The sequence below is a fragment of the Canis lupus genome, chromosome 17, assembly GCF_048164855.1.
Source record: "Canis lupus baileyi chromosome 17, mCanLup2.hap1, whole genome shotgun sequence".
NCBI lineage: Eukaryota > Metazoa > Chordata > Mammalia > Carnivora > Canidae > Canis > Canis lupus.
Genome location: NC_132854.1, coordinates 49,219,311 through 49,347,043, shown reverse-complemented (window position 1 = coordinate 49,347,043; position 127,733 = coordinate 49,219,311). Strand labels below are relative to the sequence as shown.

Sequence of the window (127,733 nt, the reverse complement as noted above, 5' to 3'; positions counted from 1 at the left end):
AAAAAAATGTCCTATTCTTACCATTTTTTTCTCTACCCATGACATTTTGAACAACATTCAACTCTTATCCATTCCTCTGCTCATGAGATGAATTTTATTTCAAGAATATGAATACTTCTGAAACCTAACTTTCTGGATGCTACACTAGCTCTATAGTTAAAAAGGTTGATTTTTTAAATCTCTTTAATACCTTCCTCGGGGGCAGAAATATCATGCCATGATGATAATACATCCAATCACAACTACTTTACATAACAGAGCATGATGTATAGGCAATTTCACCCTGCAATTAAAGAATGAAGCCAGAAGTGTGGTTGTTGGATGAGAGAATCCCCATAGGAGTGTTGTAGCACATTACAAGCATCTTTCCCTCATTGAATGCTTAGAGCCCCCTTATACCTTATTTTTAAGGCAATAATCATAACTTCTTTACTTAGAAAAATAAAGAACACTCATCTTGCTAATAGCCCTGAAAAGAAATAATTCATTTTTGTATATGTTGTTGTGTACTAGTTGTAAGGATTTTTGAGCATATTTGATTCTGATTTCCTTAGTGTTGGCTTCCATTTCCAAAATAGTTTTTACTGAATAAAGAATCATTTCAGCTACTTTTGAAAGTTCAAAGTAATGTGCCATACTTTACATTTATTTTGGACACTACCAAGCATCTTTAAAAAATTAAAGTTAGGTTTCAGAGACTATACTTTCTCTTTGCTTTGTAATATTCATAACAAATGTAACCTTTAAATTAATTTGCTTCTTATTCAACACAATTTTTAATATATAATTTTAGACCAGGTTGATCATGCTGACTACCTAGTAATACTCAAATAATAAATACTTGCTGTTATTTAAACATCAATCATAGCTGTCATATACTAACATCTTTTTAATGTTTAAAGGATTAGTAATTAAAGTTGGGATGTTTTATTAAGTGTACATAGACTGGTTTTCAAAATTGTGTGACCTTTGATATCATTCCATATAAATAAAATTTCAGATCAAACCAACATTCCAATAATGTAAGGCTTACAGAGCACCTATTCAGAATTAGAACTGGTGTTCAATACTTCACATGCTAATTAGTATTCAGAAAGGTTAACCTGAAGATTCATAAAACCATGCCTTTTCCACGCTGATTCTGATTAAGTGCACTGTCTTTAATTAGGTACACAGTATCATACTAACAGGTTGCTTCCTATCACTGAAACTACAAGGGAAACCTAGAGATGGAGTCAAAGATTATTTCTTAATATTAAATATTGAACAATTGAATAGAGGACCAGACACAGGAGATTGGAGTCAGTGATTATTTCTTAATATTAGATATTGAACAATAAGAAGAGAGGACCACATAGATATAGAATCATGGAAAATTCCATTACAATAAAAATTTCAATTGTACTATATTTGATTATTAATATGGTTATAATGCAAATTACTTATTTAAAATGTAGCATGTTTTGAGAACTACATTTGTATTTAACCTCATAATGAATGCTTACATTACATTACAGACTGCAGCTTTTCTGCCTGTGTTTCCTATCACGTAAAATAGATTTACAGGTCATGTATTACTTAATTCAGATTATTAATTTATCTAAGTATTATTATATGCTTTACATAACAATTTAATTTGCACTTTTAAAAAGATTTATTTATTTATTCATGAGAGACAGAGAGAGAGAGAGGCAGAGACAGAGGTAGAGAGAGAAGCAGGGTCCCTGTGGGATCTGGGATCATGCCCTGATCCAAAGGCAGACGCTCAACTGCTGAGCCACCCAGGCATCCTTTAATTTGCAATTTTTACTTACGATTCTCTAAATTGCAATTTACAATCATGTTTGTTATCTATGTATTAAAAACTGTAAGGAAAGAATGGAATTTGATGATTTTTTTCATTATTTTTTTTTAATAATCTCATGGTACCAAAATTTTATACTGGTTTTATTTTAGAGACTACCAAAGAATTATTGTTGTTCTTATTAGTGAGGTTTTATTTTCCTTTTTAAATTACATTGTTATTATGCTCTTGCCTCCAGATCCCTTTCCGGTGAACAGGAAAAATTCATAACAACTATTTAATATTCAGAAAGAATAAAGACTAAATATTTTGTGGAATATGAATGGGAGCTTTCTTTTTATGTTTTTTGTTCATCTTTTTGTATATCCGTTTGCTTTTTCTAATGGTTATTTAGATCTAATGGATATTTATTTTCATAACTAATATGAGCACATTTTTTTCTAAATTTCTTCTGCAAAAACTTAAATCACTGTTGTTGTTTTTTAAGATGAAAGATATTACCAAGAAATCAAAGGTGAATTTGAAAATGTTTAATCAAAAGTATTAGTGTTTGCTCTGGCTAAGAAAAACATTTTCTAAGAGGCAGGTTTTGCTTCAGCATGATTTTTCTGTGGAATTACCAGAGTATTAGAGAACCTGTTAGCACATCATAATTTTAAAAATGCTATTAAAGTCTAATACTCTAAATTTATCTCCCACTTGAAAACAAAATTGTTATATACAGAATGTAATGCAAAGTATGAAATCCAAATTAAAATTTTGTTAGCAAGATATTAGCATTCTGATTTTTTACCACTGATAGCAGAGGCATTACCAAATGGGTTTACTGAAAGTTTCAATGAACCAGAGAGGCTTAAGGGTGATGGACACAAAGGGAACTCATGAAGTCCCTCCATTCATTTATGGTACCCAACCCACTGTACCACCGAGGAGTGCTTTGTGGTAATTATTCTACACCTGCTACTACCCACCCATGGGCTTTTATAAACCGTGTTATTGACCTAGTTTATTGAAAGATAACAAAGCTTGTTCTGCAAAGTGGTCTTGTGGGCAGATAAATGGAACTATATAATTTCATTTTTTCTCATCATTTTCAAAATATTTTGTTACTTTTGTTATTGACACCAGAGACCTCTCATCAGTTTACATGGCATAACTTTCTCTTTTTGTTTGTGTATATTGGAGTGGGGAAGGTAGAAATGGGAGTGGCTTTTTTCTGACTCAAAACTATTCTTTAATGCAACCATAGCCTCTTTTCTATAGTATATATGATCAAGAAACCACTTTATTGTGTAATCAATATCTAGACTGTGCCAGGAAACCTTCTTCATTCCTTATCCCACATTCAATAAAGGTAAACATGTCTTCTATCCTTCCCAGATGCAAAGGTCTTTTTTAACAATAAGTGTACATGAGGGCATTTGTCATTCTTAGAAAAAGGACCCCTGTGAGTGACAAATACTAATGTGCTTAGGAGAGGAGGTCCCATAAAACCACAACTGTTTCTCCATCTGTAGAACACCTGTCCTCTGTGCCAAAAAGGAGAATTACAGAGATGCAATATAATTTTGCAGTGAAAGAAATCCAAAGCTATTAAACTAGAGGTCTGTGTCCAAATTATTTAGACAATGAAAACTTCTCTTCTGTTTCTAGAATATCACATTTTATTCATCTTACTGCTAGAATTTCCTGTGTTTAATTCCAAATAAATTGCTTAATAGGTGATCAAATTGGTAGTACAACATGTTAAGGTAACAAAATTTGATTTTCAGAATGCTTCTATGCCTACATTCTGATCTTTTAAGACAAATTAATGTTTTCACTTCTTGAATGCTTGGAACTCATGGAATACAGGGAAGAAAATAATGGAATATTTTCAGACCTATACTTCTATAAAGATAAATTTTTATAAGTTGAAAATTGTTTTACTATTTAAATAACGCATTTATGCAATCCATTAATTTTTTAACTTAAATATTGAGTTAAAATATAGAGAATTACTATATTTAATACAACCTCATCAGAAAGGGAGACAGAACGTAAAGACTGCTAACTCTGGGAAACGAACTAGGGGTGGTAGAAGGGGAGGAGGGCGGGGGGTGGGAGTGAATGGGTGATGGGCACTGGGTGTTATTCTGTATGTTAGTAAATTGAACACCAATAAAAAATAAATTAAAAAAAAATACAACCTCAAATATCTAAAATGAAGGTGGATTCAAGCAAGAAACGATGTTAGATGAAACAAGGAAAGGCAGACTGGTTTTGAAGCAATTTTATAATAGTTAAGTCCAAACTCTTCATTTTAGAATTAATGATACTAAATTTCAAAAAGATTAAATAACTTGTCTTAAGTAATGCAGCTGGATCTAAACCACCAATATCAGGACCAGAATTTGGAAATATTTTCAGTATCATTTCTAATCAAAAGAAGACTATACACTGTAAGCCCCCAGGAAAAATGAAAAGTGGAGAATTATATCTAAAAATAACAACTGTTGTCAAATCGATATAACTGATCTGTGGTCCAGACGTGTCTGCATTTTTTTTCTTGCTTTAGAGTTTAGAGATGGCATTCAGCATCAGGAAGTGACCCAGATGAGGAAAGAGTGTTCGGCAGACTTTCTACGCCTTACAAGCACATCATTGGTGAAGTATTTAATTCACAAAATGAAATATGACCAGAAGTCACATCACCCTATTTTCACCACAATCTTCTTCCAAACTAAATCATTTCAGATTCTTTTCTCTCTTTTGGGAAATATTTCTATGGAAGATATTCTATAATATATGTTAGTAGAAAAGAAGGACCTCTATTACCAAAAGGTGACTCAGAAAAGATTGAATATAGCAAAAATTCATCACAAATTAGCAGGTGGTGAGTATAGAAATCACTCTGAAGAGAAACACACAAAAACACTGAGAACAGAAGAAGCAGGGGGCAATCAGAGTTATATATCTTCCCTGCACTTGTAAATTTCCTCTTTTCTTCCATGCTCTGTGTCCTTCTCTATGTCAAAATAGAACTGTTTACTGTGTATACTCACCTCCCCATCTTTTTTTTTTTCTCTTAATCTCCAGATCTGTTAAGTGTCTGCTTTTGTGTTGTCAAAAGAAGGATTACAAGGTAAAATTGGAGGAAAAGAGTAATAAACCTTCTGTCACTCCTCATCCTTGATCTTTAGTTTCAGCTATCTTCATACCTTAGACACCAAAAAAAAAATGAACCAAAGCATGGAAAATTGAACTTAGAATATAATCATCCATGGAGATTTTCTAGGAAAGGGAGATACTCCATTATATTCTGTATTTCTCTCTCTAACCCCTTCTTCTGTGCACCACAGATGTAAAATGTGAGCAATACTTGCTTTAGCTCTCTCGTTTCATGATACTCAATATGTCCTGTCTAATTAATTTAAAAAAATAAAATAAGGTGGAGGGAAACAAAATTTGTGTATAAGTATGGCAAAAAGTTTTGGAGAAAGGGTAGTGCTTTACAAGTAGGATTAGGGATCCTTATTCAGTTCTGCTGTGGTTGAAAGTTGTAACCAGAAGAACAGAGATACTCCAAAATATATCATAATCTATTTATTCATTCTGATTTGATGGTTATTTACATTATTTGCACTTTTTTCTCAAAAAGCAATGCTGAGATAAGTATATTACATAGTTTTTTCGTGTGCGTATATGATAAAATTTCACTAGGATGTTATTCTTAAAGAGGAGTTTCTGGTTTATTTCGTATGAACATCTATGACTTTTCTACAAAATGTCAAATTGCCTCTAAAAGTGTTGTATCGATTTATACACCTATGGCAGTGTAAGGGAATTCTTTCTCAAAAATTTACCACTACTTAATGTCTGACATTTGCGTATCTGAGGATAGAAAATCTGAGGAGTTTTAATTTAAACTTTTGCAGGTACTAACGAGACTTACCCTTTCTTACATCTTTATTCTACTATGGCTTACATATCTATTCTCTTTGAATTTTTTTTTTTTTTTACAATTTACTTTTCTCATTTTGAATATATATATTTTGGCCTTAATTGCATAACAAAACTATTTTCTTACCTTTGGCTTGCCTTTTTATCTTGTCAGTAGTGCCTTTTGACATATGTAATATTTTTTAATTAAATATAAGTGTCATCAGGCACACTTTTTAAAACCTGAAATAATGACCAAAAAACTTAGAAAATGGTCATTTTGGTAGAAAATTTGAAAATGTATCTTAAAATTATAGAAGTGAATACTGCAATGACTAAAATGTAGAACTCAAAAATTGAGTGTAGAAGCAGGCTGCTCAAGGACAGATGGATTGAATGCGAATTGGAATATAGGTAAAAAGAATATACTCATTCAGTCCTAAGAAATAGAGGGGGGAAGAAAAGAAAGAAAACAAAGGGAAAAAGAGAGACAATGAGAAATAATTAAAAGCATACATATATTTTTGTAGTTTCAGAGAGAAAAAACAAAATGAAGTAGAGAGAATATTAGAAGAAATAATGGCTTGGGGCACTTGAGTGGCTCAGTGGTTGAGCATCTGCCTTTGGCTCAGGTCATGATCCCAGGGTCCTAGGATAGAGTCCCACATCAGGCTCCCCACAGGGAGTGTGCTTCTTCCTCTGCCTATGTCTCTGCTTCTCTCTAAAAATGGCTTAGAATTTTCAAGATTTTTCAAAAATTTATCAAGACTTATAAACTGTATAAATACAAAGAAAACCACTACTAGACATATCTAAGAAAAAAACTAAAAAAAGAAAACCTTAACAACAAACAAAGCAAAATATGTATTATCTTCAATGGTCTCATCATAAATAAAGCCAGAAAATGATGGATGATAGGTTTAAAGTGTTTTCAATTCATGTTTAGAAATCTGTACCTTAAACCCAATAATATATGTCAGGGGTAAAATTAATGCATTTTTAGGAAACAAAAGATTTTTAAAAAGTACAACAAAAACCCTGGAATCTTTGTCTATGGCAAAGAAAAGAAAGTTATAGGAAATAATTTTAAATGTTCTCTCTATAGACAGAAATTAATCCCAGATGGAAGCATGAATATGCAAGAAAAAATGATGAACAAGATATAGCATAAATATCTGGATTAAATGAAAACTATAAACTAATAATGTGTACAGGAAATCTATAATGTATCTCAAATTAAAATATATAGCAACAGTAACATGGATTGGTAGATGATAAAACATTTTTGTTATTTGTAAGGAAGTGGTAAAATTACCAATTTATATTGGCTCTGATTAATCAAAATCATGTTATAATTTCTAGGATAACTAATAGGAAAAAGGTATATGTAACAAAGAGTGCAATTGAAGAAGATAATAAAATAATTTTTATTCAATTCATAAAACTTAGAATATATAGAAATAGAAAAGGAGGGATAAATACCAAAGGGTAACATGACAGGTTTAAGGATAAATATGTAAATGATAACAGTAATTGTATATGGACTAAATATTCCAATTAAAATAAAAATATCATGCTGGATAAGAAATAATCAAATATATATTGCTTGCTAAAGATGTGGTTAAATTATAAAAAGAAAGCCTGAAATATAAAAAAATAAAAGGTGGCAGGCAAACAAATACAAAAATATTGCATAGATGTACTAATGAAAAGGTATACTATATTATACTAATATAATTATTTTACTTACTTGGATCAGTTCATCTAGTCATCATTTGCCTATTTGTAAGTTTTATAAAAAAACTATTTTACAAATTAGAGTAATAATACCTTTATTATTAATTACGTTACATTTTTAACAAATATATTTACATATTATTTTTAAAAGACTTTTTAAACGTTTTTTCTTAAATACTTTCTAATAGTGAACAACATTAGTATTATGTACAACTTTGCCTTCATCATGATATTGTTTAATATTCCAAAGAAAAATATTTATTTTTACAGTTGATAGTTGGATGTGTTGATATATGTAATATAGTGTATTTGCCATTTTTTTCTAATTGATGTTTTCCTGGATTTATTATTTCTGAAAAGTCTATAATATTTATTAGACTAAATGTAGAGAAAATACTTTGTCTCTGCATTTTAAAAAGTCTTCATTTACTCAATACCTAAAAACAATTGTTTCCATAAAATTCTAGGAAAAATTTTTCATCATTTCAAAACTAATATTCAACTTCTAATTTTTACTGTTTCTGGGATTAGCTGTCAGTCAAATTTGGTCCTTCTGTTTTCACTAGTATTCTTGATTATTTTTTTCTTTTTCTTTTTAAAGTTTTATACTTTATTACAAAAAATTTCACAAGTTCAGGTATTTGAAAGGACTCATGAGAATGCATAAGAATATACAAATCCAAGGTCTTTAGGTTTGACGTTAAGACACAGCAAGAGAGAGTTCAGATAGTCATCACAGGTCTTAGAAACATCCAGATGCAAGCTTAATGTGGTTCTTATTCACACATGGACACCCTTCTCCAGTTTGAATCACCAAAATCTGTGCAATGAATCTTGACTTCAGGAAAGCTCAGGGCAGAGGTTCCCAATGGAGTCTTTTATGCCTCTCTGGTCAAGCCAGGCTGTCTAACCGATTATGCTGGGTGAAAATCATCAGTAAACAAACTGGCCCTGGAGGTTGCCAAGGGAGTTTCAGACTTTAAACAGCATGTCATAAACCCCACTGCTCTTATCTTGGCCAAGAGTCTAAGTCAGAAATCCTGAGATCCCGAGAGATAAAGATAGAGCATTCCCAGTCCAGCTGTAAAATGACTCTATCCCACACAACTAGCATATTCTGGATATGAATTTATTTTTATTTATCCAGCTCAGTTCTCAGAATATACTTACCTGAGGACTTGCATCTTTATTCTTAAATTTTGGACTTCATATAAATAATTTTTAATGGGCATTATACGAATATATGACAAAAAGTCAGTGCATATACTATATATATTTAGGTAAATAAAAACACATGGTTAGGTGGGCAAATATATCAACCTTTGGTTGGTTTTGTGCTCTGTACTGTCTTCATCTTGAAGATTTAATTACTTGTCGTTAGACATTTTTATTATCTCAAAATCTCTTATTCTTTATTATGTACTTTTTATTCTTTCAGCTCTCAGTGTTCTGACTTGAATATTTTCCAACTTACTAATGCTCTTTCTCTTCTGTTCCATATGTGGTTAAATTAATCTACTGTGTCTTTAATTTTAATTTTTGAATTTATACTTCTATAATTTCCATTTGATGTTTATTTCAATTCTCTGGTTAAATTCTGTACCTTCTTATCTATTTCCTTGAATATATCAATCGCAATTACTTTAGAACCCATGTCTGAAAATGCAAATAACCCCATCATTTCTCTGTGGTTGTCTGTATGTGTATCTCTTTTTATATTTTCTTGGTCCTCTTTCTTTGTACACTTGACAATATTTTATTGGATTCTCTACACTATGTAAGAAATACTGCAGAGCCTTTGGGTGATGCTGTCTTCTCAGAGAGAATATTCACTCTTTGCCTTCTCAGAGCCACAAGACAGCTGAACATTGTTTTGCTTCACCAAAATTTTCTCCTTAACTTCTTAGACTCTTGCCCTGGGCAGTGTTAAGAATTCAGAAAATGCTTAAAAGGAACAAATACCAAGTGGACATCTGCTTCCAGGGAGATCTAGTAATAGGGGTCAAATTTAGGCTCCCCATTCAAACAGCAGCAAAGTAAACATACACATGAAAAATTGTTTTCACTGGACAACAGACAGTACAGAACAATAATCTCTGAAAGAGGGGCACTAAATGAAGTGAGCCCCATGACTGCCCCAGCTTCCTATTGGCAGGGTTATCAAGCTACATACTAGGGGCGGAGCGTATGTGGGACTTTGACAGGACTCAGGAGCTACAGAAAGACTGCTGAACTACCTGAACGGAGAAGGATTCATCATTTCAGGGAACTTAAAGGCGCTAGAATGATCAAGGCAGAGTGCCAGGAGGTTTTTCTCCCTGAACAAGGACAGTTACAGATCTGTACTGAGGGTCCTCTGCTTTTCCCAGCTCAGTGCTGATTAGCACATGTGAAGAAACCACTGAGGCTAGGGAGAGAACTCCATGAAAGGAGCAGAAGGAACACTCTCCAGAGGGCTGCAATGGTTTGTTTCTTCACCATACAGAGTGATTTTATTAAAGTACATAAGCTTAGAGAAGGACCAGTGTGCATTTGAGTACAAAAGATAAAGCGTACCTGTCTTTCTGGTGGCTAATAGGGAGTTAGGAGGAAGTGAGAAAACTTGTTTAAGCAAAGCCTTAGAGATAAAAAAAAAAAAAAAGTATTTTTAGGAAGATGTAAAGGAGAGTTGGAGGATGTTTAGGTAAGCAAGTAGAGGGCAGGGATCTGGGATGTTTTCAGAGAATTTTATTAAATATGGCTGCATTGTAGCATCAGAATAAGAGCAAGGCAAAAGAGAAATCTTGAGAGGTGGTCAAGTTCCAGATCTTGGAAGACTGGATAAGTGTTAAAGGGTAATTTTATAACCTAGAGCTTAAATAGTGGGGCCAAGGGGGTGTGTGGGTACTGAAGTCCTTTACAGAAAATAGCCTGATAAGGTATATTGCAGAAAGGTCACTTGCAATCCTGTGGATAATAATGCAATTCGATAGAAATCTTTAGACATCAGTTAGAAAGCTTGTGTAATATTCCTTCAAAAGACAGTGGATGCTAGAACTAAGACAGTGAGACTGGATAAGAGATAAGTTACGGTGGTGATATCAATGGAACTGGGTCACTGTGAAATAAGATGAAGGAGGTTTCTAGTTGACTGACATGGACATAGTTCATACATATCATCATAGTGTTACTAGTAAATGAGAAACAGATTAGGGGTAGGGAATTAAGGTCTTACTTTTGGATAGGTTGAGTTTGAGTTATGGGACATCCAGGTAAAAATGTCAGGTGGACAGCTGGATTTAAACATCCGGAATCATGACCAAAGTCTGTATCAGTGATAGTCTTCCTCCAAATATGTAACCATATTTGATTAATAAAACTATTCCAAATATTGAAACACGATTTCAAATGTTGGTAAACTTATTTCAGACAAATATATAGCAATCACATATGTAAAATTAAAATGTATAATATGGGATGCCTGGGTGGCTTAGCAGTTAAGCTCCTGCCTTTGGCCCAGGGGTAAGGATCGAGTCCTGCATCAGGCTTCCTGCATTCTTTCTATCTCTGCCTGTGTCTCTGCCTCTCTCTCTGTGTGTCTCATGAATAAATAAACAATTTTTTTTAAAAAAGTATAACATGTCAAAATTCTCTGGCAAATAGTATTATTAACATGGATAGGGTATAAAGTAACTGATGGGACACATTTTTAAAATTTTTTGTGTGGTATATTCCTGCATGCCTCACCAGTATACAAGTCCATGAATTATGAATAAAAGCAATATTCAACAACCTATACTTGATATAGTAGTTACAAAAATAGAAAAAAGTTTTTGAATTATAGCAATTGACATTTACAATTGGTTTCATGTAATCTACTAATTAAAAAAGTAATTATGCCCCCTCAAAATAATAAGAACTACATAGGAAAGTGTAAGTAGTTCATCTGCCTCCTGAAATAGACAAAGTGTTAAGGAACTGTCTTCTGCATCATTAATTGGGCAAGTAAATAACAACCCTGCCTAGATTATAGCAACTGATGATATGCAAGAGATCAGGGGCTAAAATAATTCCTGTAAATCAGCAGCAGTGTGATAGGAAATAAAGACAGATAACACATTATCACGAAGATAGTTTGATGTGACACCACCTTTTATTATCAGATATAGATGGCATTCTTCATTAGATGACAGAGAGCAATTATTGCTGTCTATAAACGAGTTTGAAAGGAAATAAAATAACTTTCAGATATCCTCACACCAAAAATTTTGAATAATTAATGAAAATACATGAAATAAAATCCTTTCCTTTACCCGTCTCCACTTTCCCATTCTTTTCATCAATAACATTCATTTATCCTTTAGCTCAAAAATCACTTCCTCAGAGAAAGCTTCTCTGACCTCTTAATCAAAATAAGCCCTAGTCATAACTATTTTTACCAGGATGTTTCTTACACAGTGAAAATAATTCCACTCTTTGTTTCCTACATCAATGGAAAATAATGAGTGGGAAAGGAAAACACTGCACTGGAAGAGTGGAAGAGGGTGGAGTTATCTAAATTCATATTTAATTTGCATTTTCCCTAATAAAATAACTTTAACCAAATAAGGTGACTTGAAGATAAATAACAAAATAAATACTAATAACTTTTTAATTTTATTTTTATAATTTAATAAAATACTACATATAAAATAAGATTGACATAATAAATTTATATATTATATAAATAAATCATATATACTTATATAATAATTTCAGACTTGAATAATTGATAGCTGAGGATGGAGAACCCCAATGCAATGACATTTTCCCTCTTGTGGTAACTGACAGCATTAATATACTTTGACCAATATTAGTAAGCAGTTATCACATTAGCTAATGTTTATTGAGTATTTGCTATTTGGCAGAGACTGTCTTTAATATTATACATAGATTATTTTATTTAAACCTGAAAACAGCCTTATGAGGTTGATACTCTACTAGCCCCATTTTCGAGATGAAAAAACAAAGAATGTAGCTACTAGCCCGCATAACTCGTAAGTGGCAGAGCCAGGATTTGAAAACCGTCATTTTAAAGAACCAACTCCTGGTTCTGTTGATCTGTTCCACAGTTCTTCTGGTCTCGATTTCATTGAGTTCTGCTAGAATCTTTTTTAACTCTCTTCTTCTCCTGGGTGTAGGATCTAGCTGCTGTTTTTTCTCTAGCTCCTTTATGTAACCTGTAAGGTTAGCTTTTGTATTTGAGTTCTTTCCAGTTTTTGAATGGATGCTTGTATTGTGATGTATTTCCCCCTTAGGACTGCTTTTGCTGCATCCCAAAGATTTTGAACGGTTGTATCTTCATTCTCATTAGTTTCCATGAATCTTTTTAATTCTTCCTTAATTTCCTGGTTGACCCTTTCATCTTTTAGCAGGATGGTCCTTAACCTCCACGTGTTTGAGGTCCTTCCAAACTTCTTGTTGTGATTTAGTTCTAATTTCAAGGCATTATGGTCTGAGAATATGCAGGGGACGATCCCAATCTTTTGGTACCGGTTCAGACCTGATTTGTGACCCAGTATGTGGTCTATTCTGGAGAAAGTTCCATGTGCACTTGAGAAGAATGTGTATTCAGTTGAGTTTGGATGTAAAGTTCTGTAGATATCTGTGAAATCCATCTGGTCCAGTGTATCATTTAAAGCTCTTGTTTCTTTGGAGATGTTGTGCTTAGAAGACCTATCGAGTATAGAAAGAGCTAGATTGAAGTCACCAAGTATAAGTGTATTATTATCTAAGTATTTCTTCACTTTGGTTATTAATTGATTGATATATTTGGCAGCTCCCACATTCGGGGCATATATATTGAGGATTGGTAAGTCCTCTTGTTGGATAGATCCTTTAAGTATGATATAGTGTCCCTCTTCATCTCTCTCTACAGTCTTCGGGGTAAATTTTAGTTTATCTGATATAAGGATGGCTACCCCTGCTTTCTTTTGAGGACCATTTGAATGGTAAATGGTTCTCTAACCTTTTATTTTCAGGCTGTAGGTGTCCTGTCTAAAATGAGTCATTTTAGCTCTAGAACATACATTCTTAAATACTGAACTGTCTCAACGCATGCCCTTCTGAGTGAGAGGCTGCACTGCATTATACAAGGACACATTGTAGGATCTGCACAAACCTCACTTCAGAAATTATGACTACTTGCCTATTTGTTACATAGTTCTCTGCATAGTTTGAGTAGAAATGTAAAAACGTGTCTTTCAACATACAAAGAGCGGAAAGAAATGTTTTTATTGGATTTCAATTTCGGTCAATCTTTTTTGGGTTATAAAATTGGGGGAACATGCCTTGTCTATTTGTGCTTAGCTATAACCTGAGCTCTCCTGCTGCCACAACCAAGTCAACTATTGTAAGACTGAGATTGTTGAGATAGTTGAAGGAATCCACCTATCTGCAGAGAGCATAGAGCAGCTGATATATTAAATAGCAGATCATAAAGCAGAAAGACAGAAATAGTGTGATCTTTCTATCTCAATGAACTGAAATCTCCAGTTTGATGTAATGAAAGAGAAGAAGGACGGAAGAGAGGGAGGGAAGAAGGAAGCAAATGACTTGCAGAAAAAAAGGGAAAGAGGCATTCTTAGTTTTTGGAAAGGATGTAACTATTTATCCTTAGGAACAAATAAAGTGTCTAAAGTTTCTGGTATTACTAGAAGGTAATGTTCATTGTCAAAAAGAGGGAACTACATGTATTTACAGAGATGAAAACAGAAATGTTCCCTTAATCCTAAGAATCGGTATTTTCAATGTCAAAATTTCAAAATATGTCCTTATAGTTTTTTGTAGGTGTATAAATGCCTGAATTTATTTGGGTAATGTGAACAATTTGTAAGATTAGTTATCCTGTTACTGCGTAAGATATTTTTTCTAATTACGAGTATATCCATATGCATTATTGAAAACAGGCACAATGAATACAATTATAATGAAATGTATATTTAAATATATTAACTGTAATTCTATTTCTCATAGTTAAGCAACATTAGTGTTTCCTATTAATGTTTTGGCTAGTTTGAGTTATATATTCATTTTTGCATTTTTATTATTTTATGATATATGTCAAACTATTATATTAAGTTTCATTGAAATCATAATTATGAATTGTAGAAGTTTTCTGTCACTGCAAAGCAAATTACCGCAAAATAGCAGTTTAAAATAGCACCCATTTATTAGCACATGGTTTTATAGATTAGAAGTTAGGGCAGATTCAACTGCACTTGCTGTCATTGAGGGTTTCACAAAACTGCCATCATTGTTTGCCAGGTGAGGCTCCAGTCTGGGGCATTAGAGAAGAATCCACTTATCAAGTCTTTAAAGTGTTGGATAGGATTCACTCCTTACAAATGTAGGACTAGAGCACCTGTTTTCTTCTGACTGTTAGTTTGGATTTGCTTTCAGCTTCTAGAGAGCTTTATTTTTGTCTTCCCTCTTGCCTAGCTCCATATTCAAAGCCAGGACCAGCACAAGAGATCTTTCTTTTACATTGTATCTGATTTCCTCTGGGCAACCAGCTAAAAAAAACTCTGCTTGCTTTACAGGACTCCTGTGATTGCATCAAGCCTACATAATCTCCCATTTAATTAACTAGAGGTCAGCTGATTTATGACCTTAATAATAGGTGCAACATTCCTTTTGTTGCATAACCTAACACAATCATGGGTGCAATATCTCATCTTATTCACAGTCCTGGGGCTTATGGCAGGAAATGTTGGGGCTGGGGGCAGGGAAGCCGTTTCACAATTCTGCCTACCACAATACTGTCTGGGTACTTGACCACTATGCTACTAGTACATCATCATTTATTTAAGCATTACCTTATTATTGAACGTTTATTTAACTATCCCAAATTTCAATATCATTAATAAGTGTAATTAAGAACTGTAAACATCTTAGGATTCGACTACTGTTATTACCTTAGTATAAATTGTAGAAAGAAAATTACTTGATTCAAAAGGTACAAGCATAAAAAGATCATGATATACGTTCCTAAATCACTCCCTTTTATCCTACAGTGAAAAAAAATACTTTTTAGTTTTTGTTGTTTCTGGTATACTCCAAGTTCTACTCATTATATTTTGGACCATTCATTTATGTAAAAAACAGAAAAAAAATATCGTTCACTCTAATTAATAGTGAAAGTAAATGTATAGGAAGTAGTGTACCCATTCATAAGAGAAAGAAGGTTGGAACCCAACTGATATGGATAGGAACCCAGTTCCTCCACAGCTTAGTTCTGTGAGTCTGTTAACTTCAGTACACTTCAGTTTTCTCAGTTTCCTCAACTGTTAAAAGTAGGTGATATTAACCAGCTCATGAGGTTATTGAGATAAATAAATGTATGCAAAGAGAGTAAAATATAAATGTATGACAAATGAGTAAATATGAGTGAGCTGCATCTAGCTATATTTGATTAAATGGCCACTTATTTTCTTATGAACTATTTAATCTTCTTTTTCATATCTTTTATATTGAGTGAAAAGTGGAGCCCTGGGTGTTGTATGTAAGTGATGAATCACTACATTCTACACCTAAACCTAATGTTACACTGTATGTTAACTAATTATAATTTAAATAAAAACTTGAGAAAAAAAAGTGATGTTTAGGACTAAAAATAAAATGAGTTGATTTTTAATACATTTTGAGTTCTCAGATATTTTAATAAATATTAACTCATAAATAGAAATTCATTATTATGTAGTTGCATACTTTTTACAATGCCAAATATTTTATTGTAAACTAAAATATATTTATTTATTCATTACTTTTCCAAAAACATTTATAAAGAATAATAAAATTGTGCACAGAAATATTATATATTTTAATTAGTTGATTCACTTGGGCTTTTTGGTTTTATAATATCATTTTACATAAAGATATATTTGTGCCTCTCCAGTTGTTATCTACATGTTTCTTGTCTGTTTTCTCCCTATAGAATTCCCATTAATAATTGATTAAATTGCCTCAGTGTATTTTCTATTTCTCTGTCTCTAGTCTTCATTTTTAATTCTTTACTTTTTTTCTCTGAATAATATGAGGGTGTTTTAAGCTAATTTTATTCCATTAATATACTTTTCTGCAGCATCTACTCTGCTATTTACTGTTCTCATTGTTTTAAAAATATTTTGCTTTTTTTCATGACTTCTTTTTTGGATTTAAATTCTATTCGTGATTACCTTATTCTATGTTATAAATTTAACATCAGTTTAAATCTTACTGGAAAGACACTTTAACCCTTTTGGAATCTATGATCTATTTTTTAAGAAAATCTATTTTATAGGATGACATTTTTGCAGTAATTAAAGCAGTGTATTCCTTTGAACTACAGTTTCCATTAATGTCCAGTATTTTCTCTGAATACATCCTTAAAGATTGATGCCTAGACTAGCTCAGGATTCAGAGACTCTTTTGAGTCCTTACCTGAATCTTTTGATCCTGGAAAAAATTCGAAAGGAAATTTTTTATTCCCAGTGAATTTCTATGAGTGCCTTAGAGATCTAGCAGCCCAGGGAGGAGAGGCCAAAGGCAGTCCCAACACCGGGTATCACCTCAGAGAAGTGAAAATAGTGTGCTGAGATGGAATCGAGGAATTTCCTAACAAATAATTCCAGTCGTGGTTTTCTAAGAAATATTCAGCCAACTCTTAACTTAGAGGAAACCCTCTCTCTCTCTCTGTGTGACTATCATAAATAAATAAATAAATAAATAAATAAATAAATAAATAAATAAATAATAAATAAATAGGGATCCCTGGGTGGCGCAGCGGTTTGGCGCCTGCCTTTGGCCCAGGGCGCGATCCTGGAAACCCGGGATCGAATCCCACGTCGGGCTCCTGGTGCATGGAGCCTGCTTCTCCCTCTGCCTGTGTCTCTGCCTCTCTCTCTCTCTCTCTCTGTGTGACTATCATAAATAAATAAATAAATAAATAAATAAATAAATAAATAAATAAATAATTAACTTAGAGGAAACCTCCCAGGATAGGCTCTCCACATAATTCAGAGTGGCCAGATGAAATACAGAACTTCCAGGTAAACTTGAATTCAGATAAACTGCAAACATTTTTAGTGTAAGTATATCCCACATATATTTAATACATATACTAAAAGCATTATTGGCTGTTTATCTGAAATTCCAATTAATTGGACATCCTGTATTTTTATTTGCTGAGTCTGGAGACACTAAACACATGAAGGGCAGATAACATTTAGTTCCATGTTAGCTAACCCGTTTCATATACCACATTCATTCTTGTCATCTGTGCCAAGATAAGAAGTCTTACTGAAATTCTGTCCAAAGTCACTGCCTTCTCATTCTTGACTTGCTGCTGCTTTTCAGATACAGAGATTTGTCAATGGGCTCTTACTGTGACACTGGGTTATACACACTTTTTCCGTAAGAAAGTAATCAGTTTCTGATTTTTGAACATTATTCTTGCCTACGTTGTAGGGGTAATTCCTCATTTTGCCAATCATTGGTAATTTCAGTGGTGGTCTGTTGGTGAATCAAGGAAAAATCTATCTCAAATCCTTTCAGTAACATTTTACAAACATACCTTTACAGTTCCTCAAACTCTATCACTAATTCACCCAGACAACCTGCCATCTTCCCGTGGCCAGTAAACCAGGTTGATTAATATTTCCAAATGATTTTAACTGATGGATAATATTGAAATGTGCGGTTCAGAAAATTCTCTGAATAGGAGGGTATCGATGCTTTTTTTACATGTATCTCTTTATATTACATATTTTACCATGTGCTGGGAATACTGTTAAAAAGCAGAAGGTACACACTGAAAATGTATTTTTCTCCCATAGCAAAAGTGCTCCATTACAGGAATACTCAGTTGAGCAAAAATCTAAAACAGCAAATATCAGCTAGCATGCACCATCTCACTGTGGCATCCACAGTCAGGAGGCAGAGAGCAATTTACAAGCAGCAGGTAACCATGCACAGCAGCACCATAGCATTACAACCAAGCTACCAAATGAAATCAGGGGGAGCTTTTTCCCATGAAATTGGGGGCAAGAGGCTATGCTTTGCTTGGTGTGGCTGTTTCATTTCTGTGTGTATTTACTCATTTGCTTTACATTTGTTGTGTGTTGCAGCCAGAAGTTTGCTCACATAAATGAGTGGTGGGACTTGACACTCTCTCAGGTTGCTGCTACTTCTAAATTTCTCCCTCGGGAAATTTCTTAGGCCAGTCTGGGTATCTGAACTTAGTTAACAATGTCCTAGAAATGGAAAATAAAAAGTTACAACCGTGGTTAAACCGAGAAAAAAAACAACAACCTTTCTTTGTGTAAGTCATTCAGGATGTATAGACATAAAGAACTAAGGAAATAGGTCATTGTTTTGGAGAAGAGTCCTTTCATGTCACTCATTCTCAAATATATGGCAACAGATAAAATCTTTCTGAGCTACTTCTAATTCTAAAGCCAACTCTTAACATTTCTTTTCTATCATCTGAAAGTCAATTTTTATATATTTTGCAGTGCTATCTTTTTTTACGGGATCCTAAAATCTTTGTTTTGCTGGCAGATAATTTACTTATGTCATTTTCATTGTCACGTGTTAAAGATAGAATAGTTGGATGTTCCCATGTTTTTGAATGAGATAGAATAAAATATGAGATGGGAAGTCATAGGTAACACAGAACTGTGGTTAAAAACCTATGTCCTCATCACCCCAATTCAGACTCTGGCATCATACACATATTATCTACCCACATATAAACAAAAATGTCATAATCTTATGTTACTTAATTGAAAAATAGGAATATATAGTACGTTAATTGCCTCCATCTGTAAGTCATAAAAATATATACACTAGACTATGGTAACTGATCTATGTACTTTCCTTTTTAAAATTTTATTTTTATAGTCCCTCTTGCTTTCATCCCACCTTTCTCCTATGTGTTAATATTGGAGATTAAGTCATACAATTCCTAATCTACATTAATATATCTTTGCTTTGAAAATAACAATTTTGCCTCCCAAAAAATACATTCTCCACCTGTTACTATAGACTTTATATGAGAAAATTTGAAAAATGTGTTTTTAAAGTTGTTTTTATTGTATTTTAATTTAAGTATAGTTAACATACAGTGTTATATTAGTTTCAGGTGTACAATATAATGATTCAACAATCCATGCATCACCCAGTGCTCATCACAAAAAGTACACTCCTTAATCCCCATCACCTATTTCACCTATTTGCCCACCTAACTCACCTCTGCTAACCATAAAGTTTGCTCTTTATCATTAGGAGTCTATTTCTTGGTTTCTCTCTCTCTCTCTCTCTTTCCTATGTTTGTTTCTTTTGTTTCTTAACTTCCACATATAAATGAAATCATATGGTATTTGTCCTTCTCTGATTAACTTATTCTTGTTTTACTTAGCATAATAGTCTCTAACTCCATTCATGTCATTGCAAATGGCAAGATTTCATTCCTTTTTATGGCTGAGTAATATTCCATTACATACACACATGCAAACATGGTATATGTGTATCATTTCTTCTTTACCAATTCATCTGTCAGTGGACACATGGATTGCTTCCATCTCTTAGCTATTGCAGTAATGCTACAGTAAACATATGGATGCATATATCTTTTTGAATCAGTGTTTTCATATTCTTTAGGTAAATTCCCAGTAGTAGAATTACTGTTTCATATGGTAAATTCATTGTTAATTTTTTGAGGAACCTCCATACTGTTTTTCAGAGTGGCTGGACCAGTTTGCATTCCCATCAACAGTTCATGAGGGTTCCTTTTTCTCTACATCCTCACCAATGTTTATTGCTTCCTATGTTTTTGATCTTAGCATTCTGACAGGTGTGAGGTGGTATCTCATTGCAGTTTTGATTTACATTTCCCTGATGATTACTAATGTTGAGCATGTTTTCATGTGTCTGTTGGCCATCTGGATGTCTTCTTTGGTAAAATGTCTGTTCATGTCTTCTGCCCATTTTTAATTTTTTTTGTGTGTGGGGGTGTTGGTGTTGAGTTGTATTAGTTCTTTATATATTTTGGATACTAACTATGAGATTTGTTATTTGCAAATATCTTCTTCCATTCTGTAGGTTGCCTTTTAGTTTTGCTGATTGTTTCCTTTGCTGTGCAGGAGCTTTTTATTTTGATGTAGGCCCAATACTTTATTTTTGTTTTTATTTCCCTTGCCTCAGGAGACTTATCTAGAAAAATGTTGCTACAGCTGATGTCAGAGAAGAGAAATTACCGCCTGTGTTCTCATATGACATGCAGTATTAAAGTGTGGGATTTTATAGTTTTCCAGTGATTTGTTTAGTCACCATGATGCACTATCACATGCCTTAAAGAAGAGATAATTTCTTTTGTTTCAAAATCACAACCTTCCTTCCTCCAAGGTTCGAAAAAAATAGTTCTGATATCTTAAAATTCTTGGAATGTCATAAGACAAATGTACTACAGATTTTCATCCTTTCTAAGGACCATCTCAGAATAATTCACCTTCCCTCTTGCATGATAATTACTAAGATTGCTAAGCATCACAATCATGTTCACTCGGATGAGAGAATGAGTGGTAATTGGGATCTCAGACTATGGGGAGATTCTATGCCTTGAATGTGATTTGTAGCTGATAAAGTGAATAAGGAAAAGGTGACAAGCTGGACTTTAAACACGAGCTTATTCAGAACAGATTTATAAAGTCAAACCTTATAAATTCCTAACACAATGGGAAGCTTAATAATACAAATACTTGGCCTGCCTCTTATCTTAAATACATTATTTTTGAGATAAAGTAAATTATTTTAGTTCATGATTATTTGAGGAAGAGATAAAGTTTTAGTGGTCTAAAAGAAATTCTAGAATTAGGAATTTCAAAGAATAGAGCTGTGACTTTATAATTTTTCTTGGGGTTCACAGGCTTGCCCCAGTTACCAACAACCATGTCAGCACTTACAGGATGACCCTCTCTTTCTTATTTCCCCTTCTTCTACATATGCACTGTAACCTAGAAGTTTAATGATGCTCATCTGCCCAGTGGATGGTAAGGTAGATAAATTTAGCCTCCTTGCTTTGTGCCTGTCTGAGTAGTTTCTCTTCCATTTAACAAAGGACCATTTTTGTCTTATTGAGTCAATATTTGACGAGTCCTTCCAAAGGATTGACAAGGTGGAGAACACTGTCACCCACTGCAATCCCTTCCCCTTTGCTCACGTAAGCCTTTAGCTGTGATTTTATTAGGCATTAAACCATTCTATTCAGTTATTGAAACTTCAACTTTTACTTCATATCCAGAAATTGTGATAAAAACTTCCCACGTTGCCTCCTCAGTTAAGATCTTCAACCAGATTGAACTTGTTCACATCAGCGTTTATAGCACTGAACTCATTGCCCTGCTACTTCAGCAGAGTCATTCACTCATCCTTGGCTTTGTGTTTATTTTTTCTTCTCAAAAGTCATTCAACTTTTCTCTTCTTAAACTATATTAAAAAATTCTTCTCATGATCAGTCCACATAGATCAAGCAAACTCTGACTTTTCCTGGTGCTTTTAGTTCATCTCTTCTCTATGTACCAGCTGCATCCTGTGAAGGTTACCCTGCTGCATGACATTTGTTCTGTTCACTTCTCTGACTCCCCACTAGACAGTTGATGTCTGGAGAAAGAGTCTGTCTTTGCCTTATTCATCTTTGTATCCATTGTGCCCTGTGCTTAGCCTATAAGAAGTGCTCCGTAAAAGAGAGAAAGAAAGAAAGAAAGAAAGAAAGAAAGAAAGAAAGAAAGAAAGAAAGAAAGAAAGAAAGAAAGAAGAAAGAAAGAAAGAAAGAAAGAAAGAAAGAAAGAAAGAAAGAAAGAAAGAAAGAAAGAAAAGAAAGAAAGAAAGAAAAAACGAAAGTTCTTATTCACCCTCTCTCTTTTCTCATAGTTTATATATATGGAACATGGAAGACTTGGAAATAAGCGAAAAAGCCAAGACATTGAGTTAATGTTCTACTTGTGATAAACCAACGTTTAGTGACTTCCAGTTGAGTAACCTTTCTGTCATACTATTCTATTATACATATCACTGACTTCTCATCAAGCAGTGTGCTGGCTTTAAATTTATAATATTTTACTAAATATTCACACATAATGAACAAGATATTAATACCTTATTATCAGATGCAGCCACTGAAGCTTGAAGAGGTGGAGTAACTTACATGAAATAGCCCCTAGTTAGTAGAAAACCTGTGATTTCTTTTTTTTTTTTTTTTAAGATTTTATTTATTTATTCATGATAGTCACAGAGAGAGAGAGAGAGAGAGGCAGAGACACAGGCAGAGGGAGAAGCAGGCTCCATGCACTGGGAGCCCAACGTGGGATTCGATCCCGAGTCTCCAGGATCGCGCCCTGGGCCAAAGGCAGGCGCCAAACCGCTGCGCCACCCAGGGATCCCCGAAAACCTGTGATTTCAAACACAACCTTTCTGATCCTAAATCTTAGTCGCAGTTTTCCTTTTTTTTTTTTTTTTTGAAAGATTTTACTTATTTATTCATGAGAGACATGGAGACAGAGAGAGGCAGAGGAAGAAGCAGGTTCACCATGGGGAACCTGATGTGGGACTCGATCCCAGGACCCCAGGATCATGACCTGGTTGAGCGTCTGCTCAACCACTGAGCCACTCAGGTGCCCCAGTCACTGCTTTATACTGCCACCCCAAAAGAAAATCTATCACTTTTAATGATCATTTGTTATTTTGTTTGTCATACTTTCTGCTTTTTATTCACAAATAATGCTGGAAGGGTGGCACAGGTAACTAAAAACTTGTGTATGTATTACAGTAAGGTTTATCTCACTGACCACACGATAGGTATTACTTCCTATGTGTATCATGATTTTTACATGCAAAACTTATTGAAAATGGAAGTATACTTTTCTTTCTTTAAAATAGTCTGTCAACTATGAAAAATCAGTTTGGTATCAATTTTATGGTAAGCTTGCTCAAGTGAGAAAGCTCATGCTTAGGCATTTCAGTGCATAAGTTACTATTTGTGCTGTCATTTTCAATGATATCAATAATTTTTATTGCTAGTGAAGTAGCACACAAGTAGCTTTTGGATAATAATAGTATTTTTAGGCAATATTCCAATATACATCTTTTCAAACTGAGCATTACTAGTACATTGTAACACATCACAATGTCTTCACTGCTTTGGTTCTATGAACTACTGTGCATACTTCTTTCATTTATTTACCCTTCCCTTGCTGCTACTGTTGCTCATAAGGAAAAGTTTCCAACTCAGTTGCTTTTCTCTTTAAAAGCTTCTTTGTTATGGATTATAGTAAATGATTTAGCTAGTTGGCTGTATGCTTGGTGGAGCATCCTCAGGCTTATTTTCACAGCTAAGCAAGATTTTGCTAGATGGTCTTGGAATTCAAAGACTGCTCTTGGCAACTCCAGGAAGAATAGTGCTGATTATTTAGAAAATTGTAGCTTTATAAATGGCCACTCTCCAGTGGCAGGAAATTAATGGCAGATGAGTGGTAAATAGGTCCATTTCATTTTATTCACAACCTGCATGTATTCTAAGGAAATGGTTATAGCCTGGAAGAAGAAAACAAGGGAAAGTTTTTAAGATGAAGGAAAGTTTAATTGGAAGATTAAAAAACAAAAGTATCATGTACAAGTGTCTTAAATTATTTTAAGTAATCTAATTGTATTGTTTTCTTAGAGAAATAAAATTGGAGGTAGGCTACTGAGCAGGCCTCCATGGGCAGGAAGCAAAAGCAAGAACTACGCCTGCTTTGTGTTAGCCACTGGAGCTTGGGTTTTATTTATTACTTTAGCATAATAAAGTTTTAAAAAGTTATCAGATGCTGATAATAATAATAAAATTGGGATTTCTTTTTTGAGCAACATTCTAATGGCTGAGATGGGACATTTTCTTTTTTCTTTTTTTGAAATGGGACATTTTCAAGCATTAAGTTAGTCTATGGGACTGAGACTTAACCAGAACAAAAAAATTGGGGGTAAGGCCATATCTTGTTTTCATTTGCATTTTATTTTGTTTCATCTAAAAGGCCTTGAAGAATAAATTTCTTCCGAATTTGTTTTAGTTTTATATCATTTCTAGATTTATATCTAAACATTTCTGATTGAGGTTGTTTTATCTAATCAGCATATAGTTCTACATAAAAACAGACCAAAATCTATGTCTTACCCATCTAAGATACGGACAGCCAATAGTTGAGATGGATTGCCGAAAGTCTCCATAAGGGTGTGTAATTGATTTGTTGCAGAATTTACACCGATATAGAGACCTTGAAGAGAAGTGTAAAACCACATTGATCTAGATCTATAACTTTGAATACTGGCCAGCATGAAAACCATGTCCATTGTATTCTATGAGTAAGTCTTTATTACAAAGGTTGAGTGAATTGTAATGAATCGGGACAATGAAATTAGTTAGAAGGTCTGTGTAAAGTTATTACCTTAAGCCTTTGGGGTCTGAATCAATAGTCCTTTGCTCAATCATAACTGAAGTCAATGAAATGAATTCCCCCAGAAAGCTACAGAATTGAGCATAAGACATTAACATTGGAACCATTTTAGCCGCTAGCTAACAAGGTAATGTTTTAGAAAGAGAAAGATGATTTATCACAACTGCATGAAAATTTCTGAATCAGTTAGGTGACATTATACAGCCTCTGCTCCCTTGCTGGTGCATTGATTAAGTAAGATAACTTAAAGCTGTGGGTTGTCGTGTTGGAGGCACAGTCCAATATTATCTTAATTATCCCTCATTACGAATGTTGCTAAGCTAAGGCTAGAATGTGCCAGAGTTGTGAGGATGGCATTAAATAATCCATCACCTCTATAATCAGGCAAAGGATAAGTTTCAACACAGTAGGTAAGACAAGAGCTTTGTTTTTCATTTTAAATTGAATAAAAACAAAATGCTTTCTGAGTATATACAGCTCACAGGAACAGTCCTTTTATACATTCATTTCTTCAGTTATGAATGTCATTTTCTAAGGCATAGTTTATATAATTTTTTCCTTGTGTACCTTTATTGCAAAAGAACTGAGTTTACTTTAAGATCTGTAAATATACTGTTGTTTTAGAAAATAGAGCCTTGATTCCATTTAATTCACTATTCACATAAATTTTACTACAAACATCTGCACTACAAAAATTAATTTACTATAACATCAATTTTATTTAATTCATCAGTGAATGGCTATTCAGACAAGAGAGATAATGGGTTAGCTAGTGAAGTTTCTCTCTCCCCAACAAATGTGTCATTCAGAACACACACTGTTTTGTCAGTATTAAACCAATGCTTATACAATTAATTATTTTTCTTTTTTGAAGGACTAGCTTTCAAAAATAATTTTTTTTTCTAAATTGCTTGCTATAGAACAAAAAGCACTATACAGATATCTAGTTTTTAAGTCTTTCTTTAGTAAAACAAACACTTTGGATCAGATGTTCTTTCTTTTGTATATTATTTTCTGAAATCTTTGAGCCTTGTAGTAAAATTGTATAGAATTTCCTACGGTGGTCTACTCCAAAACAAACTCACGGTCATTTCAAATGAAACCTCACTCCTTTGAAAATCATTTTAATCATCATAGGATTTTTTTCCTGACATATTTGGAAATTGTAAAATATTTTGAAAACTATTTCTATGTTTATTTTCCTATTGCCTCTTAGTAGGTTTTCTTCCACAGATTTAAGAAAAACTATCAGGCATTAATCCTTTTCCCCTCTTTATATACTCATATTTCTTTCCTCTCACAAAAGATTAGGTAAGTCTTCTTTATCCAAATGTCCTGTGCTTACTTTACTATCAGTCTTTGCTCTCCCATATTCTTCAAGAGTCTACAGCACTGTCAATCTTTCGAGTATGCATAGACACCTTTCTTTTGGAATGAATAAAATGAGAACAATAAGATAAAACACTTAATCAGCTTTAAGGTTATTTAATGTATTGTTTACATTTTTTATGCCCAAACTCTTTAATTAGTGTCCTATAACTTGCTTCTCACTATTGATTCAGTATTTTGTGTTTTAGGTTCTATTGAAATTGTATTATGCGGATCACCATGGGTTTCCTAATTCTCAAGTATATTTTCCTCAGTTCTCATATTAAAGATATTGGCAACTCATTACTCTTAGTCACCTTTCTTCAAAAAACAGTTTCTCTCTTTTGGCTTCTGTGTCATAACTCTGCAGTCCATATCATGGCTTTATTTCTGGCCTCTTGTATAACTATCTTATGAAAATGTTTGCTTTTCCTCTTATTGTTAAGGTTTTAATGAGCAATTTAATTTATTCATCCAACACATGATTATTGAATGTCTGCCAAATACATAGATACACCATGAATGAATGTTGAATTTGTCAAATGCTTCTTCTGCATTTATTGAGATGATCATGCGCTTTTTCTTTAGGCTGTTGATAACAATAAATTGTATTGGTTGCTTTTTAAGTGTTGAACCAGTATATAATACTGGGATACATCTGACTGGTCATGATTAAGTTTAATTTCTGTGTATTACTGAATATATATTTTGCTAATATTTGGCCAATTATATTGTGTTCATACTCATGAGGAATATTAATCCGTAGTTTACCTCTCTTGTAATGTCTTGACTCCTTTGTATATTCAAATATTACTGGATTCATACAATGAATTGGGAAGTGTTCTTTTTTCTTTTTTCAGAAAGAGGTGGTATTGTTTTGTTTTTTTCTATCTTAAATATTTGATAGAATTTTCCCAGGAAACCACTTGTGTCTGATGTATTATTTGTTGAAAAGTTAGAATTACAATTTTGCTTTCTTTAATGAGGCTGTCATTTTTCCTCAACTTTATTGAAGCATAATTGATTAAAGCTGTATGTATTTAAGATGTATGATATGACTCTTTTTAAGATTTTATTTATTTATTCATGAGAGGCAGAGACATAGGCAGAGGGAGAAGCAGGCTTCTTGCGGGGATCCTGATGTGAAACTCGATTCCAGGACCCAGGATCACGACCTGAGCCAAAAGCAGATGCTCAACCACTGAGCTACCCAGGTGCCTGATATGATCACACACACGCACACACACACACACACACACACACACACGCACATTGTGAAACATTTACCATAATCAAGCTAATTAAAATATCCATTAACTCACATAATTGTCTTTAAAATGAGAACAACTAAGATCTACTATCTTAGCAAATTTCAGGTGTACAATACAGTATTTTAACTATGGTAGCCATGCTGTGAATCAAATCTCTCAAACCTCTTTATGGTGCATACCTGAAACTTTGTACCCTTTGATCAGTATCCAGTTTATTTCACTGGGCATAATGGCCTCCAATTCTATCCATTTTGTTACAATATATAATGGAATATTATTCAGCCTTAAAACAATCTTGATATATATCAAGATTATATATATGTCACATTTTCTTTATCCATTTCTATGTTGACAGATAAAGGTTGTTTCTATATCTTGGTTATTGATCATATAAGGATATTTTTGGTTTTGAATATAATATACATTTATAACATACACACATGCTGGCACACACACACATTTACCCTGAACTTCAGAAAAATAGTCTCAGGACTATTATTAAGTAGAAAAATACTAATGCTTATCAAGTGGCTATAGCAGTGTCTAATAAGAACTAGATAGATATATGGTATTTTTATTAATAGCAGAAGTATCCATACATCTGTATTTTAAGGTATGATAAAGAATTAAGGGCATATCGAAGTAGTGGCAGTTAACACACATTTAGATAAAATAGGAAATAGTGAATGAATAAGCAGGAATTCAATGCAACTGGTAAGCTTTTTTACTGTCCCTCCTCAGTCTTTATTCCATTTTCTTCTTGGTACAATCACTGATATCTGATATTTTTCTACTTTTATTGGTTATTCTTACCATACTGGTGTTTCTATTTTTTTTTTTGTTTACCCTGTTATTTATGCTTGGAATTTTTTAGACATTTTAGTAATAAGTTTATTGCAAAACATTATTCAACTATTTTTGTAGATGTTTTTAATTATTTAAAATATGATTTGGTCTTGAACAACAATAACAAACCCGTCTATTGACCATTTAGAGTAGTAAGTTAAGCAAAAACTCTTCGGCATTTAAAGCAGTACCTGACAGTTTCTCAAATTATTAACTACATATTTTCCATGTCACAACCTAAGGAGGAGGTTTTGTCATTTGTCACTTAGCACAGTCATTCTAGTTGTAGGCTGTTTCTGACATGACGATGACTTGAAGTGACAAAGCTATCTGATACTCTGATGTCAATCAGCATCATTATAGGATCTGTCTAGATCTGAAATTTATACAGCACTAGTTCAAGGAAGTACTTTTTTTTCATAATGTGATGGAAACTAGTCTAGCATGGCTGGAAGGGATCTTGCTAAGCAAAATGATTGCCACTCTGCAGGTTTCAATCAGTTTTCCCTTGCTATACTAAATATCAGTTCCCTTTGTGGTGGTCATATTCTGACTTGTAAAACAACCACACACCTCTGAGTATTGTGATTCTTTCATTTATGTTTTAGTTCACAAATATTAACTTTAGGAAAATTAAAAATTGTGAAAAACGTAAAAGAAAAATAAAATTCCATAATTTAGAGACATTGCTAACATGTTACAATCCAACTCATTATCCATATTATTCATTAGAACTTGTGTTGGTCAGAAATGGGACTCACTTAGGCCGACTTGTGGAAGGTGAGAACAGTCTTCCAGGTACTTAGGGCACACTGGTTCTCGGTCACTGAACACCTCTCAAAATTCTTTACTGTCACATAGAATTTGGTGGAAATGAGGCTGCTGATGGAGCCCAGGACATTGGTCTGGGACAGATTTGAGTCTCAGCTCTGTCACCAACTACAATTGTGTCCTGGGGCAAATTATTTAAAATGTCTTAATTTCTGTTTCTTCAAAGGGCAAAATGGCCTTAATAAAGTCCTAACACATCGGTTTGTCATGATTACATAAAACATAAATATAAAATGGTCTATAACCATGAACTGTTATTATTACTAATATTACGATTATTCCATGTTTTGATTTTTCTCTTTGGAGGAAAAAAAACATTTTAACATGCAAAAACTACACAAAATAATCTTACTCTTGCCTGCTCTGATGCATTATATTATTTTCAATTTCATACCCTTTTATTTCAATTAAAATTTTCTAATGATGACCCGCAAAATTTATTCCACACATTAATGTCTTATAATCCATGATTTGGAAAGCAGTGTCCTGGGGGAAAAAATGTGTTTTGTACTAAGGGATAATAATTGGGAACCTGTCTGGGACATAAAGCATCAAGAGAAAGAAGAGCAGTTAACTTTTCAGGTATTTAGAGGTAAATGATAATGGCACCGGCACTGACCACAGGCCATTGTAATGGGTACAGTTATAAAAAGGTAGGAGGTGCCTGCAATGATGACAACCCATTATGCATCAGGACCAGCATCAACAGAGAAGGCCATTAAGAGTAATGAACATGGAAATTCTACACCACGTAAAAGCAGTTCTGATAATAAGTGAACATCTGAGAATCTTTCCCTGACTTTTCAGGCATTCCTATAGACATAATGAGGCTACTATGCAAACGTTAGACTATTTGCCACTCACGTTGATGGAAACTTGTGCTATTGGAATTCATCCTATAAATTTAAAATCCCTACTATGTACTATATTATGTTAAGAATTTAATGTATTTGGGGATCCCTGGGTGGCGCAGCGGTTTGGCGCCTGCCTTTGGCCCAGGGTGCGATCCTGGAGACCCGGGATCGAGTGCCACGTTGGGCTCCCGGTGCATGGAGCCTGCTTCTCCCTCTGCCTGTGTCTCTGCCTCTCTGTCTCTCTCTGTGTGACTATCATGAATAAATAAATAAAATCTTTAAAAAAAAAAAAAAAAGAATTTAATGTATTTAACATACCAGTGGAGAAGGTTGGTTGAACACACACACGTGCACTCGCATGTATCTGGGCGGCCGGTATTTTTCTTTATTTTGCAGTTACCAATAACGGTAAACATTTCCCATATAATCAGATATTATTGTATATTTTGGTAACATATTTATGTAAATATAATGTATTTATTCAAATACTATTTATTTTCTATTTTTTATGCTAATACAATGAAAAGGATAACATGTCCTTTTCTGGAGATAAAATTTTGTGCAAAATAAAGGTGATTTTATTCTAAGAATAACGGCCTAAAAACAATTGCAGAGTCAATTGAAATAAGTTTTTGATCATTTTTGAAGTGTATTTTTCTCCCTAAACTTTATGTCCTCATTTAAATAAGATGTTTTCTTTATTCATTTATATAATTAAGGCAAGTGTACAAATTCCACGTACATATTGGGCATCATATGCATATACAAAGGAAAAAGGAGGGAATGGATGGAGGGAGGGAGAGTAGCAGAAAAGGAGGGCAGGAGGAAAGCAGTGAGGATTTGTCCCATGGATAGTTACTAAAGTACATATATCTCTTGGGCAGTTGCAATCTTAGTGCAGCTGAACAAGATACTTTGCAATGATCATCTGAAAATGCTATTTAAGTTAATTGCTCACATTTTTAACGTTGAAATATTTAATGGGACATTTGAAATAAACTTTCAACATATTTTTTACTTTTATATAGTTACATTATTTTGCTTAATGTTCATTAGATGAAAATTGTCACTTACTGGCAGTAAAGTTTCCAACTTGCTTTTTAGTTATATAGGGCCCCAAATAAAGAGCTATGCTAATTCAACTAGAATAACCTGATTATGATAGGATTCAGAATGGGGGAAAAAAAACTGTTTTCAAATGCTTTGTATATCTATATACAGAATGTAGGTCTTTCTTCTTCAGCACTACCCTCAGAAAAAGCTCTCAATTTAAAAAGAGTTAAGCATCTTCAGAAAAATTTATTTTAACCTTCACTAAAATCAAATTAGTTCTAAGATAATTTTTACCACGATTTAGATATTCTTATTAGAAGAGTATCCAACCATCAATATATCTATTATATTTCTTATATTCAAATGCCGACAACTTCACCAGCAAGGAAGAAAAATGACTTATTTTAGTTTGATTATATCAATCAATAAAATCAAGATTCTGATGAAAAGCTTACTGTACATCTCAAACTTTGGAATACTTCTTATGAAGAAGTGTTAGGCAGGCACCTACACCCATGACATTTTATCAGGCAGTCACTGCTGAAGACCTTTCCCCTCAATAGATCAAATGTCCAAAATAGCTCCCCACAAAATTTCAAAAATCATCAGTTTCAAATCTTGATATTAGTAGATTAATTCCAGGTTTGTTTCCAGTTCATAACGACTTGCCATAGCTCTAGGATTTTCAGTAATATAAAGTAGCCAGCAACTTCATGGATCTTTATCAGTTTATTTAGGCAAGTTAGAGTGAATGTCTCTTTTTTTCACTACTATTATGAGCTGTTCAATGAAGCAGAATGGTAATGAACTATGAATGTAAAATCAAACACGAATGACTCTTATTGATTAAAAACAAAACTGAGGCACTAGAAACAAAATGTAAGTTAATAAAACAATAATACAAATTTGAATGTGTAAAACCATGTCATCAAGAGACTAAGGGGGTGTCCCAGGCTAGAAACCTCCTAACTGTGGTGTTGGGAAGTGATTTTTTTTTAGGCCTTAGAATATTGCTGCATTGGGGCAGAAGTGTCACTCTTCTCTATAATCTGTAGCTTGAAATTAATTATTCATTTTGTCTCTATGTTTATCTTATGCTACTGTAGTAATAGAGTGGCTCTTTACTGTGGTAAATGAGTCATTAAAATGAAGCTTCAAATTACAGATCTAGCAGTTTCATCTAAAATTTTTTTCATACCCAATTTTTTATTGTATAATATGTATACACATATGAAAGTCGTGGGATGCAGTAAAATGAACGCTTGTGAACCACCACAACATCTGAGAACTAGATATCTCCATCACTTTGAAGCTGCTTGTGTGTTTCATCTCATCATCTTGCCTCTTTTGTAAACTTTGTCTTTAACAGTTCTTTACTTATATATATATTTTAAAGATTTTATTTATTCAGAGAGAGAGAGGCAGAGACACAGGCAGAGGGAGAAGCAGGCTCCATGCAGGGAACCCAACGTGGGACTCGATCCCGGATCTCCAGGATCACAGCCTGGGCTGCAGGCTGCACTAAACCTCTGAGCCCCCCGGGCTGCCCTTTACTTATATTTTTAATTTGATCTAATTTCAACTTGCAGAATATTTCACCGAGGCTTACAGGAAATTCTCATACACTCTTGAACCAGCTTCATCTATTATTTATATTTTCTCCTTTTTGTTGTAGTGGTTTATCTGTCCATAGATATTTACATATATGCACATATTCTAAATAAATCATTTAAGAGTCAAGTAAAGATAATATGTATGCTCTTTAACCCTAAATACTCAGTGTCTCTTACTTAGGAACAAGAGCATTTTCTTACATACTGAGAAGTTATCAAAATCAGAAAACTGTATCGAAACAATACTATTATTTAATTACTCTTATAATTTCTATTATTTAGTATTCCACATTCAAATGCCATCATATGTCCCAATAGTGGCCTTTATAGTAACTTTTTCCCTCCAGTCATGGATTAAATTCAAGATAACTTTTAATATGGCACAGCATAAAAAATACAGTCATTGATATTGAAATAGGAACGTGAGGTGATGGATGGTAGTTACACTTCTGGTGAACATAGCATAATGTTTAAACTTGCCAAATCACTATGTTGTACACCTGTAATTAATGTAACATTGTGTGTCAACTACACTCTAATAAAAAAAAAGTTGAAGATCTCTCTGTATATATTTAATCATTTGGTTTGCATTAATCTGGAACAGTTTTTTAGCCTTGCTTTGTGAGTTTTTTGCAGTATAGGACAGCTATTTTTTATGATGTCTCTCAATTTAAGGTTCATCTTGATAGAATCAAGTAATACACATTTTTATTAGGAATATCACAAAAGTGATGCGTGCCTCTCAGTGCATCATATCAAGAGGCATACAGTAATAGTTTATTGCAGTGCTATGTTTTAATATTTAAGATTGTGCCCATCAGGGTTTTTGCCTATATGGTTACTTTTATCCCTTTAGTTAATAAATATTTAGGAGGAAGGAATTTTGAGAACCTTCAATACCTTGTTTCTCACTGTAACTTCACAGCATCCATTGATGTTTTTATAACTCCTTCAAACCCCCTATGTTTATTATTAAGGGTTTTACTATAAGAAAGAATATTCTTTTTTTTTCTCAACTATGTATTTCTTTATTTATTTATATAAGTGACCTTACATGTTCTTACTTAATTCAGTGATAATCCACAAATTACCATTATTTTGATGCTTAAATTCTCCCAAAATTGGCAACCGGGAGCCACTTTAAACTAGCACCTGTATTCTATTGCCATGTTACCATCATATTTTGAGAACTGTCTTGCTTTCTGGAACACAATGTTTTAGGCTCATTTTCTACATTTTCTGACTCAGCCTTGAAATCAGTATTTCTTCCAAGGACCGCTAGATTCTTTCCATGAAGGTTGATAATTAGAGACTGAAATCTGAAAACTAGGTTTACTCATTGTTACTCATGTGACATTATTTTTTGTCTCTCTTAAAAGACAAAACTGAGATGTCTCTATCTCTCTCTCTCATTGACTCCCCCTCCCCATCTCTCTCTGTCTTTCCCCCTGACACACACACAACTTTTTGCTGACGTTTCCATATCCAATCCAACAGCACAGAATATATTCTAGATTTCCCCATTGCATAGTCAAAACTTCCTTCCCTGACAGCAAGTAACCTGGAATTCTCTGTTCTCAATAAATTTACTCATTGCTCAAGACCAGGTTACACAGAAAGTAGTTTCAGAATATGCATTTATATTTAACCCTAGAAATGGGTAAAATGAATCCATGAGCTAATGTTCAATATTTGTTTTCAAATCTTTGTTAGATAATTTTTGCACCAAGAGCAATGAAAAAGTATTAATCTCACACTCAGTGAATTTTCACAATGCATGTAAGCATGTAACCCACGTCCCTTTTAAGATATGAGAATGTTTATATTTCAGTTTCCATATAAAGGGAACTGCTATTTTTTTTAACCAAGCTTAGTTATGTTTCAGATTTTTATATAAATAGAAACATAACACGGGTACTCTTTTCTGTCTGATTTTTTTTACCTAGAGATTTATCCAGGCTGTTACATTTATTTGTAGATTAGTTCATTGTATTGCTGAGTATGAATATTCTAAGATTGCTCTACCAAATCATCTGTTGGTTGCTTTTGGTTTATTCCAGTTTGAGGCTCTTATAAAAATACAGTTGTAATGTTCATTCTAAGCTAGGCTTTGTGTGGACAGTGAAGAATCTCTATGAGTGAGCACTTTTGTGTTGCTGAATTTTTGCATATCTTCCACATGGAAATCAATACAAATATTTTGGTCATTTGATAATTTTTACCATTGAGTTGTAGAAATTTAAAATATATATTCCAGATACATGTTAGTTTTCATATATAGTATAATACATGTATTTTTCCAAAATATTTTATCCTGGTCTGTGGATTACTTATAATTTTTAGACAGTATGTTTGATAAGGAAAATGTTTTTTAATCTTTTTTATTGAGATATGATTGACATAACAAAAACTCTAGGTATTTATGTATACAACTTGATATATTTGGATATAAGTATACAGCATGAAATCAGCACTGCAATCAGTGCCATAAATTTATTCATTATCTCTAAGTTTTATCCTACCCTTTTTATTTTTCATATTGTTTTGTTTTGTTTTCATTGTGCTGAGGCCACTTAATGTAAGATCTTCCTTCTTAGCAAATTTTTAAGTATGCAATACAGTATTATTATTGTATTACCTTAGTATTATAGTATTACTAAGTATGCAATACAGTATTACAGGTCTTATGTTTTATAGCAGATCTCCAGAAATTGGAGATTGGATATTAACCCAAATCAGATTTATGGTCTGCAAATGTTTTCTTCTATGATATAGGTTGCTTTTTTACTCTGTTGATTATTCTTTTGCCATGTAAAAGCTTTTCAGTTCTATTTTTGCTTCTCTAAACTACACTATTGGCATCATATCGAAGAAATCATTGCCCCATCCAATATCTAGAAGATGTTTTCTTCTAAAATTTTATTGTTTCAGATTTCACATTTAATTCTTTGATCCATATTGATTCTTGTGTATGTTGTGAAATAAGTGTCCAATTTCATTCTTTTGCATGTAAATATTTCCCCAGCACCATTTATTCAAGAAACTATCTTTTCCCCATTGTGTAATTTTGGCACCCTTGTTGAAAATCACTTGACCAATGTGTGAATTATTTATGACCTCTCTATTCTGTTCCATTGATCTATATATCTGATTTTACCCCAGTATCATGCTTTTTTGACTACTGTATCTTTGAAGAATGTTTTGAAGTCAGAGAGTGTGATAGCCCCAGGTTTGTTCTTGCTAAAAATTGCTTTTGCTAGTCAGATTTTTGTTTGTTTTGTGGTACCAAAAGAATTTTAGAATTATTTTTTTCTATTTCTGTAAAATTACTGATGGAATTTGGATAGAGATTGTATTGAATCTATATATTGCTTATATCTATATATTGTTTTGGGGAGTATGGACATTTAACAATATTAATTCTTCCAGTCTATGAACACAGGATATCTTTCCCACTTATTTCTGTCTTTCTAAAAATCTTTGTTAAATGTGCATATTTTTCAATGTACAGGATTTCACCTCTTTGGTTAAATTAATTCCTAAGTATCTTAGTCTTTTTGATGCTCTTGTGAATGGATATTTTCCCTTCTTATTTCTTCATGAGTAGAGTAGGTTAGAGTATAGAAATGTAACTGATTTTTTTGCTAATCCTAGATCTTGCAGCATCACTGAATTCACAAATTAAGTATGTGTGTGTGTATGTGTGTATTCTTTAGTATTTTCTATGTATCAGATCATGTCATCTGCCAAAAGATAATAGTTTTACCTTTTTTATTTCAATGCCTTCAATATTTTTTTTTATTTTTTTTCTTAATTTGGCTGAGACTTCTTGTACTGTATTGAATAGGACAGGCAAGAGTGGGCATCCTGTCTTGTTCTGGATCTTAGAGGAAAATTTTAAGTTTTTACCATTGAGTGTGATATTAGCTGTGGATTTTTTACTTTATTACATGAGATAAGTTCTGAACATAACTAATTTATTGAACATTTTTATCATGAAAGAGTAAATGGAATTTTGACAAAAATTTTCTGTATTTATTGAGATAACTATATGATTTTTATCTTTCATTCTGTTAATATAGTGTATCACATTGATTGATTTGTGCATATTAAGCCACCTTTGCACCTAGAGATAAACTTACTTAGTCATAGTATATGATTATTTTAATGTCATTTGAATTATGTTTGCTAGTATTTTGTTGAGAATATTTGCATCTATGTTCATCACAGAGATCAGCCTGTAGTATGTTTTCTTTTGTTGTGGTCACTTTGGCCTTGATATTAGGGTGATACTGACCTCAAAGGTGAATTTGGAAGTATTCCCTTTTCTTATATTTCTTGGAACAGTTTAAGAATTTGTATTAATTCTTTTGTCAGTAGAATTTAACCATGAAGCCATGTTGTCTTGGGCTTTTCTTCGTTGGGAGTTTTTTGATTACTGATTCAGTCTCCTTATTTGTTATTGCTCTTTTAGGCTTTTAACTTCTTTTTGATTCTGAATTGGTAGGTTGTATGTTTCTAGGAATTTAGCTAGTTCTAAGTTGTCCAAATTGTTGGTGTATATTTATTTGTAAGGATCCTTCATATTCTTTTTATTTCTGTAGATCAGTTGTAATGTCTTCTTCATTTCTGATTTTATTTGAGTTTTCTCTTTTTTCTTAGCCTAGCTAAAATTTATGTATTTTTTTCCCAAAAAGACAGTTATTATTTCACCAGTTTTTAAATTTCTTCCTTCTTGTACTGCTTTTGTCACATTCTATACATTTTAGTGTGTGTTTTCATTTTCATTTGTCTCAAGTTTTTTTTTTTTTAATTTTTATTTATTTATGATAGGCACACAGTGAGAGAGGGAGGCAGAGACACAGGCAGAGGGAGAAGCAGGCTCCGTGCTCCGGGAGCCCGACGTGGGACTCGATCCCGGGTCTCCAGGATTGCGCCCTGGGCCAAAGGCAGGCACTAAACCGCTGCGCCACCCAGGGATCCCCTGTCTCAAGTTATTTTCTGATTTCCAACTTGGTTTCTTCTCTGACCCAATAGTTGTTTAAGAGTATGTTGTTCAGTTTCCATGTTGGAAAAGATACTTGGAATGATTTTAATCTTGTTAATTTTGTTAAGACTTGTTTTGCAACCCAACATGTGGCTTATCCTGAGGACTATTTTTTGTGCACTTGAAAACAACAAATATTCTATTGCTATTATATAGAATGTTCTGTATATATAGGTTAGGTCCATTTGTTGTAGTGTTATTCACGACTGCTGTTCCCATACTGATTTTCTATCTGGATGATTTATCCATTATACAGAGCAGAGTATTGAAGTCTCCTGCTATTATTGTAGTGCTGTCTATTTCTCCCTTCAGATCTGCCAATGTTTTTTATATATTTAGGTGTTTTGATGCTAAGCTCATATATATTTATAACTGTTATATCTTCCTGCTGAATTGAATCTTTTTTCATTATATAATGACCTTCTTGTCTCTTGTGACAGTTGTTGACTTAAAGTTTATTTTATCTGAAATAAGTATAGCCACTCTGTTCTTTTTTTGGTTACTATTTACCATTTGAATGGAATATCTCCCCTCCCCCAACATAAAGTCAGTACTGCCTTCACTTTTACCCTATATATGTCTTAAATCTAAAGTGAATCTCTTGAGTGGCATCAGCATGATGGCTGAATAATTCATCCCCCTCTCATATCCCCTCTCAACAACAACTTGCATCTATCCACAAACAAAATTGTCTTTTAGGGAACTTTGGGACACAGGTAGGAAAGTGAAACCCTGGAGCAGTCCAAGACTCTCTACCGTGTTTCAGTAATCCCTGGAGATAAGCTCAACAAGCTCAATCAAACTATAAATCCTGAAAGGACCCTGTAACTGAACCCCAGCCCATCCCAGCCATAGTCTGTGAGTAGTCCTGCTGGCACAGAGACCTAAAAGGAAACACTTGCATTTATATCTCTGGAGATCCTAAAAATGACCTGTACTTTGTTTTAGCCCCCTTATGGCCACTATCTGTCAGGAGTCCTGAGGTTTGAAAATTCCAGTGGAAGATACTCTCATGTGTCCCCAGAGATCCCATAGGCCCTTTACCCCACTTCAGCCATTCCCAGACACAACCCATAGCAGTACTGGTAGTAGCCAAAGAACTTAGCAAGAAACACTTTTGTCTTTACCTCCAAAGTCCTGAAATAGCCCTATAATCAGTGCCAGCTCCTACCAACCATAGTCTTCAAGCAGTCTTGCTCTCACAGAGACCCCACAAGAAATGCTCACATCTACATACCAGGAGATCCAAAAAAGCGTCTTATACTTGGCTCCAGTCCCCCTAAGCAGTTTTAAGGAGTCTAGTCAACTAAGAGATCTAGTAGGAGACTTGGCCATTTATACCTTTGAACCAGGTCTTCAGACCTCAATATTGGCAGTGGAACCTGAAATAGCACTAGGGTGTGATTTCGGGTCCCTCTCAGCGCAAGTCCTGTCTACCTGGGAGCTCATACAGTGACTAGGAAGAAGCTTTCCCACGGATTTGGCAGAAACCACATCTGCACACCTGGCAATAAGCCTGTTGGTTGAGGACCCAAATGCAGACCCTAAATAGATCTCTGTCTCATCGCCATCCTATTGAACAAGGTCCTGGAAGCATTTCCGTACACCCAGAGACCAGAGAGAATCCATACCTCCTCAAGCCTGTAGTTACAAATATGCCAGTTGTAGACCCCACTGCAGACCTAGGGAAGCCTCAAAACTGGCTCAAACTCAGCATGACTATGATTCTGGAGAAAAATAGAATAAAAAAAAAAAAAGGCTAAATGATTATGGGACAACATCAAGCAAATATCATATCCTAAAAATTCCAGATGGAGAAGAAAGAGCAAAAAGGGCTGAAAGCTTATTTAAGTTAATAATAGCTGAGCACTTTTAAATCTTGAGAGAGACATCCATATTCCAATACAGGAAACTAAAAGGATCCTGAGCAATATCAAAACAAATATCAAAAACGAGGAATGAACTTTGAAAACAGCAAAAGAAAAAATACTTATCATATTTAAGGGAACTTCTATTAGGCTATTTTTCTCCAAAAACCTTGCAGGCATAGAGGGAATGAATAATGTATTAAAAGTACTTAAAAAAAATTCCATCCTAGGGGCAACTGGTTGACAGTTGGCTAAGTATCCAAATCTTAGTTTCAGCTCTGGTCATGATCTCAAGGTTGTGAGATAGAGCCCTGCATCAGGCTCTGCACTCGGTACAGTCTGTTGAAGATTCTCTCTCCCTCTCCCTCTGCCCCTCCTGCTTATTCTCTCTCTCTCTCTGTCAAATAAATAAATAAGTCTTAAAAAAAAAATACCACCTTGGATTACTATACCCATCAAAACTGTCCTTCAGAAATAAAGGAAAGAGATATTCAGGTAAACAAATCTAAGAGAGGACATCACCATTAGACTTGCCTTATAAGAAATGCTAAATGCAGTTCTTGAAATTGAAATGAAAGGACACTAGTAATAATAAGAAAACATGAGAGTCATAAAAAGTCCATAATTATTTTATTTATGACTTTATCTCTATCATAAATAGACTTTTAGTCAAAATTGGTGACAAGAGACAAAGAAAGTCACTATATAGTAACAAAGGAGTCAGTTCATCAAGAGGATATAAAATTATAAGAACATACGTAGTTAACATTAGAGCACCTAAGTATTAACAGAAAAGATGGGAGAAATAGACAACAATATACTAATAGTAGAGGACTTCAATATCCCAATCTCAACACAGAATATAATACCTAGACATAAAGTTAATAAGGAAACAGCAGACTTGAATAACACTATGGACCAAATGGACCTTACTGACATGTACAAAGCATTTGATCCAATACCAGCAAAAAACTCACTTTTCTCAAGCACACACAGAATGCTCTCCAGGAGAGATCAAATGTTGAACCACAAAACAAGCCTCAACAAATATGAAAAGATTGAAATAATATAAATAAAATGGTATGAAACTAGAAATCAATGACAGGAGGAAAATGGAAGTATTCAGATATAACAATGAAATTAACACATTCCTCAACAAATAATAGGTCAAAGAGAAGGTAAAGGGAAAATCAGAATCTTGAGACTATTGAAAATAAAAAGAACATTTCAAAAATTATGGGATGCAGTGAAAGCAATTCTAAGAGGAAAATTTATTTATTTTTTTAATTTTTATTTATTTATGATAGTCACACACACAGAGAGAGAGAGAGGCAGAGACACAGGCAGAGGGAGAAGCAGGCTCCATGCACCAGGAGACCAACGTGGGATTCGATCCCGGGTCTCCAGGATTGCGCCCTGAGCCAAAGGCAGGCGCCAAACTGCTGCACCACCCAGGGATCCCTAAGAGGAAAATTTATAGCAAAATTTATGCATACACTAATAGAAAGAAGATATCAGATAAACAACTTAAGTTTATATATAAAGAAATTAGAAAATTAGGAACTATCTAAGTCCAAAGTTAACAATAGGAAAAATATAATAAACAGTAGAGCAGAAATAAAATAGACCAGAAACATAATAGAAGAAAAATCATTGAAACTAAGATTTGGTTTTTGAAAGACAAACATACTAGATAAAACTTTAGCTCCATTAAACAAGGAAAAAAGAAGACTCAAATAAGGAAAATTAGAAATGAAAGAGGAAACATTACAATTCACATCACAGACACAAAGGAACATGAGACACTAGTAGGAGCACGAACAAATCAGTTAACATAGAAGAAATGAATAAATACTAGAAATGTATAATCTACCAAAAAAAATCTAAGAAATAGGAAATCTGAACAGATCATTAATGAGAAAGGGGACTGAAACAGTAACCAAAAACCTCCCAATGACAACAGAAAAGCCCAGGACCAGATGGTTTCACTGATGATTTCTACAATACATTTAAGGAAAAATTTAAATTAATGCCAATCCATCTCAAATTCTTCCAAAATATGAAAAGAAGGGAACACTTCAGACTTATTTTACAGGATCAACATTACCTTGATTCCAAAGCCAGATAAAGATTCTTTTTTTTTTTTTTTTTTGTGGAACACAATGAATCGCTTTTATTTCGTTATGCATCCACATCTCAGCATTTAGTGGTCCTGAACAGAAAAGTGGAAAGATGCAGCAATTTGCCAGGAAGTGAAGCCCGCCAATTTTGGGGATCTGCTGTGCACGCTGAGTTCTTTCTCGATCCCTGCTGAGGAACATGAGACACAGCAGCACCAAAACCAAAGTATGCACCGAATCCAAGGTTCTTTTCGTTCCAGTTGTCAGATTCCAAACTAGACCCAAATGGATTATAAGATGACCACATGAGAACCCTGTTTAAAACTTCTTCAATTGTTAAAAGCAAAAGCAATTACAGGAAAAGAAAACAATTCATTCAGAGGGATCGTGTGTGCTTACAAGTGTCTTCTGTAGCCTTTCTCCAAATTTTACCACCAAGCACTTTGAGAGTGGGCAGGTCTGAGTACCCCTGGTGACTGTTCTTTTCACTTTATCAAAACCTGAGCTAAAAAAACGGCATCAGCTGATGATGACAGCAGAGGGTGGCAGGGCTGAGGACCCAAAATTCATTCCCAGGCTGGTGGAGAGTAAATGTGATTCCAAACTAAACAAGGGAAGTCAGAGACTCTTTCCAACCTTACCTGATGGCTTCTGGCCAAAGCAAGGAGTAGTATTGGGTGGTGATGGTGCAAAAAGGGACTTGAGGAGGAAGGAAAAAGTAGCACCCCTCGATTAAGGTAGGGGAGAAGATATGGGGAAAGCCCTGAATCCCTCACCAAAGGCCAATTTCAGAGGGGAGCAGAGGGGGTTGCAATCTATGCTTCGGCCGAGGGTGGTCATGGGAAGTGGAGAAAGGATGATGGCTTCGAGGGGGGAGGGCATCATTTAAGACTTAAAAAAAAGAAACCAGGGGTGCAGCTGGAGCACCCCTGCACACCCAGCAGTAGTCCCACAGGCTGCAACCTGAAACCTTCATGCCTATTCTAGCAAGCCACCCCAAGCTGGAGGGCTGTTGTAGGGCCGGAGGGGTGGGTGGAGGGAGGGAGGGAGGGAGGGAGCCAGCAGGAGGAGAAGGGGAGAAGGCAGAGACCCAAGGCCATGTAATCAGCAGCAAGGTGATTGTGTGATGTGTCTTTTCACAGTTGAGTTAGATGTGCACCACCGGTTAGGATGGGAATCAATTTAAATATACTTTCTTGATCCCAGAAGTTCAACTATGTGGACAGTGGTTACACTTGACAGGATGATTGTTATAGCACAACTTATATATTTCAAATGGACATAAATTAGTATCATTTACAGTATCTTAAGATAAACTGCCTTTGAATGGGAGCTTCCTTTCCAGTACTTTTGAGGTCTACAAGACGTATCTAGAAAATGTACTACTGTGGAAAATGACTGCTTAAATCGAATGGGGGGGGAGGGGAGGGTGGTTTCTCTTTTTGATTAATTGCTGTAACACTATCCTTCGGGGGCTGAGGGAGTTTCATGTTTTCTTTAGACATCATTAGGCGCCGGAGCTCTTGCAGGACAACTTTGATGCTATATGAATTCTGCCATTTTGCTAGCATGGATATTGTTCTTGGGTCCACCACTCCATTAGAACTATTGACTCCATTCATATTAAATTTTGTTACAAATCTTACAAAGGTGGGTGCTCCTGGGTATTTAGGTCCACATTCTATTTTAAGGCTGTATATTCAGTTTTCATAAATTGTTCTTGGAGGCCCAATTATCATCCCTGTCCATCTTGTGTCATGTCTTCATCATCTTCTAGACCCCAGCTAACTGTGCCATCTCCTACTCCTTTATGGCCTTCTTCCAGTTCTTCTAACAGTTGAAAATTGCGAGGGACTTTTACTCCTGAGTTCACATTGAGGCTTGAGCCATTTCTGGGTGTTTTCCAGAACAGAGCCGAGGCATTGGGGCCAGGTAGGGGATGAGGCCAAGCCCGTGGTGGCTGCTGTCTTGCATCGCTGTCACTCCCAGATAAAGATTCTATCTATCTATCTATCTATCTATCTATCTATCTATCTATCCAGCTAAAAGAACAGAAAACTATGCACCAATATCCAATATCCCTGGTGAATATATGTGCTAAAATTCTCAACACAATATTAGTAAACCTACTTTTCAACAGCACATTAAAAGGATCATATATCATGATCAACTAAGTTACCCCTGGGATGCAAAGATTATTGAATACATGCAAATCAATATTTGCATATTAATAGAATAAAGTGTAAAAAATCACAGGATCCTCTCAATAAACACATCAAAGGATATTGATTTTTGTTTTAACAAGTAGACTCCTTGACTGGTCTCAAATTCCAAACTCTTTCTTCTGTAATAGGCAGCAGATGAAATCTCCCATCCACAGTGTTTCCAACTTCCCACTCACTTTCCACTGGACTTGTTGAAGTCTTCCCCACATACATAAAGTTCAAAAACCAGCCAAGCTTTGGGATGGAGTTTCAGATTTGGGAATTTCCCCACTGCATAGCTCCCTGCTTTAAAAGACTTCACCTCATTTTCCAACCACTCTGGTGCTCCTCTACTCTATCCTCTGACTCCTAGATTGGTGAAATTGAAACTTTTCTGTTATGTTTTACCAACCTCATGGGGGAAGTTGCCTTCAGGAGGAAAATGAATGCTCATGAACACAAATTATCACTCATTGCAATTCTCCTTTTTAAGATTTTGTTTTACTCTTTTTCCCCTGCATTTATTCATTCTTCAATTGCTGCAAATACATTTTTAGAAAATATGTTTCCAGATTTTAATCTGTTGGAGAGTTAATAATATAAAAGCTTTCCTACCATATGCAGACATGAATCCTCCATCTAGTAATTTTTAGTCTTTGTTCATTATTTGTTTCCTTTTTTAAAGATTTTATTTATTTATTTGAGAGAGAGCAAGAAAGAGAGAGAGACGGAGAGAGAGAGCACAAGCAGGGTGAGGGGCAGAGGGAGAAACAGACTCCCCCTGAACACAGAATCCAGTGTGGGACTCGTTCCCAGGACTGTAGAATCATGACCTGAGCTGAAGACAGATACCTAACAAGGGACTCACCCAAACTCCCCTATTATTTGTTTTAAATTGCTTCAAACTCTTGTAACACAAAAAAGTAAGTATGTATGTGAATGTCTTCTACCTACCTACCTTCAAACTCTTGTAACACAAAAAAGTAAGTATGTATGTGAATGTCTTCTACCTACACATATGCAATAAGTAAGTATGTATGTGAATGTCTTCTACCTACAAATAAAAGCTATTAAGTATTTTGTATGTATTATTTTGTAAATAGAATAGTGTATAGTTTTAAGTAACGTTTGCCAAATGTTTACTGATGGTCATTTGTTAACAGATAACAGAGAATAGAACTTATTTTAGATCAAATAAATTAGAACTTCAGGGTCCTTATTGCATAACAGAAATAGAATTTGAAACATATCTAACTGACAAAATTCTCTATCCTACAAGTATTAATTGAAGTGTTATACTTCATAGATCAGAAAATAGACAATCTCAAATATACATATAGTTAATAATTAGATATGTTTACAGATTGTCTTAATATATCTTTGGTTTATTTTCATGGATCATGTTGTAATAATGAATAGATCTGAAAAATATCTGTCATAATCTGATGAGAGTTAAAATTCTATACTGTGAAACTTTTTAACTAAAAAAAATATTTCTCAAAAGAAATTTCAATTGCCTATTTTAAAGAAAAATAACCTTAAAAAAAAGGAAAGAAAATACCTTATCATCCATTCTAAAAAGTAAAGTCAGCTCTAGAGTGGCTCTAGTGATTCAGGGAGATCCTGTAAAGACTTGCCCCACTTTTCTTAGAGGACTTGGCCAAATGAAACACTTGGAGAATATCCTTCTAAGAGGACTAGAAATTAAAAATCCACACAATGTATTCCATATAGTGGGGACAGGGCCTATGTCTTTTATAAATCTGAGTCTCTAAGCTTGGAACATTGCCTAAAATTTGTTAGCAGTTGGGTTGTATGAATAAAAATTATTGTTAATACTTGAAATGGAAATTAACCCCTGTGATAATTTTGGTATATTTTGGAGCTCTTTTTTTTTTTTCAGCATTATTCTGTTCACCACATAGACCCATGGAACTTCTGGGCTGCTGAGATATAGGATTCATAGTCAGCAGGACACCTAAAAGCCTAGTTTGATTTAGGTGGCTTATCCTTTGAGTTATACACTTGAACAACTCCACTTTAAATAATATATATTGTGGGGACACCTAGGTGGCTCAGTGGTTGAGCGTCTGCTTTCAGCTCAGGGCAGAGTCCTGGGATCAAGTCCCGCATCGGGCTCCCTCTGCCTATGTTTCTACCTCTTCCTCTCTGTGTGTCGTTCATGAATAAATAAATAAAATCTTTTAAAATAAATAAATGAAAAAAAATCATATATATTGTGAATCACAAATGAGGGAAACAAGTGATGAAATGGTAAAGGATCTTTATGTAAGGGTTTGCTTTTGTTTATATTTTGTTCTAGAAACTTGTGAATTTTTACAAAATGCCAATAGCATATAAGTTATGATTATGGATCTAGTACAAAGACATTGTAAAGAGATAGTACTCAGCTTTCTTTTCAACTACTGTTTGGATATAAGTACACATTTGAGATGTTGTTCCCTTAAACTCCACAAATCTGTCTTAAAAGGAAATAGAAGCTGGGACACTTGGGTGGCTCAGTCAGTTAAGCCTCCAACTCTTGGTTTGACTCAAGTCATGATCTCATGGGTCTTGGAATCAAGCCTCCCACCCAGGCTCCTCACTCAGCGAGGATTCTGCTTGAAGATTCTCTGCCTCTGCCTCTCTGCCCCTCCACCCCAACCCCTGCACAAACACACTCTCTCTCTCTCTCAAATAAATAAATAAATAAATAAATAAATAAATAAATAAATATTTTAAAAGGAAATAAAACCTAATAACAACTCAATTATTTACTATTTATCAAGGATAAATAATAACTATTTGAGTTTTAAAAATTTAGAAATGTGTTCCTGTGTGAAGACAAGAAAGATGATGTTTAAAGCAAGTACCCTGCATTGCAGCAAATGACTACTAATTTAGTAACTACTCATCTCTTTTACAGTTCTTTATATCCAATCCCAAATGAGCATGGGAACATAATGAGATATGTAAGAGAGAGATCAGTCAGGGAACATTTTCAGACATAGCAAGAGTGAAGTTCAGAATTCTAAGATCCTTCAAACACAGCCTGCTCTCTAGAATTTAACAACTAACTCTGGGCTGCTTAAGAACATGAGGCAAACTGCTCAGAAGAATGGAAACTGAAGAAGAGACACAAAAAAACATCTATTTTGTGATATACTTGGAAACATACACAGATGGGAGCGTTTGTGTTTAATACTTCTATTCTCTAGCATTAAATAAGCCATGTTCATTTTGAGAAGTAGTTTATTAAGGGATATATTTTGCTTTTAGAGACACGGCTGTTTTATTTCGAGTGATGACCTCAGTCTCACCTTTTAGAAGTTGGCTGAATTGAAACACTTCTCCATTTCCTACAATAGAAGTAACAAAAACATACTTTTCACAGAAAGGTACCCTATCTGCTTTTTTTCCCCCCATGCATACACTTTAGGAATGTCGTAGTATTTTCAAGGGGATATTATGTTAAAATTACTATATTATTAGTGGGTCTTACAATTTTAATGTTAGAAATCATTAGTAATTCTAATTGCAATATATCAATAGAATAAGACTATATTGACTTAATCTGCTTCTCTTCCACCTGATATATTTCCAGCTATATCTCCTACTGGCATATATTCTCTGTTTGAAATCACCTATGCGTGGGTATAAACAGGAACAGACTTGTCTTCTAAATATAAGAGTTTGTATATTTATTATAAGCTGACATTTATAGTCCAAAGCATTAGAGATAAAAGTGTTTTCTATAAAATACAAAAAAAACAAAACAAAACAAAAACATACAATTGACATGATAAATTCCAAAGTGATTTTTTCTGTTAGAATATTTGTTTTCTGGGAGCACCTGGGTGGGTCAGTGGTTTAGCATCTGCCTTTGGCTTAGGTCATGATCCTGGGATCCCAGGATCAAGGCCTGCATCAGGCTCCCTGCTTCTCTCACAAGGAGTCTGCTTCTCCCTCTGCCTGTCTCTGCCTCTCTGTGTCTCTCATGAATAAATAAATAAATTCTTAAAAAAAAAAGAATATGTGCTTTCTGTTATAGAATCATAAAATAAACTGAAAGATACATACATATATACATCATACATATATATATACATTCATACATGTTCATAAATATGCACGCATATCTACACACATTTAGAAGAGAGTATAAGCCATTCTTAAGTGAGTAAAAAAACTAAAGTAAAAAACAAAAAAAAACACTAAAGTACATTTCTATGGTAATATTATCCATTGCTTACATAATACATTTTTAATATCTCTGACAACCAATAAGACTTCCCTCAGATAGGATCCTATACATCTTCCATTCACATTTTTTATGTAAAATAGAAAATATGGAAAAAAATCCTTGAAATATAGTTTAAAAAGTTTAAAACCCATAATTTGCTTCTGAATACTTCTTTGATGTTGCCCTAATTAATAGGTCATTTTACTGCATCACTAACAATTGTAGAAAGACAAAGATGAACTGTAAGAAGTGAACACACACATTTCTCTATATCCTCTCCAGAATCCATTGAAATTATAGTAAAACAATTAAAAATTAAAACTAAAATGTAACTCTAAGTGTGTAGGTATATATGCAAAGATACAGGAGGAGGAACATAGCAAATGAGAGGATTCAACAATTTCCTGGAAGATAGAAAGGCTGTGGCCATCTGTTTAATGGATGCTTCTGTGGGAGGAAATACCAGATTGTCCAATTAAAAATGAGAGCCAGTCTGACAAGCATAAATCCACATACTTTCAAGTTCAGGGCTGGAAGGTGTGAGAGAGAACAGGAGCTCAAAGAAAGGCCAAGAGGGCTAATTAATTGCCTGTTTCATAGATACAACTAAGTTTTTGACTCCTAATTTAAAGGTAACTGATACTATCTAAATATTAAATAAATTAGGAGGACAGAGACAGGCAAGAGATATGCACTGTAACAGAAATGAATCTTCTTTCTTTCGAGTAGAGAGTAAGTGGAAATATCTTCAGTTAAGACATAAAAAGAATAACATACCATTTGAAGATAGGAAAGGGAAAAATTAACAATACGTAATAATAAATATTAATTCACAAAAGCAGATATCATTTACTGAATGCTTATTAACTGCCAAGCACAGTTTTAACTGCTTTATATGAATTGATTTCTCACAATACTGCTTTCAGATGAGAAAAACAGGCATGAGAGATCAAGTAACTTTTTTAAGATCCCACAGAGCAAGTGACAGACATAAAGTTGGTATGCAGGAAAGCTTACTGCAGAGAATTTGCACTTAACTAACAGAGTTATGAGAGTTAACTCTCTTCCAGTTATGGAAGATTTAGATGAATATGATAACATTTTATAAGCAGCGATTCTTTTGCTTTTATTTAAAGCATCCATATACCTGGAAAATGTGTTGCATGCATGCTATCTCTCTTCCGTATATCCACTCTTGCCTAAATTGCCTCATTTATAAAATTGGGGGAATAAATATTGCTTAAGATTGTTGGAAAATTATGTGGATTAATATATGTTTAGGAAATGTGTGGCACAAGGATATTGATGGCATTATTTTTTATTATAATTAATATTACTACTAGTCAATTCTTTCATCTACTGTTAAATCTGTTCCAATGCAGGAGGAAACATCAGCAGTGTTTAACTCATTCTAATGTAGTGCATGTCTCCTTTTGGCGTCGTATTGAGTACAACTCTTGTTTCACATGCTGTCCAAAAACATAACTTTCATGCAAGATGTGAATCAACTATTCCTTGTAATTCCCTAGACCTTTATATTTTTGTTTGCTCTCCATTTCCTTGCCATATACTTGGAGTATATGGCACCATGTGCTCAAACACTCAGGCCTAGTGTGTGGTAATAGCCGATCTCTCGTACAGTTATGTAAGCATGTACAAAACCAGACCCAGGTCTTAGAATCCACAATAAACTCAGTAAATCACACTTAACAAAGAGAAAAAGTTATTATATTAAGCCGTATAATACTAGTTGTAAAGGAAGCCATTAAGGAAGAAGACTCAAAGCAGATATGGAAAAGCAAAGTAGCCTCAGTCTAGAACTTGAAATTCAGGAGGCTGCGTTGGGTAACTTATCTGGCCCTTGCAGTGGATGACATGGGCATGTCAAAGGAGATAGAGATATGGTGAAAGAATAGGTACTTTTTAAATAAAAATTTTTGTCCTATAATTGAATCAAATTAAATATATGCACATACCTGTATTCTCAACTGTACTGTTTCAATTTCAAGGACAAACTGTGCTTTTAATGACCTTTGTATCCTTCTACAAAGATAGTGTAGAACATATAAAAATGAAAATATTTTGAAAGATTTAACTACACAATTGGATGGATGGAGGACAGTGGGTAGATTTCAGTTCTAAAGGTACACAATTACTTTTGAAAAAATAAGAGGCAGACTACATCAGATTATTGACCAACTTAAAAAGTTGTGATCTCAAAAATTTCTCTACATATTTATCTTCTCAATTTTATTGGTATAGTCTACTCCAAAAGAACATTAATAAATGTATACCAGTCAGCTTTTATATTAGTGACCCAGAAATCATGTTTAGAAATGGTATCATGTGTGCTATGCTAGAACAAATAATATTTATCCTTTAGAACCATTTTGTAAAAAGATGTAAATCCCTTTCAGTAATTTTGTACAAATCTAATCATTTGCATTTGTGTTGTTTATGATAATACGGGACAAATATAATAATTTTATTTGTCTAGGATTCCAATGATGATGACGGTAGCAACAACAATAATAATAGATAACATTGATCATTGACTCTGGGCAAGGGAATAACCTATTTTATTTTCAACCACCAGATGGGGTACTCTTATTACTTCTATTTTATATACTAGGTGACTGACTTTCAATGTTTAGGTAATTTACTCAGTATCATAGTGGAATGTACATTCTTAGGGTACAGGAGATTTTTTTTTTTTTTTTTTAGTTCACATTTACATCATAAGTGCCTAGCATAGGGCAGCCCCGGTGACTCAGCGGTATAGCACTGCCTTCCACTCAGGGCGTGATCTTAGAGACCCGAGATCGAGTCCCACGTCGGGCTCCCTGCATGGGGCCTGCTTCTTCCTCTGCCTGTGCCTGTGCCTCTTTCTCTCTGTGTCTCTCATGAATAAATAAATAAATAAAATTTTAAAAAAATAATAAGTGCCTAGCATAGTGTTTGAACATGGTGGATTCATAATAGAATTTATTGATTGAATGAACATAAAACATGGCACTGTTGCTATTGAATGTTGTTTTACTTTAATTTTGCTCTAACCTTCTATAATATACTGCTTCTCACTACCATGAAAGACCAGCTTAACCCAAGTACGGATTTGTGTATGTTTATTGGGAAGTATATATCACGGATGGGTATGGCTTGAGACTCTCCCCATCTGTAGAAAATTGTATGTCTCTTTTCATCCATCCTTTGAATGATTTTATAGGAAGCAATTATGGTATCTTTTTAAAGTGGCTTTCTATACCGTTGTCTACATTTACTAAGTACCTGACTTTGAAAATAGATCCCATTTCTGAAATTAGTTGTCTAAATCTTGAAAACATAGACAAGTTTACAAATGAATTCTTCTTTGTTGGTTGATATAACCAGTGACAACATATACTTTTCCAAATGAGTTAATCTTCTTTGCCAAGAGCTTTTCAAAGGTCTTTATGAGAGCATAAACCTAATTCTAATGATTTCTTCTAGATAGACCACATGCAACGAGTTTACCAAGGCATTGAAATCAATTTCTTGGTTATTAAGATGATCTTACTAAGAATAATCTGAATAATGTAAGTTGAACATCTAAACATCTGAGGTTAGCCAAATGTAGTATATGAAAGCTTTCATTGCATACTCCTAGCAAGGGACAACTCCTGATTCCTGGTTTGCAGCGTTTCACGACAGGTATTTTCCACTTTGCTTTTACTTTCATTCTTATTCTTCTTCTTCTTTTTTTTTTTTTTAAAAAAAAACATTTTAGTATTATCCAACTTTGTAAACTAACAATTCTCCTTAGGTTTTTCATTTCTGGTGCCAAAACAACAAAGCTTCTATTCAAAGTGAAGCATCAAAACTCCATGACTTTTGCACTAGATCTCAATTTCACAAGGCAGTGAGCAAAAGCACAGTAGGATAGAGTTTTGCATGCACTGTCATTCTTGCGGTTTCAGATGTGGTGGTCAGCAGGACTGTAACATTAAAAATGCAAGTTTCATTAATGATGGTCCACAAGGAAGAGGGATGAAAGGTTACTTTGAATTGTCTTTGAAGACCATAGATAGTGAAGTAGCCTTTGATACCAGGAATCAGCGTTCGTCTACTCAAATCAAGGACATCTGTCCTCCAAAACAGGAGACAACAAAAAATAGATATTGATGAGTAGCTCAAGCAGGGCAAAAAGATGAAAAAAATAGTTATTGCTCAGGTGTTTAGATAGCTATGGGAAAGAGTGAATAAAAGTGGACAACCCTTCCTTTGGAAAAAAACATGAAACAGTGAGTATTCTTTACTTGTCAAATGTGAAAGGATTGAAAAAATTGTTAAATGTGCCTTCTGGCTAGCTTGCTGGCAAATACAAGCTGTTCTCCCCAGATATCCACAGTTATGTGTTTCTTTTACTAAACTCGCTAAAGTATTTGCCACTTAACAATTTCCTTATTCAATTTGGCTGGAGGGAGATTCATTAAAAAGAGTCAGGTGACATAATACAGAGAAATAAAATTAGATAACATTCCCATATTCTAGCACATATAAGCAAATTAGTTGGGATTGACCAGTTTGGTTTCCAAATATTCTTAGACATAAACAGAGACATCCAATGAAAGACAAAATTTAATAAAGCTTTACATTTTAGCTTCTCTGAGAACACATGGTATTAATAACATCTTGAGGAAAGAACATTTTAATATTGCATTAATAATAGCTAACACAGTCTATACTATATGTCAGACTATTTTATATATAGTAACACATTTAATCTTCACCATAACTCAGTGAGGTGGGTGCTCTTTAATCATTTTGGAGAAGGGGGAGTGAAATAAATTGGTCAAGTAATTTTTTCCCAGAAAGGTATAAAGAGTAAAAGGAGAACTGGTATTTTAAATCAGGATGCCTTGGTTAAAAATCTGTGCTCTTTATCAATATGTTATGCTCATTTTCTGTTCAGTAGATTTCTACAAACAGTTACAGCCTCAAAAAACCTACTCCTAAACAAAACAAAACAAAAAAACAGACTCTTAGTAATTCTCTTACCTGCTCTAATTTCGATTGTACACACACACAGACACACACACAGATACGCACATGGACTAAAATAGTATCATGTATTTGTTCATATAAATGAGGACAGTTCAAGGCTTTACTCCAAGTCCAAACTAATCATAATAATACTAACATTTAAATAACATGTGTGCCCTGATTAAAGACCAATAATCATACTAATTTTTGAAATACATGTACATAACATGAGTATCTTTTAGATATCACAATACAGTATCTCAGTGCTCTCTTCAATAGGAAAAGGCTATCATAGCATGAAAAATATGTTGTAGAGTGTACCCACTGTGGGGGATGTCATCCGGAAATAGTGTCACTAGTGTGACATGTGGACATCAATGTCTGTAGTGCATAGATCATGCATTATATGCATTCAACAAAATATTTTCATGCATGTTAGTGTTAATTGAAATAGAAAATCAAATAGCTTTAAAAAAATTGAAGTCTGTGGTGCAAATTAAAGATGCACAAAGGTATAAGATTCATACACTTAAAAAACCCTAAAATTGAATTATCAAATATGTTGCAGAGGAGAACATCCAGGTGAAGTGGGAGTGTTGCCTACAATGGAAGTCAGAACTCATGCAGGGAGTAGAGTTATCTGTGCAGGGGGGAATGTGGCAGTATAGAGGGAAGATTGGTTAGATACATGCGATTAGTAAAATAAATAAATATAGGGTGCTTGGCTGGCTCAGTCAGTAGAGCATGTGACTCTTAATCTCGGGATTCTGAGTTCAGGACCCACACTGAGTATAGAGATTACTTAAAAATAAAATCTTAAAAAAATAAAAATGGATAAATACATTTAAATAATAAAAGCCATTTTCTTGAGTGAAGAAGGAAGTTAAAAAAGCAAAAAAATGAGAAAACTAGAGTGAATCATGTTGTGTTATATTGGATACATCAGGTTAAGACATGATTTCCAATATATAGTTGGATATATTAAATTAGATAGATAGATCTAGACGTCATTTTCTGTGTATATGACTGTATGTACATTACTTTGTTTATTTCCTAGGTTTATTCACTGAAAAAATTATTGATTCTTCATTCACCATGAATATAACCAGAACATGTTCTTGACTGCTAAATATAGGCAGGCCTCATCTTGTTGCACTCTGCTTTATTGTTTTTTTTTTTTTTTTTTTTTTTTACAAATTGAGGGTTTGTGGCAATTCTACATTGAGCAAGTCTATTGGTGTCATTTTTCCCGTGGAATTTTCTCGCTTTGTGTCTCTGTGCCACCTTTTGGTAACATTATTATTTCATAATGAAAAGTATAAAATACTTTTTCATTATTATTATATTTGAATTGCTGCAATCTTATGATGAAATTTCAACAAATGAGGAATTGCTTCTTATGGATTAGCAAAGGAAGTGGTTTCTTGAAATGGAATCTACTCTTGGTGAAGATTGTTGAAATGACAAAAGATTTAGAAGATTGCATAAACTTAGTTGGTAAGCCGTAACAGGGTTTGAGAGAATTGACTCCAACTTTCAAAATTCTATTGTGGATAAAATGCTATCAAACAGTAACATGTGCTGTTTGAGAAAATGCTCATGAAAGGGTGAGTCAATTTATGCGGCAAATTTCATTGTTTTAAGAAATTGCCACAGCCACCTCAACCTTCATCAACTACCACCCTGGTCTGTTAGCAACCATCAACATTGAAGGAGGACCCTCCACCAGCAAAAATATTATGGCTTACTGAAAGCTCAGATGATAGTTAGCATTTGTTAGCGATAAAGTGTTTTTAAGTTAAGGTATGTATATTGGGATTTTTTAGACATGATACTATTGCACACTTACTAGACAATACTATTGTGTAAACTTCATATGCAAAAGTTTGGGAAACCATAAAATTCATTTGAGTTGCTCTTTTGCAATATTTGCTTTATTGTGGCGGTATTGAACTAAACCTGCAGTATATCTGAGATATGCCTGTATTATTTCCCTCTAAAAGAAACCAAGGCTTCTTGAAGAAATGGTTGATTCTAATTTTGGCTCATGGAAAGTACAAAATTAATCTAAAACATCTTGTTGTCCATGAAAATAAAGTGGTCAGAGAATAATGAGATGTCAAAAGAACAAGGGAGCCCACTTGCAAGAGCTTCTCCCATTGACCAATCCCAGAATAATTTTGACATCAAACTAAACAATGATATTAAAAGATCCCAATACATCTAATAAAATAGAAAACCCTGGGTTTATACAGATAGCAATAGATTAATGAATACATTGAAAGTATGACTAGGAATGGAGAATGTATAAGGTAAAAATGTAACCTCTCCTTGATTTAATTAATTAAAAAGGGGAAAATATCAATGGCATGATAAAGAAGGCTGACAGATACCATAATCAAGTGACTATGATGAACACCATCAGTAACTGGACAAATTAAAATCATATGATACCTGGTCAGGTGCAATAGAAAGAACACATTGTTACCCCTGTGATATAATCATCAAAGATGGAAGGCCTGAATCAAATCACAAGGAAACATTCGCTAGTCCTGGAGTGAAGGCTGATCTATAATAGAACTGGCTTCTCATCTTCAAAAGTGTCAGATTCATTATGACAAAAAAAAAAAAAAAAAAAAAAAGACTGAAGACTGCTTCAGCTTGCAAGAGATTATAGAGACAAGAGAACTATTTACTATGTATGATTCTGAGCTAGATTATTTTCCGTTAAGAAACACTAGAATACCATTTGGCAAAACTTTAATGTAGCCTGAGGATTAGATGATAGTAATGTATCGGTGCTAATTCACTGATTTTGAAGGTTGCATTGAGAAGTATTCTTGTGGGGCAGCGGGGGTGGCTCAGCAGTTTAGCACCTGCCTTCAGCCTAGGGTGTGATCCTGGAGACCTGGGATCAAATTCCACATTGGGCTCCCTGCATGGAGCCTGCTTCTCCCTCTGCCTGAGTCTCTGCCTCTCTCTTTCTCTGTGTCTCTCATGAATAAATAAAATCTTTAAAAGAAAAAAAAAGTATTCTTGTTTGTAGTAAAAATAATACTAACAACAGCGTATGATATGATATCAAGTCCACCACTTACTGTCACATGGTTCAAGAAAAAAAGTTCTTTGTGTTTTTCCTAACTTCTCTGTAGTTTTACTTTAAAAAGATAGATTTGCAGTCAATGTGAACTTTTTATTTTCTAGAAATTCCCATAGTTGTAGCTTTTACTAACCGTGATCTATAGATGTACAAGTAGTAACATTTAAAAGACATTGGCAAGCAGATGAGTTCTATTGACGTTACCCAAATACCTTTCAAGAGGGTTCCTGGTGGCTTTACATTTCTAGAATTACGTGATACCTTCTAGACAGTGTTCTGTAATACAGGAATTCTCTAAGACATTTGGTGTGGCTTTCTCTAGTTAATATTCCCCGATCTGGTGTTGGGCACGTAAGACCTGTTGCTTAGGTAAATCTGCACTATTTTGCAATTTGCCTAACATGCTTATGAAATTTTAAAATAATTGCTTTCAAACATTTCCCTAAAAAAAACGTTAGCTTCATGAGGTCAGAGTATTGAAAAATCAATGGACGGTATTTCAGTGGATGTTGTATTATGTATATTTCAAAATATATGTCTAGTAATTAAAAATAAAGGCAAAAGGCTAGTTTGGGGTAAAGAAGTCTACATTCACTTTTTGCTTCCCCACTTTCTATTCTTGCCAGGAAAAAGAGAGCCCATCAAATTGTCAGACTAAAAGATACGTGTGGTGTTACTTTGATGTAGTTTCAAAATTTTAAATATATTCTAAATGGTTTTTATCAAAGTAATGCTGTGCTGTATCAAACAATAATATTCTGCTGACTGAATAGCACTGGTTCCTTACCTGTTCCTCATAAGCCCAAGTCAACCTCCCATGGGGAATTGAGTTCGCTTTTGTTTCAAAGTTTCTATATTAGTTTTTCTATATTTTTAAAAGTAATAGACTTACTCTACTTGATCTATCAATCAATTTCCTACTTTGATTTTAAGATATTATCACACTTCGTGTTCCACAGTTATACACACCCCTTCTATTTTGATGATACTGTTTTCAGTTCCTCCATTTACTGCCATTATGAATGTAAATAATAGCACTGTGTTTTTACTTATTGTTCTAACAACCCTAGATATCACCTCCTGCCCATTATAATTGTAAAATGAAATTATAGTTGACTCTTGAACAATGCAGGGGTCAGAGTGCCAAGCCCCCTCACAAGTTGAAAGTCCATGTATAGCTTATGACATCCCCAAAACTTTACTAATAGCCTATACTATTGGCCAGAGGCATTATTGATAGCATAAATAGTTGAATAACACATTATTTGCATATTATATATATTATATATTGTATTAATATATAATTTTATTATTATATTATTAATATTAATATTATAATTATTAATATAATATTATATTATAATATAATATATTATATATATTATATATTGTATTAATATATAATTTTATTATTGTAATAATAAAAGGATCTGGAGAAAAGAATGTTAACAAGAAAATAATAAAGAATAGAAAATACATTTATAGTCATGTACTGTAAAAAATCTCTGTATAAGAGGACCCACATAGTTCAAAACCACATTGCTCAAGGGTCAGCTGTATTTGCACGCCTACACTTCTCTAGCTCTATGTCCTGTAATCTCCCAACTCATTATTTGTACTTCTACATATTCATGTTTACTTATTTAATAATTTACTTTCTTTCTGTAAACATACTGAAGTCCTCTTTGTCTATTGCGACAGTCAGAAGCTCAAAAGCCTACAAAAGCAGTGCAATAAACATAGAGATCTGATTCAGGGCAGAAATAAAAAATTAACTATGAGAAATAAAACTCAACTTTTTGTTTTATTATTATCACTATTGATATATACTATTATATATAAAAGGTGTATTTTGCTTATATAACATAAAAATAATAAAATTACGGTATATATGATACTGAATGTTTTATTTTACATTTCATATTAAAAATAGATACATTTAAAGGTAGCCTATAAATGTAGGCTGTAATGTAATGAAAAATAGTAATTTCATGTAGTGAAAAATAGTAATGTTTCAAATCTATTACTCTTTTTATTTGGTTCCAGTTACCCGGCACCTTTTCTTCTATACTAAGAAATATCCATGTCATCCTTATATTTTGGGTCCTGTTGTGCAATAAGAAGTCAGCTTTGAATCGTTTAACATGGAAAAATATTTAATTATATTCAGTTTTAGTAGAATACAGCTGTTCACCATTGTAAGTGCTTCCAAAGATGGATATAATCTTTTCACAATGGTTTTTATATTTATGGTAACATGTCCCAAGGTATTTGTAGTGTTCTAATATACCAGCATTATCATATTGAATTTTCAGTATCACATTTTATTGTAGTTCAATAACTTCCACTTGAAGCTCTTCATTCACACTATCAATATTCATTGAGAGAGGTGAATTGAACAGTGTTAGTTCATTTTCATAAAGTAGCAAATCAGAACATTTTTCTAAAATTCAATCTTTAATTCCACAGTTTATAAGAATGTAGTTCAGAGTATTACTTCCATTTCTGAAAACTTATATCTGCATAGGAAATTGGGTCAGATTATTTCTTACCAAATGAATTTCCCAAAGAAACCATTTTACTAAGAAGGAACAGATTGAATTATACACTTTTGTATGTATGCTTAGAAATAATTACCAGGAAATGTTCAAACTGTTTAGATAGGTTTTATGTCAAAAAACAAAAAACAAACAAACAAAAAAACCAAAAAAATAAAAAGCTAACTTTGGACTCCACCTTATCTGTAAACCAAAACATGTACTTTCACTAGATGACAGGGCCAATTTTATTTCTTTCAGTTGTCCAAAAAATGTCATCAACATCATTTCAAATCACCATCCTCTTTGTAGTAATCAACCATGTTGTGCATGTAACATGCCTAGAAAAGTATTAATATTTTGGGGGACACTTTCAAGGTATGTAACAGTATGTTAATTATTAAATTCAAAGACTTCATTCAAGTTTTAACTTTCTAGCATGAAAGAATTACTTGCATGTGGTGCAATTAATGTATCAAACCTGAAATCTTGAAAAAATGCTGCCACACTATACTTAATTTTTTTTAAACTAAAATCGTATTATATTCCACAGCTGGAATACCATAGCTGCACTGGAATAACGTAGCCACCAACCACAGGTAGCTACTTAAAATTAAATTAATGTTAAGTTAAATGAACATTTCAGTTCCTCAGTCACACTAGCCACAAAACATTCAATGTCCACATGTGGTTAGTAGCAACCCTATCGTGAGAGCATACACATACAATATTTCCATTATCTCAGAAACTTATGTTGTAAAGTGCTGATTCATAGCAGAGGATGGCAGACATTTTCTGTAAGGGGCTAAAATTTTACTAAATATTACTAAATATTACTAAATATTTTAGGTTTTGTGGGCTATAGGTTCTCTGACAGGATTACTGAATTCTACTGGTGGAATGGGAAAATAGCCAGAGACATAGATAAAGGAGTGTGGCTGTGTTCAAATAAAACTTCATTTACAAAAATAGGTTTAACCAGGTTTGGCCTGTGGGCTGTTTTTTCTTACTCTTGATCTATATTAACATTTATTTTGCATTATATATAATATAATTATATATGATATAAACAACATATATTAGCATTTATATAAGCATTTAAGTAGTTTTCCAATACACATAAGTCATATCAGAATATTAAGTATTTTGAACATAATGTACAACAGGTTTTTAACTGTATAAAAATAAATATTACAACCAGGGTAGTACTTTTTAATAACTGTGTAGTCATCAATTGTGATATGCCTCAATTTCATTTTATCTTTTCCACAGCATTTCAATAGGAAGTTTTTAATCCATATTTTCCAAAGACAGAGTTTAGAGAATTTGTAGTTGAATTTACATTAACAAATTTGTGATTATATTTAGGACAGCTGGTTTTTACCATATTCAAAAGACACTCTTTTATATATCCATCATCTACTAAAAGTTTTTATTTAATATACTATTGAATTGTCTTACCTTAACCCATACCTTATTTTTATAATTTTAATTTTAATTCTCTATCAGGACATTCAGTTTTGTACTATGTGTCTATTTCTGTATGTGAGTTATATTTTTTCCTGTGGTAACACAAAAAACACACAGTGAATACATACTTTTAAAAATTAATGGTGTAAAAATTGACTTTCTCTCCAAGAATGTGATGTCTCCCATTTTTCTTGAAAGACATTGGTCTAATAATAGTTTTCTTTTGTAATAATAACATAGGTTCAATGGTAGCCCCCCCACCCCCCAAATATACCCATGTCTTTACACTGGAAGTTTTTTTTTTTTTTTTACAAATTTTTATTTATTTATGATAGTCACACAGAGAGAGAGAGGGGCAGAGACACAGGCAGAGGGAGAAGCAGGCTCCATGCACCGGGAGCCCGACGTGGGATTCGATCCCGGGTCTCCAGGATCGCGCCCTGGGCCAAAGGCAGGCGCCAAACCGCTGCGCCACCCAGGAATCCTACACTGGAATTTTTTTTAAAAGATTTTATGTATTTATATTTATTTGAGAGAAAGAGTGAGGAGCATAAAGAGAAAGAGCAAGCATGCACGCACAGGTGCACACACACACAAGCAGGGGAAGGGCAAAGAGAGAGGGAAAAGCAAACTCCTTGCTGAGCAGAGAGTCCAACGTAGGGCCTGATCCCAGGGCCATGACCTGAGCCAAAGGCAGAATTTAACCAAATGAGCCATTTAGACACCCTACCCTGACAACGTCTGAACATGATTTTATTTGGAAAAAAATGGTCTTTCCCAGATTTAGTATAGGACCTAAGTCCAATGACAGGTGTACGTGGAAGAGAAAGGTATGGGGAGATTTGGGACTCAGACACACAGGAACACAGGAGGGAAGGCCATGTGAAGGCAGAGGCAGAGATTGGAGTGGTGTAGCCCTATAAGACAAGGAACTCCTGGTGCCATCAGAAGTGGAAATAGAAAGAATTCTCCCTCAGAGCCTTTGGAGGGAGCTCAGCCCTGTCAACACTTTGATTTTAGACTTCTGGTCTCCATTACTGTGAGAAAAAAAAATTTCTGTTTCAAGCCAACAGGTTTGTCATAATTTGTGCACTATAACACTAATACATTTGTGTGTGAAATCAATTTTAGACTGTTTTATTGAAACTATAAAACAAAGCGTAAAATTAATGACATTTTTCATTTTATTTTGTTATGGGGCAAATATTATGGAAAACTAGGGAAGGCAAATTTCATCCAAAAACAGCGATTATTTTACTACAGCCTAATTTTTGACATATAGATATATGAATCCATGCTTTCTGAGTTTTTTGAGAGAGTTTGGAAATAATATATTTTATATGAAATACTGTAATAATTAGGACTTAAATGACACTCATGACTAAAATCCATATTTTCAACTACATTTTGACTTAGACAACTAGTTTATAGCCTTGGATATATTGTGTGATTTCAAAATTGAAAATGAAAGATGCTGCATAGTATTGTAAGGGAGGCAAGATATAACCTCTGCCCTCTTAGAAGTTTGGCTGAGTCTGATAATTAAATTGACATAGATCAATAGGAAAAAAGGCATACACATTTATTTAATTCAAATTTTACACAATGTAGGGGCCCTCCTAAGGACATGAAGACATGAAGAAGTCACAGACTAAATGCTTTATACTAGACTGAACAAAGAAGGAATTGTGGAAAAGTAACTAAACTATGTGGGAGACAAGGAAGATAAGAATTATTTTAACAAAGCCTATTTCAACTTCCAGTTTTGGATTATAAGAATGTTACTTTACTTCTGGTATAAGGCGGGGTTTTCTTGGCTAAGCGGGGGTGGGATGGGGTGGCTTCTTGGTTTTTAAGGTAAAAAGGAAAGAGTCAGAGCACTCCTCTTGTACTTGCTATTTCTTTAAGTGCCTTTATATCAAAATAATTTTTATGGTAAAGTGGCATATTTGGGGGTAAATATTCTGGTTGCCTTTACTATTACTATCAGGTACATATTTTCACTTGAAAGTCAGTTAATGCACTATAATAAATTCATTTCTTTATTCCATTTTGTTTCTTGTTTATAATCCCAGTGTTTACCCAGAAACTTAACTGGATCTCTGGAATTGTTCTTGTGTTCCTAAACCTTTATTCGAAAACTCCACCTTGTTACTCTCAACATTTACTGATTATTTTTTGGGCTACTGAACAGATTCCTTATGTTACTGTCTTTGATTGACATTTTCTAGTTCCCTTGTCCTCTCTCTTTCAGGTTTATTTCCTTATCTTCTGAGAACAAGTCCAAAGTAACTTGTTGAGAATAATATTACTCCATTCAGAGTCTCTAGCACATAGGAAAGCTAATTAGAAAAATAATACCAGCCTGAGTTTAATTCCTTTATCAGAAAATCTTTACTGGGCACCTGGGTGGCTCAGTGGTTGAGCAACTGCCTTTGGCTCAGGTCCTGATCCCAGAGTTCTGGGGTCAAATCCCACATTAGGCTCCCCACAGGAACCCTGCTTCTTCCTCTGCCTATTTCTCTGCCTCTCTTTATGTGTCTCTCATGAATAAATAAATGAAATCCTTTAAAAAAATCTTTGTTGTTGTTCTTGTTGTTATTATATAGGTGGTGATATATTCTTTCTGGATTTGGGGACATATTTCTTTATCCTTGCTTTCTTTTAATTTCAAAATTATATATCTTGATGTGGTTGTTTTTCCTCTAATATATGTAATAAGTAAAACTCTTAATCTGATATTCATTCTTTTAATCTTATTTTATAAATTATCTAATAATTTCTTATCATGCATGAATTAGTCCTCTATGTTTATAATGTTTCTCTCATATTTTGTGCTCTTTATATTATTTCCTCATTTTATATACTTTAATGTACTATTTTTAGACATTGCATTGATTTTTATATTTTCTTTTTTTTTTGATTTTTATATTTTAAAAATCCTTTTACTATTCCTTGAATATTTTTAATGTAACTTTCTATTTTTATATTACTGATACAGCATTCTGTTATAGTGTTTCTTGTTTATCATTAAATTGGCTCCATTCCATAAACTTCGTTGTCTTGGGAATCATATGTTGTAGATTTCTTCTCTGCTTATCTGGATTTACATGTTCTTATTCAAATATATGGGAACCATAGCTTATTTATATATATATATATATATATATATATATAAGCTTATTTATTTAGAAAGCCAATTAGGAGTCTAAGTCATGTGATTGGGTTTTTCAACTGGGAGGCTTTGACCCTTTCGGTGAAAAAACAAAGAATTAGCAGTTAAGCTTTGGAGAACTTAAATGCCTCAATACAGGGCTTCGTTCTAGGACACTGGCTGCTTAATTTTTCCAAGCTAATTTTTTTTTTGTAACTTTCAGAATCTAACTCTCTTTTATCAACTCGCCTTTTGAGGGGTGTTAAATGACTGGAGGAAGTATTTTCATGTGGATATGTATGTATAAGAAGGTATCAGTGAATCTTCTTTTATGTTTCCCATTTCTCATGCCTACAGTTTAGTTTCTAAGATACAAGTTGACCTGGTACTCTATAGTCTAACATGCTTCATTGTTGGCCCTCATCCCTTTGATCCATAGTTTAGGCAGCATTTTTCCTTTCCTGCTTCATTAGTTGCTAGTTATCAACAGCTGATGAAATCTGTTATCTACTGATATCACTACTTTCAAATTCATTTAGTCCTTGTATTCTTTTGCTATGATCATTAAGAGAATGAGAACAAGTATGTATGTTCTGTCTTTCAGTCTTATACGACAATGCCAGTATCTTCTAATTTCTTCTCTAGATTTATATTAGTAAAATCAGAAAATATATCAATAACATCAATGAGAAATGTGTATTCACTAATAACATAATTGATCACAATCCCACTAAGCTGTATCTAAGAACCTTTTATTGTATGGACCTTACTAGAGTATTTTGGCTTACTGAACCCCATTTTTAAAAACAGTATACAGAGCATCAATTCTTAGTAAAGGAAGATAATGGGAAATATGTTTCTTAATATGCAAAATATAGTTAACCACATTAACTTGTTGGAATACTAGGAAAATTAGTTGACACAATGTGTATAGTAACTTATCTGGTATGCTATATAGCAAAATGGAGTGCTAACCTGAAGCTACCATTTTGTAATCTTTCAGTTGTAAAATGTCTGTGCACTGAAGGATTTCAAGTAGAAATTGAGTAGTTCTTTGTAAGGTTTATTTAAGAGGTAGGACCTTTGCTAGGTGTAGGGATGAACCAAACTCCTGAGATCCTTTCCATTTCACAATATCTCTACCTTTAAAGAAACTGTTTTCTAATGTACCACAATGCAGATTGTTACTGCAAAATCTAGCACTAATTTTGAAACTTATAGAAGAGAGAAAACATATTTTTAGAGAGAGCTTTGAATATCTAAACTCTAAGGACCTTTTGTTGTGCATTCATAGATGCTGAGAAGTTGGAAAAATGCAGGTTGCAAAAGCCTTAGTATTGTACAAAAAATTGATTTGCATTTTTCCAAGTAGATTCTTTTATATTGAAGGCTTTAGAACAGTGGGCAATAGAACCATTTACAGCAACACGAATAAACTTTAATTTAACCAAAACATTTGATTAACTACCATTTCAGTTTCATCCAACATGCTGGATAATCAAGTTATAGCAGTACTTTGATATAAGCAGTATGTAAGGTTTTGCCATGGAATGTTTTTCAAAGTCCTAATTTAACATTTTTAAATATTTATAACAATTCTCACATATCAATGAATACCAAGGCATAAAAGTACTTGCTTTAACTGTGAATATAAAAAGAAAGAAAAAGATGTGAGGTGGAATGAAGGGCAAAAGTTCTTTCAATATTATTGACTGTTGTAGAGGTAGAGGTTTGAAGTTATAATCATACACCACACCATAAGCCTTTGAATTCATACCATGCTTGGACCATTTTTTTCCTGAATACCATTAGCTGAATCTCTCTGAGCCTTAGTTTTATTATGTAAAAATGAGACTAAACAGGTCTACTCTCTAGAATTGTTAAATATTTCATGAATATAAATTACCTGGGTAGAGGCTAGTAAATGGTTTCTAAATTATCCTTATTGTAAGACATTATTATAAAAAATATTTTCATTATTTCATTTAACAACTAGTTAGTGATCCCTGACTTACACCAAGTATAAAGCTAGGTGCTGGGGATTCCACTGTAAATGGGAGACTCATGGTCTGGCTAAAATGGGCTGACATTATGTTTAACTGCAGGCAATACAGAAAATCTACTAAAAACTCGCAGTTTTTAATGTGCTAAGGAGTAAATATGATATTGCCTAGAAAGAAGAATACAAAGCCTGCTTTTGAATTGGTTTGTTAGTGAAGGATTCTCAGGGAGGATATATTTACTCTGAGATTTTTAGAATGAAGAATCAGCCTGTAAAGAATAAAGGACAAAAGGTCACATGTATGTGAAAAACAAGTTCAAGTTCACTGAAGCCCTCTCCCTGCCCCCAAAAGTTTCTCCTCTGGGAACTGCTAGGACAATAGTGTATCTGAAGCAAGAACAGTTAAGAGAGCACAAGATGAAGTTGAATACGAGCACACAGACCAGATCAAGGAAGATCTTGCAAACTTTTGTAAAGAAGTTTGATGTGTTTTTTTTTTTCTAAGTTCAGTAGAATCTATTTAAACATGAAGATCACATAATCTTTTTTTATGTTTTAAAATATCCTTCAGCTGCTCAGTGAAGAGAGGAAAGAAAAGGAAAAAAGAACAGTCATAAAGTGATATTAGTGATTCAGGATTAAAGGCAATGTAGTTTGGGTTAGTGAAATGATACTTAAGATAGAGGAGAGTGAATACATTTGAAATAATTTTGGTGTAGAAGAAATGGGGGCTTAACATTTAAGCTTATAATCACATATCACACGATGTGCCTCTGATGATGGAGCAGGTAAATTAGAGAGTTTATGAGTCATCACAAGATGACTCCAAGAGTTGTGGGTTTTGCTACTAGGTGAGTGGTAATACCATTTACTCTGATGGCAATGCTGGATGAGGAACAGATTGGAAAAAGGGAAATCAAAATTTCTAGCACGGGCTAGAGGTAACCAGGAGGCATCCAAGTAGAGTTGTCAAGTAGGGAGGTAGATAGTGAGTTTGGAGAATCCAGGAAGGGTCTGCAATGGAATTACTAACTTAAAATCATAGGTATTAAACCTTAAATATCCATAATTTAAATTGTCAATTATATCTCAATAGAGCTGAAAAAATTGCAAAAAATCACCAGTACTTAATTTTTATAATCATAGATACAAATAAGTTACTAGGGGATAAAATATCTAGAAAGTTGTAGTACCAGGATGCATCCTTAAACCTTGAAAAAGGATAGAAGGGCAAGAATTCAGCATAAAATGCTAAAATGTTAAAATCTGTGAGTTCAGAAATTGAATGGGGTATTGTCTTAGACGCCAAGAGGAAGAACAATATTTCAATAGCAGTCAATAAATCTAAAGAAGCTTATTATTTGAAGACAGAATAGAGTGGAAGAGTGTCCCTTATTCAATCATTCCTTAGAGAATAATGAACTTAAAATCTACTCTGTGCTAGAAATTCTTCAGGCACCAGAGAAACAGCAGTGAAGTAATGTAACAGTGGGCAAACATTTCTGCAATTATGGAGATTATATTCTGGAGAAAGGAGAAAGATAAGAAACAAGAAAAATATGAAATATGTAAAACATATGGCATGTGAGATAGTGTTAAGTTCTAAGAAGAAAAATAAAGGGGAGGTGTTAAGAATTCTTGGAAAGAGTTTGCCAAATTCGGGTAGTTTTGACCTTTACATTTGGAAACGTGAGGATTATTTGTAACTTGAAAGAGTGTAGAGAGAGACACTCATGATGAAAGTCTGATTGCAAAAGATTGAAGACTGACACAAAGAAGAACAAGTAGAGATGTAAGGGTAGAAAATTCTCCTAGGAACTCTTGTGTGAATAGGAGATGAGATGGGGCTATACACGGAAAGAAATGTGGGGTTAAGGAGGGTTTATTGATTTATGCAGTATACGTATTTACTTAAAATACCATGTTTGCTTGCTGAGATGTGTGATCTAGTAGAGATTGACAATTCAGGAAAATATGCCAATGAACAATAGAATATATAAAGGAAATTATAGAATAAGCAAGAGGCAAGACACTTAACCTCTTTGACAGATAAGAATGGGAAAAATGAGTGAGAATATACTAGTTTATAATATGATAGCAAACAGATGAGGTAGTAAAGTCATTTGAGAGTGTTGATTAAAAGAAAAATAAATAAAGAGGTCTTAAGTATTTGCCAAAGGATGGTACAGTTCAATAAAGGTTAAAATTGCCAATTGAATACAATGGAAGAAGAAGAATCAGAAATGTTGAGATTATTTTCAAATGAGTGATTACAAAAATGAACCTTGAGATATAACCTAAGGAAAAAAAATATTATGTATAAGAGAGGACCACTGAATAAAATATCTTGATGAGGTCAAATATTTAAGGCAGGAGTATTCAAGGGACACTAAAGTGGAAGTGCACATCAAGGGAGAGGTGTTTGAAAGTAAGTTTCAATAAAGAACTCCAAAGAAAGGGAATATTAAATCCTTTTGAAAGCAAATATTCTGGATATTATTTTAAAATATGCATTTAGGTCAATTTTTGTACTGAACTTTCCATTTTTTCCCAACCCACTACTTTTCGCTTCCACAACTTGAGTAAGGAAGCATTTGGCATCATTTGGCTGGGGGCAAGGTGTCAAAGTGGAAAGTAAAGTAGTCTGTGAGGTTTCCTGACTTTCATTATTAAAAGTTAAAGATCTAAGATTGAATATTTGTTGGGGAGGTAAAAAAGAGAAAATACAAGGATGAAGGTGAATATTCTGTATGAAGGTCTAAAGGTGAGGGATTTCTTCAAGCAGATCAGGACTTTGTGCTGCTCACATTCCCTAATATAGTAGAAAGATGCAAGGTGATGAGCGAAGGCACATGGGAACACAAGCAAAGATGCAAGAGCACCTGCCTGTCTGCAAAGCAACAAACAGAAGCACATTGGCACATGGGCAGAGATGCAGATTTCCTGTATTCTTTACATGAAATAATATTCTTGGACCATACTACTACACAGAAGGGTGCAGTTGTGACTGAAAAATAGAAACTTAAAGAAGAAACTTATCAGTCTTACATAGAATAAGGACTTAGAAGTCAAATTAGGTTGACTCAGAAAAAAAGAAATACAACAATATTTGCATACTTTATTTTATGGATTAATAATCAAATTTTCTTCATAAACACAGTTACTCCTCCTCCTACTAGAAGCTAGGTTATCTGGATATAGGTTGCTCTTCATCTCAGAACACATTCTTCACATGCATACAGAAATTTATAGAGAAAGTCATGGGAAACCAAAGGAAATTTTACTCCTTTTCCTTTTCAGAAAGGCACTTAGAAAGAATGGTCATTTCACTGTTGATAGGAGCAAATGAAACCATTAGAGCACAACTTGGAAAAAGAGTTTTAAGGAAGTAGTTCTCTAGGGAACATGAAACTATAAAAGATGCTATTTTTGCTCTCTCAAAACTTGGGCGAAGAATGTGAAAACAAAATGTCCTCAAAAATCAAAACCAAGAATTATGCAAAAGAAACTTAACTCATCAGAACACAGCAGGATCATCATATGCTATTGTAGGAAAGAATCCATTTCAGAGGGAGAAGGACAAACTTAGAAATGCCCCCACCACTGGATTGTCAGGAAAGCTTTGGTTTGTAAATGTACTGAGATACTTAGCCTAGAGAAATCTTTTTTTTTAATAAATTTATTTTTTATTGGTGTTCAATTTGCCAACATACAGAAATCTTAAATGGGGCCATAGTATAGGAACCAGTCACTCTTGATAGTATGCTGAACTTTGAATGTTTCAGTATTCAAGCAGAAGTTAGATGATCACCCATCTGTGAGTTAGGACAAGGTGAATTTTAAGGTCCTGATAAATGCTGAAAATCTATATAAAATATAGAAATGCCCACAGAATATAATTGTGGGATGGAAGGCAATTTGCACAGTGTGGATGGAAAGGAACACTTGTTTATGTATATATTTCATTATTATTCATCTTTCTTCTTGTTAAAACCTCTTGGAATTAAGAATTTTTGTCATTCCTAAAATTGCAAAATGATATGGTTATAGAATATAGTATATTAAATGCTATTTGAAATAGCATATACCTACGAAACATATTAAATACTATTTCCCCATAATGGAATTTATGTGGAAAAAGTGTTATAAGGGAGTTAATAAAGATTAAGTGAATGTGTATTTCATTTTGTTACATTATTAAAAAATTAAGATATCACCTTCTTTTATCTGGTCAGTGAAGAGCTGTCAATATATTCCATTTCATAACAACTCCTCTTAAAAAAGAGTAAAAGCAAGCAATTATACAAGGGCATGACTATCAGAAGGCAGGAAACATGGGTGCTGTTTTACATACTACATACTACCAGCCCCCACAGTTAGAAACTGTATAGTAGTTATGTGAGGCTAATAAGAAAGAACTTGATATTACTGAGGCCATGGAATAAAAAAGGATGAGATTAATAGGAATTATTAATACTGTCTTTGATTTTTACCAGTCACTGTGTTATATGCTTAAGTATATTATCTTACTTAATTCTCAAAATGATCCCATAATTCAATAACTTTATTAACATAATTAGGGAGAAAAATACACCAAAGCAGTATTGGTGATTGGACTACATTACCCCTTCTTTATAATATGAATATACATCCATCCACACTCTTTGATTTGGCACTTTTCAAAGACTCCCAATAGAGAGTTGAATTATATTTCCACATCCACTGATTTGGGGCTGCTTTATGATTTCTGTTAAGTCATAATTTAAATTTCTTTTAGGTGCACCCGGATGGCTCAGTGGTTGAGCATCTGCCTTTGGCTCAGGGCGTGGTCCTGGGGTGCTGGGATTGAATCCTTCACTGGGCTCCCTGTGGGGAGCCTGCTTCTCCCTCTGCCTATGTCTCTGCTTCTCTCTCTGTGTCTCTCATAAATAAATAAATTTTTAAAAATCCTAAAAAAAAATTTATTTTAAAACATAAATATGATTTCTTTTAACCAGCAATATATGAGAGGGAGCAATAGTGTACCAATTCCAAACAGAGGCTTTAAGCAGCATCACATATTTTTTTCTTGATCCTCTTGAACTCCAGCTCTCAGCCTGAGTTCCAGAAAGAGATGTGTATTAAGTGGACCTGCATGCAATATAGGTGCTGGAGTCAAGCACAGTTGAACCCCTACTGAGCAGAGCAGGGCCATATCCACAGCCAACCTGTAAACTAAGATTTGTGTTTCTGAGCCACTGAGATTTGGGGGTCATTTATTGCAGAAGAAGAAGTTGATGAATACAGCAGTGGGCAACTCAGCCAGTTACAGAACTAGTAAGTAAAAATTTGACCTTTGGCTGTCTGACTCCAGAGTCACTGCTTGAAAATACAGTGGGTTTTTTTTTTTTGGTTTTGTTTTGTTTTGTTTTGTTTCTAGTGTCAGTAAAAATGAAATCTGGATGTCATTTATTTAAACAGTTTTCATTTATTTGTTCAGCACTCAAGTGCATATTGAGAACCTAAAATGTGCCCAGCTCCATGCAATTCTAAAAAAAAAAAAAATGTAGAAGTGAATAAATTATCATCCCTACACTCAACAAGTCAAACAAAAAACAATGCTGAATTATCCTTTTTTACTGTATTAACTCCTCTTTTTTCTTCAAACGTTTTATTTAAAGTTGTTAGTTAACATAAAGTATAATATTAATTTCCAGTGTAGAATTTAGTGATTAAGTCTTAAATATAGAACTATACTGGTATCTGAAACTATACTGGTATTACCCCCAATGTACTTGGACTTAAGTCCACAGAGGAAAGTGAAGGCTAATTAGAAATGGTTTATCACTTAGATTTTTAAAAAATAAAATTTAGATTTTCCTGGATTTGAGGGTTGACATTATAGCAGACCAAGCGTCCTAAGTAAGAATATGTAACATTTAGTTTATTGTTTAATGGTGTCATGAATATATTGAGCTTTATAAAATTCATTTCATCTATACACTCATTTTATAAATGAGAAGTGTGAGGTTTAAAATTGATAAGTATTGTAAACTGAAGTTAATCAGTGGCATAATTTAGAATCTGACTTTTAGCCAGTCTCATCTGAAAGACTATATGCTTATCAGCTCTTCTGTGATGCCTCCGTATAACAGGGACTCAAGGAGCAGTTAACAACTTCTTAATTATATAGACATGTCCCCAAAAGCCCCAAGGATTAGTGAAGTGGGAAAGCCTGGTACTTTTGTATGGAATCATCAGAAACTAGAAAACCTTCTCTTTTCCGTTATGTAAGACAATCAACATAACTTCAACAGGGTAATTTCACGGTAATACCTAGTAATGTAGCCAGAGCCTAATAGTTGACAGATTCTAGGGGGAGTAAAGCTCTTAAAATACTGTGCAGGATTTGTGCATTGCTTGATAAGTATTACAGTCATTTATAACTGTAATAATTAATTACTTACTATTAATAGTAACAGTTATTAGTATTAATAGTAATAATCGGTAATGATTAGTAGTAATTATTAGTATTAATAGTAATAATTGGAAATATGCTATATGAAACCTGGGGCCTAGTAAAACAACTTCCTAGTAAATTAATTTACCTCTTGATGCAAGTGTGTATATAGATGTGTATATTGATTTAAATTTAATCTGGCAGATATTTTACTATTTGTTTGTTCACATAAGGCATGCATTATAGAGGATTCCTAACTATGTTCCCGATTGATTGTGACTTAGAAAAAAACAAAATTTTTTCGTTTTGCTTTTGCAATGATACCATGCATAATTATCTAAGAAGGAAAGCCTTCCTTCTAAATATACAGATATATAGGATAGAATAAATATTTTAAACCAAACAATATGATACTAATACAGAAAATCCACATGAAAACACATGCACACCTGTCTTGGTGAAAACAAAATCAAGGATTACAAAAATGAACTCTTCCCAAATTCAAATATAAATGCTGGTGATTGATGTGATGAGTTGTTTGAGAAAGCTAAGAATTTGGGGTAAACTGTCTAAATCAGAATGACATTCCTTAAAGTAAATGTTAATTATGTGATGATTTGCTTTCCCATTAATTTTTTTTCCCTTGTCAGGTTTAATAAAAAACTGTAATAGGCATTAAGATATCTTATAAATCAAAAATTCTGAACAACTATAAAAAATTAAAATATGCTTTATGTTTGTTTTATCCAAAATCAATAAGCATTAGTATATACTGTCTTTCATATCTTTAAAATATAATGGAAATTCATTCATTTTGTCTACTACTTTTTTTTATACAGATTTTATTTATTTATTGAGACACACAGAGAGAGAGAGAGAGAGAGAGAGAGGCACAGACACAGGCAGAAGGAGAAACAGGCACCATGTAGAGAGCCTGACGTGGGACTCGATCCCGCATCTCCAGGATCACACCCTGGGATGGAGGCGGCGCTAAACCGCTGCACCACCGGGGCTGTCCTGTCTACTACTTTTAAATATTTCTTTCATAACTTCCCTGAATGTCCTATGCTCATTTAAAAAAAAATTGTCTTCAGACAAGGGGCTTTGTTTTCTAGGAAAATTAATAAAATGTAAAATTTAAATAAAATTCAGAATTATGTCCTGAATTAATTTACATGTACTTACATGTAAATTTTCTCAAGTAAATTCTGAGAAAACTTTACATGTAAATAAGATCTAAGTAATTTTGAATATAACACCTTAATATTTTTTCTTGTCTAAAAGATGTCTGTTCTATTGTTTCTTTCAAGTCTTTAAGAAAAAAAATGCAAGTCTTACACTCTGGATCAGGGATTAAAATTGTAAAGGGACATATTACTTCTAAATAGGATCAATCCACATTATTTATGGTGGAAATACATACATGAAATGCAGAATGTTGAAACTTTATGAGACAAGATTTAGGACTTCAATAGGAAATATTTCAGTATCAGAAAATGCAGTATCAAATAAGCATAGAGAACAAATTATAACAAAATCTATTTATGTTAGAATCTTTATTGGGTTCTCAAACAAATAGTTGCATTTTCTTTGAAGCTTAGGACATTGCTTTTCAATTAGGTAGAGGAGTTTGTCTTTTGCTTACCTGGGTTTAAAAGAAAGCAATAAAATATGTGCTTTTAAAAATCATCTCTCTTCCTTTTTCTCTTTCCTTAAAGAAAGAGAAAGCCTTTAAAATGTCCCCTCAGATTATTGATTTTGTTAACAATTGGCTAGGATCTGATTATATCTCATAAGCATTTTAGTTAAGTTTTAACTTATTTTATTTCATTTATTTATTTAGGTATTTGTTTCCTCATTTTAGTTAAGTTTTAGATGAGTGACCAGGTAATAGCTGGACTAGCAATTTTTTTCCCTCTTAATTATGTCTAAAGCAATGATTTTAAAAATAGTCTGGACTATTAGAGAAATTCATACTTTAAAGTAGAAAATTGAAGTCATTATCTGGTTCTCTAATCTTTCTCTAAAATCAGGTTTATATATAATGTTAATCTGAACCTGAGGCCTAGTAAAACAACTTTCTAGTAAATTAGCTTACCTCTTGATGCAATTGTGTATATAGATGTGTATATCCTTGATTTAAATTTAATCTGGCAGGGATTTTACTATTTGTTCACATAAGGTATGCATTATAGAGGATTCCTTACTATGTTCCCGATTGATCGTGACTTAGAAAAAAACAATATTGTTTTTTGTTTTGTTTTTTGCAAAGATGCCATGCATAATTATCTAGATAGCTCTATGAATTCCTTGACAATTCTTCAGTCTTTACATTTTGTATGGAAAATGGAGATATGACTTTGTTCTTAGATTTCAAGTGAAATTTCTTATCTTTCAATGGCTTTCTTACCTCAGTCTTTCTTCCGTCTATTATGCTTTGCCCTTATAGTTATCTTCATTTAATTTATTCCTTCAGACAAGTTCTCTTTACAGGGATATTCCCTCCCACAAGTTTATGTAGCTTTAATTGTTTATAGCACTAAAAATTACTTTTCTTAATTTATTCACTAATTTAGAAATTTTTTTATAGTAAGTGTGTTGGTAGTATCTGATCCTTTCTGCGTAATTTTTATTTCTCCTACATATGAATATAGTGGATTGTGATGCTTTTTAAAAAATGTATTTGTTCATCAAATATTTTAATTAGCATTTATTATATGATAAGTGTTCATCTAAACAGTGGTAGATATATTTTTAAAATAAACATCTAGATACATCTGTATGATATATTTCTTACATTCTGACTACATCTTTCTTTTACCACTTTATTTGACAAAAATTTTGTAATATTTTCTACAGGAAGATAGGAAAGATAATTCACTCCTTTAATAAGATTGTTCAGTATTTAAAAATCATCAATAGTTCAGAAAGGTGTATTTATTTTTCAACTTATATCAGAAGCTAAATAACTTCTTTGGAGTCTCATATGATTAAAAATGATAATCTACATCAGATGTTTGCAAATATTTTTTGTAAAGGGATAGATAGTAAATATTTTAGACTTTGTGGTCCATATGGTCTCTGTTACAACTACTAAATTCTGTCCTTGTGGTACAAACATGACCATAGACAATACTTAAATTAATGAATGTGGCTGTGTTCCACTAAAATTTTATTTATAAAAACAGGCAAGAGGCCAGATTTTTCCCTGGGGCCAAATTTTGCTAACTGCTGATATATATTAATTAGTTCTCCATGGTAATCTATTTTATAAAACATATACTTTACTTGCATAGTCAACAAAACCACTAAGCTATTTAACTAGATAAAAAATTATGATAATTTTTCTACTAACTATTCTGCTGAGTTTCCAGGCTGCTCTTGATTCTTGGTGCAGTGGTTTATAAGAAGGACCTGGAAATAAAGTCTGGATTCAAGTCCCAGAACTATAACTTTATCAAGAATATGGTATCAGACTTCTATTTATACACTTTAAGCTGCAATTGTCTTCATCTACCCAGTGATGATAATAAAAATATGTACCATGCAGTATTTTTTGAGAGATATTTCACATAAGTAGTAGAAAGTGCTAAATTCAGAGTTTGGGGAATAATAGGCACTTTATTAACATAAATGAATGTTTTTGTAGAGATATTAGCTTCTCTAGCTTCCTTAGGGAATAATGACCATAATGTGTTATTCACAAGAGTGCATAGAGATTAAAGAGTATGAGAAAAATCTTTCTGAAGGTGAAGAACAGAATTGATGCCAGGATTTTTTCTGATACCAGTGATTTGAAAACTGAAGAGTGTTGGAAGGAAAAGTTTTCAACATATCAAGTTCCAAACACCTATTTTATATTCTAAAGAAGCAAGATATTAGTACATTTTTCTCATAAATTCTGATTATTATTTTTCCCTATCTAACCTTTGTTAAAAACATGTTTGCATAAAAAGAAAACAGCAAAGGTCACATTACTGAAATATCATTTCACAATAACCAGTGATTGCATGGAATTAACTCACTAGTGAGCAGAAATTACAAATAGCGACTAGGAAATGAATGTGTATTTGAATAATCCCTAAATGTTCTCAGTGAACAGGTTGTATGATTTTATATTCATAGGGATGTGATGAAGATTTTAGATTATCTTTCCTTTTAAAATTATTTTACTTCAGTAGCCTTCATACCACTGGAGTAGAAAACAATCATCAAAACATCATTGGCACTCATGCCATTCAATATACTGGAAAAGAGTTTCTGTCAAAACAATATGTGGCACAATGTTGGTGCTTTTCCTTATGGTGAATATAACACGAAACCCTGATGATGTGTTCTGTTAGTAAAGTGAAACTGCCAAGAGCAGATCAATACTGGGAATGGATATCAGTGCTGAAGTATTCACTAATGGCTTTTGTAGGTCTCATGGCAGTTGAAGGAGAGCAAATTGTATCTTAATAAGACTTACAGGTCGGTAATGACAGGGAAATATAGAACATAATGTAGAGAATTTCCAAGTCATTTTTATCATGGAACTCAGTCACTAAAATTTCATAGGATTGATGCTTTCTTAGAGTCTAACAAATCTTGTTTAATGTCCACTATGTCACCACATGACAAGATAAAAACTGATTATAATAATTTAATTGTTTTAAAATTTGATTTGGCAATAAAGTCTCTGCAATGCACAGCTCCAGGGAACACCTTCACACTGGAGTACATATAAGTGCTATCCATTATGAAACTAAGGGCAAATTTTCCAGACCTCCATATATTCTCTCCAATTATCAGTGTCCTTAGATAAACAATACTGAAGCCATGTTTGGCTGCAGGATTAGGAGCCTTAATTACATGCTGCTTATATGTGATTTGGATCCAATATCATAAAAAAAACGAGTGCAAAGCTGGTAAGACACCCTCACAATCATCAGAGACCAACATTTTTTTCATCTTACTGTTTTGCCTTCCCTAACATATGACATTGACGTTATGATCCAAGGTAGCTGCTCAAGCTTCAGACTCTTGACCACATTCCAGCAAGCAGGAAGAAAAAAATTGGAGAACCTCTCGCTTTTTTTAACAACATTTTCTAGATATTGTATATAATACTTCTACTTAAATCTCATTGGCAAAAACTTAACCACAAGACCACATGGGTTGCAACTGAAACTGGGAAATGTTCTCATTATTCTGGGTGCCCATCCAGAATGTACCTGTGTAAATATTTCCGGTATTAGTAAATTGTAAGACACTTAAAAATACTAAAATATGCTTTGCACATAGTGTACAGTCAAAAATTATAGCAGATATTTATTTTATTGCAGTCATTACATTTTAGGTCATAGTTATGGTATTCATTTTCTATTACTTTTATAACAAATTATCATAAATTTAGTGATCAAATATGGATCAAAATAACACAAAGCTTCTGTAGATCTCATTCCTCGATTTATGGTCTCTTCATTTTCAAAGCTGCAATAACAGGCTGAATCCTTTTCTTACCTTATCACTTTCACCTTTACTTCTGCCTCCTTCTTAACCTTTTAAGGTCTCTTGCAATTACATTCAGCCCACAGGGATAATTCAGGAGAAAGTTCTTTTTTAAAGATCTGCCTGAGTCATATCAGATAAACAATCTTAATCTATCTGCAAATGTAACTCCACTTCCTATGTTTCAGGGATGCACAAGTTTCAGGAATTAGAACATGGACATCATTGGGGGACAATATTTAGTTTATTGCAGCTCTATAAAATTCTCAGTTTTCACATTTTAGAAGTTTAATATATTTTAATCTCAATATATTGCTAAAATACTAAGTGACTAATTAGGAAGAAACCTGGTCATGTTATAGAAATAAGTGACGGAGATAAAACCACCTCACATTCACTTAATCCCAGATTCCATCATGGTTATTATGTTCTGTCTCACTAATTTGGGACAGAAGGAGTGGACAAGATTGTCATGGGCAAATAGAAATTTGTCCTACTAATATAGGTAAGACATTAGGGTTCAAAGCCAATGGCCAAGAAAGAATTCTTGAGATCTCTTTGATGCAAAAAGTGGTTTTATTAAAGCATGGAGACAGGACCTTTTCTAAAGGAATTTTTATATGTTCAAATAGGTTTATGGGATCCTGGAGCCAGGAGTTGGGCTAGGATTGCCTTTTGCCCTTAGCAAATTATTAACATTGAGTTGGTTGAGTCCCTAGAAGACTGTCATTCTGCCTGTTTCAAGGACTTGTAAATGGGCTGTGGATAATCAGGAAATTTAATAATTTCTCTTTTGCTTTTGTTTCCCACATCACTACCACCTTTCTAGGCCTTGTCACATTTAGAATACACACAGATTAAATTACTTTTTTTTTTTTTTAATGAAGACAAAATATTTCAGTACATTCATCTTCCCTATGTAGCAGAATCTGATTGCCAAAAAATCACTTAAGGTAAGTGTTTTAGTCAGGTTGTCCAGTAAAAAAGCACCAGTAGTTGGGGGAGTAAAGACTTGACTTACATGGTCATGAAGATTGGCAAATTTGAAAATAGCAGGGCAGGCTGTCAAGAGTTAACGCTGCAGTGTTGAGTCTGAAGGGATTCTGGAGACAGAATTTCTTCCTCTTTAAGGAACCTCTTTTCTCTTAAGGAGTTAAACTGATCCCATGAGGTCCACCTACACTATGCATCATAATCTCCTCAAAGTTGATGATTTAAATGTTAATCATCTTTAAAAAATCTTCAAGGACAATGGACTGCTGTTTGACCAAAACCTGTGTATTATAACCTAACTAATTTGATACATAATATTAATCATCACAGTAAGGGATACTAGGGTATAAAAATGAGTGTGCTCATCATAGCACAGAATGATGGAGGCACCAGAAGTAGATCCAACATGTCCCGCATGGTATAAAGAATTTTTAAAGTATAAAATCTCTGTTACTAAGAACTTTTATTTTCCAAAGACAGCCGTGAGGATAAATAGTTCTTACCAAGAATCCATCTATTCCTTCAGTCATTTAACAGATGATTAAGTTGCCATCCAGAAACTAGGTATATTCCATAGGTGGTACACAAAAATGAATAATGAGACAAAATGCCTGCTTGCATGGAGCTTACTTTCTAGTAATGCAGTGAGACAATTCACTTCCAGGTTTATCTATCCAAGAGCAAACCTCCAGGATTCAGACATATTCAGATTCATTTCAGCCTTCCTCTCAGTCACACTCCAGGGTATTACTCTAACAGGATCTAAAGCTCCACGTTTTAATGACAGCTCAAGCAATTAACATCTCCTAAAGGGAATTTAAATGTAAACGGCTTATGCAGAATAAGATCCCTGAAGGGGACTTTAAGCATCTAACCCCTAAGGAACAACTGATGTGAGCAAGTACCAGTAGAAGTAGTTTACCCTTAATAAATATTTATTCAAACTAATCCCCTCAAGCGATTCTAAAGTCTAGTTACCATACTAGGCACTCACACTCACAGGCTCACACACATATATACACATAAATGGATATCTTAGATTCTCTTCAAATAAAATGGGAAGAACAGTATGAAAACTAAGTAAAAACTTAGAACTTCAACTCCTGGCCTATTAAAAACATGCATAACAAGGTAGTCCTCCAAATTTACTTTTAAATGGTTAAGTGTAGATTTTTAAACACACACACGCACACACATTTTTTTTTTACCTTACACACACCACGCAGAGTATTCTCCTTTCCAAAATATATATTTGACTTGATTATCAAGTGCTCAATCCTTGCTTCAGTTCTTTGGAAGTTTGGATAAAAACTAGATAAAAGCATTAATTCATCCCAAGTGTTGTATGGGATTTAACATCCAAATGTGAATTGATAATGTGATGTGATTATGCAGGTAAGTGTTAGAAATTAAAATTGGTGGTGGCTATCTATTCCTTAGTTTTTTTGTTTTTGTTTTTGTTTTTTTTTTAAGATTTTTTTTATTTGTTCATGAGAGACACACAGAGAGAGGCAGAGGGAGGAGCAGGCTCCCTGTGGGGAGCCTGATACAGGACTTGATCCCAGGACCTCAGGGATCACACCCTGAGCTAAAGGCAGATGTTCAACCACTAAGCCACCCAGGTGCCCCTCATTAGTTTTTTTTTTTTTTTTTTCCAAAATGGAAATGGAAGATTGAAGATACACACAGATTCAAAGGGATAAATTAAGCACAGATAGGACTTCTACAAAGAATGTATTTTCAATTTGATATTTGAGTATAGAATTGGAATAAATCCTGAGAGTTCATTTCATTTATACATTTTGTATACATGAAATAACATCATAATGAACAAAAATTGGCCCTTAGAAAATCATTAACTTTAATTTGGTATTAGAAATATAAAAGACTAAAAAGCAATTGTATTAGAATTAACAGCTACAATTCAAAAATGCTTATTAAATCATTAATTTTCACAAGGCAATCTATCAATTTGAAAGATAATAGCACTGGATTGCTATTTGTTGAATGCCTAACCAGAAAAACTTGAGTTTTCATATTTTATTAATTTTAACTTTGAATGTTTTTTAATTCTTGTCCCCATTTTAGAAGAACACATATGGAAATTCAAAGATAAGAGATCATACACTTTGGTACTAATAGAAACCAAGATTATTCTCCGAAGTCTGCACTTCACACAATATCAAAATTTATGGAACATATTGGTTTATAGTCTCCTTCCTATAGAGAATAAGACTTGAGCTAAATAATGAATATGGGAATCCTTCCATATATAGGACCCTTGAGCAGATATAATAAAAACCAAATTGCTTGAGTTGGTTATGTTTAAGCATTTTTTTGTTTTGTTTTGTTTTTTATTTATGATAGGCACACAGTGAGAGAGAGAGAGAGAGAGGCAGAGACACAGGCAGAGGGAGAAGCAGGCTCCATGCACCGGGAGCCCGACGTGGGATTCGATCCTAGGACCAGGATCACGCCCTGAGCCAAAAGCAGACGCTCAACTGCTGAGCCACCCAGGCATCCCTTTTTTCACGATTTTATTTATTTATCCATGAGAGACACAGAGAGAGAGTCAGAGACACAGGCAGAAGCAAGATCCTTGCAGGGAGTCTAATGTGGGACTCTGTCCCGGATCCCAGGATCATGCCCTGAGCCGAAGGCAGACGCTCAACCACTCACCCAGGCGTTCTTGTAATAATTAGGTTTTAAGCCGGCCTTCCCTTTTAGTCTCTTGCCATTTTAACATTATTCAGTATATATTCAATTCTCTGCACCTTACAAATAATTATTTATGTTCTCATGTATATAAGCATGTGCATATGTCTATATGTGTGCACATGCATGCACATATATGTGTGCATATACACAACCACACATATATGCACATGCAACATATTACATATGATTGTATGTATATACGTGCATGTGTATGTGTATATATATACATACATTTTCTTATTTATTAAGAATGTCTTAGATGCTTGTAATAATAAAAGTACAGCACATTTTCTTTAAGATTTTATTTGTTTGAGAGACAGAGAGAGAGAGAGCATGCACAGGGGGAGGACAAAGAGGGAGAAGCAGACTCCCTGTTGAGCAGGGAGCCAGACACAGGGCTCAATGTCAGGACCCAGGGATCATGACCGGAGCCAAGACGCTTAACCGAGTGAGCCACTTAGAAACCCCCAAAGTGTGGCACATTTATAATATTGAAATGATGTCATCTAATTCTCTAAATTTCCTATGTTGTTTTAAGAATAACTTTCCCTTAGTTAAAATAACCAATTTTGTTTTAGTTTACTGGAAGCAGTCATGTGTTAATGAAAAATGTGTTAGGATGAGGACTTCCATCAGTCGATTACAATTTGGCCTAATTTGGCAACCTCATTTAGGTAATCTGGTCAGTGACCTAGAATATAATTTTATCATCATACTTATATGATATGTAGTTCAAAAATTCCAGTAACTTAATTCTGTACTATACTATATTTTTACAATTGTACCTTATATACTTCATTTATTTTCTTTGTAGGTTTCTCCATTTATTCTAACCTTTCTCAATTGGCTTTTAATATCTATACTAAAGTTAGTTTTCAGTTAAGGAAGACTGACATCTAATTTATTAAATAAAATTTTATTTCTTCTCCTCCCACTCTGCTCTCCCTAAAACATGTGGGTTCCTCATCAATCAGATGAATGCATCAACTTTCTACTTGGCTATAAGATAGATAAGACTTTCAAGTGTGTTTCATATGATCCTTTCAAAAAGTTTCGTTATCCTTTCAAGAAGTTCCACAAAACACCTAGAAAATCATGCCTTCTCAGCTCTATTTCGTGAAATATAGATATTGTATAATGTCGATTGCTATTGATTAAAAAAAGAAGAAACAAAATCCAGACACTTCCAATTTATTTTTTTAAAGAACTCTTAAAAGGAGAATGAAATAAGATAAAGTATGTGCATTTTTTACCAGTATTTCACATGTGTGAAAGATCTATAATTCACAAACGCCACAATTTTAAGTGAGTTATATGCAGGTGCATTCCATGATTGAAGTAAGGCAGAAAGCTCTCCGCATTGTGAAAGGATTTATTTTTGTCCTCTACACTTTAACTCTGTTTCAATTCATTTTCAACTATATTTTCCTGGAGTTATTTACTTATTGATTTGGACTGAGTGTTTTGTTGGCAGGATGAACTGTATGAGGAAAGAGAATTCATACACTGTACCAGAATTTGGCACAATATTTTTCTCTTTTGTATTGCTAACAGAATATAACATTGGATCAGAACTTGACTCCTAGTGGAATTAAAATAATAAGACTAGAGCTCTAGTCATAAACCCAATGACATATAAACCACCCAATTACATAAGTTTGTTGATTTTAAAGAACAAAACATTATAACCCAGCCACTCTTCCCAATCCCTGGTGCTTTATCAGAACTTCTATCGTAAACACATGTTTTTTTATTTGTTTGTCACTTTCTAGATGTAATCAGTTCTATGCTTTTGACAGTTAGCTCATATTCTTTTTAATACCTCATTGATTAGAGCACTTTTTCATCATTTCTTCCTGTTTCATTTTGTTCTCTGAATTTTCTATTTAGGACCCAAGCTTTTAATTTATGGATTTCAATATTTCATGTTGTGCCCTTAAGAATATAGCTGACAAAGCAGATGGAAGGATATTGGACATCTAGGAGGACAGATGTATTCAGTAGAATGCCCAGGATGACCACAAGCAACTAATTAGATCTCCTGTGGGGAATGTTATGCCCTTGAAATACTTTTGTATCCTTGTTGTTTTAAAATCATTAGAATAGAACTCTGACCCTTATTGTGAGAGCTAACTTTGAATATATATTCTCTGCTTTTGAGAGTGCATTTTGCAGAATGGGAGATAAATACATAGGTCAAATTGAGAAGGATTTAATATCATGGCTAAGGGTGAACTTTGAATTTATCTTAGTTTATCCTCACTTAATCAATTCAGGTCTATATGCCAGCCTAAAGCATTAACTTTTTGAAGGCTGAATGTGCCATCTTGTAATGTCTGTTAAATCATGTTGATTGCTAAGGTTTGCAGGATTTAAAAATGTGTTTACTCTTTTTATGAAAGATTTGTTTTGTCTTTCTATGTTACTTGAATCTCAAAGCAAATTAAAAATAAAATTAACATTTCTATTCTATTGCTACATGTGAATTTAAATTTTACCCTCTGTCATTGGGTGGCAAAGAAAAGGAACACAATGAAAGACAAGGCACAGGACAGGGTGAAACCATGCTTTCTAATGATTCTTTGGTTCCAGTGGGGAGAGAGCTGAAATTGGCTTATAGATCACTGGTTTATTCTTCCCTGGTTTTCCAGTGAGATAAATTGCTTCATTTTCATAAAATGTGGAATGAGGTCAGGAATTTTTCCACTATTGAATTTCTGTGCATGCATAAGGAAATATCAAGAGTAAGCAATTGATCCCTCCCCTAAAAAATACTGCCTTTCAGGTGTCTAAAAGGAGATTCAGTGCAGGTATGAGGATAATAAGGTCTGGCATTGAGAGAAGCATGAGCTAGAGGTAAATAGAAAACAGCAATGATGATAAAACCACCTGTGAAGATAGCATAGAATGATGCTAAGTTAGGAAAGTGGAAGACATTGGTAACCATAGATAGAATTGATTAGATGGTTTCAAATTTTGGATTTTCTGCGTGCACATGGAGGACTCAAAGATGAGGTTCCCATAGACCATTGTTGCCTCTTACTCCCTGTCACTCAGCACTCATACTTAAAGAATTGTCCACTATAGAAATTTATATGGTATGAATGATTGTATTATGTTAAAGGATGTTTAATAACAATTTAAAATACAATTAGTGAGTTATCATACCACTACAAAATCTAAGTCAAGTGAGAATTAAAGTAAAATGTTAGAAGTCTCCAGGTATTTGCAAAATCTTGATCCAGGGGGGGACAAAAATACAAAATTTATTATTGTCCCTGGAGGAAGGGAGAATTCATCCTGTCTCTCTGCCCTTTTTTTTTTTTTCACCCAGCTAGTAGGGAAATAAATGCCCTTATGTGGCTCCCTTAAATTGCTGGATTCTCTAGCAACATACATCATAAAAATAGAAAGGACCAGAAATTGAGTAGTGGGGGAAAAGGATCAACTAATACATAAATACAGCTATTATATTCTACAGAATGATCAATTATGCACAAATGTATTAATCTTGAGAAAAGGTTAGCTGTTTTCATTTCAACCACCATAATAGGTAGTATACAGGAAGACTAAACCTTTGAGAGCTGCTTCTTAGGATAGTTGTAATAATTAAATGGATGAAAATTGTATGAAAGACTTAGCACCAGGCCTGGCAGATATTAATCAACTAAACAATGTTATTATTAATATTACAACTTTAATTATGATTATGAATATATGATTGTCTATGCAATCTTAAATAAAAATTAATTTCTATTTTGAAGAGAACTGTTACTAATATAAGTATATGGGTAACCTGCAATAAATAAGAATCTGAGTAAAATTTAGCTCCTTTGGTATCAAGTACATATTATTGAGGGACAGATATCAAAAGATTCTGTTACATCATTTACTATATTTCCTTTTTTAACAAAACCAAGCCCAATAAGTAATCAAGGTAGATTTTTTTGTGCTTTATGTTTTACCTTCTTTTAACTTGCGTTACAAGTGAACATATTTTTTATTTAATTTCTTTAAAAAAATGACCATTTTTGGTGCTTAGAACCATGAAGCTTTGGGAGCAAAGCCTAAATTCCTTGGGATAGCAATGTTTGTCATAATCTGACTCCAGCCTCTCTCTCTAATTCTGTTTCCTCAAATTCCCAGCTCCAGGACAGCATACATACCTTCAAACATAAATATGGTATGTCCTAGTCATAATGAAATTATTGCATTTCTCTAAACATGATAATTTTTTAAATATTTTCCTGATTTTGTACATTGAGTTCATATTCTCAGGATCACACATTTTCACTCTTGAGTCCTGAAACTTTTTCTTAACAAAACAATATAATAAAACAACAATAACCACAAAAATTTATAACTTGAAATTATTTCTATTTGAAGAAATCTAGAATTTTGATGGCTTTTTGGGTGATATAAACATACCCCAAGAATCAAAGTTGGCTAGAATTTTAAAAGAACCATGGTATCTGATCATGTCTTTTCTGTAGGCATGACAAATTTTAATTCACTGAAGATTTATTTTTGCTGATTTTTCAATACATATGTATAGAAAGGAGAATATTACATAAGAGAATTTGGAAGTGTGTCAGGATTTGATAATCTGCTCATCAAAATGTAGTTTGTTTTTTCAAAAAGAATGCTATCTGTAAGACCTTTCTCTCCAATCCCTAGTTTGGACTTTCATGAATTTAATGCAAAACTCTAATTTGGTTTTGTGGCTACTTTTCAATTAAAGGTAAAGCAATTTGTTTTGATTACATATAATTTACTAAGCATGACTTAAATGACTATTATTTTGAAAATTAGTTTTTATTATATTTATTTTATTTTTTTTCTGAGTTTTGGATTATAGATAAATGTTATTCTTCTAATACTGGAAATTAAACCTTAGAAATCACAGTATTTTAAGATATTGTAGAAAAACATCCTTGAATAGTATTATATAGTATAGGGCAGGCTTATTATCAGTATAGCTCAGAAAATGATTTCTGTGTATTTCACTTAATAGCTATGATTATTTTTTGGTATACTTAAAGATTAACATAATAATCAGATTTCTGTATTTGCTACAGATAAATAACAGTGTGACTAAGTTTAGCTTTTGCATCAACCTTAAAAAAATGTATGCATGTGAAAATGTGATGAGAGTACTAAAGTGCAATCTTAATTATACAAAATTTAGCACTTCTTAACCACCTATGATGATAGTAACCATCATGATAAAAATTTAAGTCATTCCTGTTAATAGTAGTATTTATGCTATTGACTCCCAAACTAGTTTACTTTCTTTGTCACACTGGTCTAATGCTAAAAAAATATATTGTATTGCACACTTTGGTGATAAATATGTGTATTTTATTTAAAGGATATTTGTTGATATAATTAATTGGATGTGCTCTGATTGTTATATGAGTGCTAGAGCAATGTGATACTACTTGTGAATTCTGTTTCATTTAAACAAAGTGTTTCATTTTGAATTAGGTCGATTTGAGACATACTCATGCATCCATAGTGGCTATGCGGAGCAAATAAGAGTTTTCATGCACTATAAGATTATCTCTGATTATTTCTGCTTGCCATTTTCCCCATTTAACAAGGAGATTTAAAATAAGTGAGACAGTTTTATAATAGCTGATTATACATATATTTTGTGGGTAAAATATGTTATTTAAGAAGGAGAAATAAACATTTTCTAATTTTTGTAAAAAAAACCCATCTCCTATATAAGCACATCAGCTATAAGCACATGTTTTTAATTAGATGACTACTGAGTTTGTTCTAACCAAGATATGCTTAATATTTTATCATATTGATTCAAAGTATACGTGTATTTATTCTATAGGTAACAGTTGAGTTGGATTTATGAATGTAGCTTAACTGAGTTATTACAAAAGGCAAAAATTCTTATCATGAAATTAATAACATGAACAGGCTATGATGATGATGGTGATTTGTAATGTCTCCAACTAGGTAGCAATGTCTTGATTTAGTATATTCTAAAATGTATAGAGCAAGCTAACAGTGAGTTATTTGACATGCTCTGTTGATCAAAAAATGCATTTAACAAAATTAACACATTATTTAAAATATGTTAGACTTTACAGCTTTCTCTTCCTCTCTTGTTCTGAATATTTTTTACTCTAACACACTTTGTAATGAGATAGTACCCTCAGGACATGACTATGCCTTTAGATATACAGATAATGTTGCCAGAAAATGGAACAGTTCAGACTTTGCAAATTAAAATACTTTCTTAACTACAGTGTTAAGTAGTTAGTAGACTAAAAATTGAAATATCTTAATCATGGCAGAAGAACAAATAGCTTTGGTAGGCAGCACAATGTCACGGAGAGAACAAAGTAAAAGGAATTAGAAGGTGCTGGTTTCAAATAATAAATAGTCTGACATTGGCCAGATTAACTTTTCTAGGATATTGCCATGTTCATAACAGAAGGTGATGCTACATTATTTTTCAGGGTCCTTCCAACTTTAAATTCTCATTATTTACTATAGACTCCTGTTTTCTATTGTAGCCTGGCATCCCACACTGAATATGATTTGACTATGGATGGTTAAAACTAACTTAGTTGCGGCACTGAATAAGTCAATTAGGAAAATTTGGGAAATGACCATATTTTTTCTAACATTTAATATTTTTATAAATGTATCAAAACTAAGTTAACAGTAGTAAATGTCATCAATTTGAACATAATCCTACGTTTTTAGTCCTTTTCCAATTGTATTTACCTTTGAAACTGAATTATATTTAACTCACCAAAGGGAACTGACATCTATCTATTTTTGTACATATAGGGTGTTTTTCTTTCTTTTTTTTTTTCGTGGAATCATCAGTGATGCTGAGTGCTTATGACTGGCCATATATAACTTCTAAATTCAAGCCCTAAAAAGGTCAGTGATGATTTTCATGATCTAGGTACATTTTTTTTTTCATTTCTAAAAACTGGCAATTAGGTTAAGAGAGTGAGATGGTAAAGGACTAATTTAAGTAGAGCACTTTCCACTGTAGTTTTTTCTTTTTCTTTCTTTCTTTCTTTCTTTCTTTCTTTCTTTCTTTCTTTCTTTCTTTCTTCTTTTTTATTCAAATGAAATAAAAGAAACAGATGAAAAAAGGAAAAAAAGTATATAAGCAGATATTCCACAAATTAATTACACTTCCAGTACCCCATCATGTGGACATCTTGTAGTTGCTACCTCCAATTCTGACTTTGACCATACAGGTAACTGACTCCTTGTCCCCTCAAGCATGATTGAGATTTATAATACAAATCCAATGACTACTCTCCTACTTTATTACACAAAATTCCATTAATATTTTGGTAAGGGTCCAAACTTCCCAGAGGAATACCAATACTAGACATAACAGAAATTTATAAAAAATACTTATATTTTCTCATATATGTCATTTTTAAATGACTTAGAAGAGCAATAGAATTAATACCTTTCTCCTCATGTTATCTCTTGTTATTTGGTTTGAGTTGGGAGGGATTTTTTTTTTTTTTTTTGAAACAAGCCTGTCAGTGATGGGAAGCACTGATTAATCCATGTATTTGTACTGGGTTAATTACATAAGGGTTATCTTGTTAATTTGTGATTGACTTTGTAAGTGCAATCAACCTGTTGTTTATTAGCCACAAGACAAATTAATTATGCAGTGATCCTATTTTCATCATATTCCTAAATTGTCTATCAAGAATTAAAGGATTTTGTTGGGTTATTACTTTTGAAACAACTGAGAAGTTTCTATTCTTCCAATAAAATGCTGCCAGTGTCCACACAGCTGCATATTATGCTCAGCTATTGCTTCCAAAAGTGAGAGGGAAAGATTAAGTAAACTTCAGCTTCTTGAAAATTCCAATGCAAGGAAGACTAATACTTCTTTTTGATCTATTTGTTATATTAAATGTAGAATATCTCCTGTTCCTCTTTTCTAGGATTTCAGGTTACAGTGCTACCATAGTGATATGAGAAAACAATTTCTTCAACATGACTTTCAAATGATTCCTCTTATTTTCAAACCTAAACCTTTCCTTACTGCTGATAACAACTTGAAGCTTTGTGTTGGAATAAAATAAGCTTTCAGGTCAGGTAGGTTTGAGTATATGTTTTTGCACTGCCATTTGCAGGGTAGGTGACTTATGACAAACAGTAACCTCTCAATTTTAATTTCCTCTTTTGTAAATAGAGATTGTGATACTTATCCTCAAACATTAATGTAAAGATTTCGTTAGATAATATCAGATAATATTAAGGATCCTTGGGAGTACTGCCACCACTAAATATATGTCCATAAATTTAATATCACTCTTATTCCTATTGTTAAGTAATATAATTTTTCATCTTGAATTTACTTTGCCATTCTCTTTTAAACAAGCATTCAGATATCTAACAGGCACTCAGGCAGCCCAGCACTACAACCAAACGGGCATTGAGAGACAACAGCCTCTAAATGAGAAGTCTACAAAGTCCACAGATTAAATTCCATTAAAGAGGCATAAAACCACTCACATGTCATTATGTGCACAATGAGGTAACTGATTAGAAGCAGAGAGGAAGTGCTGATAATGAAAAATGACTGGTAACATAAAAATAAATGACTAGGGAATGGGAAGAACTTAAGAAAGCACGAAGATCTGATTATCTTCACTGGACAGACAGACAAACCCTCTTAGGTAGGTGAGGCGATAAACCACAATATACAGCAATGCACACATTTTAGGATAAAAAACACACACGAAAGTTTCAGAGACTTTACTATCTGATTACAACAGAGGGTGTATATTAGCAGCTGGTGACAAATTGCATGGAAGAAATTATGGAAACCTTTTAAACCAGAGGACTTTTATCTTTATGCAATAGAGAGACATTGTAAATTCTAGGTCAGGTAACATGGCAGAAAGCCAGTAGTATTAAATTCTCATAGTGCAATAATTAAGGCCATGCACCAGCATGGTAACGGTGGAAATAGACACCAAGGGATAGGTATGGAAACTAGCTAGAGAAAGATTGACATGATAGACAATGTTAACTTAGATTACGAAGAAAAGGATATTTCATCATGTTATGGACTGGGAGTTTGAAAACAGTAATATGCAGAAACTAAGACAATGGAATCTGTACTAGTTTACAGGAGTATAACTAGTTTGGATTGGTAATATCTTTGGATAAGTTTCAAGTAGATATGTTTATCAACTAAATCTTGGAAAATCAGAGCTGAATTAATTCATGTATGAAGTTTCCTGAGTACTATATTATGTAAGATAGAAAAACACTGGAAAGAGATACTCAAATGTTATTTTTCTTTCACATTTTCCCTTGATTAAATGTCATTTTTAAATTGAGGTGGTTAACCAGATGAACTGTCTAGGTAGCTAATTAACATTTTAAATATGTTTGGTTCAAATTTAGGAATGATTGGAAGTGAATAAGCTATGATTAGGTATTATTATTTCAAGATTCTCACCAAAATCTTGGTTCTTTTGAGGGGCAGTGATGTTATATGTAAAATATCTGTGACATCCTAAGAGTACTTCTCCAGATGACCTTTTGACATTAAATAATCAGAATTTAATATTGAGCCTGAATATCTTGTGCATGAGTGGGTGATATAAATTGATATATATTATAATGTTTAGATATACAAAATAGACAACATGATTTACATCTCCTAAATTCTCACACAATTCTCACATGCAGAAGCGAATCAATTTATAGCAACTTGTGGTGAAATTGATGAGAGCAAAGCAGAGGAGGTAATTGTAAATGTGACTTTGAGTGGATGAGAGGCATCTGGGAAGGCTTTATATTTTATATAATATTCCAGAAAGGCTCACCATGATTTCAAAAATATGTTTCCAGGTAGACAATAAGAGAGAATTCATTTTAGAAATGGAAAAACTAGTTTAAGCCATTTTAGAGAGGGAGAAAGTAGTTTCTAAAATAGAAACAAAAGAATTAATATTCTGAAATTAAAGTGAATTGTCTAATAAAAAATCGGTCTGTATATCTAATAGGAACTGCATTTACTTTCAAGTAATAACAATCAGAAGAAAAAATAGGAACTTAAAATACATTAATTGACTTCCTTTTTTTGTAAAAGAAATCCAGAGATATGTATTCTGGATCTGGTATAAAGCTCCTTGTTGACCAAGGACACACACCCTGTTCTGTTTTTGCTCCAGCATCCTTAAGCCAGGTTTCCACTTTCAAATTTGCCTATGATCCTTCTTGATTCTAAACAGAAAAGCAAGAAGAGGTACAAGGAGTGAAGAGGTGTACAAACAAGTTCTTGCCGTCTTTCTAAGGAGTCTTAGTCAAGATTCCCACACCAGACATGCTGTTTTTAACATATTAGCAAGACTTTCATACATGGCCTTGTCAACCTGTAAGGTAGACTGGGAAAAATCTTTTAAGGCTGTTTACATTGTTACCTGAATAAAATGAAAGTTCTTTACTAAGGAAAACAGCAAGAACTTACTTTGGATAGGGAACCAGAACTGTTCACCATGTATTTTCTGGAAATCATGATTAATCCAAGTGACAGATGAAAATATAACATGTGAATGTATGCATGAGTCATTAGATGTCATGGGAGGGAATAGGAAAGCATCATGAAGGGACATAAATGACATTGGCTTTCACTCGGTGATCAATGCATGATTTTCAATCGGGGGGGATCGGTATGATGGTCATCTGACAACATTGTCACCTGATTAGCTCTCCCTTATAGATACAGCAGGGAGTGTAGAAGCTGTGGTTACTCACCACATGATCCTTTGGGCAGCTATTGGTAGTAGTAGCTAAGGTTATTCTGCTGAATAACTTGAGGAAGAGGGTTATTCAGTGTATTGAGGTTATGCCATAGGACTTATTTAATTCTACTATACAAATAATAATGTCACATACAAGAATCTTATTTGGAGTTCATTGACAAGACTGCATCAACCACTCAGAGCACACAAAACAAACCTCTGAAAATCTTGGAGAGGGGGTGTTTTCAGGGTCTCTGAGAAAAACTACTGCCTTTTAATATATTTGTGTGATGTTTATGATGGACCCTATTTTGCACGAGATGTGTTGCACAAACTGAAAATAAATTGACCGTGAGTTATAGTCCTAGGTCCTTGACCATTTTTGTCCTAGCCTGACAGCTCTGACAAAGGTCACACATTAATCAGTGTTTGGTGATAAGCATAAACCTTTTAAAAATTTTAATATATATAGCAACTCCCTCCCCTTGTTTAATGTACATCATACACTTCTTACATACTGTCACTTTCAAATGGGATAGAGTTCAATGTGCTGGGTGCTCAAGTGGAAGAAAATGTGTGAAAATGTAGTTTTAAGCATTGAAAAATAAGACTTTTTAAAAGGTTGATGCAACAATATATAGGCGGGGTTGAAAAGACAGTTTTGCTTTGCTGAATATAGAATTCTAAGTTGACAGGTTTGTTTCATTTTGTTTTGTTCTCTTCCTTTTAGCCATTGAAATATCTCATCCACTGCCTTTTGGCTTCCAGTTTTCTGATGAGACACAAGTTGATAAATTTATTGAGGACTCCCTTTATGTGATAAATCATTTCTCTCTTATGGTTTTCAAGATTCTCTGTTTTGGGGTTTTAATGGTTTGATGATAATGTGTCCCAACGTGAATCTTTGAGTTTATCTTATTGGAGTTCATTGATTTTCTTTGATTTGTGGACTAATGTATTTCATCAAATTTAGGACTTTTTCAGCCATTATTACTTCAAGTAATCCTTGCCCTTTCTATCTTCTTTGGGGACTTTCATACTGCATATATTTGTTTCAGCGGGGAACTGATTTGAGTTCTAGAAACTCAGAGAGACAAAGGGTTAGAAAAAGCAAGGTGAGTTGAAGAGTCTCAAAGTGAGATGAAAACAAAAACCTATAGATTATTTGAAATACTCTCCCTGGAACCATTGTCCATTCCTTCTTACTTCTCTACCACCTCTGTACAGTGAATTTTGTGAATTCCAGGATGTAACAAATCCCATCACTCACCCTCCACTCCAATACCACTGCCACAGATAGCTAAATAAGCCAAGTAAATACAGGAGATTCTACTCTAAATAAATTATATAAACTGTAGAAAATCATGGAATAGCTTTTGTGGGAGCTGAAGATTTTTGTTCCCTATCTTACAGGTTCTCCAAGCATGATATCTAATCTATGTAAAGGAAAATTGGTTGAATAGTTTATTCCCACCAAAACTTACAAACCTCCAGGAACTTGAGTTGGATTTCTAGGTATCAACCAGGGATCATCAGATAATTGAAAGAGTTGCATGGTCAGTGACTATTGTGATGGCAAGAAAAAGATGTCATTGCAAAATATGTATCACATAGACAAAACTTTTCAGATTTATCATAATCCAAGGATGCTTTTAATTCATAAGAGTATGATCAAGAAATTCAATAAATTTTTTAAAAGATTTTATTTATTTTTTCATGAGAAACAGAGAGAGAGAGAGAGGCAGAGACACAGGCAGAGGGAGAAGCAGGCTACGTGCAGGGAGCCTGACGTGGGACTCGATCCCGAGTCTCCAGGATCACTCCCTGGGCTGAAGGAGGCGCTAAACTACTGAGCCACCTGGACTGCCCAAAATTCAGTAAAATTAGAAAAGATCTTCTATTTAGAAGCTCAAAGATGGAAGGTACTAATAAACCATGATGACATTTTTGTTCTTGTATGGATTTTTTTCCTGAAGATTCTGTTTATAATTCTATTACAGTATTTTTTACTGTACTATTTTTCAGTTCTATTTTTTAATTTGGTCATATCATTTTGTGATTAGTTCCTTTTTTTGGATGACAACCACTTTTCTGAAGTTCCAGGCATTTTCGTTCAATCTGACTGGTTACTTACCAGGACAGCTACTCATCTGCCATCCTAGAATTACTTTTTACTGTTCTTTTAGGTTTTCCCTTAATTTGTAGATTGCTTGTCTTCCTTATTCTCGGTATCTTATCTCTTTTTAACAATGGGGATAAAAATCATTTAAACTCAATTAGGTTTATAAGAAAGTGTGCATTAGGGGTATACTTTTTGATCTTGCATGTGCTTGAAAAATCCTTGATTTTTTCCCCTCACACTTTAATGATATTTTGGCTGAGTATAGAAATCCTAGTAAAATTAGGCTTTCTCCTATTGTCTTCTCAAATCTTTGCATGGTATGCTTGTTGGTTACTTTTTTAGCACTTTGATTAGTGTAGAAAATAAATTGAATGATTCACTGTGTATGTCTCCTACAGAATGAGCCTCCAACCAGCTTTCATCTGTTTCAGATTTTAGAAACAGTGATAAAAATAAAATGACAGAAATCCAAATAGCTTAGGATCCAATGCCTCTCAATAGTTGTGTTAATATGCCATTTTAAGAGCTTGAAAATAGACAAATCTGCTTATAGAAACATATAAAGGAGAGCATCTCTGTGGTTATCTTACATTGTGTCAGTAGCTACTATGCAAATAACTTACCAAACTGTTACTGACCACCTACCTTACACATTACATTGTGATAAATGCTGTCTGTAGAAGCCTGAAGGAATTATGTCCATCATATGAACAGTATGAACCCCAATTTTACAAAATCACCAGCTTAATTAGTCCTCAGTTTTAAATATTTATCTTCATTTCTTTTTATAAAATGGATGCATCTGATACTAAGAAGTATTAACGAATTCTTTTCTTCATGACCTCATGTGCACTTTTGCTCCAGCCTATTCTGCTGTATGCTCTTATGAGTGAGCTGTGTTTCTCTCTAAGCCACAATATGCCAGTTATAATTGTTTCTATAATTTCATTTAAATTAAATATCTTTAACAAGATGATAATTTTAATTGCAAATAGAATTATCATTGTCATGAAAATTAAGTTGAATACTTTGCAAAACTTTATATTACTGTGAAACGCTAAAATATTGCTTTCTTACTGAATATTGTAGATAAAAACTAAAATGATAGATGACCCTTTATGTGTATTATTTATGGAAAAAACAAAACACACCATTCTCTAACAAAAACACTCTGCAACCCAAGATCGTATACAGTAAATGTACATTTGTATGGTTTAACATAAAATAAGATATATAAATTATTTATGTCATTATTTGTGGTTCCACATTTAACTGACTTTTTGACTAATTGGCCAAGTACTGCTTCTGACATTGATAATTAAGATGAATTTTATTGTAATTTACCAAATTAAGTTAGAATACTTTCCTTACATACATTGATATCACCCTACAAACACTAAATATTTGAACACCTACTGCATTCAACATGATATATTAGGTGTAAGTGGAAGGATGGGCCAACAACATTAATAATCTAGGATAATATTTGCTTTTGAAAATAGATTTCCATGACCTAAATTTCCCAGTTCCTGCCTATATTTACAATTCACTGGGCTATCAGAGAATGAGACAGGATGTTAGAAGTATTCTCAATATTAAGATATCCAGTTTATTGAAAATAAATCTCTATTTAAGAGGAAATACACAACTATAAAACTCCAGTTTCTAAAAATATAATATTAAACATACAGTGTCCATAAGCACAGATTTCTAAGCTGCAGGTCACTGTAGCAAAGGGAAGAGAAGCAAGAGGGAGTCAGACATGTTGCGTCTTCCCATTACATCAGGAAGGGAAGATCACAAGTACACGATGGAACCCACACACAAGATCTGGAACCCTAGGAGCACACATTGAAATTTATGTCTAGTCTCATTACCTCTGTTTAGTGATGAAGCTATCCTTCTGAAGCTGGTGTGCTTTATAAAATGGTTAAACACCTGCTGCAGGTGTCAGTGAAGAGGAGAATCCTGGGAAAGATAGAGTAATTACGTGCCTGGCTACTGTCTCATGCTAGCAATAAGACTCAGCAAATCAGCAATAACATGTGTGAGCTACACAATGACTGCTGCTTCACTTCCTTCACATTTCCCAAGAATCTTCCTTGTAGCCAATTCTAATCCAAGAATAGAAGAAAGCAAATCCAGGAGATTTGTCTCAGCCTAGTCAAGTTGACACATTGTGAAACCTTCACAGGAAGCATTTAGTAAAATGCATCTCTTGCAAACAAATATTAGAGACTGGAAAACTTTGAAATGGAGCAACTAAACAAAAAAAAAATATATATATATATATAGAGAGAGAGAGCTCAAATGTATATAATTTAACCTTGAAATTCTGAAATTACACTCTGAAATATTCTCTTTGTGTCAAGAATTTTTGACAGAGCTACTTTTTCTATTTATATACATTTATATTCTGAGCCAGATAAAGTTCAGGAAACTATAAAGTGCAAAAGACAACTAATTTGAAAAGATTGGGTATATAAAAGATTTTTGGAGAAAGGTAATCTAATAAAGACAAAGTATCGGGGTTAAAATCATCTTATCTTTCAACATAAAAACTTAGAATGGAAAAATACTCTGACTTAAATATCCTAAAAGTGTATTTGCTCCTTGAGAGCAGATGAAGTAATTTTTTTATGCTATTAAAAATAGAAAAAAGAAAAACATTTAAAGCCAAATTATCTAAACCTAAATATGCAACATAATAACAAGATGATTTTCTAAAAAGTTTTAAGACCATATAAAATATTTTTATTAAAATATCAATGATACAGCATGAACAGTAGATGCATCTAAGGAGCTATTAAATATATGACTACTAGATATTTATGCTATATAATTATAAATAGAAGAATTTTTAAATTTTACTTCAATACTCGGATATGATTTTTTATAAAAATATTTTTCAAATTTATGTTACAGATATAATGTATAACATATACAATATATGTTACAGATATATGTACAGATATAATATAACATAACATAACATATGTTACAGATATTTATTAATATATTTTATTTAAATAAAAAGATTTCCATACATAGATTATTTAAGATGGTATAATTTTTTTTTATCGTCTGTTTTTATTTTCAAAATTGTCCCACTTTGGATTCACAATGTTATTACTGAGGTATGATATAGATGCCATGAAGTGCACGGCAAGTTAGCTCTTCTTTTTAGGTATATTTAGTTTGCTAGGTCTGCCATAACAAACTAACACAGATTGAGTGACTTAAACAGCAGAAATATACTTCTTACAGTTCTGGAGGTTAGAAGTCCAAGATCAAAGTGTCAGCAAGTTTGGTTCCTCTAAAGCCTATCTTCTTGGTATAAGAGAGCTACTTACTTGCTTCCTTTTCACGTGGTCATCCCTCTGTACATGTGTACCCCTGGTGCCTCCCTGTGTGTCCAAATTGACTCTTACAAGGATATCAGTGAGATTGGTGGCCCGTTCTAACAGCCTTATCTCAATCTCCTCACCTCTAGAAGGGCCCTGTTTCCAAAAACAGTTACATTCTGAGGCATGCAGTTAGGACTTCAACCTATGAATTTTGAGAGTACACAATTCAGCCCATAACAGCAGAAGAGATAGGGTCTTAACTCCTCTGTGGGTTGTGGAGAGACTGCAGTGGAAGGATTTGAACTGAGGGAGCAGAGGTGCAGAAAGAACAATGTTTAGATTGGGAACACTAAGTTGTCCATTGCAAACTTTCTAAGGAGAAGGATCACTGCAGTCATGGGAAACTTATGTTAGAGTTGGATTATACAAGATTCTGAATGTATTGCTGAGGAACTTAGAATATTTATGTGCACAAATAAGAGCCACCTCTGGTTTCTGCACAGGAGATAAGAATGTTGAAGTTTGTGGTTTAGGAAGAAACCCTGACGTTTAGAGAATGATAAAATTGGAAGGAGGTAGAGAAATTTGTGGTAAAAGTTAGGGAAGTATTGACATAAATTAGACAAGAAGTGATAAAGGCCTCAAGTGGAAAAATAGTTTAATAAACACAAAGAAGACGAATGAGAGCCATTTTGAAAAATTGATATAACTTGTTGAACATGGATATCCTCAAGAAAAACATCAGTCCAAGATTTTAAAACTTGGCGAATTGGAGCAATTATGTCTTTAATGAGTATGGGATTTGGAAACAGTTGGGAAACATGCTTGATACAATTTTTGGTATATTTAATTTGAGTTTTTGATTAGACACCTGAAAAAATGGCCGAATCGTATCATGGATTCATTAATATAAACAAAACTAATGGAAACAGAAACAGGAAAAATAAGTACATGAATGCATGGAAAATTGTGGTTTCCTATGAAGGGGATAGATGGTTGAGAAGTAGAAGGTGATAAAAGAAGAGGTTCAGGAACATCTGGCTGGCTCAGTGGTTGAGCATCTGCTTTCAGCTCAGGGCGTGGTCCTGGGGTCTTGGAATCGAGCCCCACATTGGGTTCCCCACGGGGAGCCTGCTTCTCCCTCTGCCTCTCTCCCTTTGTCTCTCATGAATAAATAAAATCTTTAAAAAAAGGAGAGGTTCAATTTCCAATCTGTTTTATATCGTTAACCTTTCAAAACACATGCAATCAATAATTATGTATTTTATATACTGGTGTTCTACATTAGATTTTATTAAGACACAGCAAAGAAAAGGCTCAAGCTGATATAAACGTTGGGAAATATCTGACATGGAGCAAGAAGAAAGTATGTTAGTGAACAGAATCTTTAGAAATGTTCCACTCGAATTTGACCAAAGGAAGTTTGATCCACCATGGAGATGGTGGAAAATTGGCCGTAGGTGACGCACAGTCAGGAACATCCAGAGCCGTAGCATAGCATACAGTTAGAAAAGAATTTCAAGGAGACAATGTGCGAGCCGAGTGGAGTATAAGGCAAATGAGTAATGCTATTGTTGTGATAACTTTAATTCTCCTATACTTAAATGAGTCAACCTTAATTTTTCATTAATGGGGATCTATTTTGCATGATACAACTTTGAAAGAGAAGAGATATTCACTCTGTGCCCTTTCTATTTGAAACACATCAATGATACACAAGACTTCTTATTTATATAAATTTAGTTGATGCTCAGGCACTCTACACTGTATTCACTTAGAAGTATTTTACACATGTATAATGAAATTATTGATTCCCTTGAACTAGTGACTAATCCTGATATAATCAACAAATATCAGTATCTCTTACCCTTATACATCCTGATTGTAGATAATGTAGTTTTATACCACGGCAGTGTTGAGTAATGCTTTCCACATACCTTGAACTACTAATATTTTCCCTAAAATATCAAGATAATTTACTTATTTTGTGAAAATATTAAAAATATAGAAGGTTACATACAATCCACTGATTTCCAACTGGTTGTATAATCTCCAAAGCAAGACCCCTGGCTTTGTCTCCCTTTTATGCTCATGAGGGTAGGATAAAAATGAGGGACTGTCCAGGGCTTTTGCTATTACTGATATTACTCTCAATGGCCCATATCTACATGCATACTACACTTCAGTATGCTTAGAAACACTTGGAGGATAATAATCAGCGAGGGAAAAAAATAACAGCAGGAAAGTCATTCCTAATGTGCTATTTTACTGCCACTTGGATATAAATTTGCCCACACAGAGTTTAGCTTCAAATTTTAATGTCCATTATTCACATTCAAAGTCAGCCAGCAATGAATTTTTCCTTTTCATTCCTAGGGCTTGCAGTGAAGGTTAAAGAACTATCATTAATAGGAAATAGAGTTGAATGTTTATTAATGCTCGTCTTTGAAATAGCCACTGATAACGTGGATGCAGCAGGTCTCAAGCAAACTCCACTAACTCACGGTTCCCATTTACACTCCCACCTGGATCATGGGAATATCAGAAAGTTATTTGGAACCTTTTGGCAAGTCAGCAGGTAGAAAAACAAATATTTTGAAACTGTCAGCTTTACCAGGGCCTTTTTAGATTATGCATTATGAAAACCATTCTATCCTCTTGCACTTGTGGAACATTTCAAAAATTTCCAGCAAAAACATGCCCAGGTAATTCCTGTGGAGTTCTGTTCACTCTTCTGGAAGAACATAGCATGCTGGATATAACAGACATAGTTCACCCATCCCCATGGTCTGTCATTCATGATGTGACAATGGTGGCTTGGTTAATTGAGCACATGTGGGAGAAAAAGCACACGAGGCTTTTCCAAAAGCTTTTAGTTAAAACATATTTGACAAATGAGCAGCAAATGCAATGGAATTCTACTGATTATACTAATGACATAGCTTATGATGAGTTCTTTATTTTTAAAGAAAAATTTTATTTGACAGAGAGAGCACAAGCAGGGGGAATGGGAGAAGAAGAAACAGACTTCCGCCTGAGTGGGGAACCCAACACAAGGGACTGATCCCACAACCCCAGGATCATGGCCTGAGCCAAAGGCAGACACTTAACCTATTGAGCCATCCAGTTGCCCTGAGGAGTTCTAATCTCTTCTAAGAAGTCATTCACTGGGAAAGCTATAAAGTAGTTAATATTATCCATCAATCTGCACTTAATAGTGGACTTATTTTATCATTCAACATATGCATGAAGCAATGATATACTGTTGATGAATCAGAGTGATGGTAATGATAATGGCTACTTGATTTTTCTTCTGTTTGCCATTCATCTATCTTAAGTACCAGAATGCAATAAATGATCACATTATTACAGCTTTTTGTGAAGAAAATGAGTCCTCACTGGGAAAACACTTTTTATCTGCAGTTTCACCCAGAGTGTAAATTGATAGCCTTTATTCTTTACTGGTTTGTTTGTTTGTTGTTTGTTTTTGGTCCACCTTTAGATTTGTATGCATACAAGCATACAAACATCATGGGAAATTATACTACTGCCTATATTTCCACCAGAGCATGAAACGTTCAACCCTAGATCTTCCAAATTCTCTAGGTTCTTTTTCAACCAGACAGCTTTGGGGCAAATGACTCATATCTGTGTTTTCTGGAACTGTCTTTTGGCCATAATTTCAGTATCTTTTCACTAACCACCAGGAAATATATAGGAAATTACAGAAAGAAGTGAATAAAAAATGAAGTTCTTATATGCCTTTAAGCCTTGGGTATACATTATTTTCATTTGGGCATTACCATTAGTAACTCAAACCTTCAGCTAAAGATGGTGATCCCAGTTATGCAAAATGGAGACTTCCGGCAAAAAATGAAGTAAATTTGGATTGCATCTCATTCAATTGATTTTTAATTTCTGTCTGATTAGATCTAAATTCTGCATGTGGAATCAGAAAAGACCCCGAATAGCCAGGGGAATTTTAAAAAAGAAACCATAGCTGTGGGCATCACAATGCCAGATTTCAGGTTGTACTACAAAGCTGTGGTCATCAAGACAGTGTGGTACTGGCACAAAAACAGACACATAGATCAATGGAACAGAATAGAGAATCCAGAAGTGGACCCTCAATTTTATGGTCAACTAATATTCGATAAAGGAGGAAAGACTATCCACTGGAAGAAAGACAGTCTCTTCAATAAATGGTGCTGGGAAAATTGGACATCCACATGCAGAAGAATGAAACTAGACCACTCTCTTGCACCATACACAAAGATAAACTCAAAATGGATGAAAGATCTAAATGTGAAACAAGATTCCATCAAAATCCTAGAGGTAACACAGGCAACACCCTTTTTGAACTCGGCCACAGTAACTTCTTGCAAGATACATCCACGAAGGCAAAAGAAACAAAAGCAAAAATGAACTATTGGGACTTCATCAAGATAAGAAGCTTTTGCATAGCAAAGGATACAGTCAACAAAACTAAAAGACAACCTACAGAATGGGAGAAGATATTTGCAAATGACGTATCAGATAAAGGGCTAGTCTCCAAGATATATAAAGAACTTACTAAACTCAACACCAAAGAAACAGACCATCCAATCATGAAATGGGGCAAAAGACATGAACAGAAATTTCACAGAGGAAGACATAGACATGGCCAACAAGCTCATGAGAAAATGCTCTGCATCACTTGCCATCAGGGAAATACAAATCAAAACCACCATGAGATACCACCTCACACCAGTGAGAATGGGGAAAATTAACAAGGCAGGAAACCACAAATGTTGGAGAGGATGCAGAGAAAACGGAACCCACTTACACTGTTGGTGGGAATGTGACCTGGTGCAGCCACTCTGGAAAACTGTGTGGAGGTTCCTCAAAGAGTTAAAAATAGATCTGCCCTGCGACCCAGCAGTTGCACTGATGGGGATTTACCCCAAAGATACAGATGCAATGAAACGCCGGGACACCCGCACCCCGATGTTTATAGCAGCAATGTCCACAATAGCCAAACTGTGGAAGGAGCCTCGGTGTTCATCGAAAGATGAATGGATAAAGAAAATGTGGTTTATGTATACAATGGAATATTCCTCAGCCATTAGAAATGACAATACCCACCATTTGCTTCAACGTGGATGGAACTGGAGGGTATTATGCTGAGTGAAATAAGTCAATAGGAGAAGGATAAACATTATATGTTCTCATTCATTTGGGGAATATAAATAATAGTGAAAGGGAATAGAAGGGAAAGGAGAAGAAATGGGTAGGAAATATCAGAAAGGGAGACAGAACATGAAGACTCCTAACTCTGGGAAGTGAACTAGAGGTGGTGGAAGGGGAGGAGGGTGGGGGGTGGGGGTAAATGGGTGACGAACACTGAGCGGGGGCACTTGACGGGATGAGCACTGGGTGTTATTCTGTATGTTGGCAAATTGAATACCAATAAAAAATAAATGTATTATTAAAAATTTAAAAAAATAAAAAAATATGAAGTAAATTATGATAATTTATATTGACATCATACAAAAAATATTTCGATCACACCTTTCCATACAGAGTTTAGTCTTAATCGGTTTTATTTCTGCTCACTACCCAAACCCAGTTAGTGATAAATTACTGTTAAAAAGCTGGGGCACCTGGGTGGCTCAGTTGGTTACACATCTGCTTTCGGCTCAGATCATGATCTAAGGGTCCTGGGATCGAGCCCCACGTCAGGCTCTCTGCTCAACCAGGAGTCTACTTCTCTCTCTCCCTCTGCAGCTCTCGTAATGCTCACTCTGTCTCCCAAATGAATAAAATCTTAAAAAAAAATACACATAGCATACATACCTGTGACATTTTACCTGCATTAAAATATGTAAACATTTGATTTGCCACTCTTTATAGCCAGGAATCACTAGGTAAAGTGAAATCTAATGTGAACAATTTGGGAATGTTTATATTCTCCTGTGCCTTTATCCTTCACATTAAAAATGTGTCATTTATATGATTGTTGATGGAAAATTAATTCATACTTCAGTATATTATGAAAAATTGGTGTTGTAACTAAAGCTACTGTTTTTTATTATTATTATGCAACATGCCATTCCTATAATAAGTTCTTCCTCATGAATTCTGGAATTCCTCAATCTCTTGGTAATTTTTTAAAATTCTATATATTTATTTGAGACTGAGAAAATAAGAGAGAAAGCACTAGCAAGGTGAGGGAGAAACAGACTCCCTGCTGAGCATTGGGCTCAATTTCTGAGACTACAACCTGAGCTAAAGGCAAATATTTAACTGACTGAGCCACCCAGGGGCCCCATTACTTGGCATTTTTTTAGTTAATCACTGTTGCTAGATGCTGAAGATTGTATTTTCCAAATATTTCCCAGTATGTATTTGATCCCATATACTCTTCTTACATTATGGTGTTCACACACCTCTACCAAAAGGTGATACTATTCCCCTTACCCTACTTGAAACTGGACCGAGCACAATAACTACCTCACCCAGTAGAATGTGATAGAAGTAATCTTGCATAACTTCTAAAGCTAAAAAGGTTATAAAAGGTAGCATGACTCTGCCTGTCTTTGTTTCTTCCTATGTATACTTTTTGTGTACCCAACCATCATCTTATAGGAAGCATATGCCATATGGAGGGTCCATGCATGTGTACTATTAATAACTCTCACAAGTCACTCAACCAATATTTGCCTCAGCTCCTGAATATCTAAGTGATAAGCCTTCAGAGAATTCTAGTCGCCAGCCTTCAAGTCTTTCAAATAAGATATTAGGCATTGTGGAGCAGAAAAAAAGAAATGTTGACTGTGTACTGCCTGAAATCTTAATCCTTAGAAAATTTTAGATTATTGCTGTAAAATCACTAAGTTTAGGGTTAATGTTATAGTGATAAATAGCTAACATAGATTAATTACGTACTGCTATGCAGCTAAAACTTCAGTTTTTCCACCAAGAAAAAGCAAAACAAAACAGAACAAAAATTTGGGTCAGTGACTTTGAGACCAAGTAACAGAAGTTGAAATGACCTTAAAGATGCTATAAGTATTATTATGTAGTAGTAGAAAGTTTAAAAAAAAAATAAAAGAAGAAAGAAAAAAAAGTAAGCTATTACCTACAGTAACAAAAGAAGAAAATGTACTTCTTGAAGTGATGATGCAGTTAAAGAGATTTCTGTTGAAAATGTTGGCTTGCTTCTTCTAAATGGATTTAGTAAGATGTGAATGCAGAGAGATAAGTTGAAGAATGAGTGAATAAACACAGAGAAGCTATGACTTTCTGTGTCTGAAAATAAATTTTCTAACTCCAGATGAGAAATGATGCTAAAATTATGAATTAGCATTCGAGCTAAACTTGCAGCAAAGGCATTGTTGAAAAACATAATCTAGAGATGAAGCTGGTGTGACTATAAAAGTCTTGATGAAGATCTCAGAAAGTTTTAAATTGTTGTCCCAAACAGAAAATAAGTGCCTCCAAGAATCTTAATACTGTTATCATACAGCAATTTTGTGAGAAATCCAAAGTACAGCAAAATATATATCAATCAAGTTTTTATAAATGGCTTTTTCTAATAGAAAAACAATCCCTATAAGTTCCATAGAAAACCCACAAAACTTTTAAAAGAATTCTATTGACAGACCTACAACCAGATCAGAATCAAAAGGTACAGATGGTACAGAACACAAATATGACCTTTGGAGTCCAAATTACAAATAGAAGCAGGCTGAGAAAAATATTCAGACATTGGCTATGTCTTATAGAAATGGAATAATGACTTAGAAGGTAACCAAGAAACTAGAGTCTATATCAAAAGCTGTGGAGGGGCACCTGGGTGGCTCAGTCGGTTAAGTATCTGATTCTTGATTTTGGCTCAGGTCATGATCTCAGGGTCATGAGATCAAGCCCTACGTCAGGCTCCATGCTGAGCCAGGAGTCTGCTTGGGATTGATTCTCTCTCTCCGTCTTCTTTTGTCCCTCCCTGTCCCCTGGTTTTCTTCCTCTCTCTCTCTCTCTCTCTCTCTCTCTCAAATAAATACATCTTTAAAAAAAAACCAGCTGTGGAAAATCATTCCCAGGAAGTAACGCTGAATTCTATACAAGTAATCAGCAAGCATCATGTACTGTGAATTTCATAACTTCTATGAACCAGTGATAACTGCATGCCTTCAGTTTTCTCCCTCATTAAATAGGGGCATCTGCAGCAATTATGCCATGTCTGTATAACCACTGTATATTGTGGGGGGTGTATTCATTTTTCTCTTAATTTCATGGGTCTTTAGAATGCAAGAAACTGTTTTTGTAAAGCTATACTCCAGGAGCTGCGACAAAGGACATTCATATTTCATTCATACATGAAATATTGGACTTTCAGCTGATATAATGGGATAAAACGTTGGGGTTTGTGGGAGAGAATGCCATGGAATTATTTATATATATTTTTGTAGTCCAAAAGAAAAACTATGGTAAAGTGATAGATCCCACCCTACGCAATATTCTTATAGTATGATGTTGACAGGCCTCTCTGAAGAGGTGAGGAATTTTTGTTCCTTCCCACTGATGTTGGACCAATCTATGCCACAGCCTAAGGAATAGAATGTGGTGGAAATGACACTAATTGACTTCTAAAGCTTGAACAAAGAAGGAATTCCTCAGTTTCCACCCTGCTTTCTTACTTACCCCAGGGCACATGTCAGTGGAACTTAGCTAACATGTAAGGAAGGCCAGGCTATGTGGAGAGGCACGTGTGACTTTCCCTGGCCAACTGTTCAGCTAAGCTTCCAGCCTGCAGTCAACACCAACAACCAGATGTGTAAGTGAATGAGCTTTCACTTCTTTCTAACTGCTATATTCTGAGTCTTCCACCTGAGGCCTCATGCATTGGGACTATCTATGTGCTTGTCAGCTTTAAATTTTAACAGGATGAATGATAAATGTTTAGCATTTTTGTTTTAGGCCAATAATTTTAGAGGTGATTTGTTACACAGTAATTACATGACTAATTCAGTGTCACACATTGGATCACCAAGAATGTGTATTGTCTAACTGAATGTCCAGGTATCAAGTGATTTCCTTTTATGCATTTTTATATATTGCTAACTCAAAATATCTAGATTATATTTCAAAATAATTAAGATTATTTTATAAGGAATAGTTTTCTAACAAAATATATGCTGAAATATGTGAGGATTCATTTGTTTATTACACAAAAAGGCTTCAAATTTACCACAAGAAGATAGCTTTAAGTGCTTTTTTTTTTTTTTTTGATTTAATTTATCTATTTGAGAGATAGAGGGAGAGAGTATGAGCCAAGCAGAGAGGCGGGGGGTGGGGGAGGGCAGACTCCCTGCCGAGCAAGGGGCCTACACAGGACTCAATCCAGGAACCCTGTGGTCTTGACCTGAGTACAGGCAGATGCTTAACCGACTGAGCCACCCAAATGCTCTTTAAGTGCTTGTGAAGACAATTTTTACTTAAGTGCTTGTGAAGACAATTTTTACTTAAAGATTCTTGACTAATATAGCTTACATTTAAGTTTAGGAAAGCAAACATAGGACGGTATATAAAGTGTAAAGAAGGAACTTCTCAAAGATAGGATATAGGGCAGCCTGGGTGGCTCAGCAGTTTAGCACCGCCTGCAGCCCAGGGCATGATTCTGGAGTCCCGGGATCGAGTCCCACATGGGGCTCCCTGCATGGAGCCTGCTTCTCCCTCTGCCTGTGTCTGTCTCTCTGTGTCTCTCATGAATAAATAAATAAAATCTTAAAAAAAAAAAAAGATATGATATAGAGGGATAGCAAAAAAGAAAAAAAGAAGAAGGAAGGAAGGCAGGCAAGACTGATTCACAGCTGTTCACCCAAAGTATTTCCAGTTGACATGGATACAGGTTCTTATAAATTTGTACTTTGTAGTACGTTACATACTTTTGATCAATGCTCTAGTACATTAAAGACCAATTATAAGACCTTTAAAATAAAATGATTTAATCTCATTTTCCTTCTGAAAATATTGACAACTATTTTCCAGTACTGCATTGGTGTCTCAAAACAGTAAAAAAAAAAAAAAAAAATGCAGTAATTTTGAAGAAAACTTGCTTTTAGAGAAAGAATATGCCATATTTTTATGCACATGGATCTGTTTTCTCAAGAACCAACTATTGGTGACTATTTCCTAGTACCACACTGGTGACATGAAGCACCATAGAATAATTAAAACAAAATGTTTTGTTTTTAATAACTACTTTTAGTAACTTTTGAAGTTTTATTGGATAAAATAATAGAGTTCTCTTATATATGTTATATGCAAATATATGAAATCCATTGATTCACTTGCACATTTATTTTACTTGATTAGCTGGATACTGTGTATTGTAACATAAACCATCAATTAACTCAGTAATTATGTTCTTTAATTATGCAGAACCAAATGAAACATTATCAAAGAACTGCATAAAAGAGTGTGGGTGTATCCAAACCTCTATGAGTGTGTGTGTTCATATGTATATATGGTAATTGGTGCTTAACATTACTTCCTCAATTTATTTTCCTTTATAAATCCCATTAAACATTATATATTCTCATTCACATCCAGTATTTTATCACCTTAAGTGGGTGCTATTTAAATACTGATTGAAATATTGAAATAATTTAGAGAGTCAGCATTTCCCCAAGTAGAAGCCAAGAAACTTCTACCCTGGGAACACTACACCTCAAAATATTAGCATCACTTATTATAATGTGTACTTATGGATGGTTTGATTATAAAACAATGAGAACCATTGTTTTAGGCTAGAGAGACAGGGCTTTCAAGTCAGATAAACCTAGTTTTCAAATGCCTGCTTTCTATTTATTTTCAATGAGGCTTTTGAATAATTACATGTTTTTAAGCCTTGGGTTTTTTTTCATCTGCCTAAGAAAATAATAGCAAAATAATACCAGATTAATAATTTTTTAAAAATTAAATGACTGCATATAAAATGCATGTCTCATGTAAACATGCAATCATTTATGGCTATTTCTATGATCAATAAGAGCCTATCAGCTACTTGGGAAGGATGATGCTGAGGAATGGAGAAATGTAGCGTTCTGTAGCTACTGGCTGGTCAGTCTCAATTCTAAGACCCAAGTAAGAGAAATTATGCCAAACATCTTTAATTAAACATCTTAGCAGTAGAGTTGCTTACTAATTGGATAATCACTAATTTTTGTTAGATGATAATGAAATTTGTAATGTTTTCTAAAAAAGAGGCTGCCATCCTCCAGGACTAACAAGAGAAGTTCAACCTATTTCTTTGATTAGTATAATGACTAGACCTACCTTAATGGGCTGCTTTCTAGGCTATGTATCCACCCATCCCTGCAGCTTTCCTGACTAGGTCTATTTATGAAGAACTGTCACCAAGTCCCAGAGGGCCTACAATGCATGTTCTTTTTAGGTACTGTTACTCAAGCAAATCATTGCTTACATCACATTCTAAAGAATGCTCAGTCTCGTACCTAAGATTAAAGACAATGCTGTCATGAAGATGATTTGTATTTTCAGATTCATAGTTCTGTTTTTACATGGCATTTTGGAGTTTCAAACTCATTCAGAAGAAAGGTAAAATCGTACAATTCCTCATCAGGGATTCCTAAACAGATAACTGGGTTGTTCTGACCTTGGGCAAGTAAATTTACCATGAGCAGTTGGGACATTTTGCTCCTACTTATCATTTTGGGGTCACCGGCTGCTATTGTGAGGGTGATGTGCTCTGGGAATTCAAGCTACAAAATTTAGAGGGGCTATTGGACAATCCAGGGATGAGCATGAGCTGCTGCCTCAGAGGAATCTTTCTTGTGTGCCACTTTTGCCAGGGGCTGAGATCTGTAATAGGAGTTGAATAAGAGAGATAATTGGAGTGGGAAAAAGGGAAGGAGAAATCTGGTAAAATAAATTACACAAAGTGTTTTATTCTGAAAGTCAAATTATATCCTGTGTGGCGTCCCTCCCCTCCTCACCGTGCTCATATTTCCTCATCACAAATGATAGCACATCCCCTAGCCTCTCAAAAAGATCTGTGCCCCAGGCCTCAGGGACATGCTTGATTCCATTGTTAATAGACACAAAAGCAGAGAACAAGCTTTAAAAGGAAAAAAAAAGTTGTCATTTTACCACAGTAAGAATTCCTGCAACATGAATATTTGTGAAAGGGATTTTAAATTGTTTACTGTATTCAGGATTTTATTCTGAATTTTTATCGTATTTTACGTTTAAAGTAAATTATGTACTTTTTTTAAACAATAGGACAGCAGGTTTAGTTTTGGAACTATAAATTTTTGGTAAAGGCATACATTTATATGTATATATGTGGCATGTGATAACTATTAGAAATCGCTTCAAGGTAGCAAAGCTTTGAGTTATTACATGCTTATTGCATTTTTTTGTAATTACAGATTTACATGTTTTGTTGTCCATAAGATATTATCATTTTAATTTTAACATGTTAACATCTTAACATTTCACAGGCACATAGTAGTAACTAAAAATATGGTTGTTGAATGAACAACAAATAAGCACTTATCTTACCCTCTCCTGAAAAATAAATTTGCATCTGAAAATGTTTTGACGAATACCCATCATTTTCTTTGAAGCCGATGGAACTGAGGGTGTTATGCTGAGTGAAGTAAGGCAATCGGAGAAGGACAATCATCATGTGGTTTCATTCCTACATGGAATATAAGAAATACTGAAAGGGATTATAAGGGAAAGGAGGGGAACTGAGTGGGAAAAAGTAAAGAGGAAGACAAATCATGAGAGACTCGTAACTCTGGGAAACAAACAATGGTTTGCGAAAGGCGAGGTGGGGCAGGGGGTTGGGGAAACTGGGTGAGGGGCACTGAGGAGGGCACTTGATGAGATGAGCACTGGGTGTTATACTATACGTTGGCAAATTGAATTTAAATTTAAAAAAATTAAAATTAAATAAATAAATAAATAAATAAGGTTTATATTAAGAAATTTAAAAAAAAAAAGAGAGAGAGTGAAAATGTTTTGAGGGGCACCTGGGTGGCTCAGTGGTTGAGCTTCTGCCTTTGGCTCACTCAGGTCATGATTCCAGCATCCTGGGATCTAGTCCTACATCAGGCTCCCTGCAGGGTGCCTGCATTTCCCTTTGCTTATGTCTCTTCCTCTCTCTCTGTGTCTCTCATGAATAAATAAATACATCTTTAAAAAAATGTTTTGAAATTGTAACAGAATGATATTTCATTAAAATTTGAAATTGCCTAAAACTATACAGATCTTTCTGTCTTTCTCATACATAAACACACACACCACACACAAATACCACAACATTCCTCATGTCATTTGGTCTTCACATAGTGCAAATATTAGACTTATAATGCAATTTAAAAAGAAAGCTGCAGTAGTTGCTGAGATAAAAGTTTATTTTAGAGTTCTCTACTTTCTACATGATTACTAATTAGATAACAATTTTTACAATATGATTCTATCAAAGTAAATAATCTACCTTTCTATGACGTTGTACGATGGGGATAAAATTATTTTCTCTCTTTAGTATGTTGAAACCATTTGGTATTCCGTATTCCTCTTCCTTTCTAACTCACTCCTTTACAAAATGCTGGAAGGTCACTGATTCGAAGTAGACTGATAGTATTGCAAACAGCTGCATAATAACATAAGAAGATTATTTCATAGTCATTTCTACTGTCAGCATTTGTAGTTTTAATACACTTTTTAAGTTTAGCTTCTTGTCTGTTTGTGCTGAATGATAATCATGCAAAAAACCAGGAATTTAAAATTGTTTTCCATGGGAAATGTCAATCTAAATTTAAAAACAAAATTACCATTATGAACAATAATATACTATATCTGACCATCCAGAGGTCTGCTATTCACAATTCTAGTAATGCTAATTTTATTAAGTGATTTACCCCACTTCCATTAACTGTGCAGCTCTTCAAAGTAAGATAATTATCATATATTTTAGTACAACTAATAAGTGGTTCTGCTAAAATAATTAAATATATATATATATGAGAATAAGAATTTTTTCCTACTTCATTTTTTATCAAAGGTCACTAATAATAGTGATAGCAAATACTAATTATCAGGTACCAGTTTTTGAGCTAAGAATTTATATTTTTTTATTCTTTTAAATCCTTACAATGTATATTATTACTTCACATATAAAGAAAACTAGAGACATTATCCAAGTAACCAAGTCAGGATTCAGACATAGGTCTGTTATCTAAACTATGTGTGCAAATCTAATCTTTATTACTAGGGGAAAAAAAAAACATAAACAAGCCATTAGCCAATCTAATCAGGAAAAAATATAGAAAACAAAAAGAAAAAACTTGGAAATGGAAAGGGGGAAAAATGATCAAAATGAGAAAATAAAAATATAAAGATTTTTGTGCAACTCTAATAAATACATTTGAAAACTAATTAAATGGATAATTTTCTATAAAAACATAACTTACAGACAATTCTAGTCTATAAATCTAAAAAGGATCCATAAACAGAAGAGAAATAAGAGTAGCTAAAGAGACCACTCATAAAAGCTGTTAGGCCCAGATATTATCAAAGGGGTATTTTGTCACAGCTTCTAAAATTACATAATTATGTGCCGTTCTATGTTCTCCGGAGCAGAGATTCAAAATTCCATTTTTAATTCTTTTAAATAAATAGGTATAATATTAATGTTCAAACATAGAAATATTTTACAAAAAAAAAATGGCCTAAAGTTGGCTAGTTAAGAAAATTGGAGTAAAATCCTAGATGAAATATTAGCAGGTAAAATCCAGTAATATATTTTAAAATAGTATGTAGTGACTGAGTTGGGTTACTTCTAGAAAACAAAGGTTGTCCAGTATTAAAAAACACATTGATATAATCCATTATATTAATAGGTCTAAGGAAAAATTTCAATTAATCATATCTTTAGTGGCAGAAAAGGTAGTTGAACTAATTCAATCTTAAGCTATATCTCAACATTCAATAACCATAAGAGTTTATACATGTTTCTTTAATAAGGGTGCATGTACATTTATGTGTGTGTATATAAGTACACACACACATGCACAAAGATGCTGGCTCTTGGCCACCATAGGTATTTAACATTATAACTATGTGTCTGATTTACATATCAGAATAAGAAAATTTTATTTAAAAATAACTTCATAAAATTTGAAATCCAAATTACACAAATACTTTAACCATATACCAGTGGTTGGGATAACTAATAGCAAATTTATTTCAAAAGTCTTCAAACACTCTGTTACTCAAGGACAAATAAACAAAAGCCAAAGGAAACTCTTAACCTCATTTTAGTCACGAAGTTGGAAGTAGTGTTGCTATTCTTATCTTAAGACTTTTGCTTTTAGAGGTAGTGTTGCTTTTATATTGTACAGTAAAGCAAATAAATATGTTGGTGATGTTGGGGACCAGATTTTCAAAGTGGGACAAATGAGAAATAGCTGTAAAGGAGTGAGTAAAATTTTTGTCATCCTGAATTTGAATTGCAAATTTCAGCATGAATTCAGGATGAACTTACCTTATAAGAAATATTAGTATGTAAACTTTTCCTTTCTAATAAAAGGAACTAGACACCAGGGTCAAGCTAGTAACTATGAATAACACTAGTGCTTGGACTGTGACCTCTGAGAAGCACTTCTCAAAGAAAGGAATCGGGGATGCTTGAATGAAGTTCTAGCTGGGGATTCCAGGCAGGACATACACCAAGATTTGTCATGCCAAAAACTAAGGGAGTTTCCGAAAATAATGAAGGGTTATTTCAGGAACCAACTTGAGGAGGCTGCTGCTGGCCAAAGAAAAAACAAATTAAACCTCATAAAATAATTGTAAAGTATAAAGAAGTATCAAATATGTTTAATAGCATAGGTTCATAATGGGAATGAAGCACCAATGACCATTCATTGGGTAAAGTTGGAGAACATAAGATAAATAACTTAGTAATTTGAAAGCTGGCAAACAAAGGTTAACTTAAACATTTATCCTGGCTTTCCATATGAATTCCTATTTGATGAGGGAAATATACTAGAAGGGTGGCAGAGTGTGCCACCCTTAAATATGCCACTTTGACATATTTTGAACTAAAGGGGCGGGAGGTTGGGGTGACTGGGTGACGGGCACTGAGGGGGGCACTTGACGGGATGAGCACTGGGTGTTATGCTGTGTTGGCAAATTGAACTCCAATAAAATATATATATACAAAAAATAAAAATAAAAAATAAATAAAAGGACTTGAAAATTAGTAGGTTCAAGAAAGGGCACTGATTTACCCTTTCTTCACAAAAGCAGGGTGAAAGGTACTTTGCTTATACCAAGAAGAAACATTCTTACCACCAAAGACAGGGAGTTGAGGCTAAAAGAAGTCTGTACAAACAGACCTTATTAAAATAATTTTCATCTTCCTATAGTCTCTGCATATATTTTAGTTATTTGTCTATAATTATCTTTGTTCAATTCAGTATGTAAATGCCAAGCTACTTCTTTGAGTCTTCATTTGCCTTTGGGGGCTCCTGTCAACATGTAAGAATCTGTGTGCTTTTCTCCTCTTAGTATCTTATGTCATTTTAATTCTATGACATAGTAGATACCCCAAGATGTTAGAATTAAAGTTTTGCCTACCCTATAGACTATTTACAGAAATTCCAGGTAATAACGAAGAAGGAGTGCAAATGCCATCATTTGTAACTTCTAAGAAAATAATGATCTAGAAAAAAATGAAACGAAATGACTATTAACATCACAAAATGGAGACAATCCAAAGCAACCTATAAAATTGTCTTGGCAGAAAATCAAACCTGAACCCGAATCTGATTTATCCCATTGGTCAAATGTGAATCTCATTTCAAACTTCTTTATTTATCAAAATAAAGGAAATGAAGAGATGTAAACACATAGTAAATGACTACTAGAAACGAAATCAGTAGAACTCAGGTTGTAGGTAACTCCAGGGAGTAAATTATCCAGTTTCTTAAACAGGTATGAGACAGGAAGAGAAAACTTACAGATTCTGTATACTTTAGAGACACAACAACTGATCAAAATTCTAAAACAACACAAAATATATTTTAAAACTTTATGGGCAAATTAAAAGAATTTGAACACTGGCTTGACTTTTAACTAAGTCATTATTCTTCCTCTTTGGGTACACTAATGACACCACAGCATGCTTTCTAGGTAAATATCAATATGTTTATGGATAAAACTATTTGTTGTATGGAATGTGACTTATAATAATAAGTGAAAGGTGGAGACTAATAGATGTATAGATAAAACAATATTGCCCATAAACTGATAATCATGTAAGCATGAATATTGCAACATGAACAGTACACTGGGGATCATTGATATGTTCTCCCTTAGGCTTAGTGTATTCCATAATATAAATCCAGTATTAACAAGTTTGAATTCCAATAATTCTTGGATGTATAATATATAATTATCCAAATTAGAAGCTACTTAGAAGTTATATAACACAATCCCTCTTTTCAGAGATGAGAAAATAGGCTCAGAATTGATAATAGTTTGCTTAGGCTATATGTGTGCTTTTAGATAGGGTTAAAGCAAGAGTCCAATTTTTCTGGTTCCTAGGATACAAAAATTTTATTTACCAGGGCACCTAGTATTTAACTATATTGATTAAAAAACCCAAATATCTCTATAAATGCAAATTTTTATAAAGAGATTTTATAAGTATGCTATTAAATAACCAGTTTGCCATTTTTAAATAATTTTCCACTTATATTTTATATAGGATGCTTTAAAATGCAGAGTCTTTTAGTTTCTAGAGGAAAATAAATAGAAAAGAGTAAAACAGTATGAACACTAGTAAAAAGTGTTTTTTTCCATTAATCAGGACAGCATACTTTAGAAGTAACAGGTGCTATCTGAAGACCTCAGACTGATTAGGATTTAGTATACAGTTACTATTTGTACAGAAACCATCATCACAATAGAATTTAATGTGTCTTAATTAAAATACATAAATAAGAATACTCTCTTAGGTTTATATAAAATTGGTGTTTGTTAAAATCTTCCTTATAAATCATTTTAAGCCTCATAATTACCTTTTTTTATAGAAATTACTATTCTACTCCAAGGAAGGTAAGAAAATTAAGACTAATTTTTTCTAAAGAACTTCCCAGGGTCAAATGGCAAATTAGTTATAGCCAGAGTTGAAACTTCAATCTTTTATTACAAAGATATTTATATGTATCTAGCATTACTATGCTCAACTCCAGATCTTATGCTATAATTATTTCAATGACGTGTTCCCTGCTTTGGGCAGCATAGCAGGGGAACCATCTTATTAATTTTTATATATTTAACCCTTTACCAGAAAATCACTAAGATGACTGAATCTAAACTTTTGGAGTTTGATTATCTACTACTACTTTTCTGGCATTATAAATTCTTTACATTGACCAGAATAACAAGAAAAAGTGTGCAATTACAGTTTTAAAAAGTGTTTACTCAAAAAAAAAAAAAGTGTTTACTCTTTGTCCCAACACCTCTATGGTTTCTTCAGTTATATCACTGAACATGTGAGCTCAGGGATGCAACATAGATTCGTCAATCCCTTGCTTACTCACATGGGTCAGAACTTCACCAGTGGGAGTCATAAATAAGACCCTTGTCCTCACTCCATGGCAATCAATGATGTGGACTCAAAGAACTCCCTTTCATCCACAGGTGGAACATCTATTGACTTGCAGAAGTAGTAGACTGGACATTAAAACAATTATTGCTATATAAAAAAAAAGAAAAAGAAGAAGATGCTAGTCAAACTTCTAGAGATGAAAATTATGGTATATGCGATGGAAAATACTTTGAATGGTACTAGTGGCACATTTTGTATTGCAGAAGAAGAGACTGGTGAATTTGAAGACATGCCATTAGAAACTACCACAGAAGTTAAACACAGAAAAAATATTAAAAGTGAAAATATATTTAGTAAGCAGAGGGAAAATTAGAAGAAGCCTAGTATGTGTGTAGATGGAGTCCTCCAATGAGAGGGCAGATAGGAAGAAACAGAAAAAGAGCACAAAAAATAATGGCTAACAATCTCTCACACTCAAAGAAAATCATAAATCCACAGATCCCAAGAAGCTCAATGAACCCCAAAGACAGGATACGTGAGGAAACTAAATGAAACTATAGCAAACTGCTTAAAGCAAATGGTAAAGAGAAAAACTTACACATAGCTAAAGAAAGAAGGCACATTGTATAGAGGAATGATAACAATGAAAGTTTATAGGATCCTGAAGAGACCTGTCCATAGTTGGACTTGGGTAAAGTTGCAAGTAGGGGTGGCCTCAGGCCCGAACCAGAGAGCATTATCTATGTCCCCCCTCATTTTGGTGCCAGGAGTTATAAGGATCCGTTACCTGTGCATTGACATCTAGAAAGCCCAAGAAACACAATTTTCTAAAACTTTTTCTTGAATTTTAAACTCTGGTCCCTCTCAGGGACCCAGGGACATTAGATTTTCCCCTAGTTTTATTTTTGTGAAAGCTGAAAAGTCGGGGCAAAAGTCAGTGGGCCCCTCGGACCCATCCCCAGACCAGCAAGGGAGGGACAGAGCAAACGGAATGCTTGTCGGTCACAGGGACTACCTGTCAGGATCCGGGTCACAAGATGAGGAAGGATTAGAAAGGCAGGTGGAGCAGGCTAGGAAGGCAGTTGTTTCCCACTTGCCAGGACTCCCTGGGCAGTGCAAGAGGGGCTGGTTGGAGAGGACCCCCAGAAGGGAGGAGCCCCAGCATCCCTGGAGCAGGGCGCCATCAGAAAAGTAGTTTTGCTGATGCTGTTACAGCTACTCATCATTTGTCACCAGAAGACACTCTTGAGAGTGGTCTGGTGGTAACAGCCCCACACTGTGCCACTCCCACTTTGCTTTAGCAAAGTTACCTCCAAAGGGGATCTAATTAAGTCTCTTAGTTCTCTTTGGGGTAGAGGCAAACCTAAATCACTGTAGACGTTTTTCAACAACTTGCTGTCCTGCAGGATGTTCATCAGGTGCCAGGGACCTCCTTGGAGTATCCAGTTGTAGGACTTCCTTGAGCATCTCTGGTACCATTGTTGAAAGGCCACAAGCAGTAGCTGGGGAACTGCTCCCTGTCTTTTTCCGAATATGTGTTAGATCTTTCTTCTGGCCTATGAAGTGAGTTCAGCCTGGGGTGCAGGGACTGAAGAAAAGGACCAAAGGTCCTCTTGACTGTTGAGACACTTGCGTGAACAATCTGCTAGTAAACTAGCAGAACGGCCATGGGAGAACGGCCCATGGCTCCTACTGAGCACTCTGCAGACACATTGGGCACCTGGCAAAGGGCCCCATGTGCCCTACTGGCACTTCCCAAGACAAATTGGCGAATTGCCCCAAGACCCTCAGACTTGCAAACAGTTGCCTAGCGCCTCTCTAGCATTCCCCGTGGACTCCACTGTCACTTCCCAAAGGTATCCTCCAGGGTCTTTCGGCTTTTTACTCTTCCAGAATGCCATTGTACTTAATAGGCTATCTTGTTCGTGGTGTCAATTTGTCAGGAGGTCGTCTGAACTGGGATAGAGCTGAGCTGCCAAATGTGGGAGTCGCAGATTAAAGCAACAAGACAAAAAATGGGAGTTAAAGCCTTTAACTATTTACTGCAGTGATATGAGCAAGAGGCTAAAAGAGAGAAAGCATCAACTCCCTCTGTTCCATTTCCTCCTGTGGACCTGCACACGTGCGCAAGGTCAGGTGGATCTGCACAGTGTAGATCCTATCCCTGTTGAGGGAACCCAGAACCAAAGGCTCCAGCAGTTCTGTGGGTCCTGTGTGCAGGGGGTAGTACTAGGGCTGGAAAAGCCCTGAGTAGTGAGTCAAAGTAGGGACGAGTGTCTTCAAGTTTTCTACTTCTCCCTCTCCCTATGAGGAGGCCTCAGCAGAGGAGCCTAAAGAAGATCTCTGCCCAACGCCACATATAGAGTGACCCAGGAAGGAAGGGGCGGGGGGTAGAAATGCAAATATGCCAAGGGCATGGCCTGCCAGTGGGGCTGAGGCCTTGGCTGCAACTGTCTCCATAAACTGCAATGCAGTGGCTGTGCACCAAGTGTGGTGCAGAGGGAGGGCAGGGTCCCCCATGAGGCCTGTCAGGCAAAACCTTTGTAACTGCTTGTGGTGGAGCCTGACAAATCTTGTTTTTTTGTTTTTGTTTCTGTTTTGTTTTTATGATTGTATTTATTTATTCATGAGAGACAGAGAGAGACAGAGACACAGGCAGAGGGAGAAGCAGGGAGTCTGATGCTAGACTCAGTCCCGAGACTCAGGGATCATGACCTGAGCCAATGGCAGATGTCGAACCACTGAGCCATCCAGGTGCTCCCAAAATCCTGATTTTTAATTAGCAACTAGATTCCCAATTAAATATACATATTCCCAAAACTTAAAAAATATATATACATTGAAAAATGTATCCTAACTGATATAATTTAAACACAGATTTAGTTAGGTTCAAGTGAATTTTAGACTATTTTCCACTTAAAATTTTAAAAGCCTGTTGTAAACTCTTCATTGTTTAGTTAATTCAGAGTTATGTAAAGATCATGTAAATTCTGAAATGACCGAGTACCACCTGTTTAAAGACAAACACTCTGGACAATCCATTAGAGAGACCATTACAATCACCTAAATCGCTGGAATCAAATCTAGAATTATAAAATTCCTCTTTCAAGAAAGAATGAGAGGACGTCATAGGAAATGCCCCCATGAAAATGATTTTTTTTTTCTGAAGAGACAGACATTGGGGTTTTTTGTTTCATTTTTGTTTTCCCTTTTGTAAATAGTGTTTTCAAATAGGTGTTTACACAGAAACATTAATGTTTGACATTGTCTTTTTGTATTGAGGTATTATATAATCTGAGAAATGAGACAGCAAATTCTAGTTCACATGCAATATCTTCCCTTTCAGCCATTCCCTACATACAGACTGAGGTCTGGCTTTAGGTAAATTAATAACATTCTAGAGAACCATGACTTCTTGCAAACAACTAAAGCTGAATAGAGATCACTATTTATTTTAACACCTATTATGCTCACATCGCTTTTATGTAGCATTCCAACCAAGATGAAAATGAAAGTAGCTCTCACATCACTGAGGAGGTACTTTCTATGCCTTCAATCTATGTAATTCATTAGAAGAATGCAGGCACAAATTCTAATATTACCTTTTTGGAGCATTTAGGTATTGTTTCATTTTTCTTAGTTTTAAGGACTTTCAAAAAGTGAAATTAATAGAACTGTTAAGATGGAAAATACAAACCTAATGAAAATGAAACCATAATCATAAGTTAGTAGGTACATTTAGAGTATGTAATTATTTTTCTGTGATTTAAAGATTGTATTAAAATAGTATATATTCCAATAGAATATCCTCCTGTTTAAGGGTGCCATTGAAATCATTAACCAAAATATGACTTCAAAATGTACCTGTAAACTATTGTCAAATTACTATCAAGTTTTCAGGGGATCCCTGGGTGGTTCAGTGGTTTGGCACCTGCCTTCAGCCCGAGGCGTGATCCTGGAGACCCAGGATCGAGTCCCACGTCGGGCTCCCTGCATGGAGCCTGCTTCTCCCTCTGCCTGTGTCTCTGCCTCTCTCTCTCTCTCTCTCTCTCTCTCTCTCTGTCTTTCATGAACAAATAAATAAATAAAATCTTTAAAAAAATTTTTTTCAGAAATATTTCTCTGGATGAATATAGTTTTTTTTTTTTTAAAGTAAAGATTACTTGGTATGACTTTCAATTTAAGTTAGACCCTTCCTTTCATATTTAACCAAAGAGTTTTCTGAAATTGTACATTTTTCTTTAAGACCTTGGTCTCTTTTCTTCATAAAGTTGGCAGATTACACAGTTTAGTTCATTAAAAAATTAGTCATTAGAAATTATCTTTATCAATTTTTAATGTATTTATCTAAATACCATTTTCAAGCTTTGTCCAGGGGTTCTTATCTCCCTATAGGAACTGTTTTGTACTTAGCTATTTTGTAATGAAAAAGCAAACCACTTTTAAATGAATAAATCTGAGTGTAAATTCAAATTTACCACTTTGTAATGGGGAGGATTATTTCAATTGAATTCTCTGAAGTTTATTTTTTATCGTTACATAGTTATTTGGAAATTAAACATAATAAATATGTTTTTCCAAACTGTGAATGTCTTGCTACAAGTGTAACTTACCTTAAGTGAAAATTTCTGTGACACAAGGATCATGAGCAGGTCTAAATGCAAGTTTGAGAGCAGGCCTATTTAGTTTTTTTTCAGATTTCCTAAATAAAAACCAGGGTGTTTGTGGTGAGATATGGGATTAAAGGCAGAGGATAAGAAATGGGGGGAAATTGTAGTGATTTGGAAACAAAATAATAGAAGTATTTTGTATTTTTGTCTTTCTTGCCTTCCAAATGCTTTGAGAACATAGGAATCAGAAATTAAATAAAAATAACTCCCTGTACTGAGACCACCTGTAAAATGGGAATAATGATTCTTAGCCAGAGAAACTACTGAGAAAATACCAGGCTATTTGTTGCCAACTTAAACATTAAAATTTTTACTTTTATTTTAAATATATATTGACTATCTCTTTCTCAAAACCACTTTTTAGTTACATGTGGGATATAAGATATGTGGCCTAGGTTCATAGTCCTGTAGAAGGGTATCAGCAGTAACTCCTACATAATTCAGAAAGTGCAGTGTAGTCAGACATAAAGACGCATCTGGTCCAGTTAGCCTCATAACACCCCCTGACCTTGGATTGTTAATTAGCTGGTTCCTCAATAAAATCCCCCTAACATCATTCACTTTAAAGCCTTTCCTTCACCTGGGGAGGATGGGGCATAACTGATAAGGTGGCCCATTCCTTATGGGTAGGTAAAGGTCAAAGGTAACCCCAAGACAATAAACTTAAGATCTTCTGAAGTCACCTATGTGCCTCTGTGCCTTAGAGATACATAAGTATATAAAAGAAAGAGAAAATACATATATATGTATTGATATACACACACATGCATACACATATACATACACACACACACACACGTATATATATGTATTTTCCATAGAAATCTTCTATTTCCTCATGTTTACATTGTTTAGATTCCAGATGAGACATGTCAAAACTTCTAATTCATTGAGAGGTTGAGTGTTCTCATGTTCCTATTGGCTATTATTTCCTAACAAGAAATTTTTTAAAAATGTTTCCTTTACTTTTTCTTGGCCAGGGGTCCATCTCTATTTAGAATGTCATCAAGGACTAGTCAGATTGATCCCATTGCCTGTATATATTTGCTGGATCCAGATCTTTCCAGGCAGGAATTCAATATCACAGAGCAAGGTGTTCCAGGGCTTTGAGATTGAGGACAAGCCTGAATGACCCTGGATCTCAGAAGCATGTGGGTTCTATCATCTGCCACACTGAGTTTTTCTCCTAATGACTGTTTACAGTTAAATAATGATAAATATATTTACGACTTTCTTAAAACCTGATTCTCTGGCTCTTGAGATGGGATTTTCAGTAATGAGACTAGCTCTGGAACATATCGTAGAAATTAACTCCCTTGAGATAGAAATTCATGTTAACTGACCTGGGCTGAGCTTTAATGTTTGCCTTATTTGTCTTAAGCTCCAAATGCTGAGTCTGTCATATCAAGATTTGAGGGAGAACTGACCTACATCCAAGATTGAATAGAAGAGATTACCTGAACATAGCTAGTGTTCTATGGGCTTAATGTTTCTGTCTTCACTTAAATTTTGCCTTCTGTAACATTAAATATAGGCTTCATCTAATTGCTTGCTCACTAGGAGGCATAACAAATGCAAAGAAAATTTTGCCTTTTCAAGAATATTAAAGTTATTTAAAAATAATTATTATTTTTATTAAAATCAATGAAAAAAAAAGAAGCAATTTAACAAAACCGTTTAAACCAAGAAGGTAATTTATAAATGAATATAATATTGGGGGTAATTTATAAATGAATATAATATTGGGGTCTTCAAAATACTTATGAAATAATCTTTTAAAAATAAATTTTATTATTTCAAAATCCTTGATTAAATTTGCATCTCACTCGTATAAATATCAATTCGAGAATATGCAGATATATTTCACTTTTTTTTTATTTTTTTTATTTATTTATGATAGTCACACAGAGAGAGAGAGAGAGAGAGAGGCAGAGACACAGGCAGAGGGAGAAGCAGGCTCCATGCACCGGGAGCCCGACGTGAGATTCGATCCTGGGTCTCCAGGATCGCGCCCTGGGCCAAAGGCAGGCGCCAAACCGTTGCGCCACCCAGGGATCCCTATTTCACTTTTTATAGTGGGTAGATAGTGAATATAATCTTAAGAAAAAATAGAAATAATTTATTCTGTTTTTCTGTTACAATTATGAGTAATCTAGAAAATATATTCTTACCAAACTAAACTCATGTCTTCAGATAAGACACCAAATTTTTCAGATGTTAGGACTTCATGTAACAGATGACTGCTCCAGGGCACTAAGGACATAAAAGATAATCTGTGCAAATAATTTTCTTTCTTCTTTTTTTAAGATTTATTTATTTATTTTTGTGAGAGAATCTCGAGTAGACTCCCCATCAAGCCTGGAGTCCATTGTGGGGCCTGATTTCACAATGCTGAGGTCACGATCTGAGCTGAATAAGCCCCCCAGGGACTCTAATTTTCTTTTTTTTTTTTATTTTAAATAATCCCAATATAACTCCTTAAAAACTCTTCTAGTGGAAAATACCTTACATATTTTGTGTTCTTAAAAATATGTATCTGGGTATGAAATTCTTGTAAGTAAAGTTTCTGTAAATAAAATCCCTATAAGTGAAACACTACATAGTAGATAAGTTCTATCTTTGTTCACTTGGATCCCCAGTTGATAATGAACATTAACCCTATTCCCATTGCACAAATCATTAATGATCTGTAAAACAATGAAATGTAATAGTGTATGCCTCTATTTTGATGTACTCAGTGGTAAATCATTTTGTAATGTGTGAAGATAAGAATATATTTAAATTCTGTAGAAATAATCACTTCTACTTTGCAATTTCAAATTTTCATGTATATTGAGCTTTATTTTCATAGCTAAAAATACAGATACACATCTTTTAGAGGGGTATATCTGTATGTTAAGCAAAAGTGTCATGATCACAGGACTGTTTCTTTGTGAGTATATGTGTGTGTGTTAGTTTCATAGTCAGTAAGTCAAATTCTGCCATATGGTGATCAACTCCATTTACTGAAATTATATGGATATAACTAAACATTAGCCATCATGATTATAATCAGATGAAATAATCTCCATAATTGTATTTACTATGGCCCTGCACCTGTTTTCTATTCCAATGATCTTTCCCATCCATGAGTCCGCTGTTATCAGAATTTCCCTACCATGCAAAACATTTATTAAATGTCTGCTTGTTTCAACATTATTTTCAGGTGTGATGATGGATAGACAGTCATGTCTCCTGTTATCAAGGAACTTTATGTAATAGTTAATGCTTAACTATTATCAGTGTAATCTGCAGAGTACTCAATGTTTAACCAATAAATTTAACTGATAAAATCTATGTGGAGACAGAAAAATCAAGAAAAATTACACCATGACCAACTATTAAAAATCAGGAAAAAAACTTGTTCCATTTTCTGCCATCTACATCCATTGCATATAGAAATAATCTTAGCTTACTGAATTTCAGCTGGCTTTTAATTTAGGGCCTTCTAGGCTTAGCCTCATGATGTCAAAGAGAAATTGCATCAGATGGAGTTAAATAGACATGGGAAACTATTGAAGAGTATTGCAGTAGGGGAAAGATACTGAACTCTACTCCCCTAAAAGGCAAGAGAGTTTGTGAGCACTGGGTTGAGTTGATAGGAAAGTATGGACGGATTTGTTCAGGGAGTTGGTTCATGTGATAAAGGAATCTGTGTTTGCTAATTGGTGCTTATTGAAGTTAGGGCCCTATGCTCCCACAGAGACTGGAAGATTGGGGCCTTTTCTTCTATAATGATTACATTTCAAAATAGTTGTTCCCAGGTTCTTGAGAAAGATTGTCCTAGGTTGTAGATTTATATCTCAAAGGGGCAGAAAAATAATTTACAATCACAAACTATCTAAATTTAATGCTCTAGGAAAGGAGGGTGAGGGGCTTATGGCAGGTAGAAATTTAGCTCAAGTTTAGTCAAGTTGAGGGAATCATTAATTAATAATGACTTACAGAAACTTTCTATAGACCACAATGGATATTTGAATTAATTATCCTCAGCATCTTTTTAATTCGTTCAGAAAACTGATAAAAATGGGCAAAAGACATGAATAAATTTTGCCAAAGAAGACATACAGATGGCTAACAGACATGAAAAGATGCTTAACATCACTCATCATCAAGGAAATACAAATCAAAACTACAGTGAGGTATCACCTCACACCTGTCAGAATGGCTAAAATTAACAACACAGGAAACAACAGGTGTTGTCAAGGATGCAGAGAAAGGGGAGCCCTCCCACACTGTTGGTAGAAATGCAAACTATTTTTCAGCCAGTCTGAAAAATAGTATGGAGGTTCTTCAAAAAGTTAAAGATAGATGTAGGTACCCTACAACCCAGCAGTTGTACTACTAGGTTGTTGATACACAAGTGTTGACTCAAAGGGATAGATGCACTCTGAGGTTTATAGCAGTATTAGGTACAATAGCCAAATTATGCAGAGAGCCCAGATGTACCTCAATTGATGAATGGGTAAAGGAAAAGAATATATATGTATATGTTTATGTTATATATATATGTATACGTATATGCTTATATATACACATATATATAATAGAATATTACTCAGCCATAAAAATTAATGAAATCTTGCCATTTGCAATGACATGGATGGAGCTATAGAGTATTATGTTAAAGTTCGTCAGACAAAGACAAATACCATATGATTTCACTCACGTGGAATTTAAGAAACAAAATAGATTAATATGAGGGAATAAAGAGGAGAGGCAAGCCATAAAACAGACTCCTAACTATAGAGAACAAACTGAGAGTTGCTGGAGGGGAGGTGGGTGGGGGGATGGGCTAAATGGGTGATGGGTATTGAGGAGGGCACTTGTTGTGATGAACACTGGCTGTCGTATGTCGGTGATTCACTAAATTCTACACCTAAAATTAACATTACACTGTATGCTACCTAACTGGAATCTAAATAAAAACTTGAAAATGGAAAAACAACAAGAATCTTTTCTCCAAAGATTATGGGGATAAAAGGAAGCAAAATACAGCTACTGACAAGCCTGATTCTTTTCTTACCCTTAAAGCTTTGCACTTCAGAGCTGATTACTAGAGGTAAGAAACTTCCAATTGCTTCCATAACAAATCTCAACTTGTTAGTACCTATGTTCTTAGAAAATAATACAGCTATCCCCCAGGAAGACAAAGTTGACTGCAATTCCTTGCCATTTGATTGACCCAAGCCTTATCATGTGTTAGTCTATTTTGGCTATTAACCTCTTTTTGTCATATATGATGAAAGCTCTTTCATATTTCATAACCTCACTTTAATGTCAGTTCTTTCTAAAAAAAATGTTGCCAAAATAAACTCCAATATATACAGACTATCATTCTTTCTTCTGTGTTAGTATCGTACCCTTTGTACATAATTCTCCTATTACATTGATTACATTGTACATTTACATAGCTGCTCCCTTCAGTGTCATCTATTATTTATCTAATCCACAGAAACCAGTAGAGGTCCAAACATATAATATTCAACAAATATTTGTAGAATACATAAACAAATGAATAATCATTAACAGTTAATATGAAGATCAAATATAATAAATTATATGAAAATACTTGAAAAACATGTAATTTATATCTTCATGTGGTTATACACCTATAAAAACATAAGTAGTGGTATAATTCTAGCTACTATTATGATTTACACATTTATATGTTTCCCTATAGGTCAGATCTAGAAACATAATTATAGGGAAACCAACTAGTCTAGGGTTCTTTCTGATGAATAAAAGAATGAAAATCAAAATAGGATCTCTGTAGAGAAACATTTCCTTAAATAAAGCTTCAAGAATAAAAATCCTGGGAGATTTCTACTTGGGAAGAAAATTAAGTATTGGGACATTATTCAGTGTGGCATTTCATAAATAAATATGGTCAATTCCACAAAATATATATTTTATAAAACCAAGTCTAAACCATGGCAATGGAGAGCAGATAAGAATCAAGATCCAAGATGGTTCTGCAATGAATATGAGGTTAAGTGGAATACTTCTTCCCACTCAAGATGGCACTGAGACATCAAAATCTTGAACCAGTTGTGTGCGTTTTTGACCTCTCCTGATACCAGCCTCAGCCCCAAACTCAGTATGAAGGGTGACATGACTCCTCCTTGCTTTCTTGTTATTTTCTGGAAATACTATCCTTACTATATTCGCTAACACTAGCAGACTGTGAAGAAAGTTAACACACTAGCCCCACAAGCCTATATCATACCTACTAGTTTTCACTTCAGGGTCATGGCTCCCATCTGTAAAACACTTTCTAAGCGACATTAGGATTAATTTCACCATAACTAACTTTACTGTTCGCTGCTGTTTGTGGTCCAGCTAGCATGCCAGTTGCTTCTATAATACATGATGTACTACATTGTTACACCCTTACTGTCTTTGAACGTCTTTTCTTTTACTCTACATCGCCTGACTACTTTCTCCAGCTTTCAACTAATCTCTTGAAATGCCTGTTACAAAATCAGCCAACCCATTCTCTGAACGCTTCCTTCATCATATTGCTTTAAATGAAATCTTGCCATTCCCAGAGGACACTTTTTTTTTTCTGTAATCATCAAGGGAAAATATTTATTTATTCAAACCCTTCATAATTCAGGGCAAGAGTGAAGATGTTGCCTTGACACTCACTACTGCTTCCATATCATTTGTCATCCCCCTAGGATATAAAAAAACTATTTTTAGCATCTTATCATCAATATTAGATTAGTCAACTCCCCATCCCTTGATTCATTGATGACTTGGGTATGGTTGACACATCAGATTTTGACATTTTGGGTATATTTGATGTTCATTGATAACCCTTGAATACCCCAGCCTCTGGGTTTTTGGCATCTAAGATTTTTTACTTCATATTTTCTAATGACTTTCTCTTTACTTGTCCTCACTAATTCATTCTATAATCACAAATTATATTTTTCTTCACAACTAGTGTCACCGA

The 127,733-nt window shown here is 34.0% G+C and overlaps 1 long non-coding RNA gene and 1 pseudogene across 1 annotated transcript; both read right to left on the bottom strand.

The window, feature by feature from the left end:
* Positions 1-12,304: 12,304 nt before the first annotated feature.
* On the bottom strand, positions 12,305-108,866 carry LOC140608073 (uncharacterized). Its single transcript, XR_012010041.1, has 2 exons — positions 108,749-108,866; positions 12,305-13,156 (listed from the first exon to the last, which is right to left on the bottom strand). It is a non-coding gene; the product is annotated as an uncharacterized lncRNA (long non-coding RNA).
* Positions 41,630-44,434, bottom strand: LOC140607742 (ubiquitin-conjugating enzyme E2 variant 1 pseudogene; annotated as a pseudogene).
* Positions 108,867-127,733: the final 18,867 nt, after the last annotated feature.